The sequence below is a fragment of the Microtus oregoni genome, unplaced genomic scaffold, assembly GCF_018167655.1.
Source record: "Microtus oregoni isolate MIOR12 unplaced genomic scaffold, Mior012 000016F_ref0000370, whole genome shotgun sequence".
In the NCBI taxonomy this organism is placed as follows: Eukaryota; Metazoa; Chordata; class Mammalia; order Rodentia; family Cricetidae; genus Microtus; species Microtus oregoni.
Genome location: NW_024543075.1, coordinates 17877414 through 18013482, shown reverse-complemented (window position 1 = coordinate 18013482; position 136069 = coordinate 17877414). Strand labels below are relative to the sequence as shown.

Here is a 136069-nt window from a genome sequence, read left to right as displayed (position 1 = left end):
CTGGGCTATATGAAACCTTATATTAAAATAAAAACAAAAACACTCTAGTTGTAATGTGAAAAGTGCATTACAAGGGACCAAAGTATGAGGGGGAAAAGTAATTAAAGTAATTAAGACCAACTTCCAGAAGACAGAGACGATGCAGTGGGGGAGCCTGGCGTCATCACAGTGGCCTTAGAGACACTGGATGAACCAACATACCTCATGGAGGCAGAACCAGAAGGACGTGGGGATGGCAAGGAGAAACCAGACTCTTCTGCAGCCTCCTTTCCCTCTGCCCAAGCACATCCATGGTCTTAACTATCCCCTGATGCCCACGCTGAGCTCCAGTACCACAAACATGCACCTTGCAGGGACATGCCCGTTTTCCCAACTCTGTGGCGGCTCGGCCAGCATTCATAGCTCAGATCCCAAGAGCAAGGCTTGCGCAAGTGCTGCTGTTTGACACTGTGCTTCTGCTCCCTCTGTCCTGCTGTTCCCCAGCTTGCATGACACCACTATCTGCACTCATCCAGTCATAACCTAGGGCTCATCCTTGCTGCTTCTTCCCTCCGCCCCTTAGACGGAATCTGTCTCCAAAACCTGCTGTCACAGACATTTCTCAAATCTCTATCCTCTACTTCCCTTACCTGTGGGCCATCCAGTTTTTTGTCTGTCTGTCTGTCTGTCTGCCTGCCTATCTATCTATCTATCTATCTATCTATCTATCTATCCATCCATCTACTGAAACTAGTCTTGCTATATAACCAGGCTAGCCCCCAACTTTTTTTCTTCCTCTTTTTTCTCCTTTTAGAGAGCCATTCCCTTGTCACCTAGGCTGGTCTTGAACTTGCCACATAGCCAAGGATGGTCTTTTTTTTTTTTTTTTTTGATTTTTGAGACAGGGTTTCTCCATAGCTTTTGGTTCCTGTCCTGGAACTAGCTCTTCTAGACCAGGATGTCCTCGAACTCAGAGATCCACCTGCCTCTGCCTCCCGAGTGCTGGGATTAAAGGTGTGCGCTACCACACTGGATATGTTACAGATATATGACTATTTTGATGGGAAAAAAACCGAAACCACACCAAGATGAAAGGCCTGGAAATAGTGTTGGTAAGAGCAGAAACAAGTGTTAATGCCACTCTTAATGGTGTTGGCGAGGGCAAGACAATCCACTGATAACCTCGACAGTTTAAAATGACTCATGCTTGCCTAAGGTCAGACTGAGAATCACTGAAGCTAAATGTAACCTTTGATTCAGCAATTCTCCTCTTAGGGGTTTCTCTTTTCCTTTTTAGCAGAGGATGGGAGCCAAGGCCTGAAAATATAGACAAGCATTCTACCCCCGAGAGGCATCCCCCACCATTAGGAGGGTCTCTGGCAAACCCACTCACGTGTTAGAAGGATGACAAAGATGCTTATTGCAGCTGTGTGTACAACAGACCTGAAAGAGCCTAGCCGATCTCCCAGTGGAGCCTTCTACGGTATATCCACAATATATCCACAATAGGGCACCATGCAGTGACGCAATAGGGTGAGACACATCTGCATATTCAAATGTGAAATAAACCTGAGACACAACAAGTAGAATCAACACAGCATAAAGAAACCTATACTGTCTGCCAGCATTTGTGTTGAAAAAACGAGATTAAAGATAAGTAGATACCTATATATATGTTGAATGTTTTAGAGAAATTCTGATCAGTGGTTGCCTATGGAGAGGATAAAATGGACTATTAGGATAGAAAGTGGGGAAGACCTTCTTTCTTAATATTTTCAACAATTACTAAAATTTTTAAGCGATAAAAGAAGCCAGGTGTGGTAGTACACACCTTTAATCCCAGCAGAGCATTTAACCCAGCAGTTTGAGATCAACCTGGTTTACACAGTGAATTCCAGGGCTACATAGGGACATCCTGTCAACTAAGCAACAGAAGAAGTCAGGCTGGAGATGTCTTGGGTGGGCAAAGCATAGCTCGTACTTCCTTGCACCATGCTATGTGAACCCTGTCTCTACAGAACTTTGTTTACTTCCCTGGGAGGAATGAATCTTCAGCAAAGGGGCTGGAGAGATGCCTGCTCTTTCGAAGATCCTGAGTTCAATTCCCAGCAACCACATGGTGACTCACAACCATCTGTAATGAGATCTGGTGCCCTCTTCTGGCGTCTAAGCATACATGCAGGCAGAACACTGTATACATAATAAATATTAAAAAAACAAAACAAAACAGAACCTTCTGCAAAGCCCAAAAAGGGACTCTTTGCAGTATCATCTATAGTCCCCTGGTTCTGTTGAATCCCAAAATGGAGACTCATCAATTCCTTAGCAGCTGGCAGGTCATCATAGACCTTGATCCTCTTCGTGGACATGTGGCCATGGTCCAATGGACTATGTTCAGAGAAACTTGATTAGAAGTGTCATTAAGAGCCATGTGGATGGTTGAAGACTTTGCTCAGCAGAAAGTGCTTGCCCAGAGTGGGCAGGGCCCTGACATCAATCCCCTAGCTCTTCAATATATGTAATTTTCTAGGCGTGGCCTGTAATCCCAGCACGTGAGAGGAGAGGTGGGAGCAGGAGGATCAACCTCATCCTCAGCTATGTGTGAGGCTGGCCTCCGTGACGTGCTTTCTCAAACATAGACGCAAACAAGATTCACACAGTGTGTTGGTGGCAGCCTATGTTCCCAATGGTGGTTCTGAGTAAGCTCTTTCCTTTTCAGCAGGGCCCAGCCTGGCGCTGTGAGCCAGGACCATCCCCAGTCCTAAAGAAACTGGGGTGTTAGGACAGAGCAGAAGAAAGGGGAAGTTTCAGGACTCACCTTCAGAAGAAGGCAAAGTTCAGGGAGGTTTTGGAGAACAGAGTGAAGGATATATCGTCAGGGATGCAGAAAAGTGACTTGGTGAGCAGGAGACGCATCACCTAGCTTGAAGCCTTTCTGTTCCTCCCTAACTCCACAGGCCTAAGCAGCCATCACAGAACTGGGGGTGTTCTTAGTGGTGAGGCACTTGCCTAGCAAAGGCAAGGCCTCGGGTGGGTTCAACTTAGCACCCAAAACAACAGAGAACTGGTGTCCTCGCTCCTGGCTGCAGGGCTGGATGATCCCTATATAGATGTTCTAGCCAATACTCTTGGTAGGGGTAGAAATGCTTCTAGCATCCAGACTGGTCTACATATTCGCAGACCAGCAGAGCTCTTAAATACCCAGGACCTGGTACACAAGGTCCCTCTGCTGCTCTCCCCAGGAAGAGCAAGCCCTAAAGAATTCTCCCTACATGCCTGGCTCAAGCCCCAGTTCCCAGGGAGAGGCCCTACCTGAGATAGCTCCATGTCCTCCTCCTCCAGAGGCTGCACAATGCCACCAAGTCTGGAGAGTCTCCCCGATTCCGCTGCGCTCAGGCCAGCTGTATTAAAATGAACTTTGTTCCCTACAGATTTGTGCATGGAGGTGTTATTGTGTTCTTGACTGCAGTTCCCATGGCTACAGGCTCACAGGGAGAAGGGAATGGGTATACCCCAGCGGTTTCTGTAAAATAGGAATCTGACCTCATTTATAGTCAAGCACGCAGCAGGAACTCTTGCAAATGGCCGAGCTGGAAGAGAGTTCAGAGAGTTTGGAATGACAGTCGGAAAGAACACTACAGAATATACATGAGGGAGTATGGGTTCTATCCCTGGTTTACCAAGGCGCATGAAAGCTTTGAGTCCTCCATCACAAGATTAATCTCCACATATGGGTAGAGGCTGTCTAGTGATGGCCAGCGGTCAAATCTAACTCATTTTAGTCATGGTAATTAAGAATTTGTTTTGGGGCTGGAGAGATGGCTCAGTGGTTAAGAGCATTGCCTGCTCTTCCAAAGGTCCTGAGTTCAATTCCCAGCAACCACATATTGGCTCACAACCATCTGTAATGAGGTCTGGTGCCCTCTTCTGGCCTGCAGGCATACACACAGACAGAATATTGTATACATAATAAATAAATAAATATTTAAAAAAAATTTGTTTTGGGAGCCAACGATGGTGGTGCATACCTTTAATTCTAGCTCTAGGGAGGCGGGTGATCATTATGAGTTCTTGGTCACATAAAGCATTCTAAGCTAGCCAGGGTGATATAGTGAGACCCTGAGTTTTAAAAAAATGTTGTGGACCAAGTTTTTTGTTTTTTGTTTTTTTTTCTTATCTGCATTTTGGGTCAGTGACATAGATCAGTAGAAAAACAGGAGGAAACCAACACCCAAAGTTATTCTTGTGATCCTCATATTTCATACAGTGTATGCATACACACACACACACACACACACTCACACACACGAGAAAGAGATGGGGGGATTAGAAGTTCAAGGTTATCCTCAGCTACATAGTTAGTTTGAGGCTAGCCTGAGCTATGTGAGACCTGGTCTCAGTAAACGAAAAAATGAGCGAAAAAAATTCAGTATAATTCAAAACAAAAACCCAGTTTCCACTGTTCACGCTGTCTTGTGAAGGGCCACATGGAACACACCAAACGTTGAACAAAGGAAGTAGTGTCTGTGCCGCCTAGGAAAGGAAAGCTCATAATCTAAGAATGTGGGGCGCATCAGAGGGCAAGGAAAACTCACTGTGGGGACTCACTTGTATTGGGTTTCGAGGAGAGATTTGCACAAGGTTTTGCTCTGCTTAGGGGGCTGTCAGGAAGTAGGAACAATTTTATGCTCAAGGTAGCTTTCTTTTTGTTTTTTGAGATTTTTTTTTTTTAATAGTTCTGGCTGTCCTGGAACTCTCTCTGTAGACCAGACTGGCCTTGAACTCACAGAGATCCACCTGCCTCTGTGGGCACCACCACTAGCTGGCTGGTAACTGAACACTTTCTATCTGAGAGAAGAGCGACAGGCCATGTCAAGCTGTCAGTCTCTCCTCTGGGTCAGGCAGATGGAGCCAGGACCTCATCTCTCAGCCTCATCTTCAAGATTTTGCTAATCAGAAATGTCAAGCTAATATTTGTAGTTGGACTAAGATTACTGTCCTCTCCTTCTTTTGTAGGTTACCCTTAGGCATGACAAAGGTTGTTCTGTTGCTTTTAGCACTGGTCAGAGATCATCAAACAACGACATTGTGCATAGTCTCAAGAAATAAAAATAGGGACTGGAGAGAGAGATGGTTCAGTGGTTAAGAGCACTGGCTGCTCTTCCAGAGGTCCTGAGTTCAATTCCCAGCCACCACATGGTCGCTCACAACCATCTATAGTGGGATCTGGTGCCCTCTTATGGTGTGCAGGTGTACATCAGATATGGGTAGAGCACTTGTGTGCATAAAATAAATAAATTTTTAAAAAAGAAATAAAAATAGTTAGGAATCCTAAATACAGGGCCCCTGATGGGCGTGGTGGCGCATACCTTTAATCCCAGCATTAGGGAGGCAGAAGCGGGTGGATCTCTGAGAGCTGGAAGCCAGCCTGCTCTACACATTGAGTTTCAGGACAGCCAGGGCCGTTACACATAGAAACCCTGTTTCAAAAAACAGAACACAGCAAGAGCAAAACAGGGTCCCAAAACCAGTTTGTCTGTTTCTCTTGTGCAGGAGCTAGGAGTTGAATGGGCTTCTCCAGTGGGGTAAGCCCTGGAATACTGCTGCAGCCCTAGTCCCGGGTCCATTTTTTTAAAAGCTCCAAGTGATTGTTGTATTTTCTTTCTTTCTTTTTTTTAATTTATTATTTTTGTGTATGCATATGTGTGTTTGTGGTCCCTTGGAGGCCAGAGGAGAGCTTTAGAACCTCTGGAGCTGGAGTTAGAGATGGTTTTGAACCACCCACCTTGGGTTTCAGGCAGTGAACTCCCTTCCCCACTGAGCCAGCGCTCCAGCTCTGGCTGTCTCTGTCAGTGAAGCCGCAGACTCTTCTGCCTGAGCTAAATGCAGGCACAGTAGGGAGCATCAGCTGCAGTGTGCCTTTCCTTTGGTCAATGGATGTAAGTGGAAATTGGTTTTGAGCTTCGGAGTAAAAGGTCTATTCTTTGTGCTGCCCGCTGAGCTAGAGATGAGTTTTGGATCACCTTTTTCCAGTCGCGTCATTTCTACCTGGAGAAGGTTAGCCCACACACTGTGCTTGATGAGGGACTCGGTCTCCCTCCCTGGGAGACAGTATGAGTAGCCTCTTGCCTCATTTTAGAGATTTCCGGGTACCATTTTCATGAAAACATGACCCACTGGAGAAGAGGTCACTTAAAAAGATTCTTCCAACCACCACAAACATACATGTTCACATGTAGCAGGAAAGAGAGGAGCCTGATGTCTGCCAACAAGTCGGACCAGGTAGGGCATAGGTTTCAGTGGGGAGGAGGTCTAGGTGTCACTCAGTCACAAAAGGCATGGGCAGTTCTCATCTTTTGCAGTGGACACATTCTGCGTTCAAAGTTACAGTCCCCCACATGGGGATTGAAGTCTGGCTTGGTATCATCATCCTAATCCTAACCTGAAGAGGCTAAACTGGGTTGAATGGTGGAGGCGCACGCCTTTAATCCCAGCTCAGGAGGCAGAGGCAAGAAGATCTCTGTGAGTTCCAGGCCAGCCTGGTCTAATACATAGTGAGACCCTGGCTTACATCGCAAGAACCTGTGTGTGTGCATCGGGTTGGTGTATGTGGAGAGACGGGGACAGGACAGGATAGGACATGGCTGGAAAACAGACCTCTGTGGCAAGGAGAGCTCAGATACTAGATTAGTTCCCAGTCCTGACAAGCTAGGTTTTCTTTATTTACTTGCTTACTTATTTATATATTTTTTTTAAATATTTATTTATTTATTATGTATACAGCATTCCTTCCATGTATGTATGCAGGCCAGAGGAGGGCGCCAGACCTCATTACAGATGGTTGTGAGCCACCATGTGGTTGCCGGGAATCGAACTCAGGACCTTTGGAAGAACAGTCAGTGCTCTTAACCTCTGAGCCATCTCTCCAGCCCCTACTTATTTATATTTTGGAGACAGGGTTTCTCTGTAGTTCTGTCTGTCCTGGAACACTCTCTGGCCTTGGACTCAAGAGATCTGCCTGTCTCTACCTCCCAAATACTGGGATTAAAAGTGCGTACGTATTGCCATGCCAAGCCCAGGCTAGATTTTATGAGTAGGGTTATAAAGATCTCAGCAGAAGCATTTTTGCTCAGGTCCAATTTTTACAATACAAAAGCTTGGAATTAAATGCCTAAAGAAAACTTAAGAAGGGACCTATGGAAGGGCTCTATCTTCTGAAGCATTTGAAGCTATTAGATTGCTTGCCAGCAGGATTAGGAAATGGGGGCAGGGCAACAGAGAAGCAGCTAAGGTCTGAAAAGTCTACACTAGTGTTATTTTTTTTTAAAGATTTATTTATTTATTGTGTATACCAATGGCCTTAAGCCACCATGTGGTTGCTGGGAATTGAACTCAAGACCTTTAGAAAAGCAGGTAATGCTCTTAACCATTGAGCCATCTCTCCAACCCTACACTAGTGTTATTGTCTTAATTAGGGTTTCTATTGCTGCGACCAAAAAGCAAGTTGGAGAGAAAAGGGTTTATTTGACTTATATTTCCATATCGCTGTTCATCACTGAAGAAGTCAGGACAGGAACTCAAACAGGGCAGGATCCTGGAGACAGGGGCTGATGCAGAGGAGGGTGCTGCTTACTGGCTTCTCCCCAAGGTTTGCTCAACCTGCTTTCTTACAGAACCCAGGGCCACCAGGCCAGGGATGGCCCCACCCACAATGGGCTGCTCCCCACCCTCCACTCTCCACATTAGTTAGTGATTAAGAAAATGCCTTATAGGGGTTTTGCTGGCTTTGTGGGAGCCTGGCCAGTTTGGATGTTCACCTTCCTAGAAATGGATGGAGAGGGGAGGACCTAGGACTTACCACAGGGCAGGGAACCCTGACTGCTCTTTGGACTGGAGAGGGATGGGGAGAGGAGTGGGGGGAGGGGGAGAAGGGTGGGAGGAGGGGGAGGGAAATGGGAGGCTGGGAGGAGGTGGAAACTTGTTTTTTTTTTTTCTCCTTTTCTCAATAAAAAAATGGAAAAAAAAAGAATTAAAAAAAAAAGAAAGAAAGAAAATGCCTTATAGCTGGATCTTACGGTGGCATGTTCTCAGTTGTCTCCCTTTCAGAGGACTCTAGTTTGTGTGTCAAGTTGACTAGCCAGCACATGTATTATTTTTTGTTTTTTTAAATTTATTTATTTTTACTTGCAGTGGTGTTTTGTCTGCATCTGTGTCTGTGTGAGGGTGTCAGATCTTAGAATTACAGACAGCTGTGAGCCATGTGGGTGCTGGGAATTGAACCTGGGTCCTCTGGAGGGGCAGTCTCAACCACTGAGCCATCTTTCCAGCTGCTCTTTTTGATTTTTCAACACAGGGTTTCTCTGTGTAGCTTTGGAGCCTGTCCTGGAACTAACTCTGTAGACCAGGCTGGCCTCAAACTCACAGAGATCTGCCTGCTTCTGCCTCCTGAGTGTTGGGATTAAAGGCATGCGCCACCATGACACAGTTTTAGACAGAGTTTTAATATGTATCCCTGGCTGGCCTAGAACTCATTGGGTAGCCCAGGCTGGCCTTAGACTTGCACTGGCCCTCCTCTCTCTGCCTCCCTATCATTGAGAACAGTCTCACGCCACCTTGGCCTGCTTAAGGTTTTTATTTTGTTTTATGGTGTTGGAGATTAAATCCTGGGGTCTCATACATACTTGGCAAGACTAACACTGAGTACCTCCCGCATCCTTAAAAAAAATTTTTTTTTTTTTAAGTTTGAAAACTATTGTTAGAATTCACCAATGAAGACATCAAGTCCAGGGCTTTTCTTTGTTGGGAGAGTTTTTATTACTGATTCAAACTCTGTAGTAGACATGTTTATTCAAATTTCATTCTTTTTTTTTCTTTTTTCTTCTTCCAGTGTTGAAGATGGAACCTCAGGGCTTCTACATATTATACACACATTCTACTACCGATCTGTATCCCCAGCATTAAAGAATATGTATCTGTATGTGCACAAACATATATACATATATATATATATACAAAAAAACTATCAAAAACCAAAAATAACAACAATAAAACAAGAAACTGGCCAGGCAGTGGTGGTGCACGCCTTTAATCCCAGCACTCGGGAGGCAGAGGCAGGCAGATCTCTGTGAATTTGAGGCCAGCCTGGTCTACAAGAGCTAGTTCCAGGACAGGCTCTAAAGCTACAGAGAAACCCTGTCTCAAAAAAAACAAAAAACAAAAACAAAAAACCAACAACCCCAAAAACCAAGAAACTGTGCCTCAATAAAAGAAATTGAGAAAGACACCAGATATCAACTTCTGGCCTTCATTTACATATACACCCTGTACTCACACATGCAAATACACATGCATACAAACATGTATAGGACATGTATATACACATTTGCTCTAAACCAAAAAATGGCATGCATTATTATTTTTTAGGAGTATACAGATATATATGTTTTTCTTTAATGTAAGCAATATATAAAAGCTATGTGTCTTAATTCATTTCGTGTTGCTATAAAAGCATACAACCTAGGTAATTTATAATGAAAAGAGATAGATGTATTTCTCACCATTCTGGAGAAGGAGCTGGCATTTGGGCTAGGCCTTGTCATTCTATAGTCCTCTGATGGGGGGGCAAGAGAGGGAGGAGGGGCCAAACTCACCTTTGCTCGGGAGAATTGAGCTTTTGTGCTCAAGTGGCATCATAAATTTGTCCTTGAAAGCTGATTGTTTTGTAGGCTTTGTGAATACCTTTAATCCTAGCACTTGGGAGACAGGTGGGTCTGTGACACCAGCCACCAGAGGCTACAGAGTAAGACTTCTCCCACGCCCCCCCACACGTAGATACAAAAATTTAAAAAATGGAAAATTAATTTTGATGTTATATAAAGATATTGTACTGAATTATTTTTATATGTGATTTAAATTGGAAAAAAAAACAAATTATTACCAGGCATAGTACAAATCTGCAATCCCAGCTCATGGCGAACAAAGACAGAGGATTCCTTCAAGTTGGAGGCCTAGCCTGATCGACATCGCAAGTTCCAGGCCAGCTGGCCTCAAAAAATAGAATAAACCCGAAAGAACTAGATAATGCCGAGAACTATTTTGTCTGCCTCAACAGGGTAGGTCTTTCTCATTTTGTAGCGAATAACAAAAGCTATGCTAGGGCCCACCAGGACACATCTGGAAATGTATCATTTATTTCCTGTAGGCATCCTATGCTAGGGCCCACGGAGAACACATCTGGAAATGTATCGTTGATTTCCTGTAGGCATCCTTGACTGTTTAATTGGACTAGATTTCCCAGAGCAGTCATATCCAATTGAACACTTTTTTATTAGTTTGTTTTGAAAGCTTTCAAGGAGAGGATGATGACAGAGGAGAGGACAGCAAGAGTGAGAGGCGGACACTTCAGGGAAGATGAGGCTATCATCCCAAAAGGCTAAAACCATCTCCCTCTTCAACAAGAGGACACCAATTTGAATTGCTAAAAAAAAAAAAAAACAAAAAACAAAAAAAAAAAACTCCCCCCCAAAACAACCCAAATTTTAATACACCGAGTGACACTGTATTACTATTGCAGTATATAATAACACGATGAGGCATTTATTTATTTTTGTGATGCTGGGCTAGAACATGCTAAACAAGTCTCTGCCCCCTGGGGGTAGCTCAGTGCTAGGGCAACTGCTTAGCATGTGTGACACCCACGATTCTTTCCTCGGTACCACAAAACCAAACCAAGCAGTAACTCAGATACTTAACGTTTAATGAAGACCCAGATTGAAAAGGCACTGTTATGCCAGGCACAGTGCTGCAGGCCTAAAACCCCAGCACTTGCCAAGGGAAGCAGACATCAGGAGACCAAGGCTAGTGTTAGCCACATGCTGAGTTCAAAGCCAGCTTGGATTACACAAAGCCCTTTCTCAAAATCCAAAATGCAAAACATAAAAGAAGCCAGAACTTATTAATGGTCAAATGAAAATTTAACCATGTTAAACAAAGTATCTCTGTTTTTGACAATCAAGACAATATCCTTAGATCCCTTCCATTTTGGTTTTGGGGTATCTGTCAAGTAAATTATCGTATTGTTATCAAAAGTTCCCCCAAGTGGCCACTGGAATTACAAATTGTCCCTGGTGCAACTCTGTACTTAGAGAGATTAGGACACATGTTAATATAACCGTGAGAAATGTGCAGATCACTGGGCTCGATGAAGAAGCCTCAAGTCCCATCTTCTTTGGAGGATGAGGCAGGAGGATCAAAAGTTCACGGTCTGCCTAGAGTGAGTTCAGAAGTATAAAGTGGAGTTGTGGATTGAGCCCAGAGATAGAGCCCTTACCTAGCCCATCTGAGATGTTAGTACAAAGAATGAAAGGGAAGCCAGCAACAGCCTGCAGGAGCAGGTCCTGGCCACCTTTACGTGAGATGAGGACCCATGAAGATGGTGTCAAACCTTGCACTTCCACGACCTGGTTAAAGACTCAGAATCATGGGGCTCAGTGGTTAAAAGCTCTGACTGTTCTTCCAGAGGACCAGGGTTCGATTCCCAGCACCCACATGGCAGCTCACATCTGCCTATAACGCCAGTTCCAGGAAATCTGACACCTTCATACTAAATGCACATAAAATAAAGTTAAAAAAAAAAAAGAGCACTGGCTGCTCTTCCAGGGACCCAGGTTCAAGTCCCAGAATCCACATGGTAGTCTGTAACTCCAGGTCTAGGGGATCTGATGCCCTTTTCTGGCCTCCATAGACACTGCATGCATGTGGTACACATATAGACATGCAGACAAAACACACATACAATTTTATTTATATATATATGTATATGTATACAGACATATCATATATGGCAATTTGAATAGAAATAGTCCCCATAAGCTCATATATTTGCATGATGAACTGTGTGGAAGGATCAGGAGTGTGGCCTTGTTAGAGGAGGTGTGTCCCTGGGAGTAGGCTTTGAGGGTCTCTCTCTGCCCGCTGCCAGTGGATTGGCATGCAGAGCTCTCAGATACTTTCTTCTCTAGCACCATCCTGCCTGTGTGCCTGCTACCTGCTCCCCACCACGATGATGACGGACTAACCCTCTGAAACTGTAACCACATCCCCAATTAATTCTTCTCTAAGTTAGCTGCCTTGGTCACATCCTCTTCATAGCAATAGAACGCTAGACTCTCTCTCTCTCTCTCTCTCTCTCTCTCTCTCTCTCTCTCTCGTATGTGTGTGTGTGTTTCTGAGATGTTACCCAGCTGTCTATTTCCAGTGAAGGCGGTGTGTCCAACTTTTTGCAGTACTAGGGATTGAACTCAAGGCCTTGAATGTTCTAAGCAAGTGTTATAACCCTGAGAGACATCTGCATTTTCATTTTCATTTTTATTTTTGAGACAAAGTCTCCCAAAATTGATCAGGTCGGCCTTGAGTTCACTGTGTAAAGCCCAGGCAGGCCTTGAGTTTGAGACCCCGGCCCCCCAACCCCGTGAAATAACGTATTTGTTTAACTATGTAAAGATGTGTTGCATTTGTGTTGTAGAATAATTGTTTACCTGTGTAAATATGTATCGCATTTGTTTAACTATGTGAAGATGTGTTACTATTGTTTATGCTGCATTTGTTTAACTATATAGAGGTGTTAATAAAAAGCTGATTGGTCTAATAAAAAGCTGACTAGCCAATCACTAGGCAGAGGAGGGATGGGCAGGGCTGGCAGGCAGAGAGAAAAGGGGAGCCCGACAGCCAGACACAGAGGAAGCAGGAAAGCAGGACAGACAGTACACGGATGAGGTAAACTAGCCTTGGGGCAGCGCACAGATGAATGGAAATGGGTTAAGTTAAAAAAAAAAAAAGCTAGCTAGAAACAAGCCTAAACTAAGGCCGAGCATGAATAATTAATAAGTCTCTGTATCATGATTTGGGGGTTGGCAGTCCAAGAGAGTCAGTTACACCCCCTGGCTCAGACTCCCAAGTATCTGGGATCTGGGGTTATAGTCATGCACCACCATATCTGGATCGCCTTCAACTTCTTGGAGGGACAAGTACAGTTCAGTCACCATAGAGAAAGCACTTATGATGCTTTGGCCACACCTGAATGCCTTACATGTGAATAGCAAGAAGACAGCCATCAGGAACTGGCACAGAAGCCCAGAGGATAATCTCACCAAGGAAAGATGAAAATCTGATAAAAACCAAAAGGCTCAAGGAGACTTTATTCCAAGAGACAAGAGCAACAATAAAAGATACATTTTGTTTATGGATTCTGACAAAATATCAAAGTTCAATTTAGTAAAAACTTCTTTTTTTAAAATATTTATTTATTATGTATACAATATTCTGTCTGTGTGTATGTCTGCAGGCCAGAAGAGGGCACCAGACATCATTACAGATGGTTGTGAGCCACCATGTGGTTGCTGGGAATTGAACTCAGGACCTTTGGAAGAGCAGGCAATGCTCTTAACCACTGAGCCATCTATCCAGCCCCCCTTAACTTCTAATCTTAAGAATGGTGCCCCAGGGGCTAGAGAGGTGGCTCAGAGGTTAAGAGCGCTGGCTGCTCTTCCAGAGGTTCTGAGTTCAATTCCCAGCAACCACATGGAAGCTTACAACCATCTAGAATGAGATCTGGTGCCCTCTTCTGGTGTGCAGAATGACCAATTAATAAATCTAAAAAAAAAAAAAAAGAAAGAAAAAAGAAAGGACTGGTGACCTAAAGAGAAACAGATTCCAGCAGCATCCACTGTGACGAAAGCTGAGAGTCCCCATCCCAGTAGTGAGGGCTCAGCTGAACCTCTATGGACCCTCTGTTTCTGGCAATGCCTATAACCAAAGACCATTAAGAATAAACCATAGTTGGGCAGGAGAGATGGCTCAGCGGTTAAGAGCATTGCCTGCTCTTCCAAAGGTCCTGAGTTCAATTCCTAGCAACCACATGGTGGCTGACAACCATCTGTAATGAGGTCTGGACAGAATATTGTATGCATAATAAATAAATAAGTATAAAAAAATAAGCCATAGTGTTTGGGAATAAGTAGCAAGAGGTTTCAAAACAAAAAGGAAAAAAGAAAGAGAGCACCATAGGGGCTCATATTTTAGTCAATCACATGTTCAGGAGAACTTACTACAGGATTTGGGAATTGTTATTTGATCTCATAATAGGTTTCAAGAAAGGAAGGACTTACTGTAGGATGTATACTGTCAGGAAGTGGTGTTTTTGTTTTGTTTTGTAAGACAAGGTTTCTCTGTGTAGTCCTGGCTGTCCTGGAACTAGCTCTGTAGACCAGGCTGATCTTGAATTCCCAGAGCTCTTCCTCAAGTGCTGGGGATCAAAAGCGGGCATCACCATTGCCCAGCAAGGGAACAATTATTTTTTAATTAATTAATTAAATGTTCTAATAATTTAGAACTCTGTTGACGTGAGACATGGCTGCTCCTGGCAGCACTAAGCTATTCCCGAGAGAATGATGGGCACTAGAGACACCCCACATGGAGCCTGTTTTCTTCTCGGCATGACTGCCTATTGGACAAAGAACTGCGCTTGCCTTGACTGTGACAGTAAACACACTGTCCAAACTGGACAAGCAGGATACAAGGAAAAGCAATTGCTGAACCTTGCCAAGACAGGGTAGGACAGTCTTTTGAATTTTCCTGCTTCTGAAAATGGTCTGTCAGATATTCTACGCCTATAGCCAAAGTTGGCTGCCCCAACGTTGCAGAGAGATTTTAGGTGACTGTTGAGGGAGCCAGTTGTTTCTGTCATTTCTTGTACCTTTTGGAAGTCACTTGCTTGTACTTCCTTCTTACTCAGGTAATATTATTTTCCTTCTCAGGACTTTGATGGGGTTAAAGACTAGATAGTCACCGTCACTGTCCTCTCATATCTTCACTAAGGTATTTTAGGTACAAGACTTAGACTCCTCAGGATAGGACAGCTGTTGGAATAATCTGTAATTTGCCAATTACCTATAGACTAGACATTTTTAAAATTTTTTATGATTTATTTTTATTTTATGTGCATTGGTGTGAAGGCGTCAGATCCCCTGGAACTGGATTTTCAGACAGTTGTGAGCTGCCATGTGGGTGCTGGGAATTGAACCTGGGGCCTCTGGAAGAGCAGTCAGTGCTCTTAACTGCTGAGCCATTTCTCCAGCCCCTAGCCTAGACATTAAGCAAGTGTTTCTTTCTTGATGTTGCTCTTGCTGGTTGCAGTTCTATTTTTATGTATGTTATTACCCTTTCCTGGACAAAACTTAATAGTTGTTCTTATTGTATATAGTTTTGTTTAGAAGTTTCTTATTTAGACAAAAAGGGGAAGGGTAGTGGGTATTTGCCCTATCCATGACCTTGGGCTCTTTGGCCCAATAGACGCGTGGAGTTTCTTGTCTGCTGATGTAACTGCTTTAAAAGAAAGAGGGGGCAGGCTCTCACACTCTCACGTGGTGGTCAGAGATCAGACTGCTGGTCCATTCATCTCCAGACAGAGCAGAAGACCTCAGCGGCTATATCCTGTGAGTCTTTCCCTAATAAATCCCAGACACCCATTTGAACGGGCTGCTGTGGGATTCGCCTGTATTTGCCTACACATGTGGGTACCGGAAGAGTGAGCTGGATCCCCTGGAACTGGAGTCACAGACCGTCCTGAACTGCCATGTGGATGCTGCTAGCTGGATCCTGCTCCCTTGGCCGAGGACCCATGTGTTTTATTTCTGAGCCACCCCTCTAGCCTCAGAAGTGGAAATAATTGTTATTGGCTATCTTAGTAATTCTTATGTAGACCAGGGGGTGCAGCTTAGTTTGTAGAGTGCTTGAGTAGCAGAGTCCAGACCCCTGGATTTGATCCCCAGAACCACATAAACTGGGTGAGGTAGCCTGTATTCATAATCTTATCACTTGGGAGGTGAGGGCAGGAGTTCAGGGTCAACACCTTGGCTGTCTGTCAAGTTGGGACACACAGGCAACTCCCTCCACCCTCAATCTCATCTACAGTTAGGGGGAATGAATCAGGGCTAACATAGCATTTGCAAAGTGCAGGGGCTCTGAGACCTTCACAGTCCTGTAGAGAGACGTCCAAGGGAGGCAAGACAGCTGTTCAGTTCAGCATGGCTCGGTAGCCAGTGTGGGTTCGAACTTAGATAAAGTCTGACCCCAAGGAGTTTATTTCAAACATAGTTAAGCACAGTGCAATTTGGTGAAAACTTATTCTGCTGATAATTAACCCAATCCTGCAATCCTGTGTACACAACAAAGCACACATAAATTTCCTTGACGAACAAAGTAAGCTAAACACAGATCAGAATGGTTACACTGACACTCTGTGAAGTCCATAAAGATGGGTTCTAAAGACAGAAAAACAAATTTACAACTCTCTTGGAGAGTGGAGGCAAGTCTCTAGTCAAACAGATGGAGCCAGTGTCACCGGGCTAATAAACACGCCTGCTTCCAGGCTTCTGGGCAGGTAACCGGGCTGATAAACATGCCTGCTTCCAGCCTTCTGGGCAGGTAACAGGTGTAGCATTTCTTCCCTTGAGGGAACAGCCCTGCGTGTTAATGTTCCAGGTTCCCTCAGTGCAGTGGTTCTCAAACTTTTCATTACTATGACCCTTTAATACAGTTCCTCATGTTGTGGTGACCCCGACCATAAAATTCAATAATTGCTACTTCATAACTGCAATTTTGCTGCTGTTATGAATCATAATGCAAACATCTGTATTTTCTGATGGTCTTAGGTGACCCCTGTGAAAGGGATTGAGACCCAAAGGTTGAGAACTGCTGCCTATGGTAAAGTCGGCAGAAACATTGTAGAGGAAGGTTGTGTTTGTGTTCAGATGTCATAGTCTTTTTATACACAGAGTGTGACTTTGTCTGAAATTGGTGTTTCGTGAAATTGTGCTGAACCGGACGACAACACCACAGCCTCACTATTGGTGCCACGCTGGTTCCCTGCAACACCAAGACTTCAGGAAGGAGCGTGCAAGCCAGCTGCTAGGAACTGCCTTTCCCTTTTCACTGCCACACTCGATGGGGAAATAGAATTGGCAACCCCTTTGTGTCAGAACACGAAGTCCCCTCATTTACACGTCTAATACCTTCTAACAGATCCACCTGGCTTCTCCGCACCCCTCCCTGTCCACGGCAAACACTTAGGTTTGCACCCACACTAAGAAGGTAAAGGAGTCAACTTGACCTAGAGGGAGGAGCTTTGCCCAGATCTTCCAGGGTGACAGGGTGGAAAGTAGGATGCTGACTTGGGTTTTTCATCCAGCAAAGCCTCCTTCCAGACATTAGGGCAGGTTGTTAAACATCTGAGGTACCAGATTCTAAAAAAACCAAAAACTTTTAAAAAAGCTTTTAAAACAAAAACCTCTTGTCCACAGTGCACTCTACTTCTTTCTTCTCTTTTGGGCTCAGTGGTAGGTCTCACGACAGCTGGGATTCTAAGATCTTCACTAGCCTGTCTGGTCATATGTTTCCAATTTCCATGTTCCTTTTGTTTTGAGATAGGTACCAATATGCAGCCCACTCTGGCCTGGAACCCACTATCTTCCTGCCTCAGCCCCCAGGGCTGAAATTACAGTCACAGTTGGCTCAGGTTTCTATTTCCCCTTCTTCTCTGCCTAGAACTGTCTTTATCGCAGACGCTTCTTTCCATCATCGCTCCTCTGTTTGGCCTTCCAACCTGGGCTCCTAGTTTCACTTCCTCTGGGAGACTTATGGCCTCATTGGAGAATTTTCTTGGTTTTTGTTGACTGTTCTTTCTACAGTCTGTCAAGTGCACTGTGCTGGAGGAGGGAAAATACCATGCGCATCGTCCAGCCCTCTGAGCCTGCTTCCTTTCACGTGAATGAAGCGCTCTGCGAGCTGAGACCGTCGTGGGCTGCGATCTTCTCTGTTCACATGCATAAGGAGCAAAGGGAGAGGGCGCTTTCTCCACCTAGGATCCCGAGTCCCTTAGAACGACTTTTCCTGCACCCGCACTCCAGACCGCAACGGCACCCGTAGACTGCGCTTGCTCCAGCTCTTGGCCCCGCCCCCGGCCTGGCCGCGCCTGCGCAGCTGCCCTCGCTGGCTTCCGGGTGGAGAGTGCGCGCGCGATGGGGCGGAGGGTGGACGTCGCGGAGTAGCCGCGGCGAGTGGGCGTGTGCGCCGAGCGGTCTGGCGCCCGCGCTGGAGTCGTGGGGTCTCTGAGAGCCGGTCCGGGACGCGGAGAGAGCCTGCGACCGCCACCCGCGTCCGCTCACTGGCATGTCGGCCGAGGCCTCTGGCTCGGAGGCGGCTGAGGCCGAATGCCTGGAGTCCCCTAAGCCCTCGGGTGTGGAACCCGGCTCCCCCTCGTACAGTCTGAAGCCCCTGACCCCGAACAGCAAGTATGTGAAGCTGAACGTGGGCGGCTCGCTGCACTACACCACGCTGCGCACCCTCACTGGGCAGGACACCATGCTCAAGGCCATGTTCAGCGGCCGCGTGGAGGTGCTCACAGACGCCGGAGGTATGCGTGTCGCCGGTACACGTGCTGCCCTCCAGCCCCCGGTTCGTTCCCGGCTCCCCCGTCCCATCTTACCTTTTCCTTGTTCAAAGTCTCCCTCCTTCCCCAATCCTTTCCTTCCAGCAGTGACCTCTGCCAAACACTCCATTGCCGATTATCTTCTCGTCGCCCCCTAGTTCAAAAAGCCTGGGAACCTGCCCCCAGACAACCTTTACCACTTTCTTCCTACCGCCCAGCCTTTTGTTTGCCTCCCTGCCTTAGAACCGCCACCAGGTTCTAACCGAACGATCTTGTGTGTCTGTCTCTAACACATGCCCCTGCCACTCTCTAGGAATCATCGTAAATGTGGATTGTAGAAGGAGAAGAGCTGCTTTAGGTTTACCGGGGACCAGAGTGAAGGGTGCAGCTCTCCTTGGCAGGTGAACCTTAACCTTCTCGGAGTGTTGCCTTTAAATTTGGGACCCACTTGCTGTAGGATAACCTTAAAGGGAAGAGTTAACGAAGATTATGAAAGCAAACGCTTAGGAGGTGAAGTTCAGCCTTTAAATACTAAAGATGAAAAAAAATCACCTATTTGATAAGTATTTGTGAAGTGCCAGTTAGTGCTAGAGAAGGGTTGGTTAAGGGATCTGATGAGTCTTGAGGAGTTAACCCCCTCGGGGTATTCAGGGAGGGCATTGAGTGGGAATGACCAGGAAGCAAGAAAACCACAGGTAATCACAGAGAGTAAGTTCTTTGAATAATGTGATTATTTTATTATTCTGGTGAACTGAAGGCTTGAGGTGGACATTTTCATTAAGTGAGTGGCTAACATTAATAGAAAGGGTTAAGTTTATTGATAGGTAATTCGGTAAGAATTTTCCATGGTAAACTGGGCTTGGTGGCACGTGCCTATAATGCTAGCTCTCAGTCTGAGCTACAGAGTAGCCTTGAAAACAACTTCCTAAATGGCACCTTTAATCTCAGCATCAGGAGGCAGGTGGATCTCTGTGAGTTCGAGGCCAGCCTGGTCTACAGAGTGAGTACAGGACAGCCAAAGCTTCACAGAGAAATCCTGTCTTGAAAAACAAAAGACTTGCCCATGGTGAGAGCTTCCTGATTGTCCAGCAGACTTGGGAGGGAGTTACTCTGTGACAGGCGTGTGTATAACTCACTGGAAGATGTTTGAAAGAGTTCTTGGATGTGGCAGAGGTTTGAAACAGATAAGTATTTAGGTTTTCTTTTTGCTTTGGAATTGGTTTTCTAAAAAATACCTATTCAATCTCCCACCAATCCATCCTTCCTTTTGCCTTTTCCCACTCCACCAGGTTGGGTGCTGATTGACCGGAGTGGTCGTCACTTTGGTACAATTCTCAACTACCTGCGGGATGGGTCGGTCCCACTGCCTGAGAGTACCAGAGAACTCGGGGAGCTGCTAGGTGAAGCTCGATACTACCTGGTGCAGGGCCTGATTGAAGACTGCCAGCTGGCACTGCAGGTGAGAGCCGCCCCCACCTTCTGAGTCCTTGCACTCCCGTTCTTGGGAGAACTAGCCGCTAGCTATTACAACAGAGGTAGGAGGAGACGGCCTAGAGAGCCTGGCTCGGATGGGGCATAACCCCCAGGCTTTTGGGATTTGGGGTACAGTCTTCCCAAGCATCCCTGCTGCTTGAGGCAGGGCGACAATGCACCTGCTGTCAGTACAGTTGTCCTTAGAAATACTTGCTCTGAGCCGGGCGGTGGTGGCGCACGCCTTTAATCCCAGCACTCGGGAGGCAGAGGCAGGCGGATCTCTGTGAGTTCGAGACCAGCCTGGTCTACAAGAGCTAGTTCCAGGACAGGTTCCAAAACCACAGAGAAACCCTGTCTCGAAAAACCAAAAAAAAAAAAAAAAAAAAAAAAGAAATACTTGCTCTGTGCTTGCAGCTGTTCCTACCCAGTTGTGCTACCACCTGAGTGACGTCATTAAACACAACCCCAGTTCATCCTCTCCTTTGCTCTGAAGTCTTGAGTAGTTCTCCAGGCTGGTGTGTGTGTGGGGGGGGGGGGGGGGGGGGGGTTTTCCTCAATTTATATAACTTAAAATTTTGGTTTCTTAGTGTGTGTGTGTGTGCGCCACAGTTGGGGTGCTCGTGGAGGTCAGTCACAGGGCAGCTGTCTGCCCGGGTTCTCCTTTTTCACAGTGTGCATTCAGGGGTGGAGTACTGGTCATCGGGTTTGGCCACCGAACCCTTTCACCAGCCGGCTCCCACCACATCTCAGTTTAAGTTAGAATGCAATAACCTCCATGATCTGGTCCTGCCCTGGGAGACAGCCCACCCCCACCCTGTTTCTTCCAACCCTTCAGGGCTTCTTTATTTATTTGTTTTTTCAGTGGTGAAATTTTTTCCTCAAATGAAGTGTCACAGCAGTGGAGCCATAGTCCAAAAACAGGGCTGGGGATTCCAGGCCCTCCCCATCCGCTCTGTTCCACTTCTGCAGGTTCTTGGGATCCCCTTGGGATCCCGGCCACCTCTGCCATGCCTAGTAACCTTGAGCCTGTCAGCTCCTGCCTTTTGCATTCTGTTCTCATGTTCCAAAAGATAAGAACAATAAATACAATGTAGTAAGTTTTAATCGAGTTTTTGTGTTGTCCGGGTTTTTTTGTAATAATTACAGAAGTAGATTGTACATTGTATGTCTTGAATGCCAGTTGCAAATTAAAAAGTGGAGACTGAGCTATAATTCAAAGCATTTTGTGAAGGAGCGCTGTTAATAAAATGTCCCTTAATATATCGCTTCCTTCACTAGCCCCCATCTCTCTTATGTTTGAGTCCTATTACACTTATTTTATGACCCATTAAAGAGTTACCATGTGGCAATTTGAAAAATACTGAATTGGAATTTTTTAAAATATAGTTTTTTGGGAGTGGCATGTGCCACACCTAAAGTATAGAGGCTAGAGGCCAGCTTTGGAGAATGGATTCTCTTCTACGTTGTGGGACCCAGGGAGGGGGAGGTCAAATTCAGGTTGTCAGAGTCTGCCTCCTTCCCCTCTGAGCCACCTGGCTGGCACTGACCTATATCTTTTTTTTTTTTTTTTTTGAGACAGAGTTTCTCTGTAGCTTTGGTGCCTGTCCCGGAACTAGCTCTTGTATACTGACCTATATCTTGGAAGTACAGTTCTGCTCAGTCATTTTATCTTACATTTTTCTTTTTTTTTTTTTTTTTTTTTTTTTTTTTTTTTTTTTTTTTTTTTTTTTTTGGTTTTTTCGAGTCAGGGTTTCTCTGTGGTTTTGGAGCCTGTCCTGGAACTAGCTCTTGTAGACCAGGCTGGTCTCGAACTCACAGAGATCCGCCTGCCTCTGCCTCCCAAGTGCTGGGATTAAAGGCGTGCGCCACCACCGCCCGGCTTTTATCTTACATTTTTAAGACAGAGTCTAACTGTGTAGCTCAGGTTGTCCTTGATCTGAGGATCCTCCTGCTTCAGTCTCCAGAGTCCTGGGGTGACAGGTATGCAAGCTTAGCTCTGCTCTGAAGTGAAGTTGAGCTGATGTCATTGCACACCTGCTGTGTTGGGAGGGATTTTGCTGTCTGCTTGTTGGTTGGTATATCTTGTGCCCTTAGTTACCCTATATAGATAGATACAAAGAAACATTAGGGATGCATTCAGAGCCAGTGTGTTCAGTTCAGCTTCAGGTTATCTGACTCCCAAGTGTGGCACTTCCTTTCCATGTTCCAGCAGCTTCTTCCCACCCATCCCTCCAGCTCAACTAGTCCTCAGGGCATGCCAGAGTGTCACTGGTCTAGGCAAATCTTTTTCTCTTTCAGTTTTGTTCCCCTCCCCTTCATGCCCAATCTCTTGTCCATTTTCCTCACTCCTACCCGTCAGATCCTAATGTGCAGATACATATGCTTGGATACTTTGAAAAACTAAAGCATTTGTGTATATATGCTTTTGGTGTGCATATGTTTACATAAATATCGCTTAGTTGTTACTGTTTCTCACTCAACCACTTCTCAGGATCTAGTCACACTCTATGCTGACTGCTCACTGTAGTCATACATTCTCCCGAGTTTGGAGCTTGCTTTCTCTTTCCTGTCCCACAAACAGTGCCACTGTGGGCATCCTGTGTCCCCTCTGGTCCTATTCGAATTTCTAAAATTATAGCTAGAGAAGTACTAGGTCACAGGACACTTGCAAGCCAGATTTCAGTCTTCTCAGATGGTTCCATTGCTTTGTCCTGACAGGCAGTACCTAAGAAACCTCATTCTGGCGATTCTCAGTAATCCTTGGCATCCTCCCCCTTTCTAATTTTACCACACTGATAGGTGTGGAGTGATCTCATTGGACTTCGCCAGCTTCTTTTTACTAATGAGTTTGAATATCTTTCTCATATATACTCACTCGCCTTTTTAGAGTCCCCTTCTGCAATTGCTTTACATATTTATCTGCTGTTCTCCCCAGTTTCTTGTCTTGTCACTTAAAGGGAGACCCTTGACTATTTTAATTAAGTCATAGATATAAGAGCATGTATTACCATCCTCTAAAGCATACTTCATATGAAAAAGTTGACTACCATGCCCTGAACCAGAAGATACTTCGATTGCCAGTCATGTAATGTAATCCTAGCAGTCAGGAGGCAAAGGTAGTAGGATTGTACACTCAAGGCGACCAGCAAGAGTTACATAGGAGGTGGGCATAGTGGTACACACCTTTAATCTCAGCACTGGAGAGTCAGGCCAACAGATCTCTGAATTTCAGGACAGGACAGCCAGGGCTACACAAAGAAACCCTGTCTTTTTTTTCTAAGAGTTACATAGGGTACCCCATGCCAAAAAAACTAACAAGGCTAGTGGTGGCACATGCACTCAGGAGGCAGACAGATTGAAGGTGATGACCTAAGTCACAACGATCCCACACCAGCTTGGAATTATGATTAATAGAATGGTTATTTATTTAAAGGGGAAAAAACTTACAGATCACCGTCCGAGACAACAGCCCTCTGCGCAATCAGGAAGGGAGTCTAGTCGCCAGAAGAAGTGGCTGCTTTTTTAAAGAGAGAGACCACGCCCCAATGGGCTGGTATCTCAGCGGCTATTGGCTGGAGGAGCGGAAGGACCTCCCGCAACAGACAGATCTCTAGTTTGAGGCCAGCCTGGTCTACAAAGCGAGTTCTAGGACAGCCAGGACTACACAGAGAAACCCTGTCTCAAAAACCAGAAAAAGAAACAAACAAACAAAAAAAACTTCCAATTTTTTCTGGCTTTCAAGGGTTGGATTTAGATATTGTCAGTATTTTCTCTTAGAATGTCATTTATCTGAAGTAGAGGTGTATGTGTGTATGTGTTTATTAAATTTTATTCAGTTTGGTGTGTGGGTTTGCGTGTACCACAGTGTGCATGTGGGAAGTCAAAGAGCAACTTGTAGGAGTCAGTTCTCTCCTTTCAACATGTGTGGCCTCGGGTCTTTTTTTTTTTTTTTTTGGTTTTTTCGAGACAAGGTTTCTCTGTGGTTTTGGAGCCTGTCCTGGAACTATCTCTGTAGACCAGGCTGGTCTCGAACTCACAGAGACCGCCTGCCTCTGCCTCCCGAGTGCTGAGTGCTGGGATTACAGGCGTGCGCCACCACCGCCCGGCCATGTGTGGCCTCGGGACCAGACTCAAGGCTGTCAGGCTCGGTGAGCTGCATCTTTATATGCCGAGCCGTTTGCTAGCCCGAGATTCTTGAATTTTAAAATTACAAATAGCCATATATTTGTGTATATATGTGTGTGTGTGTGTGTTACATATGTGTGTGTTTGTGTGAATGTGTACACATGTGTGCATATGAGTGTGGAGACCAGATGTTAACATCAAGTATCTGATGTGGGAAGTCCTGTATATGTGTTGCTTTTATTGGTTAATGAATAAAGCTGTTTTGGTCAGTGGCTTGGGAGTATTCCTAGCTAGCTCTTACATGTTAAATTAACCCATTTCTATTCATCTATGCCACAAGACTGTGGCTTACTGGTGTGGCATGTTACTCCTTCAGCGGCTTCATGGCGTCTCCTTCAACTCCACTCTCTCTATCTCTGTTAAGATTTCCCACATGGCTTTACTCTGCTAAGCCATTGGCCAAAAATGCTTTAGTCATCAACCAATAAAAGCAACACACACAGAGAAGGACATTCCACATTAAGTTTCTTCCTTGGTTACCTTCCACATTATTTTTTGTTTGTTTGTTTTTCGAGACAGGGTTTCTCTGTGGCTTTGGAGCCTGTCCTGGAACTAGCTCTGTAGACCAGGCAGGTCTCGAACTCACAGAGATCCGCCTGCCTCTGCCTCCTGAGTGCCACCTTCCACATTATTATCTCTGATTTATATATTTGTTTGTTTGTTTGTTTATTTATTTATTTATTTATTTTTGAGGCACTGTTTCTCTATATAATAGTCCTAGCCATCCTGGAACTACCTCTTGTAGATCAGACTGGCATGGAACTCACAGAGATCTGCCTGCCTCTGCCTCCCAGGTGCTGGAATGAAATTAAAGGCGTGCACACCACCCTCTGCCCTTTATTTTTTTTTTTCCTTTAATTTGAGGCAGGGTCTTACTTTGCTATTGTTCTTGCCCTGGAACTTGCTATGTAGGCTGGTCTGGCCTCAAACCCCAGAGATCTGCTTCTGGCTCCTGAGTGCCAGGGTATCTTATTTACTCTAAGACAGGGTCTCACGGAAGCTGGATTTACTGACTTGGCGAGGCTTTCTGCCAGTGAGCTCCAGGGACTTGCCTGTCTCCACTGCCTGGCTGTGGAGTCACAGATGTGGAGTCACGGGCTGTCTAGTGGATACTAGGACTCTGAACTCAGTGCTCAGGGTTGTATGACAGGTACTTACTGACTGAACCATCTCTCCATCCCAACACCTATTACTTTTAAAGCAGTATTATTATCAGTATTATCAACTATAGAAATTTGGGAAATGGATCACCAAAAAATAAAGCACCAATTTTTTTTTTAGTTTTTTTGTCTGTATGCATTTTGTGTATGTCTGTTTACTAATGTGGCATATTGTATGTACTGTTTTGTATACTGCTTTTATTTCTTTTGACATTGTTAATAATTGATAACTTTATATGTCAATAAAGTTTTAATCTAACATCCCGTTTCTCCAGTTCTGCCTGAAATATGGTAAGCAGTTCATTTAAAGCAAGACCTGTAGTCAAGCTTTACGTTGTGTCTTCTGATGTCCTCTAAGTCTCTTCCCACCTGGACCGGCCTGGTTTTTTGTTTGTTTCTTGTTTTTCTGATAAAGCTGAGTTTTTAAAGACACTGCCTGTACAACGGTCTGCTTACCAAATTTGCCTGATTGTTCAGTCCTGGTATCATTGGTACAAACCCTGATATGTCCTGAATTTCCTGTAAATTATACCATAATTTAAAGGTTTGATGTCAGCATTTTGGATAGAGTACATTCTAGGAGTGTGATATTATTTCATACTGTATTCCATCAAGACTCCCATGATGTGGCTAATATGACTGATGTGCTCACACTTGACCCCTGAATTCAGATGATAAGTTGAGTCCTCCACTGTAGTTACATTTCCTGTTGCCAACTATAAATTCATCTGTGTGATATTAATTTAATTTGGGTGTTGTGCAAGTGTCAGTTGTCTGTCGACAACATACCAATTGCTGTTCCTCCCCTGAGCCAGTCAATTCATTAGGGTTATGGGATAACTACAGGGTTAGCATTTCTTCAGTGTTGTTCCATGGCTCACGTACAAAGTTGTGCTTTGCACTATCAACTGAGCGACTCTTGACATTAATATAGTCAAAATATCATTTTCTCCAGTGGTGTATGTATCCCTTGCTGAGTGGGCAGGAGGGTTTCTTAGGTTTTTTCCCTATTCTACTTTTATTATTAGCTTTATAATTTTATATACAGGTGTTTTATATATAGACTTTTGTTTTGTTTTTGTTTTTTTTTTTTTTAAATATTTATTTATTTATTTATTATGTATACAGTATTCTATCTGTGTGTATGCCTGCAGGCCAGAAGAGGGCACCAGACCTCATTACAGATGGTTGTGAGCCACCATGTGGTTGCTGGGAATTGAACTCAGGACCTTTGGAAGAGCAGGCAGTGCTCTTAACCACTGAGCCATCTCTCCAGCCCCCTTGTTTTGTTTTTTTGAGACAAGATTTCTCTGTAGCTTTGGAGCCTGTCCTGGAACTAGCTTTTGTAGACCTGGCTGGCCTTGTGAACTCACAGAGATTCGCCTGCCTCTGCCTCCCAAGTGCTGGAATTAAAGGCCTGGGCCACCACTGCCCGGCTATATAGACTTTAAAAAAAGAGTCTGTATGTATATTTTCTCTGCATTGTGTGTATGTGAACCACATTCATGCCTGGTGTATTGGATCCCCAGGAGCTGGAACTTAAGTTAAGGATGGTTGTGAGCCATCATGTGGGTGCAGGAAACTGAACTTGGATCCTCTGCAAGAACAGAAAGTGTTCTTAACTCCTGAGCTATCTCTCCAACCCAGCCCCTCATGTGTGACATTTTAATCTCAGTGAAACTCACTTTTGTAAATGTAAATTATGAAGGGACTTAACTCGTGTGTGTGTGTGTGTGTGTATGTGTGTGGTTTTTCAAGACAAGGTTTCTCTGTAACTCTAGCTATCCTGCATCTCACTTTGTAAACCAGGCTGTCCTCGAACTCACAGAGATCTGCCTGACTCTGTCTCCCCAGTGCGCTGATTAAAGGTGTGCACCAAGCCTTTAATCCCAGCACTTGGGAGGCAGAGGCAGATGGATCTCTGAGTTCGAGGACAGCCAGGACTGTTACAGAGAAACTTGTCTTGAAAAAGCATGAATGAACGAATGTGTGTGCCACCACTGCTCTGCTTTTTAACTCCTTTTTTGTTTTTTAATTCTACATAGAGTAAGTTAGTTTTCCAGGTACCATCTATTAAGCGGTTTTTGATAGCTAGTATCCAACATGGCCACCAGTGATTTTTTTTTTTTTTTGCCTCCCTGGGATTCAGGATCTCATTTGGTCCCCTCTCACACGGAATAGGATTGACACATGCAACCATGTTGTAGAGGTACATAGTTTAACTGCAAAGACAGGGTCTCAAGTAGTTGCCAGCTGACTTTGAACTCATGATCCTTCTATCCACCTCCTAAATGCCAAGCTTTCAGGTATACAGCACCACACTCAGCTCTGAGGTGTGACTTTTGAAGCGAGGTCATAAGAGGCATTCACTCTAGTAAGCAAGCCATTATATGAGGAACCCCAACAGCCCTTGGGAAGTTGTGCAGGTGAGAAACTGGAGCTTGCTGTCAAGAGACTCCCGACTATGTGGGCCAGCTTTATTGGAAGCAGATCCTCTAGGTCCAGTCAAGTATTGAAAGGATGCACTCCTGGCCAGCATCTTTTTTGTATTGTTTTGAGACAAGGCCCTCTTATCTCCGACTAACCCTGAACTAAGATCTTCCTCTTCTCACCTCTCAAAGACTGGTATTACAGCGTGTGCCACTATAGCCAATTGTGGCCATTATCTAGACTGTAGTTCCTGAGAGACCATGGGCCAGTCTGAAGTTCTGACCCTTGGAAATTTAAGGAGGCAATAATAAATGGTTGTTGTGTGGGCTGCTATGTTTGTAACAGATTGTGCTGTTGCTTCCAGACACAACAGGATTGACACACATGAACACAAGCTACGCCCAGTACAGGTCCAAACCAGACAACTTCCAGCACTGAAAAGGGGAAGTAGATACAAAGACCCACCCCAACCAAGAATCTATTTGCAGTGGATACCTTTGGGGAAAGGAAGAATCAGTGCTCTCCAGTGGAGTGTCACTGGGTATGTCAACCACACTGCAAGGCACTGTCCAAGAACAGACTCCATGGTTTTTGTTTTGTTTTGTTTTCTGTCTTACTGGTTTCTGTCTGTCTCTGTCTCTCTCTCTCTCTGCTTTGTTTTGTTTTTTGAGACAGGGTTTTTCTGTGTAGCTTTGGAGCCTGTCCTGAAACTCACAGAGATCCGCCTACTTCTGCCTCCCGAGTTCTGTGGGATTAAAGGTGTGTGCCACCAGCACCCAGTCAGGACCTTCTTTTTTTTTTTTTTTAAATATTTATTTATTTATTATGTATACAATATTCTGTCTGCGTGTATGGCCAGAAGAGGGCACCAGACCCCATTACAGATGGTTGTGAGCCACCATGTGGTTGCTGGGAATTGAACTCAGGACCTTTGGAAGAGCAGGCAATGCTCTTAACCTCTGAGCCATCTCTCCAGCCCCCCAGGACCTTCTTTTGTAGCACAAGCTGAACTCATTAGCCTCCTGCCTCATCCTTCTAAGAACTTCTGCAGGAATGTGCTATTCATCTAAGGACAGCTCTTCTGAGAAATTTAAGATTGCAATGTCCTGATGGGTGCACCTTTAATCCCTGCACTCACAAGCAGAGGCCTTACAATGAGATCGAACCTAAAAAAAGTAAAAAAATTTAAAAAACAGCTTAAGGTGTGCCTCTCAGCAGCCTGTTTACAAGCCCAAAGTAGTCAAAAGCTCTTTTTTGTAGAGGTTATAGGTGTGGGTTTTGTCTTATAACATGAGCCCCAAGGCTTAGAAGACAATAAGTATCTAAGACGTTGGCAGGGACATCACCTGCCTGGACTGAAAAAGGCAGGGAGGTTGAAGTGAGGGAGGGCTTTGGACAGGGAAACTCATGCATGTGAGAAGCAGGCCGAGGAAACCAAGGCTCTGCCAGCTCCTGGGGAAAGAGTGATACCTCTGGGCATCAGGACCGTATGCATGGGGACTGGTTAGGGTGGGCATCAGTGGGTTCTCAAGCGTTTGTCCCAGTGATTTGCAAACTGTAGGACCAGTGGCTTCTATATGACTTCCAGTTGCTGTTGTCCCACCCCTTTGAAGAAGGACATTCCTAGTGGGTGAGTGGAGGAGACTACGTGGCTGTAGTTCACAGCTGTTCAGGTAGAAAGCAGAAATGTCCTTCATGAGCCAAAGTTGGTGAACTGTACCCAGATGGCCTCATCCCAACCTGGACCTGGTTTAGATTTTCTGTACTTTGAACTGCCAATGTAATGGATGAGACTTGGAGAATCCTAGGAGTGTTTTTGTTTTGTTTGAACATGTGAATCCATGGACGTGACAACAGAGCCAACCTTGAGACTTAAGGCAAATAAAACTAGTCATAAAGGACAGTGAGACATCCATCTTTTGCATTGTTTTCTGTAGAGAAACTAACTGTTATACAGATACTCAAGCAGACCCACAGAGAGCTCCAGGTGGCAGTGCATCAGCCGTGTTTCTCAGCCAGTGATCCTCAAGAGGCAGCCATGCTTCCAGATGTCTGCAGCCCTGCTGTGCAAGCCTTCATGGGAAACCTGTGCCAGGGGGCCCCAGCCACTCCCGAAGGAGTTCCTGATCACGGGAAAAGGAAATCATAGATACCTTTTGTTAATTTAAGCTATGATGTTTGGGCCTTTTGTTACACAGTGATAGGTAACCCTTGTGTGTGCACTCTGCTTCCTCCGCGGTCCTCAGATGTGCACACTCATCTCTTTCCAGGTTCTGTGTGCTTCATTGTAAGTTTCATCTCTGCACCAAAACTACTGTTTTCATTATTTTGCCTCCATAGTATATCTTTATGTCTTACAGAGTTTGGTGCTTCAAAATTGACTTAGTAATGGCAGACTTTTATGCCTCTGTTGTTTATTTTTTTGTTCTTGTGTTTTGAGATAGTTTTATTAAGTAGGCCAAGCTGGTTTCAAACTTGATAACTATTTGCCTCTGCCGCCCAAGCCATTCCTGGCTTTTCGTTGTTGTTTTTGTTTTGAAACAATATTGATGCAAAGTCCTAGATAGCCTCAAATTCTCTAATGTAGATCAAACTAACCTTGCGTTTGTGGCTGTGCTCAACATCTGTCTTCTAGGGTTATGGGTGTACTGATTTCATCTAATTTCTTTGAGAGTGAGGTCTGGGTATGTTGTCTAGGCTGCTCTCATGTTCCCATGTTTAAGCAGTCTTCCCACTTCAGCCTCTTTGTAGCTGGGCCTTGAGGTACCTGCTGCCATGCTTGTCTCTCCATGTTAATTTTATACACACATCAGAAAACAAAGGAGTAAAAAAATACCTCTTAGGTGGACACGGTGGTACACACCTTTTATCCCAGCACTCAGGAGGCAGAGATAGGTGGATCTCTAAGTTCGAGAGCAAACTGGTCCACATAGTAAATTTGAGGCCAGCCAGAACTATAGAGAGAGCCTGTCTCAAAACAGATGAATGAACGAGCAAACAGAACTCTTAAGAAACAGGAGAAAAAAAAAAGAGAGAAAGAAAGAGGTAGGGCCGGGTGGAGGTGACGGTTGAAGTGTGCCTTTAATCCCAGCCCTCCGGTGGCAGAGGCAGGTGGATCTCTGTGAGTTCAAGGTCAGCAAAGTCTACAAGAGCTAGTTCCTGGACAGACTCCAAAACTACAGAGAAACCTGTCTCAAAAAAACAAACCAAGCCGGGCAGTGGTGACGCACGCCTTTAATCCCAGCACTCGGGAGGCAGAGGCAGGCGGATCTCTGTGAGTTCGAGACCAGCCTGGTCTACAAGAGCTAGTTCCAGGACAGGCTCCAAAACCACAGAGAAACCCTGTCTCGAAAAACCAAAAAAAAAAAAAAAAAAAACCAACCAAACAAACAAAAACAAAAAAAGAGTGAGTTCCAGGGCTACATGGAAAAACTCTGGCTTGAAAAGCTAATAATAATAATAATAATTCTGTAATTCGTCTCAGAATTTATAGCATTAGAAACAGACATGTCCAACATTTGGGTGGTTTTTTTTTTTTGTTTGTTTGTTTTTTCGAGACAGGGTTTCTCTGTGGTTTTGGAGCCTGTCCTGGAACTAGCTCTTGTAGACCAGGCTGACCTCGAACTCACAGAGATCCGCGTGCCTCTGCCTCCCGAGTGCTGCTGGGATTAAAGGCGTGCGCCACCACCGCCCGGCCATGTCCAACATTTGGGAAGTTGAGGCAGAAGGGTTGTTTAGGGTTTTCTTTGTTTGTTTTTCTTGTTTTTGAGACAGGCTTTCACTCTGTAGATCAGACTGGTCTCATTCACAGAGATGTATCTGCATCTTCCTCTCGAGTGCTGGGATTGAAGGTGTATGTTCCATTATTGGAAGGCTGAGGCAAGAGATTGTAAATTCAAGGCCAGCCTGAAAGCTGTCTCAATATTTTAAATTTTAAATTAAATTTTAATTTTTTAAATATTTACATATTTATTTATTTATTCATTATGTATACAATAATCTGTCTGCATGTATGTCTGCAGGCCAGAAGAGGGCACCAGACCTCATTACAGATGGTTGTGAGCCACCATGTGGTTGCCGGGAATTGAACTCAGGAACTTTGGAAGAGCAGGCAATGCTCTTAACCACTGAGCCATCTCTCCAGCCCTTAAGTTTTAATTTTTAAAAAGGGTGAAGGGAGGACTGGAGAGATGGCTCAGCAGTTAAAAGCACTGACTGCTCTTCCAGAGGTCCTGAGTTCAATTCCCAGCAACCACATGGTGGTTCACAACCATCTGTAATGAGATCTGGCACCCTCTTCTGGCCTGAAGGCATATGTGCAGGCAAGAACACTATACATAATAAATAAATAAATCTTTTTTTAAGAAAAGGATGAAGGATATAGGTCAGTGATGATAGAATACTTGCTTGGTATTCCCTCATGGTCCTGGGTTCAACACCCAGCACTGCAGAAACAGCCTCATTGTACTCAGCCAGGCTTATTCATTCAGCAAATGTATGCTGATCATCACCAGGACAGTTCTCAGGAAAACAGACCATAAATATAAAAACAGCTGCAGACTTAAGTGCTGTGAAGAAAAGGAACCAATAATCTGAGCCCAAGGAAGCTATGGTAGCGAGGCGCTGGGGTGGGGCTGGCCCCGTGGGGTCAGCATGCTGAGCTGAGAACTGAAGGGTTAGCCGGCTTTGCACACGGGTCAGTGAAGCATGCCCCAGGCGGGCCAGCCAGTGCAGAGTCGGGAGGACACAGCTGGGTGGCTAAGAAACAGCAAGTTGGCAGAGCAAGGGTACAATTGTGGGGAGGCACCAAAGCCCAGCCAGTACAGGGACCTGCTAAAACTGTAGTGGTCACATCCCTGTGAGCCTTAGAGACACTTAAGAGCGTGTTCAACCCCCACGCAGCTTCAGAAGGCCTTTATTTAAGTGGAGTGAGTGAACGCGTGCTGTCCTGCTAATCACCTTCTACTTCCTCCTCAGCAAAAACGGGAGAACCTGTCCCCACTGTGCCTCATCCCCACAGTGACATCTCCCCGGGAAGAGCAGCAGCTCCTGGCCAGCACCTCCAAGGTGAGGCCCTAGAGCCCTGTGGTGAAGGGGGGAGGGGGACTGAAGGCTGCTGTTCTCTCTTGACTCCACTCTCCTTCGGCTTTCCCCTGTAGCCTGTGGTGAAACTTCTGCACAACCGCAGTAACAACAAGTACTCCTATACCAGGTGAGAGCTGGGAGACGTGGGTGTGTTTGCGTGTGTCCATGCACTGGGCAGAGGCATGGGTGTGTCTGCGTGTGTCCACTCAATGGACAGACACATGGGTATATCTGCATGTGTCCACACAATGGGCAGAGTCGTGGGTGCATCTGCGTGTGTCCATGCACTGAGCAGAATCCTAGGGTTGAGCGGGCTCTGCTTCTGTCTCCTAGAGGATTATGGTTACATGAAGAGACCACAGAATGCCTGCCTTTTGAATGCCCCATTCCAGCTGTGCCACCTGCCATCAGTAAAGGAGGTTTAGGCCAAGACTATGATACTGGCTGGCATAGGTTAGCTCCTTATTTTCCAACGGGATTGGTCTCAGTGTATCTGTTGACTATCACTCTCTCAGTGGTCTGAGGAAGTGTTGATCTCCATGCCGAGATGATACTGTGGCACTAAGGGACAAAATAACCTGCTCAATGTTGCTCAGTTAGAATGTAGCAAAGCTGACAGCCTGGTTGAAGACCCGCACCGGAGCCTCTGCCATGCGGTGATTTTCTTGGCAGATGCTTCCCTTCAGAGGGGCCTACACAGTTGGAAGTCCCCTGCAGGGCAGGGCTGGAGTGCTGGGAATCTGGGCCCCTCTGTGGGAGCTGAGGGAGGGAAGACAGCCAGTCATCTAACGCCTGATGGACCCTGCTCCTCAGCACTTCAGATGACAACTTACTGAAGAACATCGAGCTGTTTGACAAACTGGCCCTGCGCTTCCATGGCCGGCTGCTCTTCCTCAAGGATGTCCTGGGGGACGAGATTTGCTGCTGGTCTTTCTACGGGCAGGGCCGAAAAATCGCCGAAGTGTGCTGCACCTCCATAGTCTATGCTACAGAGAAGAAGCAGACCAAGGTCAGAGGGGATCAGAGAGGGGTGGGAGGTAGGACCTGGACCTGGGACAGAGGCAGATCAGTGGGTCAGGCAAGGGCAGGATCTTTGGTGGGCATCAAGGACCAGAGTTCTAGGACCAGGGCTGTATAGCTTGGTAGGTCTCACTTCAGTGACCTCTATTTTTCTGCCCATGAAATGAGGCTGAGATTAGAGCCCCCTCTTTTTTGCTTTGATTTTGGTGCTGGGATTGAGACCCCGGCCTTGTTTAGATAGAGCATGATTGGTTTTGTTGTTGTTGATTTTGTTTGTTTTTATTTTTTTTTTCAAGATAGGGCTTCTCTCTGTAACCAAGGCTGTCCTGGAACTCACTCTGTAGACCAGGCTGGCCTAGAACTCACAGAGCCTCCTGCCTCTGTACTGGGATTAAAGGCGTGTGCCACCACTGACCAGCCAGTACCCAATCTGTGTTATGCACTGCCCCAGACTTCAAACCACAGACAGGGCATGTTGAACAGTGCAAGTCCGTCCTCAGTAGGATGTGATGAGAATCCTTCCCTTTTCCCTGACAGCTAATGAACTTAGGCGTTCAGACCCAAGCCAAGCATCATTTCTCTCTGGACACCTTTGCTCTTGAGATTTCAATATAATTGCCCTAGACAAAGCTGGTCAACTCCCTTTTTAGTTGACAGAGTGTTGTAGTGTAGTGTAGGACAATGGCTGCAGAGCAGTGTTGCAGCTTTTCCTTTCTGATGCCCCCTAGCCACTGTTAGCCTGGTACCTGTGACTTAGTGGAAGTACTAAGAAACATTGATCAAAGGAATGAAACAGGTGCTCAGCTTCCAGAAGCTGTTTTTTTTTTTTTTTCTCCTGCAATTAGGAAGATACAAGCGGATAGAATGTATTTTAAGGGAAAGGCATGGTAGGTACCCCTGTGAGTTTACCCAACTGAGAGGCAGTTTTACTCAGTTATACTGGCTGGTCTTGTGCAAGAGGACTGCAAGTTTAAGACCATCTTGGGCAACCTAGTGAGACTCTATCTTAATTAATTCAGTAATAAGCAAATACAGTTATGGGTGTAGCTCAGCAGTAGAAGGTTCGGTATTCTTGAGCCTCTGAGTTCAGTCCTCAGTACTGTAAAGAAGGAAAGGCAAGCTGTATTCATTATATCCTTCCTTCCAAGACTGCCCAGTAAAATCCTCTTTTCATACTTCATTCCCATGCTTTTCTTCATCGCTTTGTCTTGACATTTGAGACAAATTCCTGACCAAACCCTTCCCCTCCTTGCTGCTGCTCCTCAGTGTGTTTTCTTTGTCTCCTTCCTCCCTCTCAAGGTGGTCAAACACCACATTTTTTGCAAGGCCTTGCCTGAACTCTCTAGAAAGATGAAACACTCCTGGGAAAGGCCATTCTCATCCCTTTTTCCTTCTTTTCTTTTTCAATGTCATCATCTGACTTAATGTATATTTTAGGAAGTGTGTGTGTGTCTTCCCCTAGACTTCCGGGCTGCTGAGAACAAGCATTTGTTATCCCTGCTGTATTCCTGATGCTCAGAGCAGCCTCCGGGATAGTGGCAGTACTCAGGACTTGATACATGAAAGAGCATTCCAAGAGACTGGGCAGTGAAGGATAACTGCCTGCCTTCAGGCCTGGAGGGGAGACCACAGAGGAGCTGCTGGGGAAGGATTATGGGACTGGGCCAGAGGGTAGGAGCTACAGGTTGCTGGCCTTTTGCAGGTGGAATTCCCCGAGGCTCGGATCTTCGAGGAGACACTGAACATCTTGATTTATGAGACTCCCCGTGGCCCAGATCTAGCTCTCCTGGAGGCCACAGGAGGTGCAGCTGGAGGTGGTGGGGCAGGCCGAGGGGATGATGAAGAAAACAGAGAGCACCGTGTCCGGAGGATTCATGTCCGCCGCCATATCACCCACGATGAGCGTCCTCACGGCCAACAGATTGTCTTCAAGGACTGATCTTTGATCTTTCGCCTGCCTTCCTCTTGCTTCTGGAACCCAGTCCCTCTCTCCCTTTGCCCCGGCTCTGCTGGCCAAGTCGCGGGTCTTCCCTCTTCCCTTCATTGCATGCTATGTTCAGTGAGGCCCTTTCTAGTCATTGCCACTCACTGCTAACAACATGGTACATTCCAGCATTCCCCTCAGGTGGGTCTCTTCGGAAAGCCAGCGTCCACCCCTTTTCCACATTCTTGTTCTGCTCTCTTTCTCTTACCATCTGGTTCAGAATGACGCAGAATCCCCCTTCTCTTTTGTTAATACATTGAAAACACATGTAGACACCTGAGAACCATCAGCCACATTCCAAGCTGCTTTCTGCCCTTGCACAGAGCAGCCCCCTCCCCTCCTGTCTCACCATCCCCTACCTCCTTAACTTTGTACTAGGCTGGCCTGGACCTGTACCAGCTCGGCTGTCTTGATCTGGTTCATATTATTTATTATTTTAATTTTCTATTAAATTATTGGAATAAAGTTGAGCTGAGGGTCTGCTGCTGACTCTTGGGTGAGGGATGAGAAGATGACTTGCATTAAGGAAGATGTCTGGCTGTTAGCATGGCAGAAACACGAGCCCCAGCCCTGAGCCCTAACCTGGGACTGGTAACTGGGAAGGAAGGAGGCAGGAGGTGGAGAGGATTCCAGATTTGTATTTCAGTGTTGGCACACCCTGCTGCCCCCTCCTAGTGGAAAGGAGGTCCTGACCACCACGCAAGCCATCCTTGGGTGCAGCATCATCCAGCTCAGGTGCTGGGAGGGAGCCACTTCTCTCAAGGGTCTGGTGCGAAGACAAAGTCAAGAGCTTGGCGTTCAGCCCCAGCCACGTTGGGGTGCCAGAGATCCACAATGAAGACCACTCGAGGCCCATCTTCAGGGGACCCTAGGGCACATAGGGATGGAGACAGCAGCTGATAGCAAGTACTGCTCTGCCAAGGTGTTCCTATCAGACACTGAGGAAAGCAGTACAGTACCAGGCCCTGGCCACTATTTCATTTAAGGCAGGGTCTCATCATGTAGCCCAGCCTTTGAACTCAGCGTCCTAAGTGCAGGTGCTGAGTTTGCAGGTGAGTGCCAGCATTCTCATACCAGGTTAGAACTTTTTATTGGTAACTCTGTGCCTAAAATGGGCACATTGTATACCAGCTAACTGAGACGTAAGGTTAGGTGAATGCCTGCGGTCCCACAGCAAGAGTTGGGCAGGAACGCAGACAGTAGCTCATAGTCCTGTGCAGATAGCCATATACAATCATTGGTAAGGAAGGCAGATGCCTCATAGGTGATTAGAGAAGCTATGATTTGCCCAAGGCTATATAGCACCAAAATGGTACCACTGAGTCAAGGTTGACTGGAACTCCTCAGCTCTTTGGTCCCTTAACCCCAACCCAGCAGAATGAGTCCCGTTACCATTATGAGCCACTGTGTGCAGGAAGGAGTCGTCCACCAGGAGACAGTGCCCTTCAGCCCAGCACTGAGGCTCTCCACCAACAACCAGCTCACAGCCAGGGGGGATCTTCAGGCCTGTGAGAAGAGAATGGACATCTACCACTCCTGCCTGTGTTCAGGAAGCCTACTTACTCAGTGGGCCTTACAGGAAGGGTCTGTGGTCCTCAAAAGTGCCAGGGGTACATTGACAACACAGTCCTGTCTGCAGGATGCTAAGACTGAAGTGCTGCTGAAAGAACCACATGGTGGCCGGGCAGTGGTGGCGCACGCCTTTAATACCAGCAGTCGGGAGGCAGAGGCAGGCGGATCTCTGTGAGTTTGAGGCCAGCCTGGTCTACAAGAGCTAGTTCCAGGACAGGCTCCAAAGCTGCAGAGAAATCCTGTCTCGAAAAACAAAAGCCACAGCCGGGCCATGGTGGCGCATGCCTTTAATCCCAGCACCTGGGAGGCAGAGGCAGGCGGATCTCTGTGAGTTCAAGACCAGCCTGGTCTACAGAGCTAGTTCCAGGACAGGCTCCAAAGCCACAGAGAAACCCTGTCTCAAAAAAAAAAAAAAAAAAAAAAAAAAAAAAAAAAAAAAGGCCACGTGACATTTGGAGAAAAGCTCCTCTGAGCAGTCTCCTGGACTTTCTGTCAGTTCAGCTCCAGAACCTTCTCCCAGGAGGTATAGCCGCTGGCTCCAGCCTGACCTCAGTCAAGTGTGCTGAGAAAACTGAGCCAACTCTGACGGCAAACAAGGCATTCCAGAGGTGGCATTTGGAAAAGTCCTTAAGACTGACTAGTGTTCTCAACATTACTAAGATAAAAGTCTAACGTGTTCATGGTGTCTGTAGGGAGCAGCCAGAAAGCCTTTGTGAGTGGGGGAGGGGAATCTGGACTTGATTGTGAGGCCAGGGTGCCCCAAAGCATAAGACACATCTATCTGATAGCACAACAGAGATTCAGGGCGAGCCAAAGTCATAGCGTAGAATATCAACCATAACATTTTTTTCTGGTTTTCTTTTAATCTTTAGAACGTTAAAAAGAAAATCTCAGGTCTGTCTACCTAACATCTCACTAACATTGTTACTTATCAGTGAAGAAGCCTAGATAAAGTAGGCCAAATATATGGCGAACACCTTCAGTCCCTGCACTCAGGAGGTAGACGACGGACGATCTTGGTGAGTTTGGGCCAGCCAGAACTATATAGTAAGAGCCTTTATCTCAAAAAACAAATTGGGGAGCTGGGCGGTGGTGGCACACGCCTTTAATCCCAGCACTTGGGAGGCAGAGGCAGGCGGATCTCTGTGAGTTCGAGACCAGCCTGGTCTACAAGAGCTAGTTCCAGGACAGGCTCCAAAACCACAGAGAAACCCTGTCTCGAAAAACAAAGACAAACAAACAAACAAAAACAAATTGGGGTGGGGGAGGGGGCTAGAGTGTCTCACTGTACTCCCTAAGACTAAGTCAATAAAGAATGTCAAGACCCAGGCTTGCCTCAGGCTCCCAGGTGCTGAGATTACAGGCGTGCACCACTACTCCTTCCTCAAGGCTTTCTCCTTATAGTTTAAATTTGGGTTTCAGAGTATTTTCTCTTGAGGGCAAGTAACAGTGACCATTTACAATGAGGATTTCTTTTCAATGAAAGAAAAGGGGGTGGGGAAGAGTGAGAATCAGTGTAGAACACACTGCAAGTCGTCACTGACAGGATAGCTTGTATGGAAGTGGAACTCAGGAGATCCGGTTGGGGAAGATTCTGAGAAGAAAGGCTTGATGGGAACCATAGTGCAAAAAGATCCAATGGCCAAGGGTAGGGAAGGAGAAAATGGGGAGGCAAGGATTGTGGACAGGATATACTCACCCAGATGGCATCTAACCCGAGCATTGGTGGGTCCACAGCGGCCCTCAAGCCGGGCCCCAGGCAGGAGAACGGAAAAGCCAGCATTGCCGAAGGTATTGGCACTCATGAAGCTCCGCAGCCCCCTCAGTGCGCGATAGGCTCCTGGGCACCGCCGGCAGTTGCTGGGTTGGCACCGGCCTGCTTGGTACAGCAGGAGCTGGTAGCACCCAGGGGCCAGGGATTGGGACCAGCCCCGAGGCGGAGGGGTAGTCCCTGAGAAGTCCCAACTCACAGCCCCAAAGTCCCGCAAAATGGCGGGGAAGCTGCTCTGTAGGAGTTCCACGTCATGCTTCTGGGCATCACGTGGTACAAAGGGGGACGAAGGCAGGTCTGGTAGAAAAAGTAGGCCTGGGCGCTGAATGCCCAGGAGCCCTGTCCCTCCTGCCAGGCCAGAACCTCCATGAGCTGCCCGCCTCACTCTGCCCATCCCAGCCCAGGAGTAGCGCCTGGCATAGGCCCGAAGTCGCCGGCTAACTAGACCTTCTGCCCTGGGTCCTTCCCCAAGATCCCCAGAGCCCCTTGGGCCCATCTGAGAACATACCTCAGGCCCACCATTAACACCTCCAGCTTGGCTCCCAGCCCCCAGGGCCTGCATGTCTTGGGAACCCAGACGGTAGCAGTACCAAAGGAACAGAGAAGTGAGGGCTCCCAGGAGCACCGTAAGAGCTGAGGAACCTAGGGGCAGTGGCCATGGAAACACGATAGGCAAAGAGGCCCTGGCCAAGGGGCCTGCATCTTCTAGACCCCAGCTCCCGGGTCCCCCCAGTTCTTCCCTTGTCCCCTCGATGACTGCTTCCTGGTTCCTGTCCTTCCACATCCCTACTCCTGCTCCCTCTCTCCTCCTGCAGGCCACTTGACAGCCGGTTCCCTCACTTCCCTCTAGTTCTCCCTTCTCCTCTTCCTTTTCTTTCTCTATTTGACTGTCTCCGCTCTGAGATGGCTCTAGTCCTCTTTCTTCTATGACCCCTCTCTTCTTTCTCTTTCTCCGTCTCCTCTCCCTCTGCTTCTCCTCTCTCTCCACCGTCTATCTCCCCCTCACCGCTCCTCCCTCCACTGCACTCCTGCCCCCCCTTTTTCTAATCTACCCCGTCTTTTTCCTCTAGTTCCCCTGACAACAGCAGTCCCTACTCCATCAGACCTGCAACCCCACTCTGTAGCGGCTTCTTTCTCCTTCCTCTTTCCTCCTCCTTGTCCTGTCTTCCCCCTCGACCTGCTCGGGTCTGTCCTCTCTGGTTCCTGGTCTCCTACACACCCCTTCCTGGGCGCCCACTCACCCTGACGTCACTCCTTCCCGCAGCCCTCTCTGCTTAGCTACCCACGACCCCTCCCAGAGGCAGCCGCAGCACAGCCCTGGGGGGAAGGGAGACTTCTCTCTAGATTGGCCTCTCTAGACCCCCACCCCCAGCCCTGACCGAGCGCCACGTGGGGTACAGGGGCACAGTGCCAACCTCCAGCGGCCCCGCAATGCGAAAAGAAGGGCGGGGCAGGCTCGGGGGCGGGGCGAGGACGCTGACCGGCGCGCGAGGCCGGTGCTCCGGGACTGCGAGGTGGGCCGTAGGCCTGCGGGTCCCTGGAGAGGTCGGCCTGTGACTCCCCTTATCCCGGGCTTGGCTTCGCCAGAGCCAGCACCCGGACGCGGGATCGGGAAAGCCGCTTCAGCCAATCACCGGCCTCGAGGCTCGCCCGCGCAGGCGGGGCCGAGGAGCTGTCCGCGCGCCGTGGTGCTGAAAGGGCGCCCGCTCGCTGCGAGGCAGAGCCGGGAGATCGCGAGTGGCAGGCGCCGGGCCACAGGCCGCTGTCAAGTCGTGTGCAGGAGGAGGACCCTCAATCCATACCCCTCAGACTCCTTACAACGTGGATCCTCCTCTTTTCCCTGGAGGAGGGGCGAGCCCATCCCACCTGAGTTTCTATAAAGGACACAGTGAAGGCCCTCGGGGAGGTCCGGGTGTGAATAGAGGACATACTGGACAGGCCAGGAAGGCGCGAACCAAGCTGCTGCCCCCACTCGGCTCCCTGGGAAGACCAGGTGCAGATTCCAGATGTGCTGGAATGGCGCCGGGAGAGAACCTAATTACTACTGGGACCAGAGTTTCCTTTTGCTCCCCTAGGGGCCTCGGAGTGCAGATTACGGTCCTGGCTCGGGATCCTTCCTTCCTCCATCTGCACTTCCTCCTCCTCCCTCTTCGGCGAATAAATCCCAGGCCCCTCCCTTCGCCCGTCCCCAGGATCTGACGTGGGCTTGACACCTTTCTCAGCTTCTCCCTCCCGCAGCTCCAGTGGCCGAGCTTTGGCATCCCTGGTTCCGCAACCCCTTCCCTCTTCCTCTCCCCGACAAGCCCCGTTAGAACCCCGTAAGGACCCTCTGGATCCTCAAGCCCACCCTGGGCCTCCGGAAGCTGCCTTTCCCTTCCCATTTCCCCCCGCTGGCTAGCTATCCATCCCGATGGACCCAAGCGCCCGAACAAGGGGATAACCTTCGGCCCTCTCGGCCCCACCCCCCGCAGAGGGAGCCGCGCCCCCCTTTGCCGTAGATCGGAGAGCCAAGGATAAAGATTGAGCTAAAGGGGGCGGACTCCAGGCAACCCCTAGGCCAGTTCTGCTCCTCCATCCCAAAGGGAGAAAAATTGTCTTCCTTTGCTCACCCTTAGCAGGAAAACAAAATTAAAGGGAAAGGGCGCGGAAGGAAAGTGGCAACTAGGTTATTCAGAAGAGCTACAGAGGAAAGAGATTAGGGGGAGTCGCCATGGGGACTCCCAAGGCCCAGCACCCACCGCCTTCCCAGCTGCTGTTCCTAATTCTGCTGAGCTGTGCCTGGATTGAGGGTAAGGACATGTGGGGGTGGGCCCTGGGAAGGCCCTGAGGGGTCCTCCACCTTTCTCTGAACGTATTGAGTCTTCTGGTCTTGTGGGGGAGGGGAGGGGCACAGTTGACTGGGAAGGGGCAAGCCAAGGCTTTCTGACTGGTACATGGAGCCCTTGAACTCCTAATATTAAGGAGATGGGGGAATGAATAAGGAGAGCTTTTAGTTGTATCTTAGGGGTTAAATCCAGGAAGAAGAGCTAGGGGAAGTTGGGTGGATGTCTGCGGAGGCGGTAGAAGCAGCCAGGGTACCTGGGTGGGAGATGGAGGTGCTGGGAGAGATGCCAGGCGATACACACACAAATGTTCTTGGACATATGGACAAAGATGAACACAAGCAGGGATATTCAATCCCTGACTGCACTGTGATCCCCAACCCGACTCTAGAGAAGGCAACAGAGACGGGGGGGGGGGGGGGGGGAGTCTGCAGAGGCAGAAACCCAGAGAGAAAGCTGGCACTGCGGAGGGAAGGTCTGGGAGGTGCTGTCAGACTCTCCTCCGAGTTCTGGGGTTGGGGAAGGCTTCACCGGGGAGAATAGGAAGCAGTCCCAAAGGCAGGGCTCCCACATTCCGCTAGAGCTGTCCAGGGTTAGTAGTAACTAAGGCTCCTACTGAAGACCCAGAGACTGGGAGCAGGGGCTGCATGAGGGAGAGGGTAGATTGGAGCTTCTCTTCTGATCTTGGCTCTCAGCCCAGTCTAAGACCCTCCGAGTGTCCACTAAGAAGTGCTCTGGGAAATATCTCTACCGAGGAAGGGGGATGTAGGGGAATGGAGAGAGAGGCTCATAAGACTTCACCTCCTAGGTCTGCCCCTGAAGGAGGATGAGATGATCCCAGAACCTGGAAGTGAGACTCCCACTGTGGCCTCTGAGGACCTGGCTGACCTGCTCCATGGAGCTTTGCTGCAGAAGGGCCCAGAGATCGGCCTCTTGCCGGGTGAGGCCCCCAAAGTGGCATAAAAGTAGAAGGAGAGATGATGATGCCTCCGGCAGATGGGGTGCCTGGTAGAGGAAAGTCAGGTAGAGAGTTCAGAGAGAGAAAGACCCCCTAGGAAGCCAATGAAATTCAGGGGCAGGCAAGAGAAGAAAGAGTCAAAACTGTCCCTAGATAGAACCAGAGACAGGGACAGAATAATGGACAGTCAAGAGAAGGTCATGTATGTGTAGAGATATGTGAGTTCAGAGAGCCAGAGTCACAAAAATGGGGAGAAAAAGAGCAATGTACAACCAGCAGTTGATTGAGGATCGCTCATAAAAGCAGAAAGCAATAAGAATACTAAGCAGAAGAAGGCTCCAGAGAGAACAAGACGGAGATGAGAGGAAGGGGTAGGCAGGAGAGAGCCAGATCTGGGGGTGGGGAGATGCTCAAGGGGGCTGTCGAGGCTGTGGTGGAAAAAGAAAGGGAGCTTTGCAAAATCTTGAGAGAATGTGGGGAGCCTGAGTGGGTAAGAAATAAATGGGGGCCTTTACCTTGTGGGGAGGCTTTGGGGTTCCCATTTCATTCTAAGCCATTTCCCCACCCCCATGGGCCAATTTGCTGCTCCTGTGCTCTGACTACCCTCAAACTATCTCAGGATCTGACCCAGACCCCACACTAGCCACCCCTCCAGCCGGCCAGACTCTTGCAGCGCCCTCCCTGCCACGTGCCACTGAGCCAGGGACAGGGCCTCTGACGACAGCTGTCACCCCTAAGGGGGTCAGGGGGGCAGGCCCCACCGCGCCAGAACTGCTGACCCCGCCCCCTGGAACTACAGCCCCGCCCCCGCCCGGCTCCGCCTCTCCAGTCCCACCCCTCAGGCCCGAGGGAGGAGAGGAGGAAACCACAACCACCATCATCACCACAACAACTGTCACCACTACTGTCACTAGCCCAGGTGAGGCGATGGAAAGGGCATGGAAGCCCCCATGTGGGGATGGATGGGGGGATTGTGTGGGAGAAGGAGCTTTAGGTACCGGTAGGAAAGGGCTTGTGGTTAGTGGTGACAAAAGACCAGTATTAATGTCCATGGGCTCATGGGCTTCCATCTGTCTGTACTGTAGTGGGGGAAGGAAAGTCTCAGGGAGGGGGTAGCAAGCGAGAACTGGGTAAGGATGGAGAGGGTGCTGGGGGATACAGGCGACCACTGAAGATGGTTGGCCCCCCCAGGAGGGCAAGTACGCAGGACTTCTCAGTCCAAGTCACTTCTCTCTCTCTAGTTCTGTGCAATAACAACATCTCTGAGGGGGAAGGGTTCGTGGAGTCTCCGGACTTGGGGAGCAGTGCCAGCCGCTCTATGGAACCCCTAGACTGCACCTACAGCATCCATGTCTACCCTGGCTATGGCATTGAGATTCAGGTAATTTTCTTTGGTGTCTGCCCACTGAGTGTGCCTAAGTCTGGCCTGGGGAGTGTGAAGCTATTTTCTGAGCCAGATTATCTCGAAAACTCTTCTAGAGTTCTGCAACTTGGGTGGTTTTCCCAGAGGATGGGGGCTTAGGCTGTCATGCTAACCCCTCCCCTGCTAATTTGCCCTGGCCTACCTGTTTCTGGCTTCTTTAGGTGCAGACACTCAACCTGTCTCAAGAGGAGGAGCTCCTGGTGCTGGCTGGTGGGGGATCCCCAGGCCTGGCCCCCAGACTCTTGGCTAATTCCTCCATGCTAGGAGAAGGACAGGTCCTTCGGAGCCCAACAAACCGGCTGCTTCTGCATTTCCAGAGTCCCCGGGTCCCAAGGGGCAATGGCTTCAGGATTCACTATCAGGGTGAGGAGTCTGAAGTGCCACTAGAGGGACAAGAGCCACATAGGGTAGAGAAGGCATCTTCAGGGCCCTTCTAAGTCAGGGGACTGAGAGCATCTTCCTCCTGCTTGGGACCCTATGTGGGCGGGACCCTCAAAAGGCATGCGTGTCTGTTTTCTCACACAGTCATGGATCCAAGTAGCAATTTATTTATTTGGTTCAATGACTTTTTACTGAGTGCTTACTTCATACCAGGCTCTGCTTTAGCCTTGGGGAGCAGAATGAATAAAAGTCTATTTTTAAGGAGCTGAGGATCTGGGTAGAAACATAAATAATCAGAATGGTTGTGTCAGAGATAAGGATTGTGAGGAAACTCAGGCAAGAGGAGCAGGTATCAAAAGGGACCGAGCTTTTTCTGGGGAATGTAGGAATGGCTTCTTGGGGGAGGTGATGACTAAGAGGAGACCTCCAGGGTGAGCTGGCCAGGGGAAGGGTGGAAGGAAGGAAGAGAAAGAAGCAACAGTCTAATGGACGGAGATGCACATTCTGAGTCCCAGAGAGGAGAGAAATGTGACCCTTTGAAGGGTGAAGCACTTCAGCATGGAAGGTAGAATTGTCTGCACTGTGTGGCCTGGGCTAGTTTCTTTACCTTTCTGTGCCTCGAGGCTCCATCTGAAAACCAGAAGCTGTAATACTTATTATGAAGGGTTACTAGGAAGAGTAAATGAGTTAGTACCTGTGGAGCATTTAAAACAGTGTCTGGAACACAGTCAACTCTCAGAGATGTCAGCCAGTGCCACCACAGTCAAAGCAGAGACGGCAGTGAAGGGAGACAGGCAGGGTGTCCTCTGCAAAGGAGAGGTGGACAGTTGAAACAGCACCAGCAGAAAATGGACACTCTTAGGTTTGTAATTTTGGCAACTCCCGATTTCTAGAGCAGGAAGCGGGGAGGGTGTTTCATGCACCCAGACACAGACAAGCTATACATGTACCTATTCTATCCTGTGTGCGCGTGTGTGGGAACCCTCTCACAGTGCACATGCACATTCTAGCACACATATATGAGCATGACCTAAGGGACTCAGCCAATATCCCCGTTCCAGACGTGGCTGTCTTCTCCAAGGTCCCTCCGTGTGCTCTTCAGAGACAGGAGCCCCTGCCACTTGGTTTCATGTACTTCTTCCTCCTTCCCAGATTCCTTGTGTGTATTATCCTGGTTGCAGTATATACCCCTTCCTCAGGCTCTGAGGGTAAATTGTGCCAGGCAGAAGCTCCCACCATCAGGCCTATCGGAGAGACCAGTGAGCTGATGTTTGTACTTGGTGCCAGGGACCTGGTTGTTGGAGGCAAAGCCACGTCTGCCTTGGGAGTCAAGGACTAGACATCAGATGGGGAAAAACAGCTACTCACTGGCTCCTTTAAGCAGCCATTTCCCTAGGGCATCAAAACTAGGACTCTCGGGCTAAGTGGAACATGGAGGGGAGCAGGGCTATTGCGTAAAGGGACTTCATTACCTGCCCTGGTCTTCCCTTATTTGCGGCTCCTGCAGGCATCTTTAAGACCGAGGCACTACTTAAGCCTTTCTCAACCTGCTCTAACTGTGGCTTCACGTTAGAGCACAGCCCAGCAAGCTTGCCCGTGTGCAAAGTCCTCCCCCAACCACTGCTGCTCACAGTAACCCAGAGAGGACCAAGTCAGCTCCATCTCTCAGGGGAGGGAAAAGATTTGAGGTCACAGGGCTTTCTGAGACAGCTGGCAGAGTCAGAAATCAGCTGCCCAAGTCCCTGCCCTACGCTCCTTCCTAAAAGGAGGGTAGGGACGACTGTGTGAGTCCCCTTGGGTGGGGGACCCTTGGGTGGCGGATCCTTGGGTGGGGGATCCTTTGCTCGTTTTGTTTTGTTTGTTTTGAGACTGAGTCATGGGTAAGTTAGGCTGGCCTGGAACTCACTATGTAGCCAAGGATAGCCTCAAACTTTTGATTCTCCTACCTTTACCTCCCCAGGGCTGGGGTTATAGGCCTTGTTAATTCAGAACTAGGTGTTACCAAATGAGTTACACCCCCAACCCTGCATTTAAAGTTTTTGTTTAGATTTCAGGCCAATCCTTACTGATATGAATTATTATTATTGGTGGGAGACACCCCTTCCCATGTGAGATCAACCTGCTCAGTCATTGCTTCCGTCTCATAGTGATAACAGAAAATAGGTAACATGATAAGATAATACATATCTTCGGGCTATGATGGCGCATGCCTTTAATTCCAGCACACAGGAGGCAGAGGCAGGCGGATCTCTTTGAGTTTGGAGCCAACCTGGTCTATAAGAGCTAGTTCCAGGACAGTCTCCAAAACTCAGGAGAAACCCTGTCTCAAAAAAAAAAAAAAAAAAAAAAAGAAGAGAAAATTACATATGTAGACTTGAACACAGGCAAGACCTTATGGGAGCAGGGAAGGTCATGAAGGCTTCTCAGAAGGCGTGGTACTCAAATTACTCTTTGAAAGATCAAAAAGAGGCCAAAAATTCTTGCATGTAGAAGCACAAGTGTGAGCAAAAGATATGGAGGTAGTCTGTCTGTGGTGGTACATACATGTAATTCTAGCGCTCTGAATGCTGAGGTAGGAGGTACAAGAGTTCAAAGCTAGCCTAGACTACATAGTGAGATCTTGTCTCAAAAAAAAAAAATCAAAGGGTAGCTAAGTGTCGGTGGTGCACGCCTGTAATCCCTGCACTCAGGAGGCGGAGGCAGGTGGGTCTCTGTGAGTTCAAGATCAGCCTGGTCTATGTCAAGAGTTCCAGGCTAGCCAGGGCTACATAGTCAGTCCCGCTCTCAAAAACAAAACAAAAATCCCAAGGGCTGGGGGTATAGTTCATGGTGGAACATTTCTCTAGCGTCACCAGAAGGAAAGGGGGGCAGACTGTGTGCCATAGTAAGACCGGCCATCCTGTAGGACATTTGGGCTCAGGAGCTGAGCACTGTCTTAAGGACTGGGCTTGACCTGGCAGGGGAAGGGACTAGAATACCAAGGTAGAGCATTCGGAGTTGGCTCTGTTGGCCACAGAGGGCTGGCATTTACCGAACTTGCTGGGTTTTGGATGGATGTTTTATATGTGCTCGTCTTAGCAGTCGAGGGTCCATGGAAAGGCAAGGTATGGGTTTGTTTTACTCCTGTCTGCCCCACAGCCCAGCCAGATAAATGCTTGAAGACTTTTGGAATACGGAAGGGATAGGTCTCTGACAGAATCACTGAAGGCTTCACAGTCAGGGAAGCCAAAGCCTTCTGCTGTGTAGAGCCGGATTGCACCTCCAAGGCACGGCCTTGCATGGTGGTACAGGTTTGTGAAGGCAGAGATAGCAGGACTGAGAAACTGAAGTTAACCTGGGCTACATAACAAGACCTTGTTTCAAAACCAAACAACCCCACCCAGCCCCCAAAAATAACCTCAAGAGGCTTTGAGAGAGAAGCAAGCAATATATCTGTGAAGGATGTGTAGAGGGGATACGACACCAGGGAGAGATTATGAGAGGGCGGAGTGACCTGCGTGTGGACGGGCAGGTCATTGTTGTCCTAACTTGAGGTACAGGAAGTAGGTGCAGAAAAAGAAGTTCCATAGTTCTCAGTGCAAGAGATACATCAGCTTCTCAAGGAGACAGAGTCACTGCTCCATCAGCGGGCTCAGTCAGGGCTGGCCTGACTGAAAACTGGCTGCACCTCCATACAAGGTTTGTGAAAGAAAACAGCGCAGAGCATAAGCATGGGGGGGGGGGACACAGCTCAGCATCCTCTCCTAGAAAGAGGGTCATGGCTGGGCCATCGTGGTGCATGCCTTTAATCCCAGCACTCAGGAGGCAGAGGCAGGTGGATCTCTGGAGTTCGAGGCCAGCCTGGTCGACAGAGTGAGTTTCAGGACAGGCTCCAAAGTTACACAGAGAAACCCTGTCTCGGAAAACAAACAAGCAAACAAGAAAGAAAGTGGGTCATGCCCTCTCTGCCTACCTCTAAAACTGTGTAAGTTGACTCGGAACTTGAACCATCTCACAGATGCCATTTATTATTAGTGCTGATAGCGTTTCAGGGTGGTCTGCTGATTTGCTTGAAGTCAAACAGCCAGTAAGACTGGTTTCTAAAATAATGTTTACCTATTAAAAAGAAGGACCAAAGGGGGCAAATCACAAAGACCAGAGTGAGCACTGTTGATGTCCCTGAGGCAGGGAGCCAGTGTCAGGAGTTTGTTTTCCCCAGCGTGCACCCCAGCAATGAGCCTGTTTGCCCCCTGGGAGCAGGGGGGCTTTTGCAGAGCACCAGGGAATGGCTGTGAGACCGCAGCCCCTCTTCCTCTTCCTTGACCCGTGCAGCGTACCTTCTGAGCTGCGGCTTCCCACCCCGGCCAGCCCACGGGGATGTGAGTGTGACGGATCTGCATCCTGGGGGCACTGCCACCTTCCACTGTGACTCGGGATACCAGCTGCAGGGTGAGGAGACGCTTATCTGCCTCAATGGTACACGGCCAGCCTGGACTGGTGAACCCCCGAGCTGCATAGGTGAGTCTTGTGCACACTTCTGTCCTGGGGGAGGGGGACTGAGCTGGGGAGTCTCCATCTCTGAGGAGAAGCCATACTGAAGAAGTTTCTAGCTGCAGAGTCCCATCACGGTGTCTTCCCCAGAGTGCTCCACCACGAGGGTCTCCATCCTTAGGGAATCTCCAGTCTTGTCTGGGCTTCATCTTGGAATGCCCAGTTTGTGCTTGCCATCCTGTTACCACTCTCGATGCCCTGCCGTTGGAGATTCCACTCTAGTGGATCATGTTTGGGTTCCTGGTTGGCAGATCTTGGTCCTTAAGTCTTCATCCTGCGGCCTCCACCAAGGATAAAGTGCACTCCATCCGGGGATTCCTAACTTCTTGTCTGAGAGTTTCAGTTTTGAGGCTCCCTGTCTCAAAGTGCCCACCTTTTGGGAGGCTTCATTTTACCAGGATTTCCACGCATAGGGTTCTATTTCAGGTTAGATAGTAGTTGGAGAAGGTCCTGTCCCTCTGCTAAATACACGGGACAAAGGCCATCCCTGGCCAGTAGACCTCAGGCGCTAGCACTGAGCCTGAGAAGAGGACTGAAACTTTCCTACTCCTTCTCTGCCCACAGCATCTTGTGGGGGCACCATCCACAATGCCACACTGGGTCGCATTGTATCCCCTGAGCCTGGGGGAGCCGCAGGGCCCAACCTTACCTGCCGCTGGGTCATTGAAGCAGCTGAGGGACGCCGGCTACACCTGCATTTTGAGAGAGTCTCTCTGGATGAGGACAATGACCGGTGAGGATCTGGGCTTTGGGATGGAGGTCCCTGCCTTGGGAAAGCTGGGACAGCAGAGAGTCAGGTGACACTGGATGGACCCTTGTGTCAACTCCAGAGTGTGCAACTCTATGCAGATTTAGATGGGCCAGAGCACCTCATTGTACCTCAGTTCTCTCTCATTGGTAGAGTGGAGATAAGAGCCCCCTTCCAAAGGCTTAATTAATAAACGCATTAAGATATGTAAAATAATTGAAGTGCTTCCTAGGGCAAGATAAGTGCTATAAAAGTGTGTGCTATCATTTTCCTCAGTCTTCTCTGCTGCTTCAGAGTGTGCTGTCAGGCTGAGCACCAAGTCTTTCTGTGTCTCTGGAGCTCATCTATAAAGGGAGGGGTGACAATGGCGTCTGCTCAGAGTCCTTGTAAGGATCAAACAAGATAAAATGTGCTGGGTCTTAGCAGAGTGCATGGCGTGGGTCAGCATATGCTAACATAACAACAGCTTAAAGGTGGCCAGGAGGACAGGCAGGATGGCGGCTTCCAGGGCAGAAAAGCACCTACCGTCCTTCTGTTCATCCCAGGCTGATGGTGCGCTCGGGGGGAAGTCCCCTGTCCCCCGTGATTTATGACTCTGACATGGATGATGTCCCTGAGCGTGGTCTCATCAGTGATGCCCAGTCCCTCTACGTAGAACTGCTTTCAGAGACACCAGCCAATCCCCTGCTGCTCAGCCTCCGATATGAAGGTAAAGGTCTCATTTCCTGGCTGTGCCCAACCCCCACACCTTTCCCTCCCCCTCCCACTAGGACCCACTAGGAATAGTCAGCACATCCTCCCTCCATGATCGCCTCTGTGTTTGGTTCCCGACACCTGACAGGGATCCCTTCACAGGGACACCAGCTCATTCCAAGTAGTCTCCTCTGATTAAGTTTCAGATATGGCTGGATCGAGCATACAGCCAGGCCGACAATTACCTGTCTCTCAGTTCCTTACTGTTCAGTGAATTCATTCCCATGCAGGCTTTCCCAGTGTGGTGAATCTGACTACAGACTTACAGACTATTAACGCCATCAGAGAGAGGAAATGCTCAGGAGAGCTTTGGCAACAATTCCAGAAAAGGTTCTTATCGACTTGATTAAGTTCAACTAAGTCAGGGAATATGGCAGATCTGCATGGCATGGCTATCTCTGCTTGGTTCCAACTAAGCCTCGTGTACTAGAAGTAGGGAAGGCACTAATAAAAATAGGAGAGCAGTTGCCGGGTGGTGGTGGCTCACACCTTTAATCCCAGTACTCTGGAAGCAGAGACAGGCAGATCTCTGTGAGTTTGAGGCCAGCCTGATCTACAGAATGAGTTCCAGGACAGGCTCCAAAGCTACAGAGAAACACTGTCTCAGAGAGAGAGAGAGAGAGAGAGAGAGAGAGAAAATAAGTTGTGACCAGAAGGAAGAAGAATGGTGTTGGATGGTTGAGAAGGAATCGGTGATGATGGGAGAAGAGGCATTGGGTGTGGCCTTCCAGGACGGAGGTTAAGCAGATGACTAGAGAGAAGAAGGTGGAGAACAGCTCGGGGGAACGGGCAATGATGCATTTGAGAAACAGCGTGGCTGAGTATGTATAAAAGCAATAGCAATAGGCAGGCAATGGACCAGAGGGCAGTGGTGGTGTGTGTCTTTAATTAATCCCGCACTTGGGAGGCAGAGACAGTCAGATCTCTGAGCTTAGGGCCAGCCTGGTCTATAGAGTGAGTTTCAGGAGAGCCAGGGCTACATAGAGAAACCACATCTTGGAAAGACAGAGAGAAGGAGTGGCAATGGGAAGGAAATGCTCACAGATTAAAAGGGCATGGTTTTGAATGGGTTACAAGTAAGTGGAATTGGCACTGGGCCCCGATAAGTGGGCAGGATTGACACATGATACCTCATCAAGTTAGGAAATATAACAGTGAATCTGCAGACCCCCAGCCCCTGATGGGGTCTGGAAGTGCTAAGAGCTTTCTGCCTTTGGTGAGAATCCCAATCTACCTCCCAGGGGCGAGGGGGGTGGGCACTGCTGTGCTATGAGCTTCAGGTTTTCTCCCCCACCCCCCGCATCGTAGGTGGTTTTGTAGATAAGACACAATTGCATGGGCAGAAAAAAGTGCTCTAGAGATGTTCATTTGTGCCAGTTTGGTCCTCAGGAATAGCTGAGCAGCTTCTGCACTAGCTGCAGTTTGGGATTCTAGCGACAGTGTGCATGATCGCAATCCAACTGTTATTTCTGAGGCTAGAACACACCCACGCAAGCCAGTTCTCCAGAAACACCCCTCTGCAGGCCCCTTGCTGTTTCCAAAGCCAGATGTCTGTGGATGAGAACTAACCCTTCAGGATTATAGCTCTGGCTCTGTAGTTGCCTCCTGGTGACCTTGGGCTGGTGGCTTTTTGTCTGACTAGTCCTGATCTGTGGAATGGTGGTCATTGCTATTGGCAAAGGTGCATGGGCCCAGCCACTTGGAAGGCTGAGGCAGGACGATCTCAAAGTCAAGGTCGGCCTGAGCTATATAGTGAGACCACTACCTCAAGAAAAGCTCATGTAGGGCTGACCAACACCCAAATTCAGCCCAAGTGCCCAATATGAGGTCCCTGAGCCTGTCCTAATGCTTACCTTTCATGACCAACTCTCTCTAGCCTTTGAGGAGGATCGCTGCTTCGCCCCTTTCCTGGCACATGGCAACGTGACTACCACAGACCCCGAGTACCGCCCTGGGGCACTGGCCACCTTCTCGTGCCTCCCAGGATATGCTCTGGAGCCGCCAGGGCCCCCCAATGCGATCGAATGTGTGGATCCCACAGAACCCCACTGGAATGACACAGAACCAGCCTGTAAAGGTGAGTCTTCTACATTTCAGAGTCCTTCAGCCTACAGACTGCCTGCCTCTGAAGCTGGGACCTCTGGAAGGCAATTGTGAAGGAGATCTGAGTGAACATTAAGACCTAATAAATCCAAAGGTGGTCTGGGGAGATGGATCAGTGGTTAAGAGCACGAACTGCTCTTCCAGAGAACCCAGGTTCAATTCCTAGCACCCACATGGCAGCTCACAGCTGTCTGTGACTGCAGGATCCAACACCCTCACACAGACAAACCTACAGGCAAAACAGTGATAAAATAAATAAATAAATAAATGATAAATTGAAAAATAACAGTTATGAAACAAAAACCAAACCCAAAGCCTGGGCAAAGCTCTGCCCTTCGGAGGCTGCTTTCTTGGGGAAGTAATTGCTGGGCTTATTATGAATTCAGGCTCAGACCCAAAAGGCTTCTAGAGCTACAACTGGATTGGGTTGAGTCGTGGTTTGGCGAGTAAGCTGGAAAGTGGACAGGGTTAATTAAGGGCAGGGCTGGAAAAACAGTGGTAGTAAAACCTAGATATGACAAGAAATCTTCACAGAAAAAAGCCTGTGGAGATGGCCTCATGCACATCACTGAGCTCCATGGGGACTATGGCGAATGTTCGCATGCCTGCATGGGTCCTGAACCTGACACCTCTTCCCTAGCCATGTGTGGAGGAGAGCTGTCCGAGCCGGCTGGTGTGGTCCTCTCTCCCGACTGGCCCCAGAGCTATAGCCCTGGCCAGGACTGCGTGTGGGGCCTGCACGTCCAGGAAGAGAAGCGCATCTTGCTCCAAGTTGAAATGTATGTTAGGGCCGCATAGCTTGGGGCGATGGGTGCTGGGCTCCATCAGGTGTGTGAGACAATGCACTCAGAGCCCAACTGGCTCTTCTGAGTTCATACGGATCTCTGTGGGAACATTGGGGTTCAGAAAGAAGACACCAAGTGGGTGTAGGACAGAGGTGGGAGACCCGGGTTTAAAGGAATTGGAGAATAACTCAAACTCACCTCTGGAACCCTAAACTGGTCAACATTGAGAGAGAGGAATTCAGAGGCGGGCTGGTTAAGAGCGAGTTGGGGATTGGGCAGAACCGGATGATGGGCTAGTCGTAGTTTTCCTAATTCTCTGACCCCTTTCACTGCAGCTTGAATGTTCGCGAAGGGGATATGCTGACATTGTTTGATGGGGACGGTCCCAGCGCTCGAGTCCTGGCCCAGCTGCGGGGACCTCAACCGCGCCGCCGCCTCCTCTCCTCCGGACCCGATCTCACTCTGCAGTTTCAGGCGCCCCCTGGGCCCCCAAATCCGGGTCTAGGCCAGGGCTTCGTATTACATTTCAAAGGTATGGAAGGCGAGGGCTCTGGATGGCCAGGGGTCTGGCAGGAAGGGGCCCTCGGAGACTGGAAGTGCACTCCATCTTCACTGCAGAAGTCCCAAGGAATGATACATGTCCCGAGCTGCCACCTCCTGAGTGGGGTTGGAGGACGGCATCCCACGGGGACCTTATCCGGGGCACAGTGCTCACTTACCAGTGCGAGCCTGGCTACGAACTCCTGGGATCAGACATCCTCACTTGCCAATGGGATCTGTCCTGGAGCGCCGCTCCACCTGCCTGCCAAAAGAGTGAGTAGAGCCCCGCCCCAAGCCAGTCCTTCCGCTCAGACTTGGCTCCTCCCTGTCCCTACTGAATGCCATCCCTTCGCCCTGAATCCTGCCTGGGTCTTTAGTCCTAACCTCTATGTCCTTTAGGTCCCATCACATTCAATGCCTTGAAATTGCTACACACACACACACACACACACACACACACACACACACACACACGTGTGTCCTGCCTTTAGTTCAGACAGCTTTCATCCTGTGCTCAATCTACTTTTCATCATGGCCCAAGCCCCTTCCACCCCTATCAGGTTTCACCAAATTGCCCCTGGTTCTGTCCCATCAACTCTTAGCTCTCCTCTAGACACCCCCAAACTCTCACTCTGTTAGAACCAAGGCTTGTCAGTGGATTTGATCTGCTTTAATGCAGTTGTCGAAGCCTGGATGGGTTGTGGTTATAGGACCAGTTTTTTCTCTTTCCTACCCTGAAGGGTTTCAGACATGGGAGGGAGAGAGATAAATAGCAGCTAGGCTTGTTACACAGTGGTAACCAAGGCACAGCCTGGGGTAGAGTGCTTAACATCTCTGAGCTTCGGCTCTCCTGTGAATGAGGTGGGCGCAGGGGACTGTACAGAGCAGAGGCAGCGTTTCACACAGCGCCTGGAGCGTGACAATAGTTGTCACAGCTCTGAGCATGTGCATGCAGCAGCTTTGTAGCAAGATTATGGCTTCATTCACCCAGGAATGAGACAGATTTACTTCAGAGGAATGTCATTATTACTATTATTTTGCTATGATCTTTGCAGGAGCTTGGAGGCTTTGTTTATTTATCTTTTAAAAAGGCTAGGCATAGTGGCACACACTTGTAATCCTCACACTTGGGAAGCTGAGGCAGAATAATTATGAGTTTAAAGCTATCCCTGTCTGAAAAGCCCTAGGACTAGGGGCATAGCAAAATACTTACTTGGTAAACAAAACAAGTAAAACAGACAAATATATATATATATATATACAGAGCTGTCTCTGCATGCCCAGCACTCGGGAGCAGAAGCAAAAGAATTTCCATGAGTTTAAGGCCAGCTACAGGGTTAATTTCAGCAAGAACCATCTCAAAAAAAAAATAAAATAAAGCAAACAACAGAAAGAAGTAGTGTCTTGTCCCCTGAATTTGGAGAAAATGACACAAATATTGATGGTAGGATGGTTTTTTGTTTGTTTGTTTTGTTTTTTCATTTTCAAGACAGGGTTTCTCTGTGTACCTTGGCTGTCCTGAAACTCGCTCTGTAAACCAGGCTGACCATGGACTCAAAGATCCGCCTGTTTCTGCCTCCTCAGTGCTGGGATTAAAGGTGTGCGCCACCACTGTAGTTCTTGCAAATGGCCCGGGAAAAGGAAACGATGGTGGGATGAGTGGGGAGGAATTTCAGAAAGCCAGGTTTGGACTGGAAACAAGGAACACTGTGTAGTGGACGTGGCACCTCATCCCCGGGAGGACTCACAGACAGACACTGCACCTCATCCCCAGGAGGACTCACAGACAGACACTGCACCTCATCCCCAGGAGGACTCACAGACAGACACTGCACCTCATCCCCGGGAGGACTCACAGACAGACACTACACCTCGTCCCCGGGAGGACTCACAGACAGACACTACACCTCGTCCCCGGGAGGACTCACAGACAGACACTGCACCTCATCCCCGGGAGGACTCACAGACCCGTGGACCTAAGTGGACCTGAGTGAGCCGAGCCATCAGGTTATCTAACCAAGGCTGGCCTTGGAAAGTTGCCCAGGCTACACTGAGTCTGATGCTGAGTTGAGACTCAAGTCTCAGGATCTATCTACTGTTCCATGACTATGATCTTGACAGGTTCCAGCCTGGCCGAGCGCCAAGCCCTGGGCCACAAGAGCGATGGCTGTGACATTGATCTCTCTGGATAATCAGGATTAAATATCTATTAGGCTGCTTAGCACAGGTTTATGGGAGTCAAAGGCCATGGAGTTGGAGAGATAGTTCAGATGCTACACAAGCATCAGGACCTGAGCCCGATCCCCTAAACCCACATAAAAGCCAGGCACACTTGTTTGCAACCCCAGTTCAGCTGAAGGAGAGCGCCAGGCTCGGAAAGCTGTAGGAGACACTAACCATTAGCCCGACTCCACAAGCACATCCAGGAGCACACATAGAGTCACATTCGCAGAGGCCGTGACTACGCCCTTCTCCAGCATCACTGGGAATGAAGGTGCAGGCAGTGTATATGGGTACAGCGGGCTAGGCACCGTGCGCATGTGGGGGATGCCAGATGTTCAGAACGGTGGTCTGCCATGCTAGGGCCATGCTGGGTTTCAGTGTGTGTGCTCTAATATAACAGTTAAATACTTTGAATTAATCCGATGACAAGGGTCTGAGTTTGCCCCATTCGTCCTGCTTTCAAATGAAACATACACTTGGGAGGCAGAGGCAAGTGAATCTCTGAGTTCGAGGCCAGCCTGGTCTACAAGAGCTAGTTCCAGAACAGCTAGGACTGTTACACAGAGAAACCCTGTGTCGAAAAACAAAAACAAAAACAAAAAAAAAAAAAAAGGGGAGGAGGGGAAGATATATAAAACACACTGACCCCACTCCCACCCCCATCTCATTTTGTAGCCAAGGGTATCCCGCCCGTTCTGAAACTTGTTTAGGTCAGGCAGGTTTGGAGTTCACATTTCTTCCTTTAGTCCCAGGGTGCTGGAATTAGAGCATTGCACCACCAATTTGGCAAATCCATTGACTCTGAAGTCTTCTGACTCACACTAAGGAATTGGTGGGAGGAGGACAGGATGGTCCTGAGGAGATGGCTGGAAGCTCAGGCCTCTATCAGCCCCATTTCCAGGCAATGCCCTAAGACCCTCGCTTCCCCTAACTTTCCCTTCTATCGCCAGTTATGACTTGTGCTGACCCTGGCGAGATCACCAATGGCCACCGGACGGCCTCAGATGCCGGTTTCCCAGTCGGCTCCCATGTCCAGTATCGCTGTCTGCCAGGGTACAGCCTGGAAGGGGCAGCTGTGCTCACCTGCTACAGCCGGGACACAGGAACACCCAAGTGGAGCGATCGAGTCCCCAAATGCGCCTGTAAGTTTGGGGGACACCCCAGGAAGGGAAGACCGGGGAACCCAGACTGGCCCTGCCCAGTTTCTAAGCAGCTGTGTGGCCCGGTACTCCCTGCAGTAAAGTACGAGCCGTGCCTGAACCCCGGTGTCCCCGAGAACGGCTACCAGACACTGTACAAGCATCACTACCAAGCCGGCGAGTCTCTGCGTTTCTTCTGTTACGAGGGCTTTGAGCTCATCGGCGAGGTCACCATCACCTGTGTGCCCGGTCACCCCTCTCAGTGGACCAGCCAGCCCCCCCTCTGCAAAGGTGCCTGGGCGAACAGGGCAGAAGGGGCATATCGGTTTCTGGGGAGTGGCGTGAGATAGAAGAGTTGGGTAGAAAGCTCAAGACCAATGGCTGACTGCCGAGTACCCTAATGTGTGGGCTCATTTTTACAGCCAGGACCGGAAAACCCGGGGAGATCTGAGGGATGTAGCGGGGGCCTTGGTATAGAAGCCCCTTTGCCTCTCCACAAAGGCCTCGGTTCTGCTATCAGTGAGAAATAGACTCTCTAGGAACCTTGAACCTTGAGTGGGTTTGGAAGAGGAGGACAGGCCCTGGCCCACCAATCGCCATGGCCTCTACACACACAGGGAAAGACAAGTATAGACCGAACAGAGGGTAGAGACCCAGGCTGTGCAGCCCAGCCGCACCGGGCTTCCGCCCTCTCCCCAGTCTCCTTCCCTCCCTGGCTCAGACCCCGTCCCCCCTCCCCCTCCTCTCCCTGCAGTGGCCTATGAGGAGCTCCTGGACAACCGAAAACTGGAAGGTCAGTGAGGGCACAGGTGGAGACCAGGCCTGGCCAGGTTGGGAGGGCAAGGTCGAGGCTGGGGGCAGGAGGCCAGGCCCCAGAGGGTTCAGGACCCAGGGCAGGAGGCTGGGAGAGCCCAGGAGTGGGTCCAGCCTTCCCTCATTTGCTACTCTTCCTCCCTCCCCAGTGACCCAGACTACAGACCCATCACGGCAGCTGGAGGGTGGGAACCTTGCTCTGGCCATCCTGTTGCCCCTAGGTTTGGTCATTGTCCTTGGCATTGGCGTTTACATCTACTACACCAAGTAAGTACCCTACCTGTGACCCTGACCTTTGGCCAGGGCAGGGGTCATACCTGGGAGTCAGGGAAAGGGGTTCGTGGACTCACACCATAAGCCCGCTGTCCTCTCCCTTTCCCAGGCTGCAAGGAAAATCGCTTTTCGGTTTCTCTGGTTCCCACTCCTACAGTCCCATCACCGTGGAGTCAGACTTTAGCAACCCACTGTATGAAGCTGGGGTGAGTCCCTCCCCTCCGCTGGGAAAGCCACAGTTCTCTGTCTCCCCCCAGGACTTTATAATCTTCTCTCAAAGTCTCCGTGATCTCTTTGGAAAATTTCAGACTCAGTTGCCTAGAGAAGTTATGACGACGGTCAAAGCAAGCTGTGTGGGGGCAATAGGGGATGGTGAGGTCTGTAGCTAAGTGGAGGACCAGAGCCTGTCTGCAGGATGCAGCTCAAATCCACAGTGGGCACTTAGGCCCAGTCTCCAGATCCTCCCCCTGTTCCAGGCATTTCAGAAATGCCTTTCTGTCATCGTACGGTACTATTGGAGAAACCAAACATATCTATTAGCTAAATTTAACCCTGGGTTCTCTCTCTTTTGGGCGGGGGGAGGAGACAGGGTTTACTATGTAGCCCTGGCTGGCCTGGAACACTCAGAGATCTGCCTGCCTCTATGTCCTGAGTGCTGAGATTAAAATGTGCACCACCAAGCTTGACTTGGAATCTTTACTAGAAAACATTTTCTGGCTGGGCTGCGGTGGTGCATGCCTTTAATCCCAGCACTTGGACAGAGGCAGGGAGAGCTCTCTGAGTTTGAGGCCAGCCTGGTCTACTGGTCTACAAAGTGAGTTCCAGGATTGCCAGAGCTACATACAGAGACATCTTGTCTCAAAAAACCTAATAAATAAAGGAAAAAAAGAAAAAAAAATCTAAAAAATTTTAAATTGTAGCCAGTAGTGGTGGCATACACCTTTAATCCCAGAACTTGGGAGGCAGAGGCAGGTATGTCTCTGTGAGTTCAAAGTCAGCCTGGTCTACAGAGTGAATTCTAAGACAGTCAGAGCTACACAGAGAAACCCTGTATCAAAAATAAATAAATAAATAAATAAATAAATAAATAAATAAAATTGTTTTATGCTTGCCTGTCTACAGTAAGTACATGAAGTGCCCTCAGAGTCTAGAGGGCGTCAGACCCCATGGAACAGGAGTTGCAGACAGTTGTGAGCCACCATGTGAATGCTGTGGACCCAACCTAGGTCCTCTGAAAGAGTAGCCATCTCTCCAGCTCCCCATATTAAGTATGAAGGTCTTGCTGGACATGGTGGCTCAACGACTTTAATCTAGAGGCAGAAGCAGGCCGATCTCTGAGTTTGGAGCCAACCTGATCTACCTAGAGAGTTCCAAGACATCCAGGACTATACAGAGACACCCTGTCTCAGAATAACATGGTCTTTCTGTGTGTGTGGTACTGGAGATTAGTGTCTTGTGAGCCGTCAGCAGGCTCTAGGCATTGGGAGGCATCGCTAGTGTCTCACCCTCTTTTTTTTTTTAAATATTTTTATTTATTATGTATACAGTGTTCTGTCTTCATATATGCCTACTCGCCAGAGAGGGCACCAGGTCTCATTACAGATGGTTGTGAGCCACCATGTGGTTGCTGGGAATTGAACTCAGGACCTCAGGAAGAGCAGTCAGTGCCCTTAACCTCTGAGACATCTCTCCAGCCCCTCTCACCCTCTTTTATTCTGAGACAAGGGTCTCTCTATGTAGCCCTGGCAAATCTGGAACTCTATGTAGACCAGGCTGGCCTCAAGTTCAGACACTGCCCCCCTGCCTCTACCTCCAAGTGCTGGGACTAAATGCATGTATCATCATGCCGAGCTCTCCAATCCTCTCTGATTTCTGAGAAAGTGTTTAAATGATCCAGTCTGACCTGGAACTGCTGTAGCTCAGGCCTGTCTTGAATTGTCCTCTTCTTGCCTCCTTCTCCCTAGTAGCTGGAATTACAGGTTGGTACCACCCGTCTCAGCTCAGATATTATGTCTTGCCCCTCCTTGTGGGTGCCTCTTCACCTCCCACTCACTCCAGTTTATCTGCTCTTCTGTCTTCAGGATACACGGGAGTACGAAGTCTCCATCTGAACCCCGAGTCTAAGTCTGCAGGACCCAGGACCGCCCCATTCTCTTGCCATTCTGGGCAGTGAGGAACATAGGACCTGGTCTCTGGCTCCCTCCCCCTGCTGTGTAAATAGTCTTCCCGTCCCATGAGGGGGCTTTGATGGCCCTGGAGACCCTACAGTAAATAAACCAGCATCCTGCCGCCCAAAGCCGCCTCTTCTTAGTTGCCAAACAAGGGGCCTTCTGTCCCCCTGATCCTACTGACTTCTGGACCCAGGGAAGGGAACTCAGCCCCTTGCAATTCCTGGGGCCTCTCTAGCCCAGGGCCCCACTCAAGAACTGTCCCCTAGTACTACCATCCCCATGGCCATGAAGGCTCCCTACCTACCCCCAGATGTCCGGCCACTGCTGGACCTAGAGGGTGAGGATGGAGGAAGTGGTGGGCCAAGTCCCATCCCTTCCCTGTGTCTCCTCGCCCACTCTCTCTCCACCTTTCTTTGCTTCTGAGTTCGTTTTTGAGCAATAAACAGAAAGTTGCCACTTGTAACTGAGCTGGTGAGTCTGGGAAAGTGTTGGGGCAAGTGGTGGGGAGCCCTCTTAGAGTGGGTTTGGGGAAACAAAAGTTCTCTGGAGGAAAATGGAAGTCCAAAACTGGGCAGTGTCCCATGTGTTGGCCTGGAGTCCAAAGGCCTGGGTTATACCCGGGATGATGGTGAGCATTGTTAGTCCCAGCTCTTGGGAGGCAGAGGCAGGCAGATTGACCTGGCCTACGTAGTGAGTTCCAAGCCAGCAAGAACTACATACTGAGACTCTGTCTCAAAACAAGCCCGGCAGCCGGGCGGTGGTGGCGCACGCCTTTAATCCCAGCACTCGGGAGGCAGAGGCAGGCGGATCTCTGTAAATTCGAGACCAGCCTGGTCTACAAGAGCTAGTTCCAGGACAGGCTCCAAAACCACAGAGAAACCCTGTCTCGAAAAACCAAAAAAAAAAAAAACAAGCCCGGCTTGAGGCTCAGCCCCTGTAGCGAGCTGGCTGGCACAACTGACCTCTCCGCTAGTTCTTGCTAGGTTCCCCCAGCTAGAAGAGCCGTACTGTCCACACCTTTTCACAGACCCAGGGAGCAGTGAGCCTTCCATTCACTTCATGAGCAGTTTCCCCTTTTGAAAATGTTTGTATACATTCATGTGTTCTTGGTTTTGGTTGTTTGGCTTTTCAAGACAGGATTTCTCTGTAGCTTTGGAGCCTGTCCTGGAACTAGCTCTTGCTGACCAGGCTGGCCTTGAACTCACAGAAATCTGCATGCCTCTGCCTCCCAAGTACTGGGACTAAAGGCGTGCGCCACTGCAGCCTGGCTTCATTCATGTATTCCGTGCTGTTCTTTCTCCTGATGATCTGTGGAGTGTTGCCTCTATTATTGTTTTTAGATGGTCTTGCTATAGCACAGGCTTCTTTTTTTTGTTTTGTTTTGTTTGGAACAGGGTCTTACTATCTATTTCTGGCTGTCCTGGAACTAACTCTTATAGGCCAGGCTGGCCTCGAACTCACAGAGATCACCTGTCTTTGCCTCCTGAGTGTTGGTATTAAAGGTATGCGCCATCACTGCCAGGCCACTCAGTTTTCTATTTAGATTGAGAAAGGTGAATGGCCTTTCTCAGACGGCCAAAGAAGTGGCCAAGCTTCTTCCGGCCTTCTACCTCACCTCCTGTCTAGCAACAAGTCAGCACGTTCTCATAGACATGAGACTCCCAAAAGCTCAGAGGGAGAAGCAGAGGCCTGGTCCTCAGAACCCAAAGCGACAGCGAAGGCCCTCCTTTGGCAGCAGAGTGGCCCCCTGCATGCTGTAGCTAGCTAGCCACAAGGTGCTAGAGAACAGATTTGGGTCCAGCAGGTGGCCAACAACTGGATTCCAGGCATACGCTGACATGCACCATGGCCCTCTGGAAGAAAGCACGCCCCCTCCAGAAGCCACTCCAGAACACTCCTGATGTTGGAGGGGAAGGGAGGGTCCCTGGCTCTTTATTAAAACCTTTTCTCCTCAGTAGTATGATTGCCCATGGAAGATGGAGAGTCCTGCAGCTGGTCCAGAGGACTTGGTTGGTTTCAAAGGTAGCATTGCTGGTGAGCAGGAGTTCCTCCCAAGATGAGGTGTTTAGCCAGTTGCAAAGGAGGGGCTTTGAGGCTTTCACTGAGGGGCAAAGTGGGGGAGGGCGAGGCCAAGAGAGCAGCACTGGGGAGGGTGGGACTCATCCTCCAGTCGTCAGGCTATTGGGGAGCACTCCCTGGAAGAGAGGGAGAGCTGTTGGCTTTCCAGACTCAAGGAGCCTGTCTCTCCTTCCTTCACGCAGCCATCCAAAGCCACAGACCACCCAGAATAGAGCACCGTGCTCCAGTTCTCCACGCACACACCCACTGACATCCTCCTTCCGTCCATGTCCAAATCTATCCACCGTTCCTTCCCCATCCTTCAGTTCCATTCACCTGCTCCGCATTCATTACTCACCTGTCTCCCCCCACTTATCTTTCCTCTCCCACTTCTAGAGAGCGGGGGCTCTGTTTTGCTCAGTGCTGCACCCCAGGACAGTGCTTCCTGCCATACAGCAGGTGCTTACTTAGCACATGCTCAGTCAACAGATCCATTCTCCCACTCACCATGTGCCTGCTACTCCTTCAGCTCGTCCATCCACTTCCATCTTACATCTGTCTGCTGTTTGGTTGGTTGGTTGGTTTTTTTCAAGACAGGGTTTTTTTGTAGCTTGGGAGCCTATCCTAGAACTAGTTCTTGTAGACCAGGCTGGCCTCAAACTTAAAGAGATCTGCCTGTCTCTGCCTCCTGAGTGCTGGGATTAAAGGTCTGTGCCACCACTGACTGGTTTGTCTACTTTTTATATTAAAGTTTTATTTATTATTTATATACTTATTTTTTAAGACAGGGTTTATATAACCCTGGCTGACCTGCAACTCACTGTGTAGACCAGGGTGGCCTGGAACTCACAGAGATCCCCCCTGCCTCTACCTCCTGAATGTTGGAATTAAAGGTGTGTGCCACACCAGGCTTTAAATGGTTTTTAAATTGCCTGCAGATAGATCTGAATACTGGTTTGAGTACTGTGCCTGGTCCCTGTGGAGACCAGAAGGGCATCAGATTTCCTAAACTGGAGTTAGGGACAGTAGTGAGCCATTATATGGGTATGGGTTCTGGGAATTAAACCTGGGTCCTCTGGGGAATCAACAAATGCTCTTAACTGTTGAGCCATATCTCTCCAGCCTCTTTATTTGTCTGTTTTTAAATTTTTAAATTTCTGTTTCCCCAGCCGGGTGGCGGTGGCGCACGCCTTTAATCCCAGCACCGGGGAGGCAGAGGCAGGTGAATCTCTGTGAGTTTGAGATCAGCTTGGTCTACAAGAGCTAGTTCCAGGACAGGCTCCAAAGCTACAGAGAAACCCTGTCTTGAAAAATCAAAAAAAAAAAAATATGTTTCCCCATACATAAAATTTCTATTATATATTGTATATTTCTATTATCTCTCATATATTGTATGTTACATATATATATAATTTCTAATTTCCTAAATTTGTTTATTTTGAGACAAGGTCTTCCTATGTAGCCTTGAGTGTACAGGAACTAACTGTGCAGGCCAAGGTGTCCTTGAACTCACAGGAATCACCCTCTCTGCCTCCAGAGCAGAGACTGAGGGTGTGTACCACCAAGCCTGGCAGGCCCCAGAGCATACAAGCTGCTCACTAAGATACCTCTCTATGCCTTGGGTCACACAATCCCTGCTGCTTAGAATACTCATATTAGGGCTGCCTCCCTGGCAAATTCTTCTTCAGGTAAATTCCTTCTTCGGGCAGCTCCACGATACCTTGCTTCCTAGCCTACCTGAGGATGAGGCACAGTCTTACTGGTTTCTCTTCTTAGGTGGTAGCATTCCATATTATGTTGTCATCAGCCATTAGCTTGGCCTGGCCTTATTCTAAACTGAATTCTGCTGGGAATGGTGGCGCACGCCTTTAATCCTAGTACTGAGTCAGAGGCAGGGGATCGTAGTGAGTTCAAGGCCAGCCTGGGCTACCTAGCAAATTTTAGGCCAACTAAACTACATAGTAAGACAAACAAAAACAAACCAACAAAGCCCTGAATTCAAGGGCTGAGTCTATCCTGTGCATTCTGTGTCCCAGACTCCAAACACAGGGAGCAGCACACAGTGGACACTGGAAATGCTGTAACTGAATGACCTCACACAAACCTTTTCACGAGGAGATGGCAGAAGGTGTGCCTTGGTGCGGCTGCGATTTCTGTCAGAGCTGGAGGCAGCAGAAGAAAAGAGAAGGCTGAGAATCACAAAATGCAGGACCAGGAAGGAATAGAATAGACCAGTATGGCTCAAAACTCCCCTACCCTGCTGAGATGTTATAAACCCTTGCTCTTCCTGTCCCCCACCCCCACCCCACCCCCTGCAGGCTCCTCACCCTCCTCCCTGAGCAGAGCATCACTCACCGGGTGTCTGTGCCTCGGGTCTTGGTGAAGACCACTGGAAAGAGAGGCCCCAGTCAGAGAAGTGACTTTCCCCATGGTGAGAAGGAGTTGGGACTAGAGTGGATGGGGATAAGGGGGCCGCTGGCTAGCAAGAATGAGTGGGTTAGAATGTGCCTAGGACTGGCATTGAGGTGGAAAAATTGGGCAGATTCCCTGGGAGGTCAGGAACTGGTCCCTAGATGAAGAGAGAGCTCACCGTGTTTAGATGATATCTGAGTCCCTTGGTCTTTTGTCTGCATTTCCTTGGTGGGCACAGAGTTCACCTGGGAGCGAGCAATAAATAGTGCTTCATCTGTAAGTTCTGCGCTGATCTGGCTCAGGAATTCTTCAGACCGGGATAATGAGACTTTCTGGAAAGGAAGTTAGAACTGAGCCTGCAAACTCCCACAGGTCTGGTGTCTTCCAGGCTGCGGGCCTGCGGTTGAGGAATCTGGTATTAGCCGGTTGAGATGGGAGGCCCTGGACCCTGGACGCAGTCTGTGGGGTTTTGGGATTAAGGACAAAGGCACGTGGCTCGGAACCAGAGTACCTGCCTAGCTTCCCTTCTCCTCTCACATCCCATGGTTGTTCACCTGCCCTCCACCTAAAGCGGCCGCAGCTTGAGATGGCCAGCTGTCCTTTTTCTCTCCGTTGTTTCTGGCAGATGTGGATGCCATCACCCTGGAAACAAAGTTTGTGTTAAGACTGAGGAACCAGCCCACTTCCTCCCAGACCCCATCTCACACCATTCCCTGGGCCCAGGTTTAGTCCACGCCTATAGCTCGAACACCGTCTCAGTCCTGTCCTTGAAAAAGTTGGTTGTTTTGCCTACAACTTTGAGGGGAGGGGCTCTCAGAAAAACTCTCTCCCCCATTCTATCCAATGCCCTTCCTTCTTCTCTGCCAAAGCCCTTCCTAAGGCAAGGCAGCCAACATGCAGCCCCCCAACCTGGCTGATGAAATCTTGGGTTACTCGGCGGGAGGGGATACGGAGAGGTCTAAGGGGAGACCCTATGTTGGCCTCAGGGGATAGGGAGTTGGAGTTGGGGAGGAAGGTTGGAAAGAGGGAGAGCCAGGGAAACGCTGCTTCGGGTTGCTATAAAGACCTAAATGTTTGCGGAGGTTCTATAGTTCCGTTGCTAGGAGACTAGTGGTTCTAGAACTAAAGACATTTTCCTAGGGTACCACGGCTGCTCTCCAAGTTCCTCCTTGGAGGTGGTGACCCCAGCGTTATTTCAAGGCATTTGGGAGATGACGTAGGGCGGAACCTGGGCTCTAATCCTCCCACCACCAGGGCGGCGCTAGAAGCGAGCGGCAGGCGCGCCCCAGCCTCTCTAGCCACCTCTTCCCAGCCTGGGTCCCGGAAAGCGACCGCGGTCGCGACTGCGGCCGAAGCGGGCGGGGAAGCGATGTGGGCTGTACTAAGTCACCCCGTCTCTCGGGGAGGCTCAGACTCGGAACGTCGGGATCTCACCGCCGTACCTTTGCCTCCAGGAGCTTGTGCCCTCTGTAAAAGGCAGAATGCAGGTTCCCTTTCAGGTCTCTTCTGCCTCTCCCTTGGCAGTACCTTCCTTGGCGGATGGCTTTCGGCACCCACCTCTCCCTCTGTGCGTTGGTTGGTACGTGCCGAAGCCAAAGGACGCCCGCAGGAAAAGGAAGCAGGCCGGCCTTAAAGGGGCCCAGCTACTATTTATTTAATTAATTTATTTATATTTAAAAGCCGCTCTCTCCTTCCTCCGATGCTCTTAACGTCCCCGACAGAAGAGTAAGCTTAGTTGCGCAGCCAGCAACGGGGCCAGCTGCTGGAGACGGCAGCTCCTGCCCATCGGAAGACCAGGTGTGCGGGAACTGCGCCCAGAGGTGTCCCGCGCCCTGGCACCTTGCGGGCTCTAACAGCTGGGATCGCGTGGGGAAACTGGGCCCAGGGCTCAGGTGGAACGGCTGATGTCCCGGGCTGAAAGGTGAGGCCGCACTGGTGAGACTGGGACAAGACCTTGCACCTCCAGAGCTGGACCAGGGCGACAAGGGGAGCCGCCAAGATGCCAGAGGAAAATATCTTCCTGTTCGTGCCTAACCTCATCGGTGAGTGCTCTCTGCGGCCCCAGCACCAGCGGAGGGCGAGGGACCATGAGCTGGCTCCCCGATCACAACCTGTCCCTCTCCCTTCCCATGCCAAGGTTATGCCAGGATTGTCTTCGCCATCATTTCCTTCTACTTCATGCCCTGCTGCCCCTTCACGGCCTCCTCCTTCTATCTGCTCAGTGGACTTCTGGACGCCTTCGATGGACACGCAGCTCGAGCCCTTAATCAAGGTGACAGAATTCTACCACTACCGCTGCTTGGGGACCCAACAGCCCCCTGCCCTTTTCCTGCTTTCCCAGGACCTCAGAAGTATTCCATGCCCGTCTCTAAGAAAACAAGACAGGAATTTGCAAGGGGGAACTTAAGCTTGCTCTTGAGGGCTGTTCACGGTTTAGGAAGGGTGTGACCTAAACCGGGCGTAGTGGTGTAAATGGAAGAGGTCTCTCTGGATAAACTCCCTTCGGGTCAGGCGTGGTGGCTCACGCCTGTAATTCCAGCCCTGGAGAGGCAGACTGAAAGATTGCTCCAAGTCAAAAGTCCTCTTCGACTAGACTGCATATTAAGTACCAGGTGAACCAGGGCTACACAGCAAAATCCTACAAAAATAAAAGTCATTGGGGCTGGAGAGATGGCTCAGAGGATAAATTAAATATGCTTACTGCTTGGCTGGGTGGTGGCACAGCCCTGTAATTTCCAGCTCTTGGGAGGCAGAGGCAGGTGGATCTCTGTGAGTTCAAGGCCAGCCTGGCCTACAAGTTGGGAGTTCCAGTTCTGTTACACAGAGAACCCTGTCTCAAAACAAACAAACAAACAAACAAAAAGAATGTTTGCTGCTCTTGGTCAGGACCTGGATTTAGTTCTCAGAGTCCACATGGTGGGTTACAACCACCTATAACTCCAGTTTCAGGGGTCCAGTGTTCTCTCTGGCCTCTGTGGGCATCAGGAACACGTGTACATACATATATGAAGGCAAAAACTCATACCATAAAACAAAAGATAAATAAGAAAATAAAATTCTATTCTTCAGGTGTTTACTAGGGACTACTATGTGCTAGTCACAGACAATAGGGATACCGGAAGGGGTTGGAGCTGGGTGGGGGAAGCAGGTGGTGTTTGGATTGCTGAGTAATTCATTAATGTGTTCTCCAGAGCCATCTCTAAAACTGCCCCCAGGCTTGGGGTCTGCTTGCCTTTTGGGGGGCTTGGTTCTGGGTTAGATGGGGCTTCTCTGCTCCGCCAACAGCTTTCCTGCCACAGCCGTGGCCTCCTCATTCCTTGTCCTCATATCCCGTCCTTCTGGCCTCTCCATCTCTTGACAGCAGCCTACCCTCCTTCTCAAGCAGTAGATGGTAGACATTTTTTTTTTTTTTTCCGAGACAGGGTTTCTCTGTGGTTTTGGAGCCTGTCCTGGAACTAGCTCTTGTAGACCAGGCTGGTCTCGAACTCACAGAGATCCGCCTGCCTCTGCCTCCCAAGTGCTGGGATTAAAGGCGTGCGCCACCACCGCCCGGCGATGGTAGACATTTTTAAATTCCTTTCATAAGTGACCCCGAGTGATGGACCAAACAGTCCCTTCCAACTTAATACTTCAACTTAATTCTTTTTCAGGAACCCGGTTCGGGGCCATGCTTGACATGCTGACGGACCGTTGTTCCACCATGTGTCTCTTGGTCAACCTGGCCCTGCTATACCCTCGGGCCACTCTTCTCTTCCAGCTCAGCATGAGCCTAGACGTGGCCAGCCACTGGCTGCATCTGCACAGGTCTGCTTTGAAGCTGGAGGTGCTGATGGGGGGAAGATATTACAGTGGGAGGAAGACAGGGATGATTCAGGATCCCTGGGAGGTGTCTTCCTTTTTCTTTGCCCCTTGAGAGAGCAGCCCAAGGCTTGCTTAGAATTTAGTGTGTGCCCAGGCAGGCCTCAAATTCATGGCAGTCTTCCCACTCCTGCCTCCTGAGTGCTGGAATTGTATGCCATCATGCCTCTGTCTTTAGCGGAGGCCTCTTTTTCAATTTTTGCTTTGTGAAAGGTCCCTGGGTGAGGGCTGTTTCTGAGTGGGCTTGTCGTACAGGTGGCCTAAGCAATTTTTAGCATTGGCCTGGCTCCAAATGTGGGGAGCAGCATGGGTGCTTATGGTGGGACATTTAATCCTGACTGCCCCCACCTGGGGAATGTAGGGCTCGGCCAGACAGTAGAGGCAGTTGGGTGGGATGACTGGACAGATGTAGTGGCAGTGAGAGCTCATGAAGTCTTGCCATATTCTCCCCTAGTTCTGTGGTAAGAGGCAGTGAGAGCCACAAGATGATCGACCTCTCTGGGAACCCTGTGCTTCGCATCTACTACACTTCTAGGGTGAGCACTTCCTGCCCCTCCCCTACCTGATGTGGAAACAGAGAGCCTTAGGCTGGGCCGCGGTCAGGAGAGCTGAGCAGCAGTGGTCCTTAGGCTGAGGCATGGTGAAGGAGAACTGGCGGGAGGGCTCCTGGTGTCAGTGAGAATGAGACTGAGAGAGAGAGAGAGAGAGGGAGGGAGGGAGAAGGAGAGACAGAGAGCAGCTGAAGATGTCTGCAGGAAGGTGCAGTGTGCAGCTGGCTGAGATTCTCCTGTCTGGCAGAAGTCCCTGTGGGTTACCGTAGGGACATGGCCCTGCATCTTAGGCAGCCTTGTATTGTATTGTGTGCAGCCTGCTCTGTTCACCCTGTGTGCTGGAAATGAACTCTTCTACTGCCTCCTGTACCTGTTCAATTTCTCCGAGGGACCGCTAGGTAGGAAAAGGGGGTGGCGGTGAGGTTCCACCCTGCCCTGCCTGGGGAGAAAGAGGCCTCGATCTCCCCTGCTACCGTTCTTTGTCTTCCCACAGTTGGCTCTGTGGGACTCTTCCGAATGGGCCTCTGGATCACGGCTCCCATCGCCCTGCTCAAGTCCATCATTAGTGTCATCCACCTCGTCACAGCTGCGCGAAACATGGCTGCTCTGGATGCGTCAGACCGTGCCAAGAAGAAATGATTCATGCCCGCCCCTGCTGCCCGCCTGCTCTGGGCATCAGCTGTGCCACACGGCTCCTCTCCTCCTCCTAAGAGGTCCTAGTGTCATGTCTTTTTCGTGTGTTCCCTAACCTCCTGGGATGGGGGTCAGCCTTGGTTGGGTGTTGTCACTGTCTTTAATCCTGAGGACCAGACCCATGCCTGTGACCCCAAGGATCCAGTGCTGCAAAGCAGGAAGAGTGCTCAGGAGGCCCCGCCCATCCCACTGGCACTCCAGGAGGCCTGTCTGAGGATTGGGTATTGCCACACATCCCGCTGGCTCAGCCCTGGGGTCTGGCCTGGCCTGAGATTTTGGGGACACATGAGGGAGAGAGACCTAGGGGTCCCAGGTTTCCCAAAAGGCAGAAAAATCAGACTGATGCCGTTGGGCCAAGGAAGCCTGGGGTACCAGGCCCGGGAGGGAAGGGGCCAGGGGCCAGCTAGATCCTCCCTGAGACAGACTCCTCTATCCTGTCCTCTTGCTTTGGAAGCCTCCATAATAAAAGGGGGACCTTCACACTTTTTGGACTTGTTTACTTTGAGACATTCTTAGATGAGGGCCTAGGGTTAAAGGAACTGGGTATAAAAGATCCTTCTGGATGCTTTTCCCAAAGAAGGTGGCTGGCTCCTCCCTGTCATTCCAGTGACCTTAGAGAAGCCCTGCCGGCTCTTCAGGTTTATAACAGTGTCTCTGCCCACTTGCTCTATGTCCCTGGCTGGCCACTTTCATTGTAACCTTGGTATTTTCTCCCCTCACAAGTGTGAACTTCCTGAGGGTAGTCGTACGTCTTTCTTGTCTCTGTCTAGAGTGAAAATTAGCCTGGTGTATGGTAGCTGCTTAATAAATACTCATGGAAAGATGGATGGTCTTCTCAGCATGGTCCTTAGGCCACCTATAGCATAGACCCCTACCCCCATTGTGCTTCCGGGAACTCCTGGTCTCCTGCTTTGGCCCCTAGGTCCTGGGTTTACATTCTTACATGTCAACTTAAGGGTTTGTGTTTAGGCTTGGTTTTGGCTTTTTTTTTTTTTTTTGGTTTATGTACATTAGTTTTTGCCTGCATGTCTGTGTTGGGTCCCCTGGACCTGAAGCTGCCGACAGTGAAGAGCTGCCATGTGGGTGCTGGGAACTGAACCTGGGTCCCTTGGAAGAGCCACTAATGCTCGTAGCCACTTAGCCATCTCTCAGCTCCAAGGCTTTTTGTTTGTTTGTTTGTTTGTTTGTTTTTGAGGTGGTCTCACATGCTGACCTTGAGTTCCTAATTCTTCTGCCTCCTGAGTGCCTGGATGTGCCACCATACCCACTGAATTTTTGGAAATAGTATTGCTATATCCTACCTGGCTTTGGCACAATTCCTAGGTTCAAATGAGTCTTCCCACCTCAGTCACCAGATCTACGGGTGTCACTACCTGGCACCAGATTGCTTTGTTTGGGGTTTTTTGAGAGAAGGTCTCCTGTAGCCCAGGCTGGTCTCAATTGCTCTGGGAAGCTGAGATGACCTTTTACTCCTAATCTTCCTGCCTCCACTTCCCACCTACTAAGATTACTATATGCAGGTGCCAATAAGCCAGTCACACTACCTTTTTTAAGTCTATTGGGCGTGTAGTGTGAGACCCCAGGTTGGGGTTGTTGTCAGGCATTGCCTGTTCCTTCCTCTTCATAGCTGGGCTGTTTCACCCAGCTTGTGTTTGAGGAAGCTGACATTCAGGTGCGATTTTGAAGTTTTTAATACAGCCCAGGCTCACCTCAAATTCAGAACCTTCCTGGCTTTAGATTTTTCAATTTGGGCATGTGCCACTACATCCAGTAGGATGGGGTGTTGATATTTTAAGTAGATAGCTGGTGAGAATCGGTTGGGGGCAGGGGGGTGGGGTAGTGATTGCTCTTGGCAGAATAAACAGCCCAGAGGCAGGCGTCCAGAGATCACGAGAGATTGAAATAGATCTTGATCTATGCGTCTGGAACACTAAGTGCTGGGATGTAGGGGAGCTGGTGAGAGTTGAGGTCCCAGCAGCCAGCTGAGCAGCCTGAGGAGCTCAGTCGGACATTAGGCCTTTCTATTTATTTTCTTCTGTGAAGATTCATTTCACAGTGCTGTTTCCATGCGCACTTCATCTTCCAACCATGCTTCTCTGAATGAGATGGCTACTGTGGATGTGTTCGCCTTTGGGGGTGGTGCGGAGGGGGGTGAAGAAGCCGGTCTGGCTCCAGGGCCTGCCCTCTTTGATGTTTCACGTCAGCAGGCTTCTGAGACATGGACTGTCCACTTCCTGATGTGACCAGGTCCTGCCATGACTGAATGCCAGCGCTGGTAGCTCTTCTCATCTTTGGGGGCGTGCAGGATGCTCTTGGACCGACTGAAGAGAATGTTGACCCACACAAAGCTGATCTCATTTCATGTGGTCTAGCGACCCCATCAGGCCTGCTCTGGTGGAGGAGGGAGATCGGGTGAGGGGGTCCTCCTGGAAGTAGCCGTGGCTTCCACCCAGTGGGTCTTCTCAGTCCTGCAGTTCTTTCTCCCACAGCCCCGTCTAACTCTAGGGCTCTGGCTGTAACCATTTATGATGATACTAGCAGCCTTGCTATATGGAACACAGCTAACTGCCCTCCTCCCAGGGAGAATGGGAAGGAGGGGGTGGATGCCCTGTCGCAGGATGGAGCCTGACAGGGCTATCACTGCACAGAAGAGCGGGCCTCTGTGTCCTTTGAGCCTGAAGTCAGTGTGGGACCTTTGGTCTTCCATTCAGTGGTTGGACTGCACTCTGGAAGAACCTGCAAGGCGCAGGGCTGGCATTTACAGCCTAGAACCTAGAGGCCCTTGATCTGGAGGGGTGGAGTCTGGAGTTTAGTCCTCGAGTCTATACTTGGTCTAGGGAATAGAGTGGAGTCACGTGTGTGCAGTTTAGCCAGCCCTGGAGATATGAGGGATTCCCCGGGGATTTGACCACCTTTGAATGAAAAATATTTGGGAAAGGAACTACGTGTCTACTGGCCCTGTCCAGACACTATTTCTGTCATTCTTCCCGTATGACACGGTATAGCAGCTAGCTCTGTAGCATCTGCATGGTGAGACACTGCAGGAATGTAGGGCTGATTTGAAGTGTGTGAGAGCATTATGTAGGTCATACACAATTACTACACTGGTATTTTTATGGGTGGACATAGATCTTGGGTTCCATGTTGGGTTGTGTGTCCTGGAACCTGCCCTCCATGGGTACAGAAGGATGATAGTAATTTCCTAGAAATCAGCTATGCTCATTCAGGCTGAATGAACAAGTTCATGCAAGCAGAGGTGCATTCCATGCAACGGCCTTGTCTTGGAGAGGGCAGGCAATGGCTATTCCCAGTCTGCTGATCCTCTGTGTGCTCAAGTCTTCATTTCATGCTGTAGTTAGAAACCACCCCAAGTGCTGGAGAGATGGCTTAGCAAGGAGAAGTCCTTGCTGTTCTTACAGAGACTCGGCATCCCGTCCTGGCCCCCATCCATACCAGGCAGCTCACAGCCATGCCTAACAGAGAAGCCAGTGCCTCCCAGGCACCCATGCTCAACATGCACAGGCACACACGGACATAAATAAAAGGTGGTTTCTTTGTTTTTGTTTTAGCCAGATGGCTCACACCTTTAATCCTAGCACTTGGAAGACAGAGAGGTGGATCTCAGTGAGTTCGAGGCCAGCCTGGTCTACAGAGCTAGTTCCAGGACAACCAGGGCTGTTATACAGAGAAATCTTATCTCAAAAAAAAAAAAAAATGTGTGTGTATGTATGTATGTTTATAAAGAAGTGGAGAGGCTGGGTGGTGGTGGCACACACCTTTAATCCCAGTACTCAGGAGGCAGGTGGATCTCTGGGAGTCCAAGGCCAGCCTGGTCTACAGAGTGAGTTCCAGGACAGCCAGACAGAGAAACCCTAATTTGAAAAACAAGTGGAGATACACTAGCGAGGACAGTCTGTAAAACCAGTGAGGAGCGGGAACTGAGACTGCAGAGAACTGGGGAAATCTGCTGGGAAGAAAAAGAGGAGAGGTAGACAGGAAGGGCTGTAGGACTCGGGGAGCACTTCTGTTTTTTGTGGGGTGCATGTGCATGATGCATGCACATGTGTGGAGGTCAGAGGAAGACAACCCTATCCTATTCCCTTGAGACAGGGACTACAGCCTGCAGTTTTATGGCTACGCTAACCCCAGCAATCCTGTCTCCAACCTTCAGGGCTGGGGTTACAGCCTTGCAACACAACCACAGTGGTATTTTATTTCATTTTATTTTATTTTTTATGGGTGCTTGAAATCCAAACTCAGACTCATATGCTCTTAACAAGGAATGACTTCTACCTGTTTTATGTGTCATAGAGTTGAAGGATTTCAGGGATGATGATGGGGGCCCAAAAGAGAGGAAGACTTGCTGGTTGCCGAGGCAGGAGATGATGGGCCTAAGAGTCAGCTCTCAGGACAAGATGAGTGGGGTCTAGGGCCCGAGGTGAGGATCCCTGGTGGGCACCATGGTGAGCACAGGCAGCTCAGCTGTTCGGTCTGCTGCTGGGAGGGAGAGAGCCTTCCTGCCCAGTTTGCTTCTATTTTCTTCAGAGAGGTGAGAAAGAGTGGGCAGGGGAGGGGGAGGTGAGAAGAGGAGGCATGAATAGTTGTTCTGAAGGGACGGCAGCTGGGAGAAGATAGTTGGGGATGGGGGACAGGCCTCCCTGGGGGGGGGCTGTGACTGCAGTCTAAAATGGGAATGGTCACGTGTGGGGGTCTCCCTCAGCAGCAAGCCTCTGTCTGGTCCAGGGTTACACAGGGAAGGGGAAACTGGGGGACAGCAGGTGACACATGCCAGTGATCGTAACACCCTGGACAGTGAGGCTGGAGGACTGTGAGTTCATGGTCAGACCCTGTCTCAAAGAAAGAAAGAAGCCAGGTGATAGTGGCGCATGCCTTTCATCCCAGCACTCGGGAGGCAGAGGCAGGCAGATCTCTGTGAGGCCAACCTGGTCTACAGAGTGAGTTCCAGTACAGCCAAAGATACACAGAGAAACCCTGTCTCAAAAAACAAAACAAAACAAAAACGAACAACAAACAAAAAAAAAAGAAAGGAAGGGAGGGGGCAGGATGATGGGGAGAGAAAGGGATCGAGGAAGGGAAAGGAGGCAAGAAAAGAAGGAAGGAAGCCGGGCGGTGGTGGCGCACGCCTTTAATCCCAGCACTCGGGAGGCAGAGGCAGGTGGATCTCTGTGAGTTCGAAACCAGCCTGGTCTACAAGAGCTAGTTCCAGGACAGGCTCCAAAGCCACAGAGAAACCCTGTCTCGAAAAACCAAAAAAAAAAAAAAAAAAAAAAGGAAGGAAATGCTGGGGTGCATTTGCAGTGAGGGTCCTTCCTAACACTCTGACATGGGGAGAGGGTACAGGGGGTCTTTTCCCATAAACATCACAAGGGCAGGGAAGAGAAGGGAGTCACAGGTTTTGATTGGTGACTTGTAGGGACAGAGGCAGAAGTTCTTCAAGGTGCTGCACATTCAAAGACAGCTTTGGGAGCCGATAGCTGAGGCCTGAAGAAACACCGCCTTGTACAAGCTCACTATTTCCCGGAGGCCCGTGGTAATCCCCGGAGGCCTGCGGTATCACACAACACGGAACAGACAGCAGGTACCAGCTGAAGAACCTTAAATTAATTAGTTCTCCTGAGGAAAAGCTTGGGGAGGGCAGGGCTAGGGACACACACAGCCAAGCCAGAATGGCCCGGGGCTGGGAGTTAATACAGACAGACCCTTGGCCTCATTCAGGCTTTAGCAGAGACACCTACCACACAAATGCACCTCAGAAGCCACTCGGGGAAGAGGCAAGACTCGTGAGAGAAGGCTCTGTGAGGAAAAAGGAACAAAAACAATATCGCTAACCTTGCTTAACTGGGAAACCACGGGCTCACTTCACAAATGGGAGGAGATGAGAGAGGCTGAGTCCCCTTCAGAGCCACACAGGAAATGGAGACAAAATTTTCTCTCTACTCTCGGATCATTTGACTTCCACAGTGGTGACGGGGCAAGCCTGACATCTAAAACCCCACCTGGCATAAAACCGGCACGCCTGGAGCCCCCACTGGTATTTCCAAACAGAGCCCACATCACTTCACCAAATAAAAGTCCTTCACAAGTTTGGGATAAAGTTTGGGGGGGCAGATAGGAAAGAGGGCACCCTAACGCTCCTTAAGAGCCAAGACCAGGGGCTTCAGAGTGTGCTCTAGACCCTGCTGCCCCAAGCGGCGTCCTCTTCCCCAATCTAATAGCCGTATCTGGGCGGGAACAAGTACACGGGTGCCTGGTGCAGCTTGGCACATCTGCTGGCGCTACAGACGCTACAAGGTGAGGCCGGCAGATGGCGCCAAAGGAGAGTCTCCAGGGGCAGGCTGGGCAGGCTCTGCAACCCGAGGCACAGGCAGGCTCTGCAGCCCGAGGGAGACTCAGTGAATGGCCAGGATTCGGGGAAGGACCCCTGCAAACGGGTGCTTGTGCAGGAGTGGTCCCAGTTTGTCCTGGTCCGACAGAATTCTCCTACAGCACCACCCTCCCCTCCCTGGGTGCTAGAAAGCCGTGGTCTATAGCCGTGGACAGTAGGCTTGGAAGGCTTTGGGTTGCACCCTTAACATTGTAACTTCAGGCTAGTTTTCCCCGTTTCCTCGGAGACCAGCACAGTCTCCGGTAATTATATCAAGATTTGAGGGGCATCTTCTCTTGGCCAGTGAGCTCCCTTGTCGCCCAGGCTAGAGGTGACAGAAAAAAAAAATTCCAAAATGATCATTTTATTTTATCCATTGTCGAGACAGTCAGTGTTGACCTAAGGCACAGTGTGGCTGCTTCAAAAGGAGCAGCCTTCTCCAGGCTGGGCCTGCATGCCACGTTACTTTTGCGCTGGCGGCTGACCATCAGACCCCAGCCCCAGCATCCCGAAGGCTGTGTTGAAGAGGTTGATGGGAGAAGAGCCGTCTGTGATGAGAGTGGATTTCAGGCCCAGGGACTGAAGAAGTTTCACCTGCGGGGAGGGAGGAGAAAGTCAGGCACGAAGACACCTCAGAAACTGGCTCCTCCCTAGGGGGCCAGCCTTCAGAGCGGCCCTTGTGAACCAAGAGCAACCACCCCCTTCATTGCATCACCCTCCTTGAAGTCTCTGAGGATCTGAAGTCTCACCCCATACTGTCTCCCTCGCAATGCTAGCTCTGCAGGGTCTAGGACAGTGCCTGGTGCTGGAATGGCACTCGGGGTGTCAGTGACAGGTCACAGGTCACAGGAATAGCTCACTCCCAAACAAACCCCTTTCCGTCCTCCAACATTTCCCCAAATGTGCTTGTTTTTTACCTTCTCAGTTCCAAGGCAAACACCCACCCTCCTCCTGTGTCTCTGTTCTCACCTGCATCTCTGGCCCAGCCACAGCCAGGTCCTTGATGGTGCTGGGGCCCAGAGCCTCCGTCATCTCCTTGAATTTCTTTGCCTCCACATCTGCCAGCTGCTGCGCCTTGCTCACTTCCAGTTCCAGCTGGGCCCGGGCGTAGACCAGTTCCAGCTCACGTACTTTCTTTACTCGCTCCAGCTCAGCTTCCTGGAGGGGGGAGACCAGGCTAGCTTGAGGTCATGTGGCCCAGGAACTGTCCCGCAAGTCCCCCAAGCCAGCAGCCCGGAGGGAACCGAGGCAGAAGGGAACGGCAGGTGCAAACCCCAGTCACGCCACTGTTTAGCTAGTGACTCTTAGGAAGGCGTCCCCAGAGTCAAGCCTCGGGGTAAAATGGAGGTGACATGTACCTCAAGCATGAAATGAGGTCACAGATGTAAAACACACACAACAAAGGGGCAGCGTTCAGCGCTGTCTGTGGAATGGCTGTAATAATCCCCTTCTGGGAATGCACACAGCTACAGGGCAGAAGTCTCTGCAGACCACTGGGGGCTTGGGCCACGCTTTGTGTCCGGCTACCTACTCGGTATCCCACTGGGTTTCAGGGCCTTTGATAAACTGGCCTCTTCCAGGCCCCATGGCACCCTTCCAACAGCAGCCTGAACTCACCGTCTCAATGGCTAACGCCTCTGCCTTTAGTTTGGCCTGCAGCACAGAACCTTCTCCTTCGATCCGGGCAGCCTCCGCACGGGACTCAGCCTCTGCCTTGGCATTTCCCGTGCTTTCCACAGCCATGCTGCAGGGGAAAGAGTTGGGGAAGGTCTAGAAGAGAAGCCCACCCACCCAGGGACTTGAGGGGGACCTCATGACACAGGTATGACGGTCAGAGGACAACTTGTGAGAATCAGCTCTGTCCGTCCACTATGAGGGTCCCTGGGAACCTGGGTCCTCAGACTTGGCAGCAGGTGCCTTTACCCAGTATGTCGTCCTGCTGGCATATGTTTCAATGTTCTTCAAGTACGAAGGATGGAGCCCAGGGCCTTGTACATGACAGGCAAGCGCTCTACCACCAAGCCATATCCGCCCTTCTTGAGTCTAGATTTCTGCCTGGAGGCGTGCTCTGCCTGCCTCTCATCCCCACCTCTGCCTGAGCCGGCAGCTTTGCCAAGACCCTCAGACTGGTCAGTCTTTCCATCTCCGTTTCTCCACCCACCTCATAGCCTCAAGCTCCAAGAGTTCCTTGCGGGCTTTTTCAGCTTCTGACTGGTCCAGGATCTTCTGCCTCTCAAGCCGGCCACGGGCTTCCTGCTCCAGTCTCTGAGCCTCATGCCTGGGTAAGAAGAAGAGCAGATGAGATGCTGATGCGGGGCCAGAGCTGAGAAAGGAGCACCTGGCGTGGAGACTGACCTTTCCCCTTCCCCGCCACTCAACATGCACCTGGGCCCAGAACAATGAGCAAACGGCAAGCAGCCATGGTGTGACTCTAGGCCTGCAGAAGACAGGCCTGCCTGATGCTTGCTTCCCCTGGAAGGACTCTCCCATGGGAAGAAAACAGGCGAGGATGCCCTCAGACAGAGATGAGCAAGAGGATGAGTGGGGAAAGAGGGCACTGCAATAGTTGCAAGAGAAAGTAGGGGCTCTCCAAGGAGGTGACCTTGGGGCTGAAAAAGTACACTAGGAAAAACGTTCCAAAGGTCCAAGGTGGGACCAAGCTGAAGGCTGAGGACAGGGAGGCCAAATTCTACTGGAGAGCCTGGAGGGCCCTGGAAAGAGTGGGATGCCATAGGAGCAGGAATGTCTTCCTGTTTTAATAGTCATGCTGAGGAGAGAATAGACCCTTGGGGACCAGATGGCAGCAAGCAGACCGTTGTGAATGCCACCATATTTGGGTAGTGGCACCAGTGAGATGTTTCCCCTGGCTCCCTGCACCACTCACTTGGCTGCTGCCTCCTGGGAGTTGGTGGTGATTTCAATGGCCAGCTGGACACTGCGCTGAAGGGCGTCCCGCGTCCTCTGATCCACTGGCTCCACAGACTGCACATCCACACTGCTGACCACCAGCCCGTTCTGGGGAAAGACCGCCCGGTCACGAGCACGGGGCAGGAGGGTGCCATCAGGACCCGTGTCTTCGGATGTCTCGAAGCCAAAAACAGCCATGCGAATGATTCGAGCTGAGTTCTTATGGAAGTCATCAAAGGTGACAGAAGCTACGGCCCCTCGGACTCGGGATGCAATGGCCTTGCACGCGTCACCCACAAAGTCAGGCACGGAGAAAAGCTTCGCTGTCTCTACAGGGTCATTCCGGTCCTTCAGCTCAAAGTGCCTGTGAACAAGGAGACCCAGAGAGGGGAAGCTATTTTCCCACAAGAAATGATACCCTTTCTGAGCAGGGTTTCAGCACCCATCCTCTGGGGATGAACAGCAGCAGCTCCTACATGGGAGATGTGAGTTTGTGCCCAGCAAGCACCTATGTTCCTGCTAAATCCTCGGAGTCCCTACAGTGGAGATGCCTACTCTCCCATTTTACAGAAGAGCAAGTGAAGGGTTAGAGGTATTAAATTCAAGGTCACACCATATGTAGCAAGCCAAAACTAAAATCATGCAAAATAGCTCTAGGATCTGTGCTCTTAACTGTCACTAGGCCAGCACCCTATCTGCCTTGGTCACAGTGCTAGCTGTTCACCAGACACTGGAGAACACCATTTCTCCAGGTGACTCCCGGAGACAGGCCCTCACACAGGACACACAGGCTGGCTTTGAGCTCTTTCACTGACACTGGCCTGGAATACCTGATCCCCTGCTTCTGCCTCCTGAGTGTGTTCTGGCTACAGGTTCACACTGCTCACATCCATTGGTTGTTTAAAAAAACAAAAACAAAAACAAAAAATCTTGCAGAAGTTGGGAGTGGTGACGCATGCTTTGAGTCCCAGCCCCAGGGAGGCAGAGGCAGGCCGATCTCTGTGAGTTTGAAGCCACCCTGGTCTATATATGAGTTCCAGGATAGAGAAATCTTGTCTCAAAGATAGATGGGTGGGTGGATGGATGGATGGATAGATAGATAGATGATAGATAGATAGATAGATACATACATACATACATACATACAATCAAAAAACAGCTTGCACTGATAAAAGATGGAGGTGTGTCTGGGTAGTTCCCCTTTAATGGGGCCCTGAAGTCTTCATCTAGAAGGGTAGGCCATATGCTCCCCATATTTTCGAAACTCCCAGCTTCCTTCTAGTCCTACGGCATCAAGGGCTGCCTTCTGTCCCTCCCTGTTCCTGAGGCTGCCCCCTGGGTCCGCGGTCTCACCAGTTGTAGGCAAGTTGCAGCTGCAGCCGGGCGTGATCCGCCGTCTCAATGGTGATGACGTCAGTGAAGAAGTCGGGTCCCAGCAGCAAGCAGAGAGCTCGGCGAGCGTGGGGACGCTTGGGCCGCCCGGCAGACAGGGACAACACTGTGAACTGCTCCTCGGGATCCAGTGACACCAGCTCAGGCCCAAAGACCACGCTACGGAGAGGCGGAGGTCAGACTTCCCTGAGAGCGTCCCGGAGGACCCCGCAGAGGCTGTCCACTGGCTCACCGGGCTCTCTTGGCTCTGTAGTCGTACACCTGCACGGCTGCATTGTGTGGGACACGGTAGCTGACCACTCGGGTCTTGTTCCTTGGAGCGGAGGGCTGAAGGGTCTTGCCTGTGGCCTTCTGACCCCTGTCTGCCAGAGGGTCATGCCCCAAGTTCAGCAGCTCCTCCACCCCGGGAGGCAGCTCCTTTTCCCATAGGACTTCATCCTGGGTCAGCATGTAGGTGCTTCCAATCACAGCCCGCACCTAGGGAAGGTGTTTTCAGAGAGGATAAGAGGGAGAACGTCACTTCTAGCTGTCCTGAGCGGATCCTGCCCAGGGGCAGCACCGTATCCTGGCTAAAGGAGGTCTCTACAGGAAGGATGTGCTCAGGCTTGGTTGCCATCTGCTGGGTGTTTTCTCAAGCTCTGTCCATACTTTACTTTCCTCATCTATATAATGGTCCATCTGGGGGATAGACAATGGGGAGGGTCCACAAGGCCAGTTCAAAGAACAGCACTTGGTATGTAGTAAGTGCTTGATATTATTTCTAGGATTTTCCTTAATGGAGCCGCGTGGCGGGCACCACGGTCACAGATGTGACCCTAGGGAGCTCCTCATACACAGTAACACCGGCTTAGACACTGAATTGTTCCTCGTTAGATTCTCAGGGAAAGAAGCTGGCAATGTAGTCCTCAGCCAAACCGAGGTCAAGGTTTTAGGTGAAGCAGCAAAAGGAGAGTCCACCGAGACGTGGGCCATGTTCTAGTGAGACCTCTGTGCTAGGCCCACATCTGCAGGAGGGCAGAACCCTGGTCCTAAAGTCTAGTTCATTCTCCCAGCTGGAGGCTCTGAAATGTAGACCTAGATATTTAGCACAGCCATGGGGCAAATGGAGCATGAAAAGGCCTCGCATCTGCCAGACAGCCACCTGGTGGCTGCTGCGTGTGCCTTGGCGCCTTCCCCCAACCTGCCTCTTCCCATCAGCAGCACCTGCGCCCCCCCCCCCCCCCGAGGAAGGCACAGCTGGCACCTCCCATCCCCCAGCTGGTACCTTCCCGGTCTTGACATCTTGCACATAGATGCCCTCATTTAGGTCCAGCGGGATGGCCTGGCGCTCCTCCACCACCTCCACTTTCGCAGAGGGCACATACTCCAGGGGCCCACGGATGAGCCAGCGGTCTCCGGCTTGGTGGGAGACCTTCTCCTCGTTCTCCCCCTCCTCCAGGGGCTGCAGTGCCCTCAGCAGCAGCCCCTGTTGCTCTGACAGCACATACACATCCTGGATGCCTCTTTCCAGCTTCTCCCCTGGCTGGAGGAAAAAGGACTTCTCTCCCTAGTGGGAAAGAGGGGAGGTTAGGACATGGTGCACTCCGGCTATAGCAGAGCCACGCTGCTTTGAGACGGTCTTCTGGCTTGCCACCTCTGCACGACCTTGAGCCAGGTCTTCTGGTGGCACTAGCTCACCCACATGCTGTGCCGGGCTTGTGTTGAAGACAGAAGTCCAAAGCACAACCCCATTATAGCCCCTGTCTGTCTGTCTGTCTGTCTGGATGAATGCCGGCAGATCACCTGGTCAAATCTGTAAACAGTCGAGACCTAGGTCCTCAGGTTAAACAGATTACCCTAAACTGAGTGCAGTGCACAAGTCTGTAATCTCCACACTTGGAAAAGTAAAGAAGGATCATCCTGAATCCAAGCCCAGTCTGGGTAACAAAGCAAGAGCCCTGTCACAAAAGCCAAATCAAAAAATCTCCGAAGAAAAGAAAATGTCCACAAAGAAATGATATATATTTAACTGCTGCTTTTCATTTCTCCATGGTCTGTTTTCTTGATATGGTGGAATTTGGAGGTGGGGAAACTTTGGTCATAGGGTCAAATCTGACCTGCCACCTATGGTGTTTGGTGGTGGTGTCGGTGATGTGGACCTAGCCATGTTTCCCAAACTGGCTTTGGACTTCTAGACTCTTGTATCAGGCTCCTGAAGGGGTGGGGCGGCAGGTACACACTTCACTGGCCTTTTTTTCTCCCCTTCTTTGAGATGGGGTCTTGCTGTGTAGGTCAGGTTGGCCTCAAATTCACAGTCCTCCTGCCTCAGCTTCTTGAGTGTTACAGGTGTGTACCACACCTGACTCATCATATATATATATATATATATATATATATGGCTTTTTTTTTTCTTTTTGTTTTTCGAGACAGGGTTTGACAGGGTTTAGCTGTGTAGCTCTGGCTGTCCTGGAACTAGCTCTTGTAGATCAGGTTGGCCTTGAGCTCACAGATCCGCCTGCCTCTGTCTCCATCTCCTGAGTGCTAGGATTAAAGGCTGAACCACCACCCGGTTCAGCTTATATTTTAAGAAATATACGGACTTCTCTCTATGTCTTGGGATAATGGGTTCTAGAACTTGTCACCTAAAAACCCCAAATTGATACTCAAGTCCCTTATGGATGTAGCCCAGACAACCTCCTGTGAGCTTTAAGTCATAAATCATAAGTAGATTACTGATAATACATAATACCATATAAAGGCTATACTAGGAAAAATAATAAAAACTACATATTTTCTGTTCAGATGCAATTTTTCTTAAAAATTTTGATCTGCTGTTGGTTTAATTGTAGATGTGGGGCTTGTGGATAAAGAACACTGATTGTGGTGTTGTGTGTGTGTGTATATGTATGTGTGTTGTGGGATGTCTGCATGTGTGCGTGAATACGAGTGGAGGTCAGAGGTCAACCTTAGATGCCACCCCTCAGAAGCCAGTTTATTTTTAAAAATTGGTGTTTAAATTACTTTATCACTATTAGTAATATTTTGTATGCGTGTGCACACATATGTACGATGTGCATACGATGGCACACATGTAGAGGTCAAAGTTCAGTTTGCAGGAGTCAGTTTTCCCAGTCTACCAAATGGGTTGTGGGGATTGAACTTGGATCATCATTCTTGGCTGGGGGCATCTTTACCCACTGACCTCCCTTGTAGCCAGCCTCACCTGGTTTTCTGAGACAGGGTCCCTCACTAACCTGCGGCTCAATGACTAGACCAGGCTGCCTGGGCAGCAAGCCTCACAGGTCCTCCGGGCTCTAAGCCCCAGCCCTGGGATGACAAGTGCATGCCACTATGCCCAGCTTTTTAAAACATGGGAAGTAAACACTGAACTCGGGTCCTCATGTTTGCACGGCAAGCATGTTACCAACTGAGCTGTGTTTCTATTGCAATATAATCCACAAGTTTAAGTATTGAGAGTACGCAGTTCACGTGAGGAGATTCAGAATCACTCGCCTGTCTCGACTGTGTCTGTCTAGAATATATTTTTTTAAAGATTTGTTTATTTATTTATTTATTTGTTTATTATGTATACAACATTCTGCCTCCATGTATGCCCATATACCAGAAGAGGGCGCCAGATCTCATTATAGATGGTTGTGAACCACCATGTGGTTGCTGGGAATTGAACTCACGACCTCTGGAAGAGCAGCCAGTGCTCTTAACCACTGAGCCATGTCTCCAGCCCCGTCTAGAATATTTTTATCACCTTGGGAAGAAACCTGTACCGGCTGCCCCTGTCAATTCCCACCCGCCTTACCAACCCCCAATCTACTGCCAGAGCCTCTGGATTTACATGTTCTGGACAGTTCACATATATAGAATAATACAGTAGCTAGTCTTTCGCATCTGCTTTCTTTCACTTAGCTGTGTCTTCAGTTTTTGTCTGTTGTGGTATAAAGAACTACTTCTTTTAACATTCCACCATATTGATACGCCACCTTTTCAAAGACCATCCATCAATGATAGGCATTTGGGCTGTTTTCACAGAGACTAGCCTGCCTCTGCCTCCTGAGTGCTGGGATTAAGAGTGTGCACCACTATGTCCCACAGGGTTGTTTGACTTTCACTACCTTCCCCGTCGCCCCCCCCCCCTTTCTTTCCTTCTTTTTTAAGATATTTTCTTATGTATATAGGGTGGCCCAGGATGGGTCTTGAACTCCTGATCCTTCTGCCTTTACCGCCCGCCCCCCAGTCCATCGAAACACAACTCGTTTCTGGCTTTGCTTTCATATTATCTCCAAGGCACTGTGACAATAGTCTAGTTGAGTAACTTCTGCAGAAATCTCATCCACATAGCCCTGAACTGTCAAAGTCCCTGCCTTTGCAGAGAGAAGTAGCCAGTGAAGCTCTCACAGGAGGCAGGGGAGGGCAGGAGAGGGGAGGGGAGGGAAGGGGAGGGCAAGAGAGAGGCGGGGAGGAGAAGGCAAGGAAGGAGAGGACAGGGGAGAGGAGAGGAATGGAGAGGAGGGCAGAGAGTGAGGAGGTTGTGAGATTTGTCCTATACAGAAGACAAAAGTTCTGGAACATGGAGGAGCAAATTTCAGGAACTTCAGGCGGGGCAGAAGTTCCCAGAAACAGTAACAGGTACATAAGGTCTGGAGAGGAAACCCAGGTCACTAGGGGAACCAAATAGGACAGTAAGTCAGGAATATAAACCAAGCGCACAAAAGCACTGAAGCTGTGGTGTGGGGGGTCCTTCTGTCTATGTGCTGCTTTTATTGGTTAATGAATAAAGAAGCTGTCCTGGGCCTGCACAGGGCAGAATAGAGATGGGGGGGGGAGGGAACTAAACTGAATGCTGGGAGAAAGAAGGTGGACACCATGTAGCCACTCTATTACAGAGCTACAGTAATGAAAACAGTGTGGTACTGGCATAAAAACAGAGAAGTCGACCAATGGAATCGTATAGAAGACCCGGATTTTAACCCACAAACCTATGAACACCTCATTTTTGATAAAGGAGCTAAAAGTATACAATGGAAGAAAGAAAGCATCTTCAACAAATGGTGCTGGCACAACTGGATGTCAACCTGTAGAAGAATGAAAATAGACCCACATCTTTCACCGTGCACAAAACTCAAGTCCAAATGGATTAAAGACCTCAATATCAGCCCGAACACACTGAAAAGGATAGAAGAGAAAGTGGGAAATACCCTACAACAGATGGGCACAGGAGATCGCTTCCTATGTATAACCCCAGAAGCACAGACATTAAGAGCAACATTGAATAAATGGGACCTACTAAAACTGAGAAGCTTCTGCAAAGCAAAGGACACTGTCACTAAGACACAAAGGCAACCTACTGACTGGGAGAAGATCTTCACCAACCCCGCAACAGACAAAGGTCTGATCTCCAAAATATATAGAGAACTCAAGAAACTAGACTTTAAAATGCTAATTAACCCAATTAAAAAATGGGGCACTGATCTGAACAGAGAATTCTCAACAGAAGAAGTTCAAATGGCCAAAAGACACTTAAGGTCATGCTCAACTTCCTTAGCAATCAGGGAAATGCAAATCAAAACAACTTTGAGATATCATCTTACACCTGTGAGAATGGCTAAAGTCAAAAACACCAACAATAACCTTTGCTGGAGAGGTTGTGGAGGAAGGGGTACCCTCATCCATTGCTGGTGGGAATGCAATCTTGTGCAACCACTATGGAAGTCAGTGTTTCGGTTTCTTAGGAAATTCGGGATCAACCTACCCCTGGACCCAGCAATACCACTCTTGGGAATATACCCAAGAAATGCCCTATCATATGACAAAAGTATTTGTTCAACTATGTTCATAGCAGTATTATTTGTAATAGCCAGAACCTGGAAACAACCTAGATGCCCTTCAATGGAAGAATGGATGAAGAAAGTATGGAATATCTACACATTAGAGTACTACTCAGCGGTAAAAAACAATGACTTCTCGAATTTTGCATGCAAATGGATGGAAATAGAAAACACTATCCTGAGTGAGGTATCCCAAACCCAAAAAGATGAACATGGGATGTACTCACTCATAATTGGTTTCTAGCCATAAATAAGGGTCACGGAGTCTACAATAGGTGAATCTAAAGAAGCTAAGTAAGAAGGGGAACCCAAGGAAAAACATATAGTTATCCTCTTGGCTAAGGGAAGTAGACAAAATTGCCGGGGAGAAAATTGGGATCTTGGGGTGGGGTGGGTTGGGGGTAAGGGGAGATGGGGAGAGAAAAGTTAGAAGGGAAGGAGGTCGGGCCTTGGGAAAGCAGGAGGATTGGGATAAAGGAAGGTTGGACAGGGGAGCACGGAACCACAATTCTTAGTTAAGGGAACCACTTTAGGGTTGGCAAGAGACCTGACCCTAGAGGGGCTCCCAGGTGCCCAAGCTGAGGTCCCCAGTTAGTTCCTTGGGCAGTTGAGAATAGGGAACCTGAAATGACCCTATCCTTGAGCAGTACTGACGAATATCTTGCATATCATCATAGAACCTTCATCTGGTGATGGATGGAGATAGAGACAGAGACCCACACTGGAGCACTGGACTGAGCTCCCAAAGTCCCAATGAGGAGCAGAAGGAGGGAGAACATGAGCAAAGAAGTCGGGACCACGAGGGATGCACCCACCCACTGAGACAGTGGAGCTGATCTACTGAGAGCTCACCAAGACCAGCTGGACTGTGACTGAAAAAGCATGGGATAAAACTGGACTCTCTGAACATGGCGAACGATGAGGGCTGATGAGACGCAAAGGACAATGGCACGGGGGTTTGATCCTACGTAATGTGCTGGCTTTGTGGGAGCCCAGCCAGTTTGGATGTTCACCTTCCTAGATATGGACGGAGGTGGGAGGTCCTAGGTCTTACCACAGGGCAGAAAACCCTGACTGCTCTTTGGACTGGAAAGGGAGGGGGAAAGGAGTGGGGGGAGGGGGAGAAGGGTGGGAGGAGGGGGCGTAGGGGGGGAGGAGGGGGAGGGAAATGGGAGGCTGGGAGGAGGTGGAAACTTGTTTTTTTTTTTCTCCTTTCCTCAATAAAAAAAAAAAAAAAAAAAAAAGAGGGGAAAGATGCGAGCTGCCAGCTGGTTGGCCATGAGCCTCGTCGTAAAATATAAAATAATGGAAATGGGTTAAATTAAGATGTAAGTGCTAGCTAGCAATACACTTAAGTGATTGGCCAAGCAGCAACTTAAATACTATAGTTTTCTGTATGATTATTTCAGGAGTCTGGATGGCCGGGAAATGAACAAGCAGCCTCCTTACAACAAAGGTGTTTCTAGCAGTGTGTGCTGTTCAGGAGAAGTAAAGGGAGGCAGATGAGAAGGCCTCTTGTCGCTCGAGGGTCTTGTCACTTACCTTGACAACACGCTTCTGTCCCAGCTGGTTCTTGCCATCTGGTCCCATTGGGTCAAGGATGACACAGTAATGTCGAGGTCCCAGAGTGGTGATGGGTACGACCCCCAGCACCTCCTCATGGACATCTGGTACATGGGCTTCTGTGTCCTGGACTGTCACTAACCACTCCTCCCCAGTGCGGTGGGCCACTCCCCGAAGGTCCCTGAAGTTCTGCCGGGCCCGGAGGTGCAGGGCTGTCTGCAGGAGGAAACACAGGGTGTTTGTGGAGGCCTCCCTCCAGCACCCTGGATCTGGGAACACCACAGGCCGCTAACTGATCCCAGTTCCCAGGGACAATTCCTACCCACTGAAGGGTACACCAGGGCTGTCCTCTGGACACCTGATCTTTTTTTTTTCCCCCTGTGACCTGAAGGATGCTGCTTCTCCCTTCCTTGCACACTGTCTGCCTCTCTGAGCACCGCCAAGCCAACTCCCTAACCCACACCCAGAGCACAGACCTTCTCTGTAAGGATCACAGCGTCCACCAGATCCAGCACCTCTTCGAACACAGCTGGGAGGTAAGCACCCACAGACCTGACCAGCCACTCTTCACCTAGGTGGTGAGCAGGAAGGAGGAGTAAGCACAACTAGCCTTCAACACAGCCTAGGCGACAGGACAGGGATATGCCACCATCCCCAGGCTGAGCGCCTGATAAGGTCCTTGTAGCCACTCTATTCTATGGGACCAGAGGAAAACGAACTTCTATCCCAGAAGAATTAAAACAACAACAACAACCAGAAAAACCTTTTAGAGGCTGACATGGTGGTACATACCCACAACCCCAGCACTCATGAGGTCAGGGTGAGAGGATTAGGAGTTTTGGGGCAATTTAGGCTACATAGTGAGATCCGTCTCAAAAGGCCAAAGCCAAAAAAACCACAGAGGCTGTTCTAGAATATCAAGTCATTGCTACAGCTACCAAAGACTTAGTTTTCCATTCTCCTGCAATAGGCAGGAGGGCCCTTACTAGGTCTGTGAATGTCATTTTGTTTATTGGGGCAGCAAACATGCCCAGCAGCAAGTCAAAGTCTCCCCCTGCCTGGCCACATACCCTAGGCAAGTGCCTCAGTCTTGCCATGGTGAAAATGGGACCAGCAGACTCCCGCAGCTGTCAGGGAGCTCAACAAAACACCATCTATCATTTTGACCCAATATCGGGTCAATGTATTTGAACATCTCACTTTCTGATCTAGAACCAGGTAAGAGGTGGCCACTGCTCACAGTTTGGGGTAAAGAGTGGGGAGGGTAGCCAGGTGTGGTGGCACGCTCCTTTAATCCCAGCACTCAGGAGGCAGAGACAGGTGGGTCTCTGTGAGTTTGAGGCCAGCCTGGTCTACACAGAGAGTTCCAGGATAGCCAGGGCTGTTACACAGAGAAAACCCGTCTTGAGAAAAAAAAGACAAAAACAAACAAACAAACAAAAAAAACAAAAAAAACCCCAACAACAACAACAACAACAACAAATGGGGGCAGGTAAGACTGTTATCATGGTGTGATATGTCTACGGCCATACCACCCTGAACGTGCCCAATCTCGTCGGATCATGGCGTGACTGCAGGATCAGGGCTAGGGCAGAGGGAGCCTGGAAGCAGGTGTAAAGAAGCAACAGGCAGACTCACTAGCTCAAGAGACACCAGAAAAGGCCAGGCGTGGTGGTGCACTTACAATCCCATCACTCCGGAGGCCGAGGCAGAAGGATTGCCATGAGTTTGAAGCCATCCTGGACTACATGATGACTACCAGGTCAGTTGGGGTGACATGAGATACTGTCTCAAAAACAATAGGCCTGGGGACCCTCTTAGCTGACTCTATGGATAGGAGCTCTGGCTCCTTCTTCCAGAGGACCTGGGTTCAGTTCCCAGCTCCCAAGTGGCGCCTCACAACTGTCTGTAACTCCAGTGTCAGGGGATCTGACACCCTTTTCTGGTCTCCATGGGCACCAGACATAAAATGGTACACAGACACACATACATGCAGACTAAACACTCATACACATAAAAATAGAGTAATGGTATAGTTTTTAAAATCTTAAAATCAATAATAAGAACAAACAGTGAAAGACAGAGACAGGCTGGGTGGTGGTGCACGCCTTTAATCCCAGCATTCGGGAGGCAGAGGCAGCTGATCTCTGACTTCTAGGCCAGCCTGCACTACAGAGAAACCCTGCCTTTAAAAAACAAAACAAAACAAAACAAAACAAAACAAAAACAAAAAAATCCCCACAGATAGAGACAGACAGACAGACACCAGGGAGAACCCTGGCCTGACTTTACACGACTTTTGTTGGCCTCACCTGTTACCCTCTGCTTGCCTTCGCGGTCAAAGCATTCCTTCCGGGCCCGTAGCCGCAATGCCTGGTTCTGTTTGATGACCGTAGCCTGAATGATTTCCACGACCTCCACTTCCTTCTGGGGGATGTAGGTGCCTGGGGAAGGAGGAGAAAGCCAATTCTGACGGTCAAAGATGTTGGGGTTATGGTAGGAAGGCAGGAAGCCCTGGCCCAGACAAAGCCCACGAGACGGAGTTGTAACTCACCAGGCCCCTCAAACAGCCACTCATCGCCCGCCATGATCTTGTCTCCATTCTCATCCTCAAAGTCCAGCAAGGCCTTAAGATGCAGGGCAGTGTTGGGCAGCACCACCTGCAGCGGGGTGATGTCCTACAGGGGAAAAAGTCAGGTGTTCGGGCTGTGCTGATACTCTGGAGATCAGAGCCCACAGCCTCAATCACTGGGAGGTCCACACTGCTGTGGATGGAACCAGGGCCTTGAGGACGCTGAACAAGGGCTCTGTCGCTGAGCCACACATCGGGCCCCACAGCGTATCTTTGTGCACCTCCATTAAAGCCATAGTGGAACGCACAAGGTAGGGTGGGCCCTAGGCCACCCGACTTGAAGAGCCAACGAGGATGTCAGCATCGATGAGCAAGAAGAGTTCTCAAGTCTACCGAGGACAAGAGTGAGGAGAAGAACTGGTAAAAGATTGGGAAGATAACTCGGATGCTGAACCATGACAACTGCAGTTCCCGATGCTCTAGAACAGCAATTTTCAACCTGTGGGTCATGACCCTTTGGGCTGCATATCAGACATTTACATTACAATTCATAACAGTTGCAAAATTACAGTTACGAAGCAGCAATGAGATAATCTTACGGCTGGGGGTCACCACCACACAAGGAACTGTCTTAAAGGGTCACAGCGTTGGGAAGGTTGAGAATCACTGCTCTAGAGAGAATTTGAAAGTACAAACGTAAAGCTGGGCATAGTGGCACAGGCCTATAATCACAGCGCCTGAAATGCCAACAAAAGAAGCGGAAGTTCAAGATCATCCTTAGGTACACGGCAGGTTCTAGTCAGCCCTGTCTCAAAAACAAACAGAAAAAGAAAGTAAGACTATAGTAAGTGCCATACAAAGCAGGTTTTAATCCTGTGGCTTCGCTTTCAGGGTGACCTCATGCTCACAGGATCCCCTCCAGCAGGAAGGGGAGGCCTTCCAAAAAACTGGCCAACCTTAAAGTTTGTAGACATGTCTCTATAAATATGGCTTGATTTGGTCTTTGGAAATATTCTAAAAGAGGCAGGCAAGAAGGAGGTGCAGACACGTTTGGGGGTGGGGCAAGCCCTCACAGCTGTTAAAGAATGGAATGAAGACATGAGCCCCAGAGATGCACATGCCCCTGTGACAGACTGGCCAGGCTGCAGGAGGTCGGAGGTCACTTCACCCCTGGGCTCACATAGGGCTGGAGAAAGGCAGACTCCCTGACAGCTTCTGTCTAGCCTCGGCTGTCTTCAAAGTCACCACATCCTGCCTCTGCTCTCCAAGGCACGTACCAGCACAGCGCACTGTCACTTCCTGTCTGCAGCATCGCAAAGCCACGGCGTCTCCCTGCCATGTTCCCTCTGTCAGCCACTGGGGTGGCAGTAACACCTTCCTAACAGTCCACTGGCTGCCCCCACCATCTCTTTCCAGTTTGTCCCCCATTCCCCGACAGGTGTCTAGTTCTAGGCACATGGTTACGCTGTGATATCCCTAATCCATACTGAGGGTATGGAGGATGAGAACTAGGGGCAGGAAGTAGCTGGGTTCAGACGATGAAAATTGGCTGTTGTAGAAGAGCCCTCCCAGATTCAGCCAGGAGTGCTACAAGTCAGCCCTGAGTAGTTAAGGTGCACAGAAAGTAAAAGCAGCAGAGACAGGGACACAGCGGACACGAGGCTGGCCTAGAACTCCTGCTTCAACCTCCCAAATGCTGGGATGACATGCAGGCACCACCATGCCTGGCTTGTCCTAGGAGTTCAGTGCAGGTAGGATGCGGGGCCAGAGGGGTTTGTGAAGGAGTAACTTAGAGACATCAAGTACAGGTTCCTAAGAAAGAGTAGACAGGAGAGAGAAAGCCATAGACAGCTAGAAACAAACTCACAGGGTCATTAGTAAAAGCCTACAAAGAACTAATGTGGCAGGGCGGTGGTGGCACACGCCTTTAATCCCAGCACTCGGGAGGCAGAGACAGGCGGATCTCTGTGAGTTCGAGGCCAGCCTGGTCTACAAGAGCTAGTTCCAGGACAGGCATCAAAAGCTACGGAGAAACCCGGTCTCGGAAAAAAAAAAAAAAAGAACAAAAAACAAAAATCTGAGGAAACTGAAAAGGCAGCTCAGTGTGTAACTCAGAGTGTAAGCTGCTAAGTCTGACCACCCAAGTTTGATCCCCAGGACCCACATGGTGGAGAAGAGAACAAACTCTTGAAGTTATTCTCTGACCTGCACATGTACTCTATCAGTGTGTGCTCATGTGCGCGCACACACATACACACCACCACCACCACCACCACCACCATCATAATCATAATAAAATATCCTGGTTTTTTTTTTTTTAAATACCTGGAGTTGGATCTGGTGCTATATAGACCTGTAATCTTAGTACCTGGGAGTCTTGGCATGAGAATTGTAGCCTAGTGTGGACTACATAGAGAGTTCTAAGCAAGCCAGGGTTTCACAGTAAAGTAAGACCCTCTCCCAAAAACAAAACAAAACCAAGAACAAACAAACAAGCAAACAAAACAAAAAGCAAAGGCCAAGCTGCAGTCATGGTCACAGCAAAAGAGGGGGAGGTTGGATCAGAAAATGTCTCTCATGCCATCAGCAAATGCTGCCAGCCTCAGGCACCATGGAAGGCTGAATATTGATTCAAGATGGGACCACCCTTCTCTGTGACACCCCAGCCCTCCCGGTCTAAGTGAAAGGATGAACCATCGGTGGGAGTCTGCAGGGGCGAGCGGTTAAAGTGAGGCAGGGATGGGAAAGCTCTGCTCCTCACTCCAGGGCTTACATCTTACTAAGCACAGGGCTTCTGCACCTATTACTTCAAGCTCCCCTCACCCAGAGCGGGACTTGGCTAGTTGGAGTTAAGACAAGAGTATAGACTTTCTGTTTGTTTTTTTGTTTTTCTAGACAGTGTCTCACTATGTAGCTCTGGCTGTCCTGGACTTACTTTGTAGACCAGGCTGGCCAAGGCGTGCACCACCACTGCTTAACTTCACTCGGATTCTTTAAGGATTGCTGTCTTAACCATACCTCATTATTTTTAGTTTCACTGAATTTTTTATTGTATTTATTTCTCTCTCTGTGCGCATGCATGTGCGTGTTGATGTGCACGAATGACCATGCAGGTTCAGAAGTCTGGAGAGAACTTACAGGAGGCGGATCTCTTCCCAGCACAGCTGTGGGGGGTGGATCTCAAGTTGACAGGCATGTGCAGCAAACGCTTCTACCTGCTGTGCCATTCCCCTGACCCCTCATTATTTCCCCGTGCTGTCCTTCCCCCAGCTGTGTGTATCTCTGCACTCTCCCGGAGTCCTGCCATTAGGCACTCAAGAGCGAAAGACACTGATTAGGCCTTGTGGACAGAGAGCACTTGTCTAGCATACGCGATGCCCTAAGTTCTATCCTTAGCACTGCAAAAAGGGGACAGTTTAAAGGGGAGCTGGCTAGATTGCTCAGAGGTGACGGCATTTGCTGCCAAGCCTGACGACCTGAGTTCAACTCCAGGACCCACATGACAGAGGTAGAGAACTGACCCCTGCGAGTTATCCTCTGACCTCCACATGCAATTGACAGCACGCATGCACACCCCGTAAATAAGTAAATAAAATATAACAAAAGTATAAAAGGCACTGGTCTGTAGAAAGTCAGTTTAAAGGTATAAAATACCAAGCAGGTAAAGAGAGAACTATTAAAGAAATTTCAGCAGATTCCCCTGCTCGGGGGCTCAGGCCTGAGGACAATGTGGACGAGGGTCTGGCTGTGATGGTGGCTCAGGCCCCTTGTTTTCCCATCGGAAGGCAGTGAGGAGCCCTAGGAGCAGGGGCAGAGCAGACAGAGTTTGGCTCAAGGGAGGAAAGCCAAGTACCTTTTCCAGCACTTCCCCTGGGTACAGAGGAAAGGGGTCCTGGGCCAGTCGGATCTCCTGGTCAGCATGGCGAAGTCGAACCTGCCCTGTGGTATCAAACAGCACCAAGTTCTGGGCGTCCCTGGACACAGGGTTGGCCACTATGCAGTAGTGGCGTGGGGGAACTGTCACCATGCGCACTGGGGCAAACAGTACCCTGTTGTGATGTAAGAAGGGATGTGAGGACCCAGGATGCTGTTCCAAAGGAGGCAGCAAAAGCAAGAGAAGCCTCCCAGCCACCCAGGCAAGGGTCATTCCTGCCAGCCAGGCTCTCCTCAGCTGGGACAGCTCTGCACCAACCTCTCATTGTCCTGCCGGATGTATGTCTTTGGTCCAACCTCCACACGGGACACATTGCTGTTTTGGTCCAGCACATGGATATAGTGGTATGGGGGGATGCGGATGATGGCCTCTTCAGTTGCCATGGTGAATCCCAAGCCCCGGCCAAACCTGATTGCAGCATGGAGCAGGACAGATGAAGAAGACAAAAGATAAACACAGGGCATTTGGGACAAGGCAGGGCAGTTCATTCCCACTTCCTCCTCTTCTGTTTTTTAAAAAGTAAAATATTTTATTTCATGTCATGTGTATTTGCTTACATGAGTTTATGTGCACCATGTGTTTGCATGCAGAAGCCCCCAGAAGCCAGATTCTCTGGAATTAGAATTAATGGTGGCTGTGAGCCACCACATGGGTGCTGGGAACTGAATTTGGGTCCTCTTCAAGAGCAGTAAGTGCTCAACTGAGCCGTTTCTCTAGCCCCTCTTTTTTTCCTAATTTATATATATGTATATATACATATGTATATATGCTTTATTTTATGTGCATGAATGTTTTGCTTGCATGTATGTATGTGTACCTGGTGCCCTACAGGGGTCAGAAGAGGAGTGTCACATCCCCTGGAGTTGGAGTTAGAGGTAACTGTGAGCCATCCAATGTGGGTGCTAGGACTCAAACTTGGGTCCCCTGCAAGCATTCTTCACCTCTGAGCCCACTCTCAGCGCTGCTGCTGCTGCTGCTGCTCCTCCTACGCCTTCTTCCTGCCTTGCCCCACTTCTGAGGTAGTCGGACTCTATAGCCTAGGCTGACTCTGAGCTCATGCTTCCTGTCTCAGTGTCTTGGAAGGAAAGGTAGGCTCTGCCACACCTTCTTCTCCTCTTCTTCGCCCCACTCTGGGCCTCACCTCTGCTTGCTTCAGTTACCCCAGAGATACTGCCACCTTTTCTCTCACTCCAGGCCACTCCCCACACACCACCTGTAGATCAAAGTTCCCAGTTCCTGAGGTGCAGCAGGCCAAGCTGGGCAAGCCGATCAGGCTGGGACTATGCAGCCTTGTCCTGCACACGCTAGGGAGCCATGACTCTGTAAAGCTTGCTGGTTTCTCCAGCGTCAAGCAGCTTTTTGTCCTGGCTGTGTTCAGATGTCTATCCGCACCCCTCCCCCTTCCTGTGCTCTAAGGAGCCCTGAGGTGAACCTTTCAGAAGTGGCCCCCATCACAGAAAAGACCCAAGTGCCACTCCCATGGGGCGGGTGGATTCATAACGCAGTGGCAAAGCCCTCTCTAGTCTCACCCTCCTTGGCTCTCGGGTCTGTGGATGCCCCAGTTCCCACTGTCAGGCTGCCACAGTATTACAGGTAGGAGTAAGGGAGGAGAGGAAAAGAAGGCAAATGTCTTCTACGTGCAAGAAACACATCTCAACCTCAAAGACAGACATCTCAGAGTAAAGGGCTAGGAAAATATACCAATCAAATGGACCTAAGATACAAGCGGGTGTAGCTATCCTAATATCTAACAAAATAGACTTCAAGCTAAAATCAGTCAAAAGAGACAAAGAAGGACATTTCATATTAGTCACAGGAAAAATCCATCAAGAGGAAATTTCAATACTGAACATCTATGCCCCAAATACAAAGGCACCCTCATATGTCAAAGAAACACTTCTAAAGCTTAAATCATACATTAAACCCCACACACTAATAGTGGGAGACTGCAACACTCCCCTCTCACCACTGGATAGGTCATCAGACAAAAAATAAACAGAGAAATAAGGGAACTAACAGATGTTATGACTCAAATGGACTTAACAGACATCTATAGAATATTCCACCCAAACAGAAAAGAATATACCTTCTTCTCAGCACCTCATGGAACCTTCTCAAAAATTGACCACATACTTGGTAACAAAACAAACCTCAACAAATACAAAAAAATTGGAATAACCCAATGTACCTTATCAGATCATCATGCTTTAAAACTAGAAGTCAACAGCAATACTAATTCCAGAATACCCACAAACACATGGAAATTAAACAATGCTCACCTGAATCATCAATGGGTCAAGGAAGAAATAAAGGGAGAAATTAAAAACTTCCTAAAATTAAATGAAAATGACCACACAACATACCCAAATTTATGGGACACAATGAAAGCAGTGTAAAGAGGAAAGTTCATAGCATTAAATGCCTACATAAAGAAAAATCCCACACTAGTGAATTAACAGAACATTTGAAAACTTTAGAACAAAAAGAAGCAAACTCACCTAAGAGAACTAGATGGCAGGAAATAATCAAATTAAGAGCTGAAATCAACAAAATAGAAACAAAGAAAACAATACAAAGAATCAATGAGACAAAGAATTAGTTCTTTGAGAAAATCAACAAAATAGACAAACCTTTATCCAAACTAACCAAAAGGCAGAGAGAGAATCTTAATTAACAAAATCAGAAATGAAAAGGGGGACATAACAACAGACACAGAGGAAATACAGAGAATCATCAGGTCATACTTCAAAGAAAACTTAAAGGAAATGAACAACTTTCTGGATAAATATCACTTCCCAAAATTAAATTAAGACCAGATAAGCAAATTAAACAGACCTATAAATGCTGAAGAAATAGAAACAGTCATCAAAAGTCTCCCAACCAAAAAAAGTCCAGGACCAGATGGTTTCAGCTCAGAATTTTACAAGAATTTCAAAGAAGAACTAATACCAATACTCCTCAAATTATTCCACAAAATAGAAACAGAAGGAACATTGCCAAACTCTTTTTTTAAATATTTATTATTTATTATGTATACAATAGTCTATCTGTGTGTATGCAGAAGGCCAGAAGAGAGCACCAGACCTTATTACAGATGGTTGTGAGCCACCATGTGGTTGCTGGGAATTGAACTCAGGACCTTTGGAAGAGCAGGCAATGCTCTTAACCACTGAGCCATCTCTCCAGCCCTGCCAAACTCTTTTTATGAGGCTATAATTACCTTGATACCCAAACCACAGAAAGGCATTACTAAGAAAGAGAATTACAGACCAATCTCACTCATGAGCATTGATGCAAAAAATACTAAATAAAATACTGGCAAATTGAATCTAAGAACACATCAGAACCCTCATCCACCATGATCAAGTCGGCTTCATCCCACGAATGCAGGGATGGTTCAACATACAAAAATCTGTCAATGTAATCCACCATATATAAAACAAAGAACGCAATGGTGACAGTTGGTATCTACCCACTCCACTCCCCCCACCTTTTTTTTTCCTGAGACAGGGTTTCTTTGTGTAACAGTCCTGGCTGTCCTGGCACTCACTCTGTAGACCAGGCTGGCCTCAAACTCACAGAGATCCACCTGCTTCTGGCTCCCAGGTGCTGGGATTAAAGGTGCGCACCACCACTGCCCGATTCCCACTCCATTTTTTTACCTCTGAATCCCAGGTGGTTTCATTCAGTGCTTGTCTTATTTGTGAATGTCACACACCCTTACCACTGCCCGTCTTTATACCCAGCAACCCTTGGACTTTGGACAATTAAGGCGATTAAGTTTGCAAAGCAATACAGAGCCTTCACCCAGAAACTATACCTGAACTCTTTCTCCTTCCTTTCTTCCAAGTGTGCGTGTGTGTGCGTGTGTGTGTGTGCGTGCGTGTGCCTGTGTGTGCAATGCCTGCAGAGAATACAAGAAAGCTTTGGATTTCCTGGTGCTAGAGACACAGGCAGTTGTGGGCTGCTTATTATCAGTGCTGGGAACAAACTCCTGTTCTCTGCAGGAGTAGCAAGTGCTCCGAACTGCTGAGCCATCTCTCCTGTGCCTGAAAATATTCTGTCTTCTGTCTCTGGACTAGCCATATGTGCTTCTACTGAACATCTGGAAGGTGGTTAGTGCATCTGAGAAAATAAAGTGGATTTTTTTCCGTTCATTTTGATAGATTTTGAATCTTGTCAATTAGCCTAGGCTGGTTTTAAATGCTCCATCTCCGGCTTCAGCCTCCTGAGTGCTGGAGTTACACGCATGCTCCACCATGCTTGGGCAAAGCAATTTTGTCTTTGCAGAGTTGAGAATGTAACCCATGACTTGTTTGCACAAGCTGGGCACTGAGCCGCACTACTTCCTGTCCTGGTTAATCTTTTGTCAATTTAACATAAGCCAGTGTTGAGTCGGGCGATGGTGGCACATGCCTTTAATCTCAGCACTTGGGAAGGCAGAGGCAGGAGGATCTCTGTGAGTTTAAGGCCAGCCTGGTCTACAGAATGAGTTCCAGGACAGGCTCCAAAACTATACACAGAGAAACCTTGTTTTGAAAACAAAACAAACAAAAGTGCTAATTTAAATAGGCCATTGTGACTGTTTGATGCTGTGTTGCCATTTGGATACTGTAGTGCTCAGTAGTTGTGACTCAGAGACTGAGTCACTCAGGGTCACACAAGATGTGCTGTTATCGGAACCAGAGCTCTGAGGCAATGACTGATTCTTTTTTTGAAAAAATTGTATTATTGTTGTTACTATTTTTAGTTGTTCTGACAGAATTGAGGATTGATTTTCACAAATGCTAGACAAATTCTCTTTCTGGCATTGAGCTACATCCCCGGCTGGTCTTTTTTTTTTTTTTCTTTAAAGGTAGTTAGAAACACTGGCAACATTGCTTAGGGACCTGGATTCAGAAGGTTTGGGTTGGACCAGGGACATGGCTCAGCCTATGATGCCTGAAGCCCTGGGTTCAATTTTCAGCACCACAGAGACTGGCACGGTGGCTTCCCTCTGCAGTCCCAGCACTCAGAGGAGATCAGGAGTCTAAAGTTAGCTTTAGTTAGACAGCAAGTTTGAGGCCAGCCTGGGGTTCATGAGATCCTATCTCAAGGCAAAAAGACAAAACAGCAACGGAAAACCACACAGGACAAAGTGTTTTTGTTTGTTGTTTGGGGTGTGTAGCGGTGCATTGGAGAGACTACAGGTCAACCTTGGGTGTTATCTTCAGGTGACGGCTACTACCTTTTTTTTTTTTTGAAATTTGTTAAATTTTATTTCGTGGGTGTGTGTGCCATTGTGCACCTGTGACAGCCACAGGAGAACTTATGGAAGTCAAGTTGGCTCTTTCCTTCCTGTCGTGGAAAATTCTTTTAAGGTGTATTAGTTTTGCAATCCTGTACAATAAAATATCTTCTGGAGGCATCACAACCCCTGACTTCAAACTCTACTACACAGCTACAGTACTGACAACAGTCTGGTATTGGCATAAAAACGGACAGCAGGACTGATGGGACCGAAAGAAACCCGGATATTAGTCCACACACCTTCGAACACCTGATTTTTGACAAAGAAGCAAAAAAAAAAAAAAATCAAATGGAAAAAGAAAGCATATTTAACAAATGGTGCTGGCATAACTGGATATCAACATGTAGAAGAATGAAAATAGACCCATATCTATCACCATGCACAAAACTCAAGTCCAAATGGATCAAAGACTTCAACATAAAGCCGGCCATACTAAATCTTATAGAAGAGAAAGTGGGAAGTACACTTGAACGCATTGGCACAGGAGACCACTTCCTGAATATAACTCTAGTAGCACAAACACTGAGAGAAACAATTAATAAATGGGACCTCCTGAAACTGAAAAGCTTCTGTAAAGCAAAGGACATGGTCAACAAGACAAAACAACAGCATACAGAATGGGAAAAGATCTTCACTAACCCCACATCAAACAGAGGGCTGATCTCCAAAATATACAAAAACAAAACAAAACAAGAAATTGAAGAAATTGGTCATCAAAAGAACAAATAATCCAATAAAAAAAATGGAGTACAGACCTAAATAGAGAACTCTCAATAGAGGAATCTAAAATGGCTGAAAGATACTTAAGGAAATGTTCAACATCCTTAGCCATCAGAGAAATGCAAATCAAAACAACTCTGAGATTCCTTCTTACACATGCAGAATGGCCAAGATCAAAAACACTGATGACAACTTATGCTGGAGAGGTTATGGGGAAAAGGGAACACTTCTGCATTGCTGGTGGGAATGCAAACTGGTACAGTTCCTTTGGATGTCAGTGTGGCAATTTCTCAGAAAATTAGGAAACAACCTTCTTCAAGACCCAGTAATACCACTTTTGGGTATATATCCAAAGGATGCTCAATCATGCCACAAGGACATGTGCTCAACTGTGTTCATAGGAGCATTGTTTGTCATAGCCAGAACCTGGACACAACCTAAATGCCCCTTGACTGAAGAATGGATAAGGAAAATGTGGTACATTTACACAATGGAGTACTACACAGCAGAAAAAATAACAACATCTTGAATTTTGCAGAAAAATGGATGGAGCTAGAAAACATTATTTTGAGTGAGGTAACCGAGACCCAGAAAGACAATTATCACATGTACTCACTCATAGGTGGTTTTTAAACATAAAGCAAAGAAAGCCAGCCTACAAACCACAATCCCAGAGAACCTAGACAACAGTGAAGTCCCTAAGAGAGACATATATAGATCTAATCTACATGGGAAATAGAAAAAGACAAGATCTTCGGAGCAAATTGGGAGCAAGGGGACCTTGAGAGGGGGATGAAGGGGAGGGGAGAGGCAGGGAGGGGAGCAGAGAAAAATGTAGAACTCAATAAAAAATCAATAAACTTTTTTTAAAAAGGTGTATTAGTTTTGTTTATGCTGTGGAACATTTGGTTAATGATGTGTTGCTTCTGTTTACACTGCATTTGTTTAACTCTGAAGCTGTGATTCTTTGCCTGTCTAAAACACCTGATGGCCTAATAAGAAAGAACTGAACGGCCAATAGCGAGAGACAGGTGCAAGGATGGGCGGGGCTGGCAAGCAGAGAGGACAAATAGGAGAAAAACCAAGGCAAGGTGGAACAACAGGAGAACAGGAGAGGAGCCACAGTCAGTCACGAAGTAAGATATGCAGAAGCAAGAAAAGGAAAAAGCCCAGAGGCAAAAGGGAGGCGGGATAATTTAAGCTAAGGAAAGCTGGCTAGAAATAAGCCAAGCTAAGGTTGGGCATTTATTTATAATTATTAATAAGCCTCCATTTGTGATTTATTTGGGAGCTCGGTGGTGCGTCCCCCCCAAAAAGCCAAAAGCGTAAAACACCACACAACACCTCCACCACGTGGTTCAAGCTCAATTTGTCAGGCTTAGCAGGAAGGACCTTCACCTCATCTCTCCTGTCTCACCTGGGTTCTTCTGAGACAACAACACAAACCAAAACACCTCTTGGGAGGACCCACGGCTGCCAGTTCCAGCGGGCTAGCCGGCCAGCAAGCTCCAGGGATTTGTCTGTCTTCACCTCGTAGTCACAGAGTTTAGCTTTTACTTAGGTGCTGGGAACTGAATTCGGAACCTCTCACATGAACGACAAGCACTTTAAACTGAGCCCTTCCCTGGCCCAGGGTTATAGTTTCCATTCCAAGCTTTTCTGCTATGCTTCCCACGCGAGAGGGATGCAGTGTTGCTTAACCTCAAACGGTGAAAAAAATCAAGTCCTTCCAGAAGCTGCCTTTGTGGGGATTTTGCAACACATACAGTAACTAACACACTGCCTCCTTCTTTAACCTTGCACCCGTGTTGGGATTTGACCCAGATGTTTTCCTAGGCTCCCTTTTCATAGGAGGCTAAGGTTCCTAATTCTCTGGAGTAGCTGTTCTGGTCTCAGAGCTTGCCTTCTGTCTTCCAGACTCTGTGCCCACTCTCATCCCTCTGCCCTGAGCCCTCGGCTGCGCTTGGCCTCTTTCCTAGAAAGCTGCTCCAGGACATGAAATGGAGCCCTGTTCTAGGAGAGCAACGTTCAAGGCTTTGGAAGGTTGGGGCCACCAAAACTGTGACTCTAACTTTTTTCTCTCTCTCTCTGAATAGCTCTCTCTAACCTGGAACTCACTATGTAGACCAGGCTGGCCTCGAACTCACAGAGATCTGCCTGCCTCTGCCTCCCAAGTGCTGGAATTAAAGGCCTGCGCCACCACATTCCAGCGGGCGACCTTAGACAAGGCTTTTGTTCTTCCATCTGCCTCCTCAATGACAAAATTGGCCTGACCGGCAGTCTTTTCCCGGCACTGTGATTGTGTGTTTGTACAGAAAGCACCCAGAGCCAAGTCTGGCTTTTCACCAGTGCTGTGTTTATTACTGAGAATAGACACATGGCCCAAGGCCCGGTTTTCCTAACCCAGAGAGGGGTGTGGTTGGGGCCTCCTTCCCCACCTGGCATTAGGGCTTAACCCTCACTTGTCTGTTGGTGAGGAAGGAGGTTAGTCTTGCACGCCAGCCTAACCAAGCCCGAGGGGCACAGCAATGCAGAGTGTCTCTCCAGGGGCTCCTCTGCAGGGACACTGGAAAGGTTTCGCCAGGAAACCAGATGGGCCAAGAGGAAGGGCCTGGGATACCAGCAGGGTTCAGAGGCCCCACCTGGAAGAAGGGCCCTGTAGAAAGTCCTGTGAGGTGGGGGTCAGCTCCAGGCACAGCCTCTATTGGCTCCTTGTTGTACAATGCTCCACTCCCCAAGACTGAGGCCTCTCCACCATCTGTCACCCCAGCTGGGAACAGTCAGGGGGCCTGAGAGCCTCTCCCAGCTCGGTGACTCAGCAAGAGCCTCCCTCAAAGCTAATCAGGCTAGGTTCTGGCTTTGTTCTGAGGCCAAGCCCTTGCTTCAGTAAAAGGATCCTATTTCATCTCCCTGTCCACTCCCCTGCCACACCCCACAGCAGTGCCTTCCGCGAAGACCACCAGTCAAGTCCCTCGGTGCCCACATAGCCCTTATGTCCCCAGCACGGGATTCGTGACCAGGCGCAGGCTCTAGTGGCTTACTGGATAATATGTGCAGTTCCAGGTTTTTATTTCCATTAAGTCACGGCCCTCAAAAGACAGCGGTATGCTGGGCGTGGTAGCACTTGACTTTAACCTCAATATTCTGGAGACAGACCGGTGGGAAGGCTCTGAGATGGAGGCCAGCCTGGTCTACAGGGTGAGTTGCAGGTCAAACAGAACTACATAATGAGACCTTGACTCAAAATAAATAATAAGCTAGTGGTTAAGGACCCTTGGATGTGTCTGTGTGAGGGTATATGCATACGAGTGCCGGGAGTTGAACTTGGGTTCTCTGCAGGAGCAGGCCCTTAGCAGCCGAGCTATGTCCCCCGGAGATTCTTAAAGCCCTATAAATCTGGGGATTTGGATTTTTTTTGGTAGAGGGTAGGTAGGGTCTGAGCACCAATATTTTTAAACATTCTTCACAATGTCTCAAAAAAAAAAAAAAAGACCGAGAGCCACTCTGAAGGTGAAGGTGACCCTACTAGTCCAGGCTACCCTGGTTTACACAGATGTCAGGGTGTGGGGGAAGCTGGGCCTAGGGTTCAGGCTGTCATCCCAGCACTCAGGAAGTAGGCAGAGACTGCAGTTTGAAGGACTGAGCTAGGTAGCAAGTTTCAGTTAGCTGAGTGTACTCAAAACTTCTATCTCAAAAACTCAACAGAACCAGGTGTGGTGGCTCACACCTTTAATTCCAGAGCTTGGGAGGCTCAGGTAGGTGGATCTCTGAGTTGGAGGCCAGCCTGGTCAAGGAAGAAAGTTTCAGGACAGCCAGGGCTACACAGGGAAACCCTGTCTCTAAGAACCAAAACAAAACCTCAGCAGCAGGAAATGTCTATCAGGGTTCTATCATAGCTACCGTGGCTCTGAACGCCCAGCAACGGAACTTCTGCAGGACTGAAAATGGCTGTCCTGAAGCTACAGGTTTGTGGCCCAAGGGGTGGGGGTGGAGAAACCCATCTTTTTGTTTATTTGTTTTCTGAGACAGGATTTCTCTCTGTGTATCCCTGGCTGTCCTGGAACTTGCTCTGTAGACTAAGCTGGTCTCAAACTCACAGAGATCAGACGGCCTCTGCCTCCGAAGGTGCGCACAACCGTCACCTGTTGGGGGAGCATCCATCCTAAGCACACCAAGCTCAACAAGCCAGATGGCATCTGGAGTGCAGAGATTTTTCCTCCCTTCTTTGGGGCTATCTGGTCCAGGGTAGCAATGAGCCAACTGTGAGGCTCATTGACAATGACCTGAATCCTCATCCCCGCCCTGTGCCCTGTGCCAACATTCCAGTTTGAACAGCCTCCCTCCTGTGGATAATAGTTCCAATTGCCCTGTGCTTCCTAGTTTAAGCTAACACTACCAAAGTTCACTTTCCTGCCTTCTCTGGTAAGAACCCTTCTCAGGTTCCTCCCCTCCCCCACACACAGCCTGAAGTCTCTTCATTTTTCTTTTCATTACACACACCTCCCAAGTTCTGAGATTACAGGCCTGTGACACCAACACCCAGAAACTATTCATTCTCCCATCCTTCCCCCAGCCTAGCTTCAAGTAGCTCCCTTTGTTCCCAGCACTGCTCTCTTCGTCAGGAGAGGACAGACAGTGAAAATGGTGACCCAGGCAAGCCACCAGATCGTCACCAGCTTTGGGTTTAAGAAAAGATTCACATTCAGCATAAGCAGGGATGCTCCCTCAGTGACCTCACCTTCCACCATGTTAATTTGGGGATTTGAACTCAGCTCCTCAGTGAGGCTTGGTGGCAATCTCACTAGCCCCTCCGAGGGAAAATCTTAACCAACCCATGCCCGGGCTGGCAGCCCATGCTGTAGTATTGTAGCATAGGCACGCCAGGCTAGAGACCCCGGAAGAAGACAACAATCTTAACCTGAGCTAGGTCACTTTGTGGTAGGGGGATAGCTTGGTGGCCTCACCATGTGCCAAGGTGCTCTGCCAGCCCAGAACTTTGCCCCCAAGATGTTACAAATAAATGTCAATCACCAAAGGTGAGTGTGTAGTAGAATGGGCTCAAAACTTCTGATCTAGGGCCAAGTTTTCTCTCCCGGACAAGTCTTGCCTGGGACTTTCTTCTTTTTCTTTTTAACTTTTCAGTCTGTGAGTGTACATATGAGGAGCAGGTGGCTCGTGGAAGTCAGAAGAGGGCATCCAAACCCTCAGAGTTAAAGCAATTGTGAGCCACCATGTGGATGCTGAGAATTGAACTCAGGACCTCTGGAAGAGCAGTCAGTGCTCCTAACCTCAGAGCCATCTCTCCAGGCCCCCCCCCCCCCCGCCAACACACATACTCTGTTTTTTAAGAGTCTTATTTTGCTGGTAGGCTGGCCTTGAACTTGGGATAAAACAATCTTCATGACTTTGTTTCCCAAGTAGATGAGACTAGGGTTTGACATGCTCCCCCATACCCGGCTTCTGGCTGACATTTAAGCCTATCCACACTGTCTCCCAGGCTTTACTAGAACTTGGATCTGAGGCATAACCAACTCCTACTTGGAGTAACCCAACCCACCACGGGTTAAGTATCTTTGATTGACTCATTGTAACCTGAGCCATCAGGGTCTAACTCAGTCATTCTGCTCTGGAAGGTTGACCAGGCGTCTGTGTCACCATCACTAGAGGCAGTATGGCTTGTGAGGCCATGGGACACAGAGAATATGGGTGGGGTTGTTGCTGTTCAGGAAACAACACCAATAGACATTCAAAGGTAAAAGCATTTTCCATAGCCTGAACTAGTGACCAACCCTGGCTACACGAGAAGCTGGGAGTGGGGCAATCACCACAGGACTGAGCAACCAGCACCTAGGCACACAAGGTAATAGCTGTCCTGCCCAATGGCCCCACCTCAGGGCAGGGTAGATATATACCAAAGGCATAAGAAGACAGTTTCCGGGAGAGCCATCCAGTGCTCCTGTGATGGCCAGCCCTCTTCTCTGCCCCAAGGGTCCTCAGGTAGGAAGCTGAGAACAGCTAGCTGCCTCAATTACCATCTCCTGTCAGAGTTGGGCTCCAATCAGAGATCCCAAGGCCCCAGAATCACAGGCTGGTTGTCTGAGCTTACTGTTCTCACTTTCTCTTTCCCAGAGACGCTTGTTCTCACTAATCTCTGTGCCTTCTGGAAATCAAGCTAACCTTCTGAGCGTCCTGCTAGCCAGTGCTCAAGTGACTGGCCAAGGCCGGTTCTGTTGGCACAGCCCTGCACAGGGCAGCAGGAAAGCTTCTACAACTGGTAGAGAAGGGAACCGAGGGGATCAAGTCACATGCCAGTCATTCAAGAAGAGAAAGCAGAGCCTGGGTCCTCAGGGAGTGAGGGCAGGGAAGTAAGATCAAAGATGGAGTCTGAATGGAAGCTGTAACTTTTTCTAATTGGCTTTTGTTATTTGAGACAGGATCTTACACTGTAGCTCAGGCTGGCCACAAACCTCTGGAGACCCTTACTTCAACAACTGAAGTGCTGGGATTAGAGGCGTCAACTGTGTCTGGCAAGGTTCCCCTATCTGCTTTTTCTTTCTTTCTTTTTTCTTTTTTAAGAAAAAAGTGTGCTCGGGGCTAAAAACAGGGTCTTGGGTATGTAGTTATGTAGTGAAACTGAGTTACACCCCATCCACCAGTTTGTAGAGTCCTTGCCTAAAATGCATGAAGGCCTAGGTCTGAGGCCCAGCACTGAACAAAACTGATAGCAGTAGCAGACATCTCTGTCAGCATTCACTCAAGAGGTGGAGGCAAGAGGATCAGATGTTCAAGGTCATCCTGGGCTACAGAGAGAGTTCAGGACCACTTAGGAAACAGGAGACCCTTTCTCATAAAAATAAAAGCCAATGACACAAACCAGAAACAAAAAGGTGGGGGCCTCCCACATGAGGTTTGGAGCTTCCGGCCTCAAGGCATCCTTCTGCTTCAGCCTCCTGAGTAGGTCACTAATAATGTGTGCAGCTGGGCCTGACCAAGTACCCCTCACCTCCAATCAGGGAGGCTTAAGGTTTGGGGGGGATGATATCGGCAGGGCGTTTCAAAACCCAGAACACTACTAGAAAGTGAAACCTCCCAAAGCAGAGCTGCCAACGCCCTCCTTCCTGCCCTTTATAACTAAGGGGTTCTGCCCCCCCACCCCCCAGGCACTGGAGAGCAGGAGCATTAGAGAGCCATGGGCCAAACACCTCCTCATGGGCTGCAGTCTGGGGGTCCTGCCCAGGGGGCAATCCCTTACTCACATTTAGCTGTGTAGCTAGTTGGCTGCTGCCTGCTGGAATTTCCCTCACCAACTCTGGGGATGACTTCCCCATAGGGCTGGACATGCAGGGGTGGAGCTTAGATTTAAAGGGCCCTGCAACTGGATCTTTTCCCTCACCAAGCTGCTTCTGAAGACACTAGGGCTGGGTCCATACTCAGCAGCAATTTCTGCCTCAGTACCATCTGGTGGGGCTGGACTGAGACTGAGAAGGGCCAAAGGACCTAAGCAGAGGTAGCTACGGTGATGGCTGGGTACACTGTTGCCCTATCTGGCTTCAATTTCCCAGTGTGGAGGAATACAGCTGTTTCCGCCCAAGTGAGAACAATTGCCTGGGTCCAGTGGAAGTCTCTGCTAAGAAAAGACCATTCTGTATCTTTTATTAAGACTCAGCAAACCCAGTTTAGAACTGCAGGGAGACATTCAACAGAGCACACTCTCCCACAAGGCACTGCACTGGGAGCTTGAGGCTTTCCTCTGTGACAAGTTTCCCAGAGTCTGGGCTGGGAAAGGCTGGCCACACCCAGCAGCAAAGGTCTGCACCTGCAGGCCATGGCAGCAACAGTCAGTACTTCCGCTGCCTGGGGAAGAGACTGCTCCCCGAGGATCGGAGTGGAGGGCTGGCAGGGCTGGGACCCTCTGAGTCTAGGCTGAAGAGGTCTCTCCCAGTCCGAAGGATCTGTTCCTCTAGTTTCTTATGCCGCTTCATGTCCGAGAGGACCTTATCCAGGCGGGCCTCGCGCTTCTGGCTCCGGGCTGCGCTCCCTAAGAAGGTAGGAAAACGGGACAGGATTGAGGCAGTGAGCACCTCCCTGCCCCCACTCGTAGAGACTTTGTTGGGCAGATTCATGTTAGGCCTCAGCGCAGAGGAGCTAATGCTTCAGGCTGAGCCAAACACAGGATGACTGAACCCCCATAATGCGATGCCTAGGGGACATACCTAGGAGGGGTGGCTGGGTGTGTGTGCAAAGGTCCTGGGGCACTGGGGTGGAGAGTGGACAGACTCTCCCTGGACATGCTTGTCCTCCCTACAATGGAATCGTCTGGAGAACTATAAGCAGAGAAATGACAGGACTTCACCAAAAGGGACTACTCTGGCAGCTGAGACCAGAAGCGGGGAGACTGTGGAGCTAATGGAACTTGCCTCTGCCTGGACCAATGACTCTGAGAGTAAATTCTAGGAAGGCACGTGGGCGGGATAGTGGGTCAGTGCTGGTGATGGACACAGCACTACATAATTGTGTTCTGGAGAATAATGTCCAGGGGACTTTGGATTTCTGGGAAGATGAAAGGAACAGGAAATCTGGCGGGAAGGTCTGTGGGTCTCTTCCAGGGAAGTAAGCACTGACTAAGCTAGCGACCCTGCCACCGTGTCTGCTCCTTCTGCAGCTGGTGTACCACTCTGGGGTACGCAGAAGCCCCTTACCTCCCCTCAATTCTTCCCTCTTACTCGTACCTGGCGTACGTCTCCTGTCAATCAAGGAGTCCTTCGGTGTCATGGGCTCATCGTCAAAGTCAAATTCTGTAGGCATGTGCGGCCTGAGACGGGTGAACAGAGAACGAGGGTGAGGGTGGCCCTCCCAAACACCTTCAGGTACACCCCCGCCTGAGGGCTTGTCCTTTCCCACTCTCCCCTCCCTCCAGTTTCTGTGCTTAGGAGAGTGGTACCAGGGACAGCGTTTAAAGTTATGGCCTCACTTTTCCTCCTCCTCCTCTTTGGCCTCCGGCTCCTCATCTGATCTCTCCTCTTCACTCTGGGCTTCAGGAGTAGGGGGCCGGCGGGGCAGGATCTCCGCTTGAAGCTCCAGAGTACCTTGGGCTGCCAGCAGTTCATAAAGTCGCTGGATTTCGGAGGGTGGGGGCATCCAGGACTGCCCATTGGCCGGCAGCTCCACCTCCTCATCGCTGCAGGGCACGCACCAGTCTTCGGATTCTCCCTCGGCGCGCTCGTCGTCCCCAGCGCTGGGAGCTTCTAGTGCCTCCTCAGCCCTGGATCCCTCACGCCCGGCCTCCTCCTGACCTCCTTGCCCCTCTTCCTCGGCCTTACTAGCCGAGACGGAGGGACCTCCGGTGTCCTCCACCGCCAGAGCCTGGAGGCCGGAAGTCACTTCCCCTTCTTCAGACAGAGGCGCCGCTGTGCTGCCTGCAATGGTTCCATGGCCCAAGGACATAGAGCACTAGGGAAGCCCAGCAATATAGGAGAGTCTGGAGTACCAGACCAGGGTGCCTCCCCAAAAGGATTGCACTGACTGCGGCCAGAGCACCGTCCCCAGAAGGGGGCGCTCAGATCCCGGCAAGGACAGACCCCACCCCACGGATCCAAATCCAGAATCCCGCCGTTCCCGGGGACCCGCAGAAACCACGCTCGGAGCTGGAAAGGGAAGGGCCTGTTTTCTCGCTTTCACATCGCCCTCTCCAACACCGGGACGGGAGTCATTTCCTTGGACCTAGCAGACCTAGTTCGCGTCAACTCAGCGGCCGTACAAACCTGGAGCTAAAACCCGCCTCCCAGGCTGCGCAGGGTCGCAGCACGCAGGCGCAGAGAAATGGCGCGCGGAGACTCCACTCAAAGCTACTCGAAAGAGGAAAGAGAAAGCTTGCGCATGTGCGATAGGCCCGTAGGCATCACTAGCTTCGGCCCACACTAAAGATGGCCACTGCGGCAGCGCATGCGTATTTCGTTCACTAGGGCCTGCCAGAAAGCAGTGCCTTGACTCTGCAAACGAACACAGGGACCAACTGAGGCGAGTCTCATGCATTCTCTGTTTATTGGTTTTAAAACTCATGCAGCATTCAGCATACAAAAAGGGAGACTCAGTTTAATTGTTTTTAAAAGGAATTTTAGTTTCCCCCAACTTTTTTTTTTTTTTAAAGAAACAAAAAACCCCCACCAACTCCGAAATGCATTGCAGCTGGCTCCTTGCCTCCTCAGAGGGCTGTCACGTGCAACAAACCTCCCTCATCCTCTTAGAGAATAATCACAGAGCGCCTCCACCCCTCCCTCGCTCCCTGGAGCTGGGAACTTTGGTCCTTTTCTTTTTTTTTTTTTAAATACGCCTGTTTACAAAGCAAGTGAATGGCCCAAACCCCTCAGACCTTCAAACAAGAAACTCTGAGGTTATAATTAAGCCCAAATGGGCAGGTCAACTCAGGCTGACCCTTCAGCCGCTGCGGCACTCCTTTCTCCCCTGGATGTTCAGAATAAGGACTTCCACTCTGGTGCAAGTCCCCCAGGAGAGGCCTGGCTGGCCAACTTTGCGACCCAATAGGCACCTTGGGGATTGGGGTCTGGGTATGTATGGTCTGGGCCCGCGTGGTCCCCAGCAGAGAACAGTCAGAGCTCCTAGTTAGGCAGTCCACTTCCCACACCATCCTTCCTCCCTCAGCCTGACCTAAGTACTGCAGTTTTTGCAGACTAAATGGTGGCAGGAGGGTTGAAGATGGGAAGATGAGAAGGCAGAAGGGGTCAGGGGATGTGGCAAGGGGAAACGGTGTTAAGGAAGGGAAGGGAAGGGAAGAATGGGTTAGATACCAAGACAATGAAAGTTAGGAGGTCAAGGTTAATTACTGTGCAGAGGGTTCCAGAGGCAGGAACAAGTGTTGGGGGTGGGGGGGATGCAGAGGTGCAGAGTACAATTTGGATGTTCAGGAGGCTTCCAGAAGTGCAGAGAGGTTTTTCAGAGTGCAGGGTTAGGGAGGCCAAGAGGCAGGAGGGGAGATCCGCAGGCAAAAGTGCAGGGAGAAAGGAAGCCAATGGCTGGCAGTGCAGCCTGGCAGGATGCAGGAGCAGGACATAAGCTGTAAACAAGGCTGCTCAGGCTCCCTTGGTCCCTAGGGATGGGGGCCAGGGCCATGGACTGGGCATCCCCCAGAGAAGGGATGGACCCAAGACAGCTCCCAACAGGAAGAAAAGTCTTGGAAGGCAGGGCAGAGCCCCTCACTTATACACTGTGGGAGACGAGAGGGAAAGACAGACAGGGAAAGAGACAGGAAGAGACAAAGGAATAGGGAGAACAGACAGGAGAGAGCAGGGCCAGGGGTTAGTAAAGCTGCCCTTGTCAACCCTTCCACTCCTCCCTTTCCTGTCCCCGACCCCCACTCACCGCCCAAGTTGATGACGCAGGAGGCGATGATGATGAGGACCCCCCCCACCAGCGCCACGATGCTTAAGAGCTTGGCTACTCGGCCCAGACGTTGAGCCCCATCCACGTCCCCCTGTTGCAGGCTGTTCCGGGACTAGGGTAAGGGTGAGGGGTTTGGAGGTATCATGGCCCAGGTCAGCAGGAACCGGCCCAGCAGGGATCAGGTGAGAGTCCAGAGGAAAGAGGTCAGCCCCGTGGGGTTAAGAAAGGAAGGATTGGGAATGCAGGAGGAAGAGGGCACAGGTCAGCAAGGTTATAGGAAACATCTTTCTAGTCCCCCCTCCCTCGCTTGAAGGGGCAGAGCAGGAGCGGCTTGGAAGGTTAGGTCCTGGGGAGAGGCAAGCAAAGGCCCAGAAACTGGGAAAGTGGGATCCATGCAGAGAGAGGTGAGGGAAGGTGTCATTATTGGGGCTCTCTTCTGGCACTGGCAGGAAGTTGGGAGCCACAGTATCCCTGGGGCCAGGGTCCCTTGGGGCTCACCATGACAGCATAAGCGAAGGCCACAATGTTGACAGGCCACATGGGGCAGAAGCAGGACAGGATGGCAAGGATGATGTAGTCCCGGGGTTTCTGGGTGCCATCACCCCCTTCCACCCCAGGCCCTGCCAGCTGGGAGCTGGGATGGCGGCTCAGACTACCTCGTGGAGATCCTGGGTGCCCACTATGAGCCCTTCCTATTCTGTCCTCCTCGACCAGCTTCTGCAGCACACGAGGGGGAGCCCCATTGGCTGGTGGTGTTTTAGTTGAGGGTGGCGAGTGAGGCTCAGGGGCTGGACCCTCTTCCCCATCACCAGCCTGAAGGGGAACCACTGCTCCATTTTCTTGCTTTTCCCCTATACTTTCTGTCAGGATCTCAGGGGTAGGGTCCTCTTGGGTGGGGGCTTCTGGCTGAAGGGGTAGTTTAGGAGAAGGCTGGGGAGCTGGCTGAGGGTCTGACTGGAAAGCAGGCTCTGAGACTGACTCAGGAGGGGCTGCAGACTGTGGCTCAGACCCCTGCTCTGCTGCGGCTTCTTTCTTCTCATCTGGTTTGGGTGCTGGCTCTTGGCATGCCTCGCTGGGGCTGGGGCTGGCCTTGGATTCTTCTCCTGGATTTAAGCTGAGGTCTGTGGCCTGGGCTGTTTCAGGGGCCTCAACTGGGGTCTCTGTGGTTTCTGGGTCCAGCTCAGCCTTAGGCCCTGAGTCCACAGGGGCTGCAGTGATACCTGGGCCTGGCTGAAGGGCCTCTGGCTGGTCTGGAATCTCTGCTACAACCTGGGCAGGACCTAGTCCAGTTTCAGAATGGTCAGGTCCTTCTCTCTGGGTCTTGGAACTCTCTTCTACCCCCTTCATTTCAGGGACCTCAGAGCTGCTGGCTGCCATCTTAGAGAAGGGAGATAGGAGAGGGCCCGCGGGGAAGAGGAAACAGCAGTGACAGTGGCAAATCCTGGAAGAGGAGGAGACAGGTTTGGTGAGGCAGAAGAGGGCTCTCATCACCAAAGGCCAAGGCTAGCCTGTACTGTCCCTAGGGAGAGGAGGAAAAGTTGGCGTTCCCTTTGCTTTGAGGTGGGACACCCTTGGTGGAGAAGTGTTCTACCTAAAGTCTGCTTGGAGAGTCCCGGGAAGACAATCCTCTTTTAAACAGAACCGCCCTAGGTCTGTTCCTGAATCCATCCAACACAGCCAACAAGACCCAGACTCTCCAATCCCACCTCGAAGGTACCCCAGCTCATCAAAATCTGTGCATATAACCGACACTCCAACAGGCAGACAGAGAACCCCACACATTCTGTTCCTTTTGTGCCCTTCCCTCTTTTCTGGGCGCCACCTGAGCAGTGCGCATTTGGGCTCAAATATCCCCCCCACCTCCTCCCCGCCCCTTTCTAGAGAGACCTAGCATCTTGTCCGTCCCTTCTCAGCCCTTCTTTTAGGGGTTCCCTTGATGCCTTCAGAGAGGCCGAGGGGGAGGGGATCTTCTCCCGATGGCATGGCGCACCCAGCACCACCCTCTAGTTCGCCTGGCACCTGCATTCCCATGCCACCCAGCTGTCTGTCGTCCACTCCTACCAGCGGCCTCAGTTCGTCCCAGTCTCATCCGCTGCCAGCCTCGGGACTGCTCCTGCGTCCCACCGCCACTGCTGCTGCAGCAGCCGCAGACCGGGAGGGAACAAGTCTGTGAGCAATGAAGGGAGGTGGCGGATCTCCCCTCCTCTCTCCTCCGGGTTTGCTCGGCCCTTCTTCTCTGGTCCCCTCCCCTAAGCTGCACTGCTGCCGCGCCGCCCCCGCCCCTAGCACGCCTCCTGCCCCTCCCGGACAGCACAAGGGAGCCTCGTGCCAGCTCCGTGTTACCTGGGTAACCAGCCCGGGGACCACTCGTGCCCCCTCCCTGCCCTTTCTCACGCGCATCTCCTGGTGGGGCACCCCCTTCCCAAGTCCTCGGCCCCTCCCGCCAACGGTCACCGGGGGATCCTGGCAGAGACCTGGGTTTGTGAGGAGGCCGACCAGTGAAGACTGGGAGGAAGCACCCTGAGCAGCAAAGATGGGTTAAGGAGACAGCTCTAAGTCTGGGGCGGCTGCAGGGGTACCGCGTTGGGTTTCAAGAGGGGTGCCTGCAGAACTAAAGCCTTGCTACTCGAGGAAAGCAACAGCAATGGCTGATGAAAAGCTTAAGGGAGGGTTTATGGAAAGGTCTGAGCAAAACCCAGAAATTCCAGCAAGCTAGGCAGATGCACTGGGCCACACTGGAATGGGTAGGGCAAGCAGTCCACGACCACCATGGTAGAACTGAATAGTTTATCCAATGGCTTCTGCATCAGCGCCAACCATGGCCTCTGGGATCTAAATGTGCAGGCATTTGGTGGGGCTCTATACATCCTGCTGCTGGGTTTTGGAAGGGAGGATAGCATGAATAGCCAGCTTGGGCATCAGAAATCTCCAGTGGGTATTCCCTAAAGACCTGGAAATTGCTCCCCACAGCCTCAGGATTCTTGGGTTCACCCTAAATCGGTGCTATCTAGAGACTGTACCTCAGAAGGGGGAGTCAGCATTTTGCAGGGCAAGAAAAGTTGAGAAAAGATGAAGGCCAGTAAAGACCTCCCTCTTCTCCCTACAAGGGGTGAGGTGCACATACGATGGGGGGGCATGGTGAAGATAACTTAGGAACCCAGAGACAATTTTTTATTTAAAATTTATTGTAATGGGGTCTGCGCAAAAGGAGGGAGGGGAAGGGGGGAAACATGCAAGGGACACAGGAACACGATGACATGGCCAGGGCCACAGCTTCTGTTGTGGGAAAGAGGAGAAAAGACCAGGGCTGGAGCTGGGGTGGAAGAGGGAAGGGGGAGACACCGTGGCTGCATTCCCCCACCCCCAGGAAGCACCTCTTGTCCCTGGCTCTCCTCCTTTACCCTGGCCCCCTAAGATTCCATCTCTCTTGTTCTGCCTCTGGCCCTAGTGGCTCCTTCTGATGCTCCCCTTGGCTTTTCCCTGGAGATACTCCAGTAGATGTTAGGGTTTAGTCACTCCATCTTGCTGAAAGTATCCCTCTGCCTTCCCTGGTTCTGCCCCTCAATACCACTGTATCCTTCCTTTGGGACAGAATCTTAATCCCCCTCCTCTCTCTCCTCCCTCCCCCTGGGAAAAAACAACAACAAAAAAAGAAAGCACCAACTCCCCAGGAAGGGGCAGCAGACAGTAGGAGAGGGGACTCAAGGAGGAGAGCACAGGACCTTCTAGGGAAAGGCTCACAAATCCCTGGGAGAAAAGGCAAGGGGTTAAAGGTTGAGGGCAGTGGCTGCTGCTGTCCTCTGCCACCCCTGCTCACTGTCCAAGGGACTTCAACACAACTTAGGGGACAGGTGTTTGTAGGGTCAGCTCTGATAGGGAGAAGAAAGGAGCAGGAGAAACATTGTTAAAACCTAGTGAATTCCTTCTTCCTCCTCTGTCTGGAGGCTCCGTGGCTGATGGAGAGCAGTGAGTTGGTGGGAAGAGGAGACTGTACCAAGAAGAGCTTTCCTCCACTCTTCCCCTCTTCCCCATCAACCTGGAGCTCACCAGGGCTGGGAGGGAAGTGGCTGAGAGCTCACTGGTACCCCCCTCTGCCCCAGAGAGGGAGCCCACAGCTGTAGGAGGGGCTGCCACTGCTGCTGCCGCTGCTGCTGCCGCTGCCGCCGCCATTGGACAAACCTCACCAGTACCTACAGTGAGAAACACCAAGGATCACAGCACAACCTGAATGGCAAGAAACATGCTCCATATCCCAGACTTTCCAACTATTTCCCTACTTCCCCTGGGACACAGCCGTTACTCACTTCCTATCTGGCCCCCAGAGGCTTTGGCCTGCCTGCTTACCCCCTGTACTGTCCTCTCTGGACCCCAAGTCTCCCTAAGCTGAGTGACAGATTGGCATCCCTGGCCTTCCTGAGATCCCCTATTGGGCCCTTTGAACTCCCTTGTCCCACACATCCCATCCTGCCCCCCCAGCCATGTCCCACGCCTTGCCTGGTGGGTGCAGGGGTCCCCCTCAGCAGGTAGGCTGTGGCTGGGGGGCATCTCCCGGGATAGGAGGGGCGGCCCCCCCCAGATGGGTCTGCATGTGGCCGGCCAGCTGGGCAGGGGTCTTGCAGTGCACGCTGCACAGTTTGCACAGGATGCGGTCAGCCCGCGGGGCCTGGAGCCCATGGTCCTTCACCGCGTGGATGCGCAGGTATGCTGCTGTGGTGAAGCCTATGGGGGGGGGTGGATTGGGATGGGGGGGTGGGGGTCAGCCTGGTGGAGACCCCAGAGACAGGGCTGTTCTCCTAGGCTGGGGACACCCTCCTCAGGTGGCACTGTCCTCCTCCCACCACATCCTTGGTAGGCTGGGGCCAACTACTCCACTAGGACATAGCCCTTCCCTGAGCTTGGGGCCTGGTTTGAACGGTGCCTGTTCCTTGATCCTTAACAGTGTTCTACAGAGATCTTCCCCCATAGCCGGGAGACCTCCCATTCGACAGGACACTGTTGCCTAGCTTTTTGAAGGGTTGACTCTCAGTAGAGACGGCTGTGTCCCCCCTCTCCAGTGCCCCGGTCTCAGCTCATTTAGTGAACTACCCACACTGAAAAGAGCTCTCTCTGCTACTGGGCAGGGTGTGTGCTTGCTACACCCGTGCTGCTGTGCTCCACCTGCCCCAGGAGCTGGAGACAAGAACTTGTGGCTGCGAAGTTGAAACACTGGGGACTGGTTTTCTTGAGCTCTCCTTTCACAAATCAACCACGTCCCACTTCATTCTCCCCAGGCCCACACAGGAGATGGACTCTGGGCACAGAATTTAGTGAGTTCCGTTAGTTCTTAAAGGGCTCTTCTACATGCCACAAGCTCTTGGCTACAGCGCCCTTAACCCCCACCCGTGACCACACCAGCTTCGTGCCCACCCACCCCACTTTGTCCCTGCCCTCCTGCCATCCCTTAGCATGTACCTTTGTTGCAGAGCTCACAGACATGGTGAGGGCCTTGGCTGTGCACCTTCATGTGGTCCGAAATATAAGCCGAGCTCAGCATCTTGCCACACACATGACATGGCACCTTCTCCTCGTGTCGTACTGTGTGCGCCCGGAGTCGATCCTTCGTAGCAAAAGCTGCCTCACATTTCTGGGGGGGAGGGTGTGGGGGGTCACAGGAGAGTTAAAGCTTCGGGGAGTAGAGAGAAGGGAGCAAGATAAAGGGATCAGAGCCTTGGGGGGTCTTTGATCTGTAGGAAATGGGCGTGAGATGACCAGGCCTTGAAGGAGAAATGCGAAAATGGAGTGAAAAGGCAAAAAGAGAGAGAAAAAGGGGGTCTGAGAGGTTGAACTCAGACAGCTACAGTGAGGATCAAAATCATGAACACCAGGACAGGAGGCAGCGGGCTTCCTACCTCACATTTGAAGGGCCGCTCTGTTGAGTGCACTTGTCTGACGTGACTGTTGAGGTGATCCGGCCTAGGGATATGTTGAGGTGGGGGAGGGGGTTAGGGCTAAGGTTCCAAGGTGAGGTGTGCCTCACATCTGCCTAGCTTCCTCCAAGTGCCTTTCCAAAACCCCAGCGTTTCCCCCCAGAACTTCGGTCCTCAGGCAGGAAATCCCTCAAGCCGGGATTCAGCTTTCCTTCAGCTCAAGGACCCACCTCCTCTAAAGTACCACCCCCTGCTCCCAGTAACCACGAGGCTCACTTCCCTCCTCCCTGGGAGTGGTTCCCGTCCCCAGCGTCGGGAGCCGCCTCCCCACTAGGCAAAGACAGGCCACCTCGTTGCCCTCCCCCCACCATCGGCCTAGTGGGCAGCCGAGGCCCCTGCACACCGGGAGAAGCTCTTGCCACAGTGGGAGCAGTTGTAGGGCTTGTGCACAGCGCCGTCATGTGAGCGCACGTGGTAACTCATGCGGTCCTTGCGCTTGAAGCGCTGCTGGCACACAGGGCACTGGTAGGGCTTCTCGTCCGAGTGCGACAGCTTATGTCGGTTCAGGTGGTAGACGTCGCGGAAGGCCTTGCCGCACATCTCGCAGGCGTGATTCTTCCGGATGCGCTTTCCAGAGGCAGTCGTGGTCACAACGCCACCGGGCGCCACGGCGGCTGTGCCTCCGCCAGCCCCGGCTTCTCCCCCTCCCCCGCTGGCCCCGCTCAGCTGGGGCACGCTCAAGAGGCTCAGGGGCACCATGGTGGGCATCTTCATAGCACCCGATGGGACCCGGCCAGCCTTGGCTCCTGTGTGGATGGCTTCGTGCCTCCGGAGGTTGTAGCCGTTCTTGAACTCCTTGGCGCACAGGGCGCAAATGTAGGGCCCCTTGCTCTTTGTCTTCTTCTCCAAAACAGATGCAACAGGGGCCACAGCGACTGTAGAGGTTGGGGCGACGACAGCGGTGGCTGCCGCGGCGGCAGCGGCGATGGTGGCGGCCGCGGCGGGGGGCGCGGCTTCTGCGGCGGGTGCGGAGACGGCAGGGGGTGGCGGAGGAGGCGCCGGAGGCTGCTTCAGGGCCGCTGTGTCCACGGTGGAGGCGGCAGCAGGGGCTGGGGGTGCAGTAACCACAGCAGCGGCCGCCGCCGCCGCGGCTGCAGCCGCCGCGGCCGATTCCTGCGCAGCGGCGAGAACCGGGAGCAAGTCCACTTGGAGGGGCTCGGCCGCCGGGGCCTGGGGCGTGGGTGGGGGCGCCGGTGCGGCCTGCAGAGACAAGGCGCCGTGTGGGCCGCGGTTGCTGGTCGGCGCCTGCCCGCCCGGCCCGGCCCCTACTCACCTGGAATGGACTCTGGGCGCAGCCCTGGGAGGCAAAGAAGCGGGACTGGAGCTCAGCCCCGACCTGCAGGGGGTTCTGGGCGTGACCCTGAGGTGGCGGGAAGGAGTTCATGAGGCCGCCCACCCCCCGGGAGTCCAGGCCCAGCACGGGGAAGGGGGGGGCCAGCAGCGTGCAAGGGAACACGGGGAACATGGCCTCGGCCACAGTGGGGCCCCCGGAGCTCAGCGGGAGCCGGGGGCACGGGCCGCGCGGGGCCCGGGCTCGGGGCGCCGCCCCCGGCCGGCCGGGTTGGGCCGAGCCGAACGCATGGCCCGAGGGCCGCCCCGCCGCCCGCGCACCCCGGCCGGCGGGAGGGAGGGAAGGAGGGCGTCTTGTGGGGCGCGGAGCGCGGCGGCGGCGGCGACGCCCCCTGGGTGGGGGCGAGAGGCCCCGCGGGGCCGAGGGCCGGGGCCGGGGGCGGGGGGCCCGGGCGGCGGCGGCGGCGGCGGTGGCGGCAGTTGGAGCCTGGCGGGGCGGGGTGGGGGGAGCGAGGGAGCAGCTTCGGCCCCCGCCGCGCGCGCGCGCCCAGCCGGCGCCTCGGGGAGGGCGGGGGAGGGCGCGAGGGAGGGAGGGGGACAGCTGCGCGCGCACCGGGCGCGCGGAGGGGGGGTGGGACGGGAGGGAGGGCGGGCAGGAGGGGGTGTGGGAGGGGGGGGCAGGGGCGGGGGGGGCGGGGGTTGTTACCTGGAAGATGAAGCTGCTCCAGTTGCTGGGATCCATGGCGGAGGGAGGAGGGAGGTGGCTCGCGCTCACCCTGGGGCGGGAGGAGGCGGTGGGGGGGAGGGGGACCCGGGGAGGAGGCGCGCAGGGAGGGAGGGGGGAAGAGGGTGGGGGAGCGGAGCACACTGCGCGCCGGAGGGCGGGCGGGGGGCGCGAGGACACACAAGAGGCTGGAGCGGGCGCGAGCGCGGGTGCGCGCGGGGCCAGCGGGAGGGGGAGGCACGGGAGGAACTCTGGAGGGAGGAGGGACGGGGGAGCCACCCAGCAGCCCGAGTCGCCCCGAGCGCGAGACCCTCGAGACGGCTGCTGATTGGTTGGCGATGGTGCAGGTGGTGGGCGCGCGGGAGACTAGGCGGCTTCTCTTCCCCCACTTCAACGATTCCACCCCCCACTTCCCTCCGCCAGCAGCCGTTATTCCGCGCGCACGCGCACACAACACCGTCGTCGTCCTGAGCAGAATGGGGAGCGCGCCCAGGGAGTTACAGTGGGGCGGGGCTAAGCTAGAAGCGCGTGCCCGCCTAACGGTCGTTGTTCTTCGGCTTTCGCTTCAGCTTTTTGATTCATCTAGGCCACCGTCCCCTTCCAATTCCAGTGGTTTATTTACAATCTTGGACTAGTTCGGGATTTCCCAAAGATGGCGCCCAGATAAGTATCCCCGCAGAGCGTGATCCTGATCCCAAGGCCAATTGTGGCTCCCACCCCAGCCCTGCCATCCCTAAAAACCAGGCTAGAGCATGGAATAAAAACTGTATTTACAATAAAAACATCATTATACAAGGGTTTTAAAAGGAAAAGGGAGTGTGAAGAGCTGGTAGTCAGGAGGGATCACAGTTCTGGCCGGCAGCCAAGCCCAAGAGGTTCGCCTGCAAGGAAGCATAAATGCGTCAGTGTAGCAGCTGGGCTAGGGCGGATGGGGCGGGGCACAGCCTGCAGGCTGGTAGAGAAAGGGCAGAGATGCTCTTACCTTCAGGAAAGACTCCACCTGCTTTCCAGAGATGCCTTCCACCTGTTCCAAGTCCTCCACCTAGAGGGACAGCGTCAGTAGGAAGGAGGTGGACAGAGAGCCGGGGCACCCCTCTCCACCTGCCTTCCTAGGTTGTTACCTTGCTGAAGGGGCCATGGAGCTCCCTCCAGCCCATGATGAGTTGGGCCTTCTTCTGGCCAATGAGATGCAGGCTGCGCAGATCCCGAACTGAGCCTTCATTCAGCAGATCCAATAATTTTTTGCGCCCATGTGCCAGTAACTCTGGGCTAATCTGTAGCTCCCAGCAGTCCTCAGCCTTTTCCACAGGCTTGGACGCAATTGATGGCTCTAGCTATGAGGTAACAGAAATGACAGCAAAAGTCTGTGGATGACTGCGAACACCTAATCACCTTCCCCCTCCTCGTACTAATTTTGCAGAACTGGTATAATTCTCAGTTGCTGTGAAGATTCGATGACTATGAACGCACACATCAAGTAACTCAGAGGAGCCTACAGTTCAGCAGTAGAGCACCGGAAGTGCCTGCCGTGCTTGAAAAAAACAAATATCCCCAGCTTGTCAGTTTTGGGGCAGTTCAACTAGTGTTCATTTTGTGTGAAGACCATTCCGCTTAAGGGATTCTTAAATGCTCGTCATTCTCCCTAAATTTCTTATAGCTTAGAGAGAGCGGGAGCTAGACTACATACTAGATCTAATCAGTAGCAAGTCCAAGTGCAAGGGGCATCAAAAAAAGGAAACTCAAAAATGACGGATACCCACTCTGAGGTACACCACATTTCATCCATCACTGCATGTAAAACGTTCCCAAGTGGAAACGCGGGGTGGGGCTCACCTTTCTTTTGTGGCCTCTCTTCAGAATATGGATCTTTGACTCTGCCTGTTTCTGAACTGAAAGCAGGATTAGAAACTGGTCAGGGCACAAGCGACCTCCCTCCCTCCCTCCCTCCCTCCCTCCCATTCCTCCAAACTCGAGGTTTTGTTGTTTCCAAGTGAGACAGGGTCTCACTCTATAACCAAGGCTAACCTGGGATTTAGAGCAACCATTCTGCCTCGCCCTTCTGAGTGCTGGGATCACAGGTGTGTGCCACCATATTCAGTCAAGACCCTGCTGTCTTTAATTGGCATGACAAGCACCCAGGGCTTCTTCAGACCCAGTGGGAGGGTGTGAGTGACAAGAGGATAGCTGCTCTTTACATCTCTTCACTTCTGAGGTAGCTGTGTCAGTCCATATCCTGGGACTAAACTTACCCAGTTGCAGGGGCATCACCACAGCCTTTCTCAGGGGCTTCGCCACTGTGTCTGTACAAGAGGGAAGGGGCTGGAGAACTGTCAGACTGTTCTCTTTATCCTTTGGATCCTGCGCTTCCTGGGCTAGCACCTTGGCCTCCAGTTCCTTTTGCTTCATCTTAAGCCTCTGTTGGGAAGGATCATGGGAATATGTGACTCAGTTCCAGTCCCAAAGCAGTGGATTAGGAAGGTGGGCAGGCAGAGCTCTGAGGTCCAAGAGAATAGATGTAGGACCAGTAGGAGAATCAATGAGGAGACAGGGTTCAAAATAACTAAGGGTATTCTAATATGATCAGGGGGCTACTTAGAGACAGAATAAGTCTTCAAGCAAGGAAGTCTTGTGAAATGGAGGGTTTTGTTTGTTTGTTTCTGAGACAATGTCTCACTATGTAGCCATGGCAGGCCTGGAAATTGGCATGTAGATCAGGCCAACCTCAAACTCACAAAGAGCCGCCTGCCTCTAGGCAGATTATATATTTTTATGTGTGTGGGTATTTTGCCTGCATATATATTTGTGAACTATATGTATGCCTGGTGCCCTTGTGGGTCAGTAGACAGGGTTGGATCCCTTGGAACTGGAGTTATAGGCAGTTGGGAGCTGTCATGTGGTTGCTAGAAAGTAAGCCAGTCCTTTTTTTGTTGTTGTTTTTCAAGACAGGATTTTTCTGTAGCTTTGGAGCCTGTCCTGAACTCACTTTGTTGACCATGCTGGCCTTCAACTCAGAGATCTGCCTTCCTCTGCTTCCCAAGTGCCGGGATTAAACGGGATTAAAGGCGTGCACCTGCCACCAACACAACACCCCCCCCCCCCCCCCCCCCCCCCCCCCGCGAGCCAGTGTTCTTAACTGCTAAATCACAGGTAATTATGTATATGTACTTGTGTCTGTGCCCAAAGTCGTCAGAGAGATGTAGTCTCTCTGAAGCTGGAAGTTTTAGGTAGTTGTGAGCTGCCTGACACAGGTGTTAGGAATCGAACTCTGGTCCTCTGCAAAAACAATGTGCTCTTAACTGCCGAGCCATTTCTCTAGCCATAAGTAATGCACTTCTAAACTGGTTAGAATACTAGGTCAGCTTCTCAACAAGTACCTCAATCTCCAGGTTCTTCTCCTCCACTGTCTTAATGAGCGCCATCCGCTCTCGCTTTGGAGTGTTCAGCAGAGGTGTCCCGTGGCTCCCCTGGGAGCCCAGCAAACGATCCAAGCTCAGGAGGCTCTCCATCGTGGCTGGGTCCATACTGCATAGCTTCCCTAAGAGGCTGAGTAGGAAAAAGGGCTGCTCACACCTACCTCCTCTCTCATACCTCCAGGGCTGCTCACACACACCTACCTCCTCTCTCATCACTCCAGCAGAGCAGGGCTACCTTTGTCACAGCTTAACTTGGTGTCATCTCTTTGGGAAGAGTTAACTAGCCTCCGAGTATAGTGTCTTTAGGAGGTGAAGTAAACTCTCAGGGATACCAGAATATTAGGTTAAAAGCAGCTAATAAGCACTGGATGCCACACATTAGGGACCTAGCATTCTGCTCTGTCTAGGAAGCACTTGTGTGTGATAAAGAAAAAAGAGCTAGGGAGCTAACTCAGCAATTAAAATACTTGCCTTGCAAGCAAGGGGCCTAAAGTTGGATCTGTAGAGTTCACATAAATGCCAAGTGCAGACTTGGGATGCCCCAAGCACAAGCAGGCTAGAGATACTTGTCACGACAGGGAGTTGTCAAAGAATAAGGTACAAGCCGGGCGGTGGTGGCGCACGCCTTTAATCCCAGCACTCGGGAGGCAGAGGCAGGCGGATCTCTGTGAGTTCGAGACCAGCCTGGTCTACAAGAGCTAGTGCCAGGACAGGCTCCAAAGCCACAGAGAAACCCTGTCTCGAAAAACCAAAAAAAAAAAAAAAAAAAAAAAAAAGAATAAGGTACAAGAGTGATTGAAGATTCTCAGCATCGACCTCCAGCCTCATACATGAATGCCACAAACATGTACACATGAAGAAGAACTAAAGAGTAAGAGCTAAGCGATTAGCCATTTGGAAGCAAGTGGGGGAAGCTCCACAGAAGAGGTCCTTGTTAGCAGGTATATGACAGCTACTAGAGTCTTAGCATAAGAAGCCTTTGTCCGGTGGGCTGTATACACAAGAGTCTTGTTCCAGCAGTCCTGGCTATCTGAGCACAGTAACTTCTAGCCATCTTTGTTCTGTCTGAAATCTTCACCCTCACCCCTGGTGAAAACTGTCTTTCCCATAATGCCTAGTTAGATTATCTGTGCTACACCGAACTAGCTTCTTAAAGACACGGGATGGGTCACGTCCTGTTCTTTATGCACAAGTCACAGAAGAACAGCAGCAGAAAGTGCAGGTAAACAGCACAAGTAATTTTTCCTCCCAAGTTCCACAGAACAAGCCATTCTGTTTGTTTGTTTGTTTTGTTTTTAGAGAAAGGGTTACTCTGCATAGCTTTGGCTATCCTAGAACTTGGTCTGTAAACCAGGCTGGCCTAGAACTCAGAGATCTGTTTGCCTCTGCCTACTGACTGCTGGAATTAAAGATACGGGATTAACTACCTGGTGCCATTCTTTTCTGTATTATCTACCTGGCTTTTTTTTTTTTTTTTTTTTTTTTTTATAAACTCAGGCTCCCCATTTCCTAAAAGAGAATCCTCAAGGTCAGGGTCTAAGTTTGATGAGCCCCATTTCGGAGCTCGGCTCTTATCCAGAGTGACAATTTGGCCCTTTGGTGAGTTTAGGTCTTAGAGTGAATTCACTGGGGAAAAGGTTCAAGGATTTGGCAGGCTAAACCTCCTGTTAGCCTACAGCTATTAGAGATGCAGCAGGGAAGACCTGACTCTCACCTCAGTTTCTCGGAGGCAGGGGCTGGAGCTGTTACAGACGCAGGGCTCCCAGTTGATTCTTGTTCAGGGCCTTTGGCTTTCTTTGCTTCTGATGGGCCTGGCAGTTCTTTCTGAGACGGCTTAACAGGTGCCAAAGCTGAGAAGATTGGAGGGATAGTAAGGAGAGTCAGAATGGTCCCTCTCAGTGCTGGTGCTCAGCAGTCTGGGGAAACTCCAATTGTCCTCACCATGAGGCTGTAGACTCTCATTGGTGAAAGGCCGGTTTATCACTTCCTTGGACCTAGCGGTGAAGTTTAACGCTGAGATTGTATCCTGGTAGAAACGTCTTTCAGGAGCAATGTTGGCAATGATGATGCTATGAGCTGAGCCGCCCAGAGAGTCCTACGGGGTAAGAATTGGAGTATGGTTCAGACTCCCAGCCTTCTTATTCCTTGTCGACAGTTCCCACTACCCTAACCAGCAGGCCTAAGAGCCGCCTTCTTTAGTCCCCTTTGGCCCAATATGGGTAGACATGACCTGCAATAAGCGAGTGAGCTTGCTGTCCCGGTATGGTATACGAGGGAGACCCTGACTTAATGCATCCACCACTTTGCCTAGTACAAAGAGGGAGGAGTTGATGGCTCCACTCTCTTTTAGCCGAATGCCCTGGTTGCCTGTGCGACGGTTGTCCTCTGAACCAGCCAAATCAATAAGATAGAGTTTTCCTTCCCGCTGGCGAAATGGAGCCAAACGTTCCCGCTGATCCACCTAGGGGAAGAGCAAGGGCCCAGACTGAGCTTAGGCTTTGGGGCTTCCCAGGGCGGGCCCTTCTTCCTGGAGTGGCCTTACCTTGACCAGGAGTACCGCATGACTGCGGGAAGAGCGCTGGTTGAGCCGGGTGGCTCCCACAGAGCGATTTCTACTGGCTGGCAGGAAGTGCTGCTCAAAGTCAGAGAAGCTAGCGATTGGCTTCTGTGTGAGGCCGGGAATCAGGATGTTCCCTCGACAGTCCTCTCGGATCACTAGGTCTCCTGACGCAGGATCCAGGAGGTCTAATACCTATTTGAGCAGTGATAGAAGGACATTTCTCCATGGGGAGGGTGCTTGCTTCACGGGGATTAGGGTTCTTGTCTCTACTGGACTGTCAGAGCTCTTCCATCTGATAGCCCACTCCACCTTGCCAGCTCTCACTACATATACCTCCTTAATCTAGAGTGCAGCTTCATGCTCTAGAAGGCACTCTTTGACGCCTCACCTTCTCCTGGTAGATCTCTAAATAGGACATAGTGACGGAAAGGTCCCATGGCCGGCCCTCTGCACTTTCTTCCCTTGTGAGCTGCAGGAGGTCCATGAGAGCCCTGGGAATTACTCCAGGTTGTTCTGGGCTGCCCAGCATTGTGTGTGTCTTCCCTAGGGAATGAGCAGAGGAAGCTGTGAGGTTTTCCTCTCAATTTCCCTGGCTCCTTCTCATGTATAGTTCTCGTCTGGCTTCTCACCTGCCCCAGTAGGCCCATAGGCAAGCACACTGGCATTCTGCCCTTCCAGCAAGTGCCTTAGGATAGGCTGTACTGAGCCAACATAGATGTCCTGCTGAGTGCTCTTCTCCCCATAGAAGGCATCGAACCTGTAGGCAGAAAAAGGAGGGCATTAGTAGGGTGTTAGGTCGACACCCTAAACCTAGATGATGCCGGCTTTAAAGGCTCTGCTCCATTTCTTGAACAAAGACCTTGAAAGCGTTCCTAGAAAATCTACTGTATTCCAGTCACTGTGCTGATAATAGGAAACAGAAATTAATTTCACATTGCAATCAGATACCCATACTTTGCAACAATTCAGGAGACGAAGATAAGAACAGACTAGAAGGAATAAATGATTCTGCTGAGGCAAGGAAGCGCTGCCAAACAAGAATACAGAAACAAGACATGGTGCTTTGTGCAGCAATTTCCATTTTGGAGGGAAGCCTAAGCTCAGGAAGTCCTAAGAATGACCAGAAAACGAGGCACCTCCCTCCCCAAGCATATACAGCAGTAAGGGCTGCGGAGAGTCACTCTCAGACTAGCAGAGCAGCTTGGGAGAGGCTCACTGCCTGCAGGCTCCCTAGCTTGTGTGAGCTGTCAGCTATCCTGAGCGGAGCTTTGGTGATGCTGCTATCTTTGAGTCACTTCTGCTCCTGTAGTAACTTACTTATTCCTGTAAGTAAACCCAATACAACGCACTGGATTACCGAGTTGGACGTTGGTGGCGTCCTTACTTTGGTCTGTGGTTGGTTCCCACTCTGGGGTGAGTAGACATTTGTTTATATATCCCCAGTAATAGTGTCACAACATGGTGTGAAACGGCCTCTCGACCTTTTTCTTAGGTGGCACTTTAACAGGGCAGACAAAAGGCCAGTCTAGATTCAAACACAGCTCGTTCACTACAATGTGGCAAGAGAAGGCTGGAAAGGAAGGAAGGAAGCCAAGCTATTAAGGACCTACAACTGGACCAAACTAACCTTTTATAAAGAACCAGACAAGAAATATTTTAGGCTTCGTGACCACGTGGACGTTTCAAAACCACTTAACTCTAAGGCTAGTCAAACAGCTCTATTGTGTAATAAATGATAAACTTTATTTATAGAAAAGTCTGAGCGGCTGGCAGCACACCACCTGAGCTCCCAGCACTCAGAAGGTGCCTCAGGCAAGAAAACTGGAAGGTAAAGGCCAGTCTGTGGTTTGTCTTTGGTTTTTCTGTGACAAGATTTCTCTGTTTAACAGATCTAGCTGTCCTAGAACTCACTCTGTAGACTAGACTGGCCTCGAACTCAGAGCCTGCCTCTGCCTCCCGAGTATTGGGATTAAAGGTGTGCACCACCACCACCCTGCTCAGCCCGTGTTTTATGAGACCTTGTTTAAAACAAACAAACAAGAAATAAAACCAAACTGAAGACTCCTGACTGACCTTGACCTGTGGGCTGTGGTTTGCCAGACTACAGGCCAAGTTTAAACTTTAAAATCCCATGGACTTCCTTAAGGAGTTGCTCTCATGTGTGCCAATCCCGAATCTGCACGGTCTTGTCTGGATTGGCTACCACGTCTGTTTTCCTACCCTTTCTATGTATTTTCTAGAACCTGTTTGGGGCTACACTGCTCCTTCCTCCCTTTTCCCCAAGACTGACATCCACTTCAGCCTCTGGTCTTTGTCTTGAGTGTCTATGAGCACCTAAATCATCAAATGAAGGTTTGGGGAACAAAGATTGGCCTAGCAAGGAGTAGGATCCTGAAAGACAGATCTCAGGAACTGGGAAAGTGATAAAGTGAGCAGGCCTAGATAGGAGTAGCTTGAACCTTACTGATATTTGAGTGTCTCCTGGTATTTCTTCCAGTTGGCCACCTCAAGAGAGCAGCTGTCTATGCCTCGTACACAGGAGGGTTCGCTTGCTTTTGTTTCTTCATCCATAAATGGCCGCAGTCGTACAGCCACCCTTACTCGCGCTGGAGGTGGGCGCCGGCTAGCCCCTCCCTTGCTTAGGCAGCGACCAGCTCCTGGAAGAGACCAGTTTTCGGTGTTAAATTTTGGTGGAAGCACAGAGAAATGGGAGCCAACGTTGCCGGGAGGCCCAGGGATGCCTCTTAAGGGGAAGCGAAACATAAGACAGATACAAGCAGGTGAGCTGTTTCGAATTCAGGCCTCTGCCCTTCATCTGACAAACGTTACACCTTGTGCATCCGATGTGTGATAGCTTGAAAGCGGAGGACACAGGCGAAAATGTACAGAGGCGCAGGTGCCACCACCTCTAGCCCAGCACTCGGGAGGCCAGCCTGGGCTACAGAGAAGTTCCAGGACAGCCTGGGCTACACAGAGAAATTCTGTCTTCAAAAACATAAACAAAATAAAACAAAAAAACCTACTCATTGGGGTTGTAATAAATGTAATTCACATAAAAGTGCTTATCTTCTGGTACTTGATTTAAAAAGAAATCCAGTTTTATTTATTTGGTGGGTTGTTTTGAATTATTTTCGATTTATTTATTTTATGAGTATTTTGCGTGTGTGGATGTATATGCACGACATATGTGGTTTATAAGCCACCATCTCTACATGGAAGCTGGACATTGAACTCAGGTCCTCTGTAAGAACAGCAAGTGGGACTGGAGAGTAGACTCTGCAGTTAAGAGCACTTACTGGTCTCGCAGAGGTCTCCAGGTTCTATTCCCAGCACCTATGTGGTAGCTCACAGCTGTCTTTTGAGTCCAGTCCAGGAGAATTTGATGCCCTCTTTTGACCCCACAAACACTAGACACTCTTGTGGTGGACATACATACATGCAGGTAAATACACTCATGCACATAAAAATGACAAAATAAGTAGATCTAAAACAGCCAGGTGGTAGTGGCACACGCCTTTAATCCCCCCAGCACTTGGGAGGCAGAGGCAGGTAGATCCCAGTGAGTTTAAGACCAGTCTGGTCCTCAAATCCAGCTCTAGGACAGCAGGGGCTATTCAGAGAAACCCTGTTTAGAAAAACAAAGCAAAACTAACTAAATAAATCTTAAAAAAAAAAAAAAAGGAAGAACAGCAAGAGCTCGACCCTGAAGTGAGCTCTCCAGCCCCTTGTTTTTAAGATAGGGATTCACTGTGTAGCCCAGGTAGCTTAGAATTTGCACCATCTTGCCTCATTTTATTGACGTCCCCTACTTCCCACTTAAAGGCACAGAATGAAGGATTTAGGCCAGGGATTCTCAACCTGTGAGCCTCGACCCTTTGGGAGTCAAAGGACCCTTTTACAGCAGTCTCTAAAAACATATCGGGAAACATAGATATTAACGTTATTATTAATAACAGTAGCAAAATCACAGGTATAAAGTAGAAATGAAACAACTTTATGGTGTGGGTCACCACAACATGAAGAACTGTTTTAAAGGGCCCCAGCATTAGGAAGGTGGAGAAGCACAGTTTAGGCAGTTTGCCCCTCCTTTAACTGCTTGTTAATGCCAAAGCTTCAAATGAGGTCTAATTCTGAAGTCCACACATGAATTACCAGACCCCTTCTGTGTATACCGATGACATTTGGAGTCAAAGACAATGCTGGCTGGCAGCTCTCTGACCCCGATAGTCACTTAGCCACTCCAAACTTCATTTCTCTCTACAAAAATAATAACTATTTATTACAGAAAAACCATCCAGACTAAAAATGTATATAAAACATTCAGTAGGTGCCCTGCAAGTCTCAATGTCAGTTGTTGCTATTATGATTATTATTCTCTTTCTTGACACATTTTAATCTCAGCAGCTTGCTTCTACCCAGGATCCTAAGGGACTTCATACCCCAGATTCAGAAGGCACACTCAGCCTGAACCCTATCTGACTTCCTAAAGAATTCAACACACTTTTTTCTTCTTCTTTATTTCTTTGTAGACACATACAAGAAGAGGGCACCAGATCTCATTATAGATGGTTGTGAGCCATCATGTGGTTGCTAGGAATTGAACACAGGACCTCTGGAAGAGCAGCCAATGCTCTTAACCTCTGGGTCATCTCTCCAGCCCCCGGAATTCAACACACTTATGAGATACCCTTTTCCCTTGGTTTCTGTGCCATCCATTTCCCTGACTGTTTTACTAGCTTTTGATTATTCCTTAGTTTAATGGTGTTAAATGTTTCTCCTATGTCCTACACCCTGTCAGCTTCTGTACTATTAGCATTTTGAGTTGTGTAATTCTTTGCTGTGGGGCTCACACTGCAGACTGTTCCACATACACCCACTAGAGTCCAGCAGCATTCTCTGTCTTTGTCTCCAAGTTGTAACAAGCAGAGCATGTCTCCAGACGCTTCCACGTGCTCACGGTGCACAAATGTCACCCCGGATGAGACAGCTCAGATTCACTTCACAGGCAACAGCCACCTTTTCTTAACACCAATTAATTACCTTCATTCTCATTTTAAACGAACATCTTCAAGCCGATGATGCCCTTTAGCCCCCTTATAGCAGAGAGCCGACTCCAATCCGCAGGTCCTCTGTCCAGTCTACCATCTACCTTCTCTAGGAAGGTTCTGAGGTGCCTCTAATTCCACCTGCACTAAACCTTCCCCACCTAGCTCCCTGCAACAGGTTCCTCACTAAGGCCTCAGACTCCAAACTAGGAATTTTAAACTGTCTTCTGTCTTACACATAATCATCAATACCTGACAGTTTTTCTTAATTTAAAATTTATTTAATATTATGTATGTCTGCGTACCACTGTTGTGGCTAGTTTTATGTCAGCTTGACACAAGCTAGAGTCATCTGAAAGGAGGGGACCTCAATTGAGAAAATTCCTCCAAGCAGTAATGGTGAACGCCTTTAATCCAAGCACTTGGGAGGCAGAGGAAGGCGGATCTCTGAGTTTGAGGCCAGCCTGGTCTACAAGAGCTAGTTCCAGGACAGGCTCCAAAGCTACAGAGAAACCCTGTCACAAAAAACAAACAAACAAAAAAAAGACTCCCCCCCCCCCAAAAAAAAGCCTCCATAAGATCCATCTGTGGGCATTTTCTTAATTAGTGATTGATAGGCAGGACCCAGCCCATTCTGGGTGGCGCCATCCCTGGGCTGGTGGTCCTGGGGTCTATAAGAAAGCAGGCTGAGCGAGCCACGAAGAGCACCCAGTAGATAGCACCTCTCCAAGGCCTCTGCCTCTACACCAGCTCCTGTCTCCAGGTTGCAGCTCCTCTTCAGTTCCTGCCCTGAGTTCTCTCAGTGATGGGCTACAGTGTGGAAATGAAGCCAAATAATCCCTTTCTCCCTCAGCTTGTTTTTGGTCATGGAGCTTCAACACAGCTATGCTAACTCTTAGACAACCCCACATGTGCCTGGTGCCTGTGGAAGCCAGGAGAGGGGATCAGATCATCTGAACTGGAGTTACAGATGGTTGTGGGCTCCCATTGGGTGCTGTGGACCCAATCAGGACCCTCTGAAGGGCATACAACTTTATCAGCTGCTGAGCCACCTCCCTAGCCTCTGCTCTATCTTTCTAAATATTTATTTTGTTTTGTGAGAGTGGCTGCCTTGAGCTCCCAATCCCCATGTCTCGGCCCCTGAATGTTAGGGGTACACCAGTGGTGGGCTCCAACTCATCTTCGAGTGTGCGTACCCACACATGTCTGTGGGAATGCATGGAGGCAAGGAGGTCAAAGGTCAACCTCTAGTGTTCCCCAACGCGAGATGAAACTTAGATCCTGTGATAAGTATTTTACCTCGCCAAGCTATCTTCCCAGGCCACACCTCTCTTTTAAGAAGAGAACAATGAATCAAAGAATTTTGGCCTTTTTTATGTCTAAATAACACTAGGTCTTTTGGTCCTTTTCATGGTTGAGTAAATTCTACCCAAACTTTGACCACCATTTTCATATTTCTGTTTATGTGTATGAGAGTTTGGCCTGCTTGTATGTATTTCCACCGTGTACATGCCTGATGCCCTAGTATCCCCTGGAACTGGAGTTATTGAGAGGTGGGAGCCACTATGAGGTGCTGGGAGCTGAACCCAGATCCTCTGGAAGAACAAGTACAGCCCTAACTATCACTATGCTTCTTTTTGTTGTTGTTTTTGGTTTTAAGACAAGGTTTCCTCTGAGTAAGCATGCTTGTCCTGGAACTCACTTTGTGGACCAGGCTGTCCTTGAATTTAGAGACCTGACAGACTGCCTGTACCTCCTGAGAGCTGGGATAAAGATGTGGGCCGCCACCGCCCTGTGGAAGTATCATTTCTTTTAATAAAAAGACTTTTCAAACTGGGTGGTGGTGACACATGCCTTTAATCCCAGCACTCAGGAGGCAGAGGCTGGCAGATCTCTGTGAGTTTGAGGTCAGTTTGATCTACAGAACAAATTCAAATACAGCTCCAAAGTTACACAGAGAAACCCTATCTCAAAAAACAAACAAAACAAAACTAAACTAAATAAAAGCCTTCTCAAAATACCAAAGGGTTTGTTTCAGCTTCTACAAGTTTCATGGTATTACATTAGTTCATAAGAATGCTTGAAAATAATCGTAGCCACCTCTAGGAAAGGAGCAGCTTACATTCAAACACTTCAATGTTTACTATGTATCAGACGCAGGGGGTCACAGCCTGTATTTGGGCATAATCAAGGGAAGTGCATTGCTCAAGTGTGAATCTAAACCCCCAAGCCACGGTCCAGTACTGGCTAGTGTGTCACCTTGGATTGAACAAGCTACTTAGCTCATTATGTCTGTTTCCTCTTGTCCAAGTACAGGAGGCTGGTGAGCCTTAGAGGTTAAGAGAGTCTACTGCTCTTCCAGAGGAGCCGGGCTTGGTTCTCAGCACACATCAGGCAGCTCACAACACCTGTAACTCCAGCCCTAGTGGACCCAACTCCCTCTTCTGGCCTCTGCAGGCATCCACACACAGGAGGTGCACAGAAGATAAAAATAAACCTTTTTTTAAAAAAGCAGCTACCATCTCGGATCTCTGTACAAACATTAAAGGATTCATTATAAATGTTTGCAGCTGTGCCTGGGGCATGGCGTTCTCCTTATGTCTGCCTCCCCCAAAGGCTGAGCAAACATCAGTTACAGACAGAATTCGGTCTAAAGAAAAAAAAAGACAGGCATATGTAAATCCACTTAGAAACGATTCTGAAATTCCTGACAGCCTTTCCAACATGAAAATAGCATCCAATTCCCCGCATAGAGGGAAAGGTCAAGTCTTTGATTTCTTTTTGCCGGGACTCACAGCGATGCCGAGCAGAGCCTTCGGGCGGCCCGGCGAATCCCCTGAGATCTCTGGGGACCCAGACACCAGGTCTCTTCACTGCTCAGTGCTCACAGATGGGGTGGCTGCCCGGCTTTACAGACGAAGCTAAGGGCAGCGCACAAAGTGTGCAGACGCTCGACGGGCACCGGAGCCCGGGCATTGGATCACAACCGGGCTTAAGTCGGGGAGTGGAGGGCAGGGGCTTGCGGCGTCCACCCCCGCACTTCCGCCCCGCGCCCCGGCACCCCGGATTCTTCGCGACAACCGCTAATCCGTAAGCTGCACACAGCGACGCCTCGCCCTCCCGGCCCGCGCACCTGAAGTGGCCGCCGCCATCTCCCGCCGCCTCGGCCTCGCCTTAGCCCCAGCGTCCATACGCCTCCCTTCTTCGGAACCCGCTTTTCTCTTTTGAATTGCCCGGGTCCCGCCCCTCTCTCAGATTCGACCAGTCACGACTTCTCACTACCGGAAGCCTCTGTAATAACGTACTACAATTCCGCCTTCTCGGGCTCACTTCCGATCCTGAAAGCAACGTTTCCCAGGGATAGGCCCTGCCATCTGTCACTAAGTGGTGCGCGCCCGAGGGTGCTGCACCTTCAGGATTTTGGATTTCCAGGCACGGAATTGGCAAAGTGCAGACTTTTCCTCCTCAGCTACGAGTCTGAGAGCCCTTGATTGCTTTTATCGTAACGTTCTCGGCGGTGAATATACTAGTTTTGCCTTTTGGAGCAGACGTGATCTTTATAGAGCCCTGGGCCGGAGTGACAGGGCAAAGGTTTCTCTGTGGTAACCTGAAATTGACACGCTTATCCCTTTTCTACTGTGGGAAATTACCCAACCCTGTTCTAGAAATTTGGGGTTGAAATGCGCCAGCTAACTGCATGCTTTTGGCTTCAGTTAAACTGTTTGTTTTACTTTTCCTTGCAACTGCCAACCGGGATGTCGTTTTTCTGTGGTTAAAAGCCTTAAAAGCTCCCTGAAAAATACATTTGAGGCTTCTCCGTGAGGAGTTTCTCTCCAGGCTTTCGCGGATCGGCTCACTACAGATTCTCAACTCGGATTTTGGTCATGCTGGGTGGTCTTTAGTTTTCTATTCCGCAACACTGGAACTCACTAGGTAGAACAGGCTGGCCTCAAAATCACAAAGATGTCCCTGCCTCTGCCTCTGCCAGATTAAATGACACCACCATGGCCTTCTGTTTCTGCGTTTGTTTTTCAAGAAAAAAGCCCGATCTCTTCATCTCTTCAGTTCAAGACTAATCTGGACCTGGTCTACAAAGCTCCAAGACCGCCAGGGCTACAAAGAGACACCCTGTGGCAAAAAAAAAAAAAAAAAAAGTGGGAGGAGGAGAAGAAAAAGGCTTTCACTGCACCACCATTGCCTGGCCAGGATTTAGAAGCCCAACCTAGCAACTCATACCTTTAATCCCAGCACTCGGGACTCTGTGAGTTCTATGTCAGCCTGGTCCAACAGTGAGTTCCAGAGCATCCAAGGATACCCAGAGAAATTCAGTCTTGAAACAAAAATGAATAACAAAAGCCAAGATTTTGATTTATGGTCTATAAAGGACTTTTACAATGTAGAAGTGTTGGCTATTTTTTATTTTGTGAGATAAAGTATCTTTATGTAGCCTTTCCTGTCCCAGAACTCACTATGTATACTAGGCTGAACTCAAACTCACAGAGACAGGTCTGCCTCTGCCTCCCTAGGGCTGGATTAAAGCCAGGATCTAAGTATTGTGCTACCATGCCCAGCTCAATTTAAAGATATTGCTTGGCATTATTTACAGTTCTAGAATGGGACCACATTCCACACAGTAAAGAACTGATTGGTTATGGTCTGTTGACTTGAGGTTAACTGCATTACCGTGGCAACAGAAGCTGGGCTGTTCGGAA

The 136069-nt window shown here is 49.8% G+C and overlaps 10 protein-coding genes across 21 annotated transcripts; 3 read left to right on the top strand and 7 right to left on the bottom strand.

Moving 5' to 3' along the window:
• The first annotated feature begins 18011 nt into the window (after window positions 1-18011).
• On the top strand, window positions 18012-36270 carry Kctd13 (potassium channel tetramerization domain containing 13). Its single transcript, XM_041666135.1, has 6 exons — window positions 18012-18448; window positions 19753-19922; window positions 32689-32778; window positions 32871-32923; window positions 33610-33805; window positions 35519-36270. The coding sequence occupies exons 1-6, from the start codon at window positions 18205-18207 to the stop codon at window positions 35753-35755; spliced, it is 990 nt and encodes a 329-aa protein (XP_041522069.1). The 5' UTR covers window positions 18012-18204; the 3' UTR covers window positions 35756-36270.
• Window positions 36268-41179, bottom strand: Asphd1 (aspartate beta-hydroxylase domain containing 1). 6 transcript variants are annotated; one of them, XM_041666130.1, is made up of 5 exons: window positions 41075-41179; window positions 40559-40834; window positions 39072-39785; window positions 37193-37306; window positions 36268-36668 (listed from the first exon to the last, which is right to left on the bottom strand). In XM_041666130.1, the coding sequence occupies exons 3-5, from the start codon at window positions 39703-39705 to the stop codon at window positions 36559-36561; spliced, it is 858 nt and encodes a 285-aa protein (XP_041522064.1). In that variant the 5' UTR covers window positions 39706-39785; window positions 40559-40834; window positions 41075-41179; the 3' UTR covers window positions 36268-36558. The 6 variants fall into 6 exon arrangements, with proteins under 6 accessions (XP_041522064.1, XP_041522068.1, XP_041522065.1 ...); XM_041666134.1 differs by lacking the exon at window positions 41075-41179 and having other exon boundaries at window positions 39072-39248; window positions 40559-40700; XM_041666131.1 differs by lacking the exons at window positions 40559-40834; window positions 41075-41179 and adding an exon at window positions 40249-40552.
• Window positions 41180-41252: 73 nt separating this feature from the next.
• On the top strand, window positions 41253-61268 carry Sez6l2 (seizure related 6 homolog like 2). 3 transcript variants are annotated; one of them, XM_041666127.1, is made up of 18 exons: window positions 41253-41932; window positions 42774-42905; window positions 43723-43842; window positions 44165-44304; window positions 44508-44709; window positions 49039-49224; window positions 49822-49990; window positions 50551-50714; window positions 52635-52835; window positions 53502-53640; window positions 53982-54178; window positions 54265-54459; window positions 57360-57551; window positions 57648-57839; window positions 58303-58341; window positions 58511-58628; window positions 58744-58840; window positions 60716-61268. In XM_041666127.1, the coding sequence occupies exons 1-18, from the start codon at window positions 41854-41856 to the stop codon at window positions 60743-60745; spliced, it is 2592 nt and encodes an 863-aa protein (XP_041522061.1). In that variant the 5' UTR covers window positions 41253-41853; the 3' UTR covers window positions 60746-61268. The 3 variants fall into 3 exon arrangements, with proteins under 3 accessions (XP_041522061.1, XP_041522059.1, XP_041522060.1); XM_041666125.1 differs by having other exon boundaries at window positions 43543-43842; XM_041666126.1 differs by lacking the exon at window positions 58303-58341 and having other exon boundaries at window positions 43543-43842.
• Window positions 61269-62715: 1447 nt separating this feature from the next.
• Window positions 62716-66850, bottom strand: LOC121458029 (putative protein T-ENOL). Of its 5 annotated transcripts, none has more exons than XM_041667143.1 (6): window positions 66718-66850; window positions 65830-65917; window positions 65454-65607; window positions 65219-65252; window positions 64968-65025; window positions 62716-63000 (listed from the first exon to the last, which is right to left on the bottom strand). In XM_041667143.1, exons 2-6 carry the CDS (start codon window positions 65911-65913, stop codon window positions 62965-62967), a joined length of 366 nt encoding a protein of 121 aa, XP_041523077.1. In that variant the 5' UTR covers window positions 65914-65917; window positions 66718-66850; the 3' UTR covers window positions 62716-62964. The 5 variants fall into 5 exon arrangements, with proteins under 5 accessions (XP_041523077.1, XP_041523078.1, XP_041523079.1 ...); XM_041667144.1 differs by lacking the exon at window positions 66718-66850 and adding an exon at window positions 66342-66543; XM_041667145.1 differs by lacking the exon at window positions 66718-66850 and adding an exon at window positions 66421-66543.
• Window positions 66747-71202, top strand: Cdipt (CDP-diacylglycerol--inositol 3-phosphatidyltransferase). The gene is made up of 6 exons (XM_041667142.1): window positions 66747-67317; window positions 67413-67547; window positions 68926-69079; window positions 69588-69669; window positions 70001-70082; window positions 70178-71202. Exons 1-6 carry the CDS (start codon window positions 67275-67277, stop codon window positions 70321-70323), a joined length of 642 nt encoding a protein of 213 aa, XP_041523076.1. The 5' UTR covers window positions 66747-67274; the 3' UTR covers window positions 70324-71202.
• A 5933-nt stretch (window positions 71203-77135) lies between these two features.
• On the bottom strand, window positions 77136-98677 carry LOC121458054 (major vault protein). Its single transcript, XM_041667171.1, has 15 exons — window positions 98615-98677; window positions 95211-95360; window positions 94872-95067; window positions 91001-91124; window positions 90759-90890; window positions 88923-89017; window positions 88426-88662; window positions 82326-82607; window positions 81294-81538; window positions 81023-81220; window positions 79647-80033; window positions 78924-79040; window positions 78380-78506; window positions 77732-77920; window positions 77136-77356 (listed from the first exon to the last, which is right to left on the bottom strand). Exons 1-15 carry the CDS (start codon window positions 98635-98637, stop codon window positions 77225-77227), a joined length of 2634 nt encoding a protein of 877 aa, XP_041523105.1. The 5' UTR covers window positions 98638-98677; the 3' UTR covers window positions 77136-77224.
• Window positions 98678-108590: 9913 nt separating this feature from the next.
• On the bottom strand, window positions 108591-110840 carry Pagr1 (PAXIP1 associated glutamate rich protein 1). Its single transcript, XM_041666162.1, has 3 exons — window positions 109934-110840; window positions 109692-109774; window positions 108591-109000 (listed from the first exon to the last, which is right to left on the bottom strand). Exons 1-3 carry the CDS (start codon window positions 110404-110406, stop codon window positions 108801-108803), a joined length of 756 nt encoding a protein of 251 aa, XP_041522096.1. The 5' UTR covers window positions 110407-110840; the 3' UTR covers window positions 108591-108800.
• Window positions 110841-110979: 139 nt separating this feature from the next.
• On the bottom strand, window positions 110980-114598 carry Prrt2 (proline rich transmembrane protein 2). The gene is made up of 4 exons (XM_041666161.1): window positions 114421-114598; window positions 112858-113800; window positions 112339-112471; window positions 110980-112183 (listed from the first exon to the last, which is right to left on the bottom strand). Exons 2-4 carry the CDS (start codon window positions 113734-113736, stop codon window positions 112173-112175), a joined length of 1023 nt encoding a protein of 340 aa, XP_041522095.1. The 5' UTR covers window positions 113737-113800; window positions 114421-114598; the 3' UTR covers window positions 110980-112172.
• Window positions 114599-116413: 1815 nt separating this feature from the next.
• Window positions 116414-119933, bottom strand: Maz (MYC associated zinc finger protein). Its single transcript, XM_041666160.1, has 6 exons — window positions 119599-119933; window positions 118669-119525; window positions 118248-118311; window positions 117811-117982; window positions 116854-117078; window positions 116414-116549 (listed from the first exon to the last, which is right to left on the bottom strand). The coding sequence occupies exons 1-5, from the start codon at window positions 119788-119790 to the stop codon at window positions 116876-116878; spliced, it is 1488 nt and encodes a 495-aa protein (XP_041522094.1). The 5' UTR covers window positions 119791-119933; the 3' UTR covers window positions 116414-116549; window positions 116854-116875.
• A 1159-nt stretch (window positions 119934-121092) lies between these two features.
• Window positions 121093-134566, bottom strand: Kif22 (kinesin family member 22). Its single transcript, XM_041666729.1, has 14 exons — window positions 134491-134566; window positions 128777-128969; window positions 126942-127069; window positions 126701-126855; window positions 126295-126504; window positions 125983-126213; window positions 125694-125847; window positions 125467-125602; window positions 123714-123882; window positions 122589-122754; window positions 122173-122228; window positions 121461-121673; window positions 121322-121381; window positions 121093-121220 (listed from the first exon to the last, which is right to left on the bottom strand). Exons 1-14 carry the CDS (start codon window positions 134546-134548, stop codon window positions 121173-121175), a joined length of 1977 nt encoding a protein of 658 aa, XP_041522663.1. The 5' UTR covers window positions 134549-134566; the 3' UTR covers window positions 121093-121172.
• Between the last annotated feature and the right edge of the window lie 1503 nt (window positions 134567-136069).

What these genes read in the sequence shown, in the direction of transcription:
- Cdipt (XM_041667142.1), top strand. Translation starts at nt 67,275, where the DNA reads ATGCCAGAGGAAAATATCTTCCTGTTCGTGCCTAACCTCATCG. An exon ending in AGCTCGAGCCCTTAATCAAG is followed by an intron (nt 67,548 to 68,925) that starts GTGACAGAATTC and finishes ATTCTTTTTCAG; the next exon opens with GAACCCGGTTCGGGGCCATG. An exon ending in CACTGGCTGCATCTGCACAG is followed by an intron (nt 69,080 to 69,587) that starts GTCTGCTTTGAA and finishes ATTCTCCCCTAG; the next exon opens with TTCTGTGGTAAGAGGCAGTG.
- Asphd1 (XM_041666129.1), bottom strand. Translation starts at nt 39,927, where the DNA reads ATGTGGAAGGACAGGAACCAGGAAGCAGTCATCGAGGGGACAAGGGAA. An exon ending in TCGGGTTAGATGCCATCTGG is followed by an intron (nt 37,307 to 39,071) that starts GTGAGTATATCC and finishes CTCTTCTCACAG; the next exon opens with GCCTGAAGATCCCCCCTGGC. An exon ending in GCACACAGTGGCTCATAATG is followed by an intron (nt 36,669 to 37,192) that starts GTAACGGGACTC and finishes TATGTGCCCTAG; the next exon opens with GGTCCCCTGAAGATGGGCCT.
- Kif22 (XM_041666729.1), bottom strand. Translation starts at nt 134,548, where the DNA reads ATGGACGCTGGGGCTAAGGCGAGGCCGAGGCGGCGGGAGATGGCGGCG. An exon ending in ATGCGGTACTCCTGGTCAAG is followed by an intron (nt 126,214 to 126,294) that starts GTAAGGCCACTC and finishes CTCTTCCCCTAG; the next exon opens with GTGGATCAGCGGGAACGTTT. An exon ending in TCCATGGCCCCTTCAGCAAG is followed by an intron (nt 121,382 to 121,460) that starts GTAACAACCTAG and finishes CTGTCCCTCTAG; the next exon opens with GTGGAGGACTTGGAACAGGT.
- LOC121458029 (XM_041667143.1), bottom strand. Translation starts at nt 65,913, where the DNA reads ATGGCATCCACATCTGCCAGAAACAACGGAGAGAAAAAGGACAGCTGG. An exon ending in CCGCTTTAGGTGGAGGGCAG is followed by an intron (nt 65,608 to 65,829) that starts GTGAACAACCAT and finishes CTTCCTTTCCAG; the next exon opens with AAAGTCTCATTATCCCGGTC. An exon ending in TGCCATCTCCTCGTGAAAAG is followed by an intron (nt 63,001 to 64,967) that starts GTTTGTGTGAGG and finishes CCTCTCTTCCAG; the next exon opens with GGAGTGCTCCCCAATAGCCT.
- Kctd13 (XM_041666135.1), top strand. Translation starts at nt 18,205, where the DNA reads ATGTCGGCCGAGGCCTCTGGCTCGGAGGCGGCTGAGGCCGAATGCCTG. An exon ending in TCCTGGCCAGCACCTCCAAG is followed by an intron (nt 32,779 to 32,870) that starts GTGAGGCCCTAG and finishes TTTCCCCTGTAG; the next exon opens with CCTGTGGTGAAACTTCTGCA. An exon ending in AACAAGTACTCCTATACCAG is followed by an intron (nt 32,924 to 33,609) that starts GTGAGAGCTGGG and finishes CCTGCTCCTCAG; the next exon opens with CACTTCAGATGACAACTTAC.
- Prrt2 (XM_041666161.1), bottom strand. Translation starts at nt 113,736, where the DNA reads ATGGCAGCCAGCAGCTCTGAGGTCCCTGAAATGAAGGGGGTAGAAGAG. An exon ending in CCTTCGCTTATGCTGTCATG is followed by an intron (nt 112,472 to 112,857) that starts GTGAGCCCCAAG and finishes CCCTTACCCTAG; the next exon opens with TCCCGGAACAGCCTGCAACA.
- Sez6l2 (XM_041666125.1), top strand. Translation starts at nt 41,854, where the DNA reads ATGGGGACTCCCAAGGCCCAGCACCCACCGCCTTCCCAGCTGCTGTTC. An exon ending in CACAGAACCAGCCTGTAAAG is followed by an intron (nt 52,836 to 53,501) that starts GTGAGTCTTCTA and finishes CCTCTTCCCTAG; the next exon opens with CCATGTGTGGAGGAGAGCTG. An exon ending in TCGAGTCCCCAAATGCGCCT is followed by an intron (nt 57,552 to 57,647) that starts GTAAGTTTGGGG and finishes TACTCCCTGCAG; the next exon opens with TAAAGTACGAGCCGTGCCTG.
- Pagr1 (XM_041666162.1), bottom strand. Translation starts at nt 110,406, where the DNA reads ATGTCCTTGGGCCATGGAACCATTGCAGGCAGCACAGCGGCGCCTCTG. An exon ending in AAAGAGGAGGAGGAGGAAAA is followed by an intron (nt 109,775 to 109,933) that starts GTGAGGCCATAA and finishes CACCCGTCTCAG; the next exon opens with GCCGCACATGCCTACAGAAT. An exon ending in TGACAGGAGACGTACGCCAG is followed by an intron (nt 109,001 to 109,691) that starts GTACGAGTAAGA and finishes CTACCTTCTTAG; the next exon opens with GGAGCGCAGCCCGGAGCCAG.
- Maz (XM_041666160.1), bottom strand. Translation starts at nt 119,790, where the DNA reads ATGTTCCCCGTGTTCCCTTGCACGCTGCTGGCCCCCCCCTTCCCCGTG. An exon ending in GCGCCCAGAGTCCATTCCAG is followed by an intron (nt 119,526 to 119,598) that starts GTGAGTAGGGGC and finishes TTGTCTCTGCAG; the next exon opens with GCCGCACCGGCGCCCCCACC. An exon ending in TGTGGCAAGAGCTTCTCCCG is followed by an intron (nt 118,312 to 118,668) that starts GTGTGCAGGGGC and finishes ACATATCCCTAG; the next exon opens with GCCGGATCACCTCAACAGTC.
- LOC121458054 (XM_041667171.1), bottom strand. Translation starts at nt 98,637, where the DNA reads ATGAAACCACCTGGGATTCAGAG. An exon ending in AAACCACCTGGGATTCAGAG is followed by an intron (nt 95,361 to 98,614) that starts GTAAAAAAATGG and finishes TGCTGCAATCAG; the next exon opens with GTTTGGCCGGGGCTTGGGAT. An exon ending in CAGGGGAAGTGCTGGAAAAG is followed by an intron (nt 91,125 to 94,871) that starts GTACTTGGCTTT and finishes TTTCCCCTGTAG; the next exon opens with GACATCACCCCGCTGCAGGT.